This window comes from Zosterops lateralis (genome assembly GCF_965231275.1).
Source record: "Zosterops lateralis genome assembly, chromosome: 3".
NCBI lineage: Eukaryota > Metazoa > Chordata > Aves > Passeriformes > Zosteropidae > Zosterops > Zosterops lateralis.
The window spans coordinates 113,509,753-113,651,975 of record NC_139764.1 but is presented as its reverse complement, the minus strand read 5'-3'; the positions used below and the strand labels follow the sequence as shown (position 1 = coordinate 113,651,975).

Here is a 142,223-nt window from a genome sequence, read left to right as displayed (position 1 = left end):
TAAAGGTGTTAACCAGTTTAAATTAGGGAATCAAGATGGAAGTGTCTCCCATAAGTGAGCCTGCCCAAGATGTGTCATCCCTTGTCACTTCATGGAGGATTTTGCATGTTGCCAGAGTGGATGTAAATTTGTTGTTATTTGCCCTGATGGATCTCTGTAAGTACATCAGGCCTTGTCCGGCCTGATGCCATGGAGTCAGGAGTCCAGATGGTTTCAGTTTGCAGTGTGCACGTTCCTGCTGGTTGGGGGCGAGGCAGGAGTGTGCTCCTGCTGTCCCAGGCTGGCAGGGGCAGAGAGGGAAGGGTCCTCTGGCTGCTCTGGAAGGGACCCTGAGGAGCTCCTGAGCCCGAGGAAGCCGTACAGCACCAGGTGCAGCACTGGCAGAGAGGGTGTCATGGTTTAATGGTGCTGGGGAAGATTTTCCTGAGGGTGCTGTGCCAGCAGCTGGACAGGAGCCCAGGGGTGCCCAGGGGTGGCCAGGGGGGCAAGAAGCCACTGGCCCCTGGGCTGTGGCAGCTCTGGGGTGGCAGCAGGGCCAGGGCAGTGCCTGTCCCCTGTGCTGGCACTGCTGGGGCACCTCCAGTGCTGGGGGCAGCTCTGGGCCCCTCCTGACAAGAGAGACCTGCAGGGGCTGGAGCGTGTCCAGGGCAGGGAATGGAGCTGGGGAAAGGAATGGAGCTCCAGCAAGGGCTGAGGGAGCTGGGAAAGGGCTGAGCCTGGAGAAAAGGAGGCTCGAGGGGGGACCTTGTGGCTCTGCACAAGTCCCTGAAAGGAGGGGACAGCCAGGGGGTGTTGGGCTCTGCTCGCAGGGAACAGAGACAGGACAAGGGGAAATGGCCTCAGGCGAGGTCAGGGAGGCTCAGGTGGGGCATCAGGAGGAATTTCTTCCTGGAAAGGGTGGTCAGGCCTTGGCAGGGGCTGCCCAAGGAGGTGGTGGATTCTCATCCCTAGAGGTGTCCAAGGAAGGCCTGGATGTGACACTGAGTGCTCCAGGCTGATGACAAGGTGGGGATCAGTCACAGGTTGGACTCAGTGGTCTGGGAGGGCTTTCCCAGCCTCAGTGAACCTTTAAGAGTCTTGCAGTAGGGAATTCTTTGGGTGTAGGAAATGTCCCTCTGGGACAGGCTAAGCTCAGCTGGAAAGGCAGAGAACAAATCCATGCTGTGTAGGTGATGTGTGCCAGCCCTGCCTGGCAGCTGCTGAGGCTTCCCCTGAGGCCGGACAAATGCCAGGGGTGTCTGCTCCAGCACTTGTGACTTGTCAGCCTGGGGCAGGTGATGGCTGGTCCTGGCAGGCTGGAGATCTTGATTTCCAGACTCCAGTGCTTGTTTTGAGGCTGTGGAGCAGGAATTGTGTGTCTAATGACAAGGGAAAAGCAGTCCAGGCACCCTGCTCTGGATGGGCATTGGATGTCCTCTGCCAAAGCCCAGGACTCTGTTACTGTCAGGTGTGGGATGTCCCTTGCCAAAAAGCTGCAGCCAGGCACTGTTCCTGCTTTGTTTCCTCTGCTGGAGCCATGTCCAAGGAAGGCCAGGTTGGACAGTGCTTGGGGCAGCCTGGGATAGTGAGTGGAAGGTGTCCCTGTCTTGGAATGGGGCAGCCACTGCTTCTCTGGGAATTCCATCCCAGCCCCTCACAACTCTCCCAGGGAACAATTCCATCCCAGCACTTCATCTATCCCTGCCCTCTAGCAGTGGGAAGCCATTCCCCCTTGTCCTTGTTCCCCCAGGCCCTTATCCAAAATCCCCTTCAAGCTTTTTTTACAGGTATATGCAACTCTCACAGTTTACAATATCTTTACCCATAATCAGCACGGGAGTTAAGGGTCAGAGGTCTGCAACAGACGAGAGTTGTCTGTGAGCCTACTGAACCAGAGCTGGTGTGGAATTTGGACCATAATTCAATTATCTGACTTCAAAAGAGTGGTTCCACTTTCACACTGTGCTGCAGTAAAATGCCTGATTTACTGGAATTACCCCCCTGTCCCAATTAACGGTGAAGCCACAGCCAGATAAGAGTCAGGGCTACATAAAGAGGGGCTGTGCTGGGCTCCTCCCATCCCAGGAGCTGCGGGGCACGGAGGGAGAAGGTAGGGCCCTGGGGGTGAGCCGTGGGGCCAGGAGCAGCAGGCAGAGGGATCTTGTCGGTCTCCTGCCTCCTGTTGCCGGTGTTTGGGCAGGGCTGGGGAGATGGCAGGGCAGGAGAAGAGGGGTGTTGAGGGCAGGGGGCAGGCAGTGTGTGCTCCTCCGTGGGCTGCAGGAAGCCGCCTTTGCTGGCAGCCGCTTTGGGGCAGCTCGGGGGAGCCGTGTGCGCTGCGGGGCTGAGCTGGGAGGGGGGCCGGGCTCAGAGGTGGGGCCGGATGGCTGCGCTCCCCTGAAGGCAGGAGCCCTGGGACTGATGCTGGGGGTTCCTGGCCCTCGAGCCGCTCCTTGGGGAGCAGGGCAGCTCCGTGGTGATGAGGGGCAGGCACGGCACATCCTGCTCTGTCCCCAAGCCCAGGGCCTCAGTTCTTCTTCTTCCTCCCCATGCAGGGAGCCTGGGATTCTGCTCTGTTACAGTCTAAGAGTCATCACCCAGAGCGCTCTGGTCCCTGGGGCAGCCCCACAAAGGCAGCAGTGTTCCCAGAGCCCCTTTCCCTGGGGCAGGGCTGGGGAAAACACTCTTGGGGGGCTGTTCCCATGAAATGGGTTGCAGGCCTTCCCATGGCAGGTTCTGCTGCCAGCCTTGCTGCTTCCCTCGTTTGCGTCCAAGGAGGAGCTCGATCCCGAGTTATGCCCTGAATGTGCTTAGTGTCTCTCTGCAGGCACTGACACAGTCAAATGGTGCTTTTCCCCTATTCCTGCAGGGAATGGGAAGCCGTACAGGGACTACCAAGGGTGCCTGGGCTGCAGTTTCAGGGTGTGTCTGGGCTGGAGTTAATGTTGTGCAGGGCAGCCTCGGGGTCCTGACACTAAACCAGCAGTGGGTGTGCCCTTGTGGCAGAGAATTTTGGAGGGGACAGGGCTGGGGATGAGTGGCTTAAGTCGACAAGTTCCAGCAGTGACCCTGAGCCAGCAGTTCCCTTCCTGATCAGCTGCACTGCACTGAGGCTCTGCTGGCCAGAGAGCAGTTGGACATGTGCCCAAAGAAAACAGTTGGTGTCTGAAGTCCCTCCTGTGCTCTGCCACCATGCCCAGCTTTCCTCTGCTGCTGAACTGCCCTTATCTTGAGCCAGTGGCTTTTCCTGCTTCTGATTTCCCCAGTGGAGAAGAAGGGTTGGCCTCCAGTGCTCCCTGGAATGAATCCTCACTGCTCATGTGTTGCCTTCTCCTGACTGTCAGCTCTTCTCCTTTAGGATTTTGGGCCTTTCCTTCCTGCTGCTCTTCCTCCTGAGTTCTTGAGGTGGTTCCCATCTTCTCCTCCACACCCTGCTGAGTGTCCCAGGCCTGCCAGTGCTGCTGTGCTGTGTCCCCTGAGCTGGGGCCCTTGGCTGCCGGTGTCTGCTGGGAAGCCAAGGCTGGGAGCAACAGGAGCATCTGCTGTGAGGTGAGTGAGGGGAATCAGAGCCCACAGCCCTTGCTCAGATTGTCCAAACCTGCAGGGATCCCAGAGGGAAAGCTGCCCCTGAAGGCTCTGGAGGAGTGCAGGATCCCTCAGAGCTATCCCTGAGTTGAAGCCCCTGCGATTGATACCTGTGCTGGTAAGAGTGTTATGGCCTTGGTGGGATAGAAGCTGAATGCTTGGAAGGATTTTTTTCACAGAACAAACCTCTGCAGTATCCAAGTGAATTGAGGCTGGGACAGTTTTCAGGGTTGTGTGATAGTGTCAAAAGTCTCAACTTTCTAAAGGCAGATGTCCAGTGAAAGCACCAGATCTGTTAAGGTCAGCATCGTGGAATGATGGAATGGCCTGAGTTGGAAGGGACACAGCAGGGTCCTGGGAGAGGCAGGATCAAAAGCTTTCCTAAAATCTAAAAAGCTCAGATTAACTGGTTGTCCTTGATGAACTCCATGGGTTAATCAGCTGTGGAAGGAAATTTAGGGTGATGAGCAGGACTTTCCCTCTTGAGTTCATAGTTGCTGTGATCTATGACTGCCTTGTCCTTCAGGGTTTTTTTAATAAAAAGTGACCAGCACTGATGGACTAGTCCTGGTTTAAAAGACAGGTGCCTGCCAAGGAAGCTGGGAACCTTCCTGGAATGGAGAATATGACTCCCTTCACCCTATAATTTTATAGCTTTGAAATTATGAGGCTTTCAGGCAAAGAGACAGGAAAAGAAATAACAGGTATTTATTAGAGAATATATTTTTATATATACATACCAGAAGAAACCAGCAATAGGAGCAACAGCAGCAAAGAAAGGTAGAAACCCAACGGCAGCCTTGTGTCACCTGTCAGGCAGAGCCCCTTCGGTGCAGTTCTGGGCACAGCCAGCAGGGGCGCTGGTGGCTCCCGGCCGGACAGGGCGGGTGCGATGATTCCCCCGTGGCTGCAGGGGGCGCTGTGGCGCGAGCTCGGCCGCCTCTGGGCCAGCAATGGTGGCTCGGGGACAGGGAGAGGAGAGTTGGCTTCCCCTGCAGAGCCCACGGGGAGCAGCCGCTCTCAGCGCCACTGCAGAGCCAGGGTGGGGAATCCAAGTGTAGCAAAAAAACCCCCCGACGTGGTGGCAGAAGCAGAGGGGCTTGGGTCGGGAGTTACTCCTTTGCACATTGTGAGAAAAAAGACTCACTCTTTACATAAAAGTTTAATAAGGGATATAGGGACAGAGTTCAGTGCTGGGGTGTCTGGGAAACTGCCAGAAAGCACACAGTTAACTATAACAACTCTTCCTGTATCCTTTCTCATTGCATTGGTCAAATGCATATTCATTAAAATTATACGTAGTCAATAATATTTGTGAGTTTACATTTTCCAGGAATTCTTAATCTTGGTTTGAGTGTTGACCTTTTATTCTTACAGTACCGGCCGCAATGCAGATGTCCTTTTGAGAGTTTTGTCTTTTATTTCCTCAGGAGGCCCCCTTGTCTGTGGTTTGACAGTTATTGATAGCTGAAGGGTCAGAGGTAGATTCTCCCTTGCTCTTTCGGTGTTATTTGCCTGGGGTCTTTTCAGTGTTATCATACAGATGTCCTAAGCATTTTTACAAGCAGTTTCAATCAACATTATCTATTTCACTATTGTCAGTTAGTTACAGGAATAAAGGCATCAGTTATTATTTCACAACTACAATTAATTTTGCAAAAGTTAATGTCATCATACGCGGTACATATCCCTCTATTTTAATAATTTATAAAAGCTCAAACTATAACATATATTTTTTACACTAAGATATACAATCTACACAGGGATTGGAGTGTTAACCATAATGGCTGGAAAATTATACTATATCAAAAGCAGTTAAAAAGAGATTACAAACTGTAGTATATCAAAATAATTTATAAAACTCAATAATAACAAAAGACAATGACTACATATATATTTATAGCAACAGCTCATTGGCAATTGCTGGGCCTGAGGTGGGGCCTGGTGGGGCCGGGGCTGCTCCCAGGTCTCAGCACAGCACGCACTGGCTCTGGGCTCCCAAGCAGCAGAGGAGCAGAGAAGCAAGCTGGCAAGCCCTGGTCACAGTGCTGAGGCAAGAAAATACCAGGAGGGAAAAAAAAGGAAACAACCACAGGGCAGCAGGATCTCAGGTCAGACCCACTGTGCCACATGGCCCCTGTGTTGATCACCCCTGCTGGAAGGAAGAGCAGCCCCTGGCCCCAACCCCACACAGAATCCTGGGCCACCCTTCACCCATTGTGATATTCCTGAGTCGGGAGGGGGGAACAGTGACAATTCCAGACATAAACAAAAAACAAATCTAACCTGGCTCTGGGATAGGAACCATCCCCAAGACAGGACCTGAGCACTGTCCAGAACTGTTTCCTAGAGGCCCTCTCTACGTCACCCCTGAGCAGCCTGAACTCTGCTCCCCTCAAGGCCAGGCTTGAAGGTTTGCTGGCACTTTTCCTCCTGTCACCAGAGATTTTAAGCTCAGTGGCTCCATGGTGGCTGTGGCCCAGATGGCCACCAATGGGCACTTGGCTGACGAGACCCTCTGTGCTAACGAGCAGCAGATCAGGGAGGGCCCCTCTCCGAGTGGGCTCCCAAAGTCTCCAGTGTCTCCTGATGGGCCAGCAGGATGGGCCAGGCACAGGTGTGGGCAGGGAGAAGGTGGATTTTGGCCCTGCACTGGGCTGGGCCCCCTGAGTGTGGCAGGAAGCAGGTCCTGGCAAGAGGCGTGAGTGGGGTGAGGGAGGGGCTGCTCTGGCAGCTGGAGCAGGAGCACAGCTCAGAGCCCGTGTGGCCGTGCCGGGCGTGGGGGGAGTGTGTCTGGGGAGTGTGGGGTGCCCATGGGGGAGCGTGTGAGCGCTGCCTGCGGGTGCTGGGAGCAGCAGGCTGGGCCAGGCAGCGAGCAGGGCAGGCGTGGGGCTGGGCAGAGGGCGCAGGATGCAGGCAGGGCTGTTGGATGGGCACAGGGGCTGTGCGAGTGCTCGAGAGAGCCAGGAATGGCCCTGGCTGTCTGCACTTATGGATTGAGGAGTTCTGCTGGGAGGATGTGGGTGATGGTGAAGGCAGCACCTTGTTGAAGGCATGTTGTGTGGCTGAGTGAGAATATGTCTCTCTGTGTCTGTCTGTCTTTGTGTGGTTCTGTGTGTCTCTGTGTGTATCTGTGTGTGTCTGTGTGTCTGTGTGTGATACGTGGAAAGACTCCGCAACTTGTGAAAGTTGGAAAGCAGGTATGTTTTTATTCAGTGCTAATATGCTTGGAGGATAGCTTCTCCAAAGGCATGCACACTTCTAGTGATACTCACCCTTCTATTTATTCTCTTAAGTATTATATATGCATTATGTTTTACAATACGTGTACACATATTCATTACCTAGCTCTGCCTAGGCTCTCTTTCTATTATAATCAGTGTCATGGTTTAGGGCAAATTTGAGAAGAAACATATGAATGCGGTCCCTCTGGAGGAGGAAACCCAAATGGCCCCTCCTGCAACTGGTCTGGGAAAAAGTCTCCATAGAAAAATGTGGAAAAAGCTATTTATTTAACGAAGTGTCCAGAAGCTTAAAAAATGAATAATACAAAACAATAAAACCTCTCATTGTTCTCAAGTGAAATGGCAAATTCAGAAAGTCTTTGCTGTGGGTAGCTCAGCTCGCTCAGTCTCTTATCAGCCCCTCTGACTGTGGAAAAATGCTGAGGTTCAGGCCCCAGTGGGCCACAGGTGTGAGATCCCAGTGTCTTTCTGAGTTTTTCACTCCAGGACAGGTTTAAACAGTCCCAAGGAAAAGAGAAAAAAACAGTCCAGGGACCCTCTCTACCTCATCTAGCTAAACTAACTAAAAGCACAGGAGATCTCTATCCCATTGTCTGTCTCTGCTGCAGACAACACAGTCCAGGAGCCAGAATGTGGAGGAGTCAGTGCAGTTTCTGAAAACAAACTCCATGCTTCTTTTTCCCCTCTTTGCTCTCAGAATCAGTCTTAAAGGTACAGAACACAACATCCAACATAAACAGAACAGATGACTGGGGATACAAGTATCATAAAGTCACCCCAGGACAATGAGCCTGAAGTCCTTCTGCGCTTGCATGGGGCTCTCTGGTGGTTCTCTGGTGGTTGTCTGGTGGTCGTGTGGTGAATGAAGTGTTAAGCAAGATACATTGTCTAGACTGCTAATCAATAACCCTCTAACGCCTAACCCTCTTGCCTCAGTTACCCCTTTTCTACAAAATTAGTAAATTCTTTCACATAATACAAAAATGCTTCTTTCCAATTCTTATGTATTTCTCAATGCCTTACTATGTACTTTTGACAAAGAAGGTAATATTGCCACTTGTTGCAACATTCTCTAATTCTAAACAAGTATTATAGTAGACAATACTACAAATGCATTAACTAATATCAATAAAACACTAATGGGATGACGTAATGTATTTAAAATTCTAGTTGCAGTTGACGACTATCCAAAGAGCACATCTCACCAGTGATGGCTTGCATCTAGTTTTATTCTTTGTAAAACTCTGCTTATTTTTTTTGTGTCATGGTGAACAGTAATTAGAGCTTTCTCTCCATTTTCTTGAATTTCTCTCAAAATTTTAATCAGTCTTGACGTTTTATTAATTGCTTTATTAACTGCTTTATTAACATAAGGTTCATCCCAATAGGTGTAGGTGATAACCTGTGATACATTATGTTACTGGACTTAGTGAACTGGTGGGATATAATTGGTGCTGAATATACAAAGTTACACTCAACAATCTTCACAAAATTACAAATATAAAAATTAGAATGATTCTTAACATGCAAAGTTACATTGTTGTTATCTATTTTTACAAAAACACAAGCAGTTCTTAAACATACACAGCCTTGACCAATATATACAAGCACAGTCTTTTGACTAGTATCTGGATGAATTTCCATGTGGCAAACACCTTGTGTTCTGGGTTGACGGTGCCTCCTATCCCATATTGTGGACTACAACTGTTATGTCTAAGAGCTGCCCCCGCCCCCCCCCCCCCCCCCCCTTCGGTGGGGGCTGCCACTTTGCTGCTTTCTCTTGGCTGCTTCGCTCGCTGCTGGCTGACGCCGCTTTGCCGCTGCTTTTCTCTCTTTCTGCTGCTGCTGTTGCTGCCTGTTTTCGCTGTTTCCGTTTTTTTCTTTTTCCCCTTTTCTTTTCCCCTTTCTTCCCGCCGTGCCCCCCCGAAGATTTGGACCAGCTCCGGACCTGACCCGACCTGAGAAGTCTGAGAACCTCCAGGGCCCGCAAAAGAAGCTCAGCACCCTCCCCTTCACAGTAACTTGAGCTTTTCCTTTTCCTTGTGTTGGGGAGTATTTTTTCATTTGTCAATAAACCGTTTTTTTCCACTTTCCTCCAAGGAATTTCCTTCCCAAACCCAGGGCTGGGGGGGAGGGGTGGTGGAGGTTTGTTTTTTAGGGACTCCTTTTAGAGGTTCTCCCCTAATTTATCCTAAACTAGGACACTTCTTGGTGTGTTGGCCGGGAAAAGGGCCAGAGAAAGTGGAAAAAAACTTAATAATATTATTGGTGGTTCTAATTGTGTTGTGGGTGCATTGGGATGTTTTTTTCTGGACTCATAATGTCATTCGGGGTGAAAGCCTGCCAATATTTCTGGTCCCTAGGGTTTTTTGAAGTCTTAATACCTTTGTAGTGCCTAGGGTTATTTCCTTACCCAGAAATAGCTCTGCTATTGCTCCTAATACGTAGTTTGTGTAGCCGTGGGGCACTAACCAGAATATTCATTGGGCTGGGCTTGTTTGTGATGATTTACAGGAGGGCTGTAAATATGCTTGATGGTTCGTTGTTATGGCTGGGCACTCAGTTTGTTAGGGGAGAAGCAGGGGAAGAGTTTTTTCAGCCTCTGTTTTCCCTCTTCTCCTTCGAATTGTTTATATCTCTATTAGAAAATGTTCAGTTTCCCCTGAGTGTTAAAGAGACCATCTTTCTGGCATTTAATTTAGTAAGTTTCCTCTTTACTGTCTGCAGTTTATATAAAATGAAAGCTGAGATTTCCAAAGGGGCTAATGAGACTTCTGATTTAGGGGCAAAGCCAAGTAGGAGAAATCTTGAGTGGAGTGGGAAATGGGAAGAAGTGGGGCAAATTTTAAAGGAATTCTCTGATTCTATAGTCTGGGACTTCCCATCTAAACAAATTCAGAACCCAGCCGAGGTGGCAAAGTACTTGAAAGAGAAGTGCCATGGTAATACCAAGGAGAAAAGGATTATTGCAGTGAGCTGGGCCCTGGCATATGTTTATCGTACTCTGCTAGCTACTGAAGGGCAGCAGATAAACTAGTTACCATCCCAGTCACTCAGACTGCAGCTAATATCCCAGGCTCCACGCCAGTAGCTGAATCAGACAGTAGGCCTCAACCAAGGGCTGTTGCTGCTAATACAAGAGGCAGAAAGTGTACAAGTAAGACCGATCTCAAGGTGGAGGATGATGATGATGGTGATCCAGGAGAAGGACCTTCACCAAAATCAGAAACCACTTCGAGGGGTGTAGGTTCTGGAGCCAATATTGATTCCTTTTCCCTAAAGGGGAAAGGAATTCCTTTTCCCTAAAGGACCTTCGAGGCCTAAGAAAGGATTACAGGTGACAACCAGATGAATCTATAATTGGTTGGTTAGTCCACCTTTGGGATGCTGCAGGGGAGGCTACAGTTCTGGATGGCACTGAAGCGAGGCATTTGGGATCTCTGTCACTTGATCCTGTCATCAACCAGGACATGATGAGGGAGGCTAGCCCTCACAGCCTCTGGGAACGGATTCTGGACGGTGTAGCACAAAGATACCTGTGTGCAGATGACCTCTATTTGCAGCAGATACAGTGGAGGACTATAGAACAGGGGATCCAATGTCTGAGAGAGATGGCAGTAGCAGAGCTTATTTTATCAGATGATGTAACAACTAGGAATCCAGACCTAGTACCATGTACACCTGTAATGTGGAGGAAACTTGTGTGACTTGGGCCACCTGAATACGCTTCTGCTCTAGCGATAATGAAGTGGGAGGAGACATATGAGACTGTGCTCGATATGGTGAAAAAGCTTCGAGCATGTGCTGACGCTGTACATGGCCCAACTCATGCCAGAATTGCAGCTGTGGAAACACGACTGCAGAAATTAGAAGGCAAAATAGAGGAGAATCATAAGAAACTCAGGGAAGAGATTAAGGAGGACTTACTCCAAATCTTGGCTGTGCAAATTAGAGGCCCTGGTATCCAACACAGGCGCTCCTTTGATGGGGAGAGAAGGTACACCCCAAGAGCTGAGTTGTGGTTCTTCCTGCGTGAATCTGGAGAAAACATGAGGAGATGGGATGGAAAACCCACTGCTGCTCTGGCACAATGGGTATGCAATTTGAAGGAAGGTAGGATTCAAAGAGGAAGTCTCACTAAACAGAGAGCAGCTCCAGTTGTTTGCAGCCAGGATGTCAAGTATGATGATGGTGATGACATGTCCGATCCCCTTGAAGGAACCTCTAAGACATATACCCAAGGAAAGAAGGATAATCATGCTTAGAGGGGCCCTGCCTCTAGCCAGGTAGAGGTTAGGGAAAATCGTGTGTTTTGGACTGTGTGGGTTCGTTGGCCTGCCACATTGAAGCCACAAGACTATAAGGCTTTGGTTAACACTGGCTTGCAGTGTACATTGATCCCATGGAGATATGTAGGGGCAAAATCTGTTTCTATTGCTGGTGTGACCAGGGGATCACAGGACTATACGTTGGTGGAGGCAGATGTGAGCCTGACTAGGAATGAGTGGAAGAAACACTCTATTGCGACTGGCCCAGAGGCCCCATGCATCTTGGGCATAGATTACCTCCGGAGTGGGTATTTTAAAGACCGGAAAGGTTCAGGTGGGCCTTCGGAGTAGCAACTGTGATGGCAGAAAGCATTCGACAATTGAACACCTTGCCTGGACTGTCTGAGAACCTGATCACAGTAGGATTTTTGAAAGGAGAAGAAAAAATGGTACCAATTGCCACTTCATTAGTGCGTCGTCGACAATATAGAACCACTCGAGATGCCGTGATCCACATCCACAAGATGATTCGAGAGCTGGAGAGCCAAGGGGTGGTCAGCAAAACCCACTCACCCTTTAACAGCCCCATCTGGCCAGTGCGAAAATCTGACGGAGAATGGAGGTTAACTGTGTATTATCGTGCCTTGAATGAAGTGTCTCCACCTCTGAGCGCGGCTGTACCAGACATGCTGGAACTGCAGTATGAGCTGGAGTCCAAGGCAGCAAAGTGGTACGCCACTACCGACATCGCAAACACATTTTTCTCTATTCCTCTGGCTGCAGAATGCCAGCCTCAGTTTGCCTTTACATGGAGGGGAGTGCAGTACACCTGGAACAGACTGCCCTAGAGGTGGAAACACAGTCCTACCATATGTCATGGACTGATTCAAGCCACACTAGAAAAGGGTAAGGCTCCAGAACATTTACAATATATTGATGATATCATTGTGTGGGGAAACACAGCAACAGAAGTGTTCGAGAAAATCATCCAAATTCTCCTGGAAGCTGGCTTTGCTGTTAAGAAAAGTAAAGTTAAGGGACCTGCTAGGGAGATCCAGTTCCTGAGAGTGAAGTGGCAAGATGAACAGCGTCAGATTCCTAATGATGTCATTAACAAAATCACAGCTATGTCCCCCCCAACTGATAAAAAGGAAACACAAGCTTTCTTAGGTGCCATAGGTTCCTGGAGGATGCACATTCCGGAATACAGTCAGATTGTGAGCCCCCTTTATCTGGTTACTTGCAAGAAGAACGATTTCTATTGGGGCCCTGAGCAGCAGCAAGCTTTCACCCAGATCAAGCAGGAGATTGCTCACGCAGTAGCCCTCGGCCCAGTCAGGACGGGACCAGATGTGAAGAATGTGCTCTACTCTGCAGCTGGGAACCATGGTCTGTCCTGGAGCCTTTGGCAAAAGATACCTGGTGAGACCTGAGGCTGACCATTGGGATTCTGGAGTCAGAGCTACAGGGGGTCTGAAGATAACTACACCCCAACGGAAAAGGAAGTCTTGGCTGCCTATGAGGGAATCCAAGCTGCTTCGGAGGTGATTGGTACAGAAGCACCACTCCTCCTGGCACCCCGACTACCAGTGCTAGGGTGGATGTTTAGAGGAAAGGTTCCCTCCACCCACCATGCCACCAGTGCTACCCGGAGCAAGTGGATTGCCCTCATTACACAACGCACCCGAGCTGGGAAACTGAATTGCCCTGGAATTTTGGAAGTAATTACAAACTGGCCCGAAGGTGAAAGTTTCAGTGTCGCAGATGAAGAACAAGAGCCAGGGACCCGGGTTGAGGAAGCTCCACCATACAACCAGCTGCCGAAAGAGGAAGCACGTTATGCTTTATTCACCAACGGTTCCTGCCGCGTCATAGGGATGAGTCGAAGGTGGAAAGCAGCTGTATGGAGCCCCACACGACAGATCACAGAGGCCACTGAAGGAGAGGGTGGATCCAGTCAATTTGCTGAACTTAAAGCCATCCAACTGGCCCTAGATATTGCAAAGAGAGAGAAATGGCCAAAGCTCTATCTGTATACTGATTCTTGGACGGTAGCCAATGCTGTGTGGGGATGGCTGAAGAAATGGAAAGAGGTGAACTGGCAGGGTAGAGGAAAACCAATTTGGGCCGCTGAAGAGTGGAAAGATATTGCTGCCTGGTTAGAGAAACTACCTGTGAAGATTCGCCATGTCCTCAGAAGTAGAGCCATGTTCGCCCATGTCCCCAGAAGTAGAGCTAATGAGGAGCAGCAAAACAATCAGCAGGTAGATCAAGCTGCAAAGATAGGGGAGTTGAAGATAGACCTTGACTGGGAGCACAAGGGAGAGTTGTTCCTAGCACGATGGGCCCATGATGCCTCATGTCACCAAGGCAGAGATGCCACCTATAAGTGGGCACGAGACCGAGGGGTGGATCTAACCATGGACACCTTGCTCAGTGTCAAAACATATGCCTTGAGCACTAATTGTGTTACTTTCACAGATAAACTCTTGTTGTTTCTGGGTAATACAAGATTCTAAATTTACAGTTTGCCATTTCCTATTCACAATCCACGCTCATACTCTATGTTCAGAAGGATAAAGCACTGTCTCTTCATGGTTTAATCTCAATGCAATGATGGGGTGAATGATGGGTGAATTGTTGTGTTACATATAGTGAGCACAAAGGCAGTAGCCACAGAAGCAATAGGATCATTGGTAAATTTACTAGGGTCTACCAAGATGGAAATTTCTTTTTAAAATCAGTACCTCTGTCCTAAACACCTTTTTGAATTTCAATTGAAAAAGTGCCTTCACTTCTTTATCTTATAATCAAGGCAGCTGTTGACTGCATCCATAACTGTGCTTGTATACAAGTAAAAGCTAAAGACACATTATCTTGGGCCATACTAAGTGCATCTAATATTAACCTATAGTCTTGGTCTTCATCTTTTTCCCACCTCGGTAACACTTTTGAGACCTGCCACTGACTAGCTCCTAATGCCAATAAAGATGACTGTGGGGGCCGTTTTAGTTTTGTCTAATTATTAGTTGCAGCGGCCAGCTTCTCCATTAGTATTTTTGAACCAATTTTATTTAAAACTCCTTTTGCAACCATGTTGCCCAGCTCCCAAAGAGTGTCTTTAGGAAAGAAGGGCCGGATGGCTGAGGTTTAGAATGTTATTTTGCGTTAGTAATTTAACACACTTGAGAGACCACTCTGGGTTAAACAACAGTTGTTGTTGGCCTGTATTCCTTATTACATATGGGCCAATTTCATAATTTTTGACTTCAAGCTTAAGTGGTGTGATTTGGGTTTGGACTTGAGTGCTGCTGTAGTTTGTAACGGGCCCAGTTATGGCATTTATTTTAAATTCGAATGAGAGCCCAATAATATCATGGGTCCAAAGACAAACCACCTCAGCAGTCTGTACTAATGTAAAGTTATACCAACAGTCTAAATCACTTGAAGGATTACAAATCTCCTGGTGCTTGTCTATAGGAGTAGTTGAAACACTAATTTGGATTGCTTTCTTATGGGTGGTACTGTTAATCATCTGACATCTTATTTTGATTACCTCTCTTATAATCCCTTGAAGTGACCACAACCTTTGTTTTTGCCATTTTTTGCCTTTTATATACCTGGCTTTTGTGCATGACCACAGTTGATAGGTTTAAATCTTCTATATCAGAATACTTTCTCATGGATTCAGTATAGAGAGCAATTTCCACAGGAAAAAAGAGAACCCTGGAAAAATGCCTTGGGTGTCCTGGGTTGCAGTGTAGGATGTACACAAAGTATTTATTCTATCACCATCTTCATGAACTGTTGAAACCAGGTGGGCTACTTGTTTTCCCAAGCCCGCTGCCTCTTCTGCTAATGGCCTTTGGGGTGTCTTCTGCTAATGACTTTTGGGGTTTCTTCTGCTAATGGCCCATGAGTCACAGGTAACTCCCTCTAGGGGTTATCTCTGTTAATGGGCCATCAAGGACCCATTTCACACTTCTCATGCTATTGTGAGATGCTCTGCCCAAGGGGAGGAGCCAAGCATTCTCACCTGGATATAAGCTGGTATGTGGGACAGTGCAGTGGGCACTTATCCACTGGATTCCCAGAGGAGCAGAGCTACCAGACCTTTCTACAGGATCACTGCTTCAGGAAGAGCACCTCACCTGGTTTGCTTCCACCACCCTGCTCAGGTTGTATTCTGACTCTGTCAGTGATCCTTTGTGTTATTGCATTTATTTTATTTTACTTTTACCTTTTTACCTTTATTCTTATTAAATTATATCTCTGACTTGGAGCCTCTCATTCATTTTGCTTTCAAACCACAACATTGGAAAACCCTATTCTTAGTGCCATAAGCAGAAGGGTTATTGGCATCCTCTCAATGCTTATTGTTACCAGAAAGTTCTCAGTTCTCTGTGTTATCATTGGTTGATTTTTGGTGCAAGAATTTTAATATTCTTAATCACTGTTCCCCATTGGACCCTTTCCTCCGACTCCACCTTAAACTCCCCATCCACACCGGGGTGTATAACTACCACTCTCTGACCCTGGATTCCACCTTTCGCCTTGTGCCTTTTGCCCCTTGTACTGCTTTGTCTGGTTCGTTCCAACACAGTAGACACCTTATTGTTTGTTGTTTTTGTATTATTAAAAGTACTTTTTGGACAACTGGATTGAAGTTGTCTCTCTCCATTCAAGTCGCTGTCAGGCTGAATCCCAAGGAAACTCAAAAGGGTCTGATAATCTGGGCCAGACCCCGGGAAGTTTCAATTCAGGGTACCAAATAAAAGCTTGGGACCTAGGCCACACAGCATTGTTCTGACTAGAGATATTTTCTAATTCTTGAATGATAATTATGATTGTGAACAAAACTATTTTCTTGATTAAACTACTGCAAGATTAATTACTAAATATTCCTGATCACAACGCATTCATTGTGCTTGGGTAAGTTTTAGTTTTAGTTCACTATCACTCGGTGCTACTTTCCAAAGGGCCTCCAGAGCCTTCTTTACTTGAGTGTGGTGGACCTAAGTGCTCTGTGTTCTCTGATCTTAATTGTGGTGGAAGTGGTGAGAAGCTCCTGGAATGGTCCTTCTCACTGTGGTTCCAAAGTTTTTTCTGCGAGAGACTTAACATATACATAATCTCCAGGCTGCATGTCATGCACTGGCCCGTCTAATCCTCTGCTCTGAGTTCTAGCTGCATGCTTTTTAATTTTTCTGAGTTGTTTACTCAGAGCCACCTTGTAGATGTTCAGTGTTTCTTCCCCAGCTTAGGTAGACATTCCCTTTTGCACCCCATATGCAAAATATCCAATAAAGCATTTCAGAATGACTTTTCTTTAGTTCTAGGTTTACTCTGGATCTGTAGTAATGCCAGTGGGAGAGATTGGGGCCAGGGTGAATTATCTTCTTGTCCTAGCCTCACAATTTGCTGTTTAATTAAATGGTTCATTTTCTCCACTTGGCCCCTCGACTGAGGGTGGTATGGAGTGGGGAGTTCCCAATCTATGCCCAAGTGGCAACTAATATGCTGCACTCTTTTTGAAATAAAATGTATTCCTCTATTTGAGGATACTGTGGCTGGAACTCCAAAGCATGGTATTATCTCTTGCAACAATACTCCAGTTACCTCCCGGGCTTTGGCAGTCTTGGTGGGGAAGGCTTCTGGCCACCTTGAAAAGGTATCTGTTAACACCAGCAAATATCGATACCCCCTTTTTCTTGGAAGTTCTGAAAAGTCAATTTGCCCCTGTTGCCAGGGCCCCTGGCCCTTTCCAATTTGACCAAGTTTTGGGTTGGGGAAATTCTTGGGGTTAGTCTGGAGGCAAAGGTCACTCTGCCGGGTCACTTGAGTATAAATTCCTGGCAGTAATCTTTTCAATTAGATAGTTATACAAGGCATCTATTTTCCAGTGCATTTTCAGATGTTCCTCCTTTACTAGTGACCACAATAAATGGGAGGGGATGACCAGCTTCCCCTCTGCAATAATAGCCCAACCCTCTTGGTTATATGTTTCCTCTTGGTCTTTAATTAGTTTTCTATCTTGTTTATTATGTACTGGTTTACCTTCAAGGGATATCTGACCATCTGGAATCAAGGCTCCTTCAACTGCTGTCTCACCTTTTGCTGCATCTTTTGCCTCTCTGTCTGCCACCTCATTTCCTTCCTCCAATTCTGAGCTCACCTTCTGGTGTGCCTTAATGTGCATAATTTCTACTTTCTCGGGCAGCTGGACTGCTTCTAATAGTCACATTATCGCTTGTGCATATTTGATGTTCTTCCGTTTGGAGTTCAACAATCTCCTTTTTTTCAAATGGCTCCATGTGCAACTCCAAATGTGTATCTCGAGTCTGTGTAAATGTTTATTTTCTTTCCTTTTGCTAATTCTAAGGCACAGGTTAAAGCAGCCTTTTGTGCAGAGGTATCTGTCGGCAAAGGCCCAGATTCTATTATCTCTCTGCAGGTGGTAACTGCATACCTAACATGTCATTTTCCACTGATGATGTAGCTGCTTCCATCAGTGAACTAGGTTTTGGCATCATTAAAAGGGGTATCTTTCAGATCTGGATGGCTGGAGTAGGTAGCTTCAATGGTCTCTAGGCAGTCATCATACACTGGCTTTCCTTGATTTCTGCTGAGAAAAGAAGCTGGGTTGACGATGTTAGTTACCACTACTTCTACATCATCTTGTTCTCCCATGATGGCTTGGTATTTCGGGAACCTTTGTGGGGAAAGCCAGTGCCCACCTTTCACTTCCAGCTCTGCAGACGCAGCGTGAGCCACTAGTACAGTCATTTTCTGGCCCAGGCTGAATTTGTGTGCTTCTTGGATATTTAGCACATCTGCTGCAATGGCTCTGAGACACCCTGGCCATCCCTTGGCTGTTGCATCCAGTTACTTAGAAAAGGAAGCAACTGCCCTTTGATATGGGCTTTGGTCCTGTCCTAGTACCCTGTCTTAGTTTGAAAGACAGATGTCTGCCAGGGAAAAGCCAGAGCATCCCTTGGAATGGAGAATGTAAACTCCCACTCTCCGAATTATTATAATTTTGAAATTAAGGGGCTCTCAGGCAAATGTATAGAGATAGGAATACCAGTTCTTTACTAGTATGTATAACAAGGCAAACAACATCTACAGCATTAACAACAAAACAGAACCAGGAATCTCGAGGGGCTTTGCCTCACAAAGCCCAGGGCAGTCTGATCCCAGTGCCCCTGCAGGACTCTGAGGAGCACTAGGCTGGAACAGCAAGAATGAGCAGGAATCCCGGGCTGGTATATGAGATATACCAGAAGCTCCGTGGTGGTATTTGGAATGGCAGGAACAAGAAGAAATCTTGGGCTGGTTGGTGAGATGCATTGGAAGCTCCATGGGGGTAGCTTGAGCGGCAGGATGTCCCAGCAGGGCAGGGCAGTGCAAGGCTACAGCGTAGCGAAAAAAACCCTCAGAGCAGTGCTGAAGAAGCGGCAGTGGCGGGACAGGGCCAGCCCAGCTCCAGCAGGGCAGAAGATGGTGAGCTCAGAATTCCAGGGCACACAAGCAGATGGCAGTAGATTTTCTAGGACCAGACTTGGTGGTGACAGTAAGCAACAGCTTGGCCATCCCTCTTGAAATGCTGAGAGTGAGAGAGAGTGTAGCTGCTTCCAGCACTGTCCTTTTTCTCTCTCCAAAACTCGTGGTATCTTCCCCCACCAAGAGAAACTCCCAGAGACAAAAGAAGTGTAGCCAAGTGCTATAACTCCTCTCCTTTGGCCCCTTTGCTCTGCTTAAGTACCTATAAGTACCATGTAGTTAGTTTCCTAGCAACTTATGGGGAAAAAACTTTACAAGTAAGAAAAGAAACAAATCTAACTCCCAGCGTATCCCTAGGGTAATTCCCTGTTTCTCATGGGAAAACAAGAAGGAATGGTTTACTCACGCCTGGAAGTCCTAGAGCTGGAGCTGACATGGGAGCATCCTTTAGCTGGTGAAAGGCTTGTGTGGCCCCTTTGTCCACTGCAGGTCTCTGTTTCCATTTGTAATGAGCGCATACAGAGATTTTACAAGCAATGTATAGTTGTATATCCATAACCTACACTATCCAGTCATCCCCAGAAAGGTTTGCAGTTCCTTTATTGTCTGAGGTTTCGGGGTTTGACATATCGCTTCTTTACAATCTCGCCTCAAAGTCCGTTGTCTCGCATTAACCTCGTAACTTAGGTAGATCAATTTTTGCTTTACTACTTGAGCCTCTTTCTTCAATAGCCTGTACCCCTGGAGCCCTAGAAAGCTTAAAAGGCTTGCTGTCTATGTCACACACATCACTTTTGTCCAGGTGGCTATGAAGAGCTCCCCTACATACTGCAACAGCTTTTCTTCTTCAGCTGGAGCTTCCCAGGACTCTTAAGCTTTTTGCAAGTTGTTCTCCAAACAAAGTGGGCGAGTTCTTGAATCCTTGAGGTAAAATCATGCATGTGAGCTGAGTTTTGCACCCACTTTTACGGCTTTCCCATTCAAATGCAGAAATCTTCTAGCTGGCTTTGTAAAGAGGGAGGCAAAAGAAGGTGTCTTTCAGACCTAAAACAATAAACCAAGTTTGCTTTGGTGTTAAGCACGTTAACAAAGTATCTGGGTTTGCCACTATGGGGTAGAGGTCCTCAGTTACCGTATTGACAGCCCGTAAGTCCTGCACCACTCGATATGAGCCATTGGGTTTTTGAACAGGTAAAATGAGAGTGTTGAAGTCAGATTGACTCTCTTTTAACAACTCTAATTGCAGAAAGTTCTCAATTATTGGGCTAATTCCTTCCCTAGCTTCTTTTTTTCAAGGGGTACTGTTTAATTCTAACTGGTTGTTTCCCCTCTTTAATTATTATAGGAGGTTCATTTTTCACCCTCCCTGCTACACTGGAAGCCCACAGCCTGGGAAACACCTGGCTAATTATTTCTTCACTAATTTCCTCTTCAGTTTCAACAGCTGTTAATATTAAACTGAATACTTCCACATATTGTTGATCATTTACCTCCAGAGTAATTTTCCCATTTTTAAAAGTAATGATTGCTTGTAATTTTTCTAATAAATCTCTACCCAAAAGTGTTTTCAGAGAATTGGGCACATAGAAGAACTTAGGAATGCCCCATTGTTTCCCAAGCTTGTACTTCAATGGTTTGCAAAAACAAGGCTTTTCAGATTGACTAGTTGCCCCTTGCACCACAACATAATCCTTCCCCACAGGCACTAAAGCTTTATTCAAAATTGAATACGTCACTCCTGTATCAATCAAAAATTTTATCTTTTTTTTTCTTTCTTCTCCCAACTTGATTGCTATAACCAGTGGATCCGCTACAGTAGAATCCTCTGGTCTTCTTCAATCTTCTTTCACGCGTGCGACCACGCCCTCTCTTCCTCAGTTCTTTTTTTTCCTGTCAGTTATTTCACCTACATTCTGGGCACTGATTTTTTCAGTGAACAGATTCCTTGCAAATTGCACACTGATCTTTACCCAGCCAGGGTGGGTCTTGTCTGGGTGGTCTCTGTCTGTGTCTACCTCTCCCTTCTTCGCTTACAACTGCCACCAGTTTTCTCATTCCTTGCTGGTATCCCTCTTCTCCATTGCTGAAAACTCTCCATGCCTCATCTAATAAGGCTTCTAGGTTCCTTCCATCCACCCCTCAAAGCTTCTAAAGTCTACATCTAATGTCTCCTGTGGACTGCCCCAAAAATAAATAGACTAGCTGTTGTATTCTTACCTCAGACCCAGGGTGCAGTGATGTGTGACCGCGCATTGTGTCTCTGAAGCAGTCTAAGAATTTGGATGGTGACTTGGGGAGACCCTGTTTACCTGCATACAAGGCTGAGCAGTTTATTGTTTTGGGAATGGCTCTCTCCATCCCTTTTGCTATCCATTCTTGATAGCTTTCTAACTTTTTCATTTCAGCTGTTCTATTTGGGTCCCACTGTGGATTTTGAAGTGGGAAATAATCTTTTACATCCAGTTGTTGGGTTTTATAATAGTCTCCTTCCAAATCCCCTGATGTTTTTGAAATCAATTGCTTTTCTGTTTCAGTCAGCGCATCTAATAGTAACTGCATATCACTCCAATCTGGGTGGTGTTGCTTTGTTATATATCTTAAATGTTTAGCGATGCTTATTGGGGCGCTTCGGTAATTTTTAGCAATCTTTTCCCATGCTTCTAGGTCAATTGTGGAAACTAGTACTTTAACTAATACTTTTTCTCCCTCTGGCCCCACTACCTCCTGTAGGGGTGCTTGCAATCCATGCTTTCTAGTCTGGGATGAAATTGGACTACTAGGAGAGGAGTGGGATGGAATTGATGTTCTTTCTGAGTCTGCATCCTCCTCCTGTCTGCCAGAGGGAGGCTTAAATAAGTCTGTTAAATCTTGTTCTTGGGTTACAGCACAATGAACTTTATCTAGTGCATCTTTTTCCTATACTGTGTACTGAGCACCTCTTAAGCTTTCTTTTATTTCCCTTATTCTCCTTTTCAAGAGCTAGTATCAAAGGATCAGAGGAGGCTCTAATTCCACGGTCTCTTTGCCATTTGGGGTGATTTTGAAGGAAGAAAAACATATCTGCATAAGAAACTTTGTCTCCTATTTCCCTTCCTGTCTCAAAAACAACGTTAACGGTAACGAGGTGTTGTATTATAAAGTTCTAGCAAGTGGCCATCTCGCTCCATCTTCCAATTGATACAGAGGCCACCAATGACTACAGTATTTTATAAGAGTTTGTTTGTTCTCTGTACCCTCAGTCCCCACAATCTCCCTCTAATGTGCCAAAATACAGCCCCACGGGCATTAGAAATTTTCTTTGCTTTGTCCAGTCCCCATTATCTCCTTCTTCTTGTCCTATCTCATTTCCACCCAAATCTTTCTTCACAAACTTTCAGTCTTTTCCCAGTCTTCATTGTGCATATCCCAGGTTTCAGGTACTAAATGTGGCTTTTCACACACAAGCTTTACAATCTTGGGTTCAAAGTCTATTTGGCTAAGACGTTGTCCCTGCTTGCACTGGGTGCACACACTCTGTTGCCTAGCAGAAAAACAGTAGCAATGCCCCGCACAAATCTTACACTGTAACAATACTCACATGAGATGCAACCTTCTAGACAAACTGAAAACTCTAAAATTCTCACAAAAACAACTATCCCATTTATTTTAGTAACATTCAAATCTTTTCGTGCAGGTTGCTCCTAATCTAATGCTACCTGCTTCCCTGCAGAAGTCCTATATCCTTTCTAAATAAACCCATTCATCTCCTCTTTCTAGCCAATAATTCACCGAATTCACAAATTCCTAAGGATCAAGTCCAAATCACTGGGGGAAAGGGGAACCCTTTCTAACCCCATCTAGCCACGGTTAAAACATATGCCAATCACCATGTTCAAACACAACACTCTTCCTTTCACACTTGTTCTCCGTCTGATGGCTTTGCTTTTCTCCAGCTGCCTCAGTTGCCCGAGGTCGGAAACGCGGATAGAGCCCCTCACTCACCTCGTACTGAGGGTACGTCTCACTCATTCACACAACCAAAACGTCTGAACTCAGCAATCACACAATCACAATTCTAATAGCAACAACAAAAGTCTAAATCAAACAAAACCAAAAATTCACTTGATCCACCCCCCAGGATCGCTAGCAGCCACCCTATTGGTAAGTGAATCCTTCCTCTGGCCCGAATCCCTCTGCCGACATCAGTCACTTGAAAGCCCAAACCTTACCTAAACAGGCACTATGCTGTGTGTAGGAGATCTCTCATGGCCTATCAGCAGCCCTGGAAAAGTGTACAACTTATGGGCGACTTAGATTCAAAATATGCCATTGATTTGCAGTTCAACCAGGCTGTTGTCTGCCCCCGCAGTGAGCGAGCCAAGGAGCAGAGGTCCTCCAGAGAAAATCCTGGGATGCGCTTTAGGGCATCCACCTGCCTGCTGTTCCTGCAACCAGGCAGAGAGCCTCTTGGCTGGTTTGCCAAATGATACATGGAAAAACTCCACAACTCATGAAAGTTGTAAAGTAGGTATGTTTTTATTCAGCGCTGAGACATATGAAGGAGAGCTTCTCTAAAGGCGCTTCTAGTGATACTCATCCTTCTATTTATTCTCTAAAGAATTACATATGCATTAGGTTTTACAATACACCTATATATATTCGTTATCTGGCTCTGCCTAGCCTTCCTTTTATTATAATAAATTGTATTATAATGTGCTCAAAGTCATTCTGCGCTTGTGCAGGGCTCTCTGGTGGTTATGTGGTGGTCGTGGCGTGGATGTAGTGGATGAAGTAAGAGGTCTTCTTCCAGGTTGAACTCTTCACCTTGCCTCTTTACTCATGCTCCCTGGTCTCATAGCCTCAATCCAAGCCTCAAGGCCAGTCTTGGCTGGTTTAGGGGTCCAAGCAGCCTTCCTTATCATAGCCTTGCATTCTCTCATTCTGCTTTTGCAAGCCCAATAAATGTTAAACAAGATGCATTGTCTAGATTGCTACTCCTAATCAAACACCTCCTAACCCTCTTGCCTCATGTGCATGTCTCTGTGTGTATTGATGTTTGTGTGTGTCTGTGTTTGTCCCCGTCTGTCTCACTGTATGTCTGCATGTCTGTATCTCTGTGTGTCTTCAATGTCTCTAGGATACACACTCAGCTCCAGGGTTGATCCTACAAACAGGAAAGCAACAGGCACATCCTGTGTGCTGGGAAGGAGAGCCTGGCTCTTGTGCCATCCCAGGCTGAGCTCCAGAAGCTGGCTGGGAGCAAACCCCAGGGCTGTAGCTGCTGCAGAGCCTCTGCCAGGAGGCTGGGGCCTCTGAGAGCACCTTAGGGAAAGTCTCTTTTCTTCCTCCACAGACATGGCTTCACAGGAGGACACACAACAGGGGGAGGCAAAGGCACAGCTCCTGGCAGAGGCATTTCAGAAGGAAGGATTGGATGCTGGATACTGGCTGCCCAAGGTGTCAGAGATGCTTGGAATCAAGTGCAGAGAAGCCCTGCAACATCTGGAATATGAAGATTATCTCCTGCTGGAGTGTGAGGTACAGCACCCCTGGGAGAAAAAGGCACTCCAGAAACTCCTGAAAATAACAGATGACAAAAAAACTGCTCAAGAGGTGCAAAAAGAGGGCTTGGAGGAGATGAAGCAAAGACAAGAAGTGGCCAAACAAGCCCTGAAGGATCTGACAGAAATGCTCAACAGCCACAGCCACAGCCACAGCCAGGATGCTGTGAGGGAGAAGGCAGAGACTCTGTGGAAAGCCATGGAGATTCCCAAAGAGTTCTGGCCACCACCAAAGAAACCCTTGGCAGATATGCTGGAAGGCATCCAGAAGCAGCTGGAGCAGCAGGAGTTGTCAGCAGGCAGGAGGGAGAACATCCCTGACACGGAGGTGCTGAGGCGGGCGTCGGGGGGACTGGCCCTGCAGGGCATCTACAGAAGCAGCAGACCTGAAGATGTGCTGGCAAAGCGAGAGCAGCTCCTCAGGGTTCCTGAGGGATTCCAACTCGCCGGGCCAGAGCAAGGATCGCCTCTTGAGAGGAAGGAGTTCTCGTCCTCGGCAGCAGAATCCACTTTCATCAAGTCCATGGAGCAGTTGGGGTTCAGCATGAGCGTTTCTGCCAAAGCCTCATTCTGGGGGATTAGTCTGGGATCGGGTGTAGATCACAGCAGCTCCTCACAGTCCCAGGACACCCACCAGTCTGAGCAGAGCTACTTTTGCAGCACCAAGTACCAGTACATCCCTCTGGCCTCCTGCTACTTCCAAAGGCATCAGCTTCTCCTCTCAGATGCGGCTCTGAAGGAGCTGCAAGACATGGAGCAGCTTTTGAGCTTCACTCAAGAAGACAAAGCCCCCCTGCTGGATAGGTGTGAGAGGTTCTTCATCAGGTTTGGGTCCCACGTGAACCAGGGTCCCCTGCACTTTGGGGGGATATTCTGGTGGAAGGCATCGACAGAAGGATTCCGAGCCGAGCAGAGGGAAGAGATGAAGCAACAAACATCTGAAGCACTGAACAGCTTTGTTGGGGCCAGCTGGGGAGGGTTTGGAGCCAGTGCTGGGGGGGCCGTTGATGTTTCTATATCCAGCTCAAAGGATTCTGCCCTAGGGACAGCCAGAGAGAGGTCCCATGCAGCAATTCAGCTCTATGTGGTCAACACAGGGGGCCCACCAGACGCAGCTTCTCTTCCTCAGTGGAAAACGGGGCTGGTGTCTGATAACACAACGTGGTGTGTTATCGACCGTGGCTTTGAGCTGATCCCAGTGTGGGATGTCATCATGTACAATCACAGTGGGGATTTCAAGTCTGTGGGTCAGATGAGCAGAGCCCTCAGGGATGCGTACAAAGAGCTGACCAATCAGAGTGTTGGCACCATTTTTGGAGAGGAAATAGAAATTGCAGTGCAAGAGGCCAGAGCTTTCATGGAGACTGTGAAGAATTGGGAGGTGACGGTGGATGAAAGGAAGCTGCGAAGGTTGATGGAGCTAAAAAATGATCTGAATGCAAAAACCAGGAACCCCAGTGTGTGGATCAACGTGTGCCTGTCAGACAAAGCCCTGCGGGACTTCCTGGTGAACACCGTGCGCAGCTGCCAGGAGTCACCTCCAGAAAACACTAGCTCTATCAAGGCAATGTTGAGAAGCCTCCTGGACCCTCATATCTACTCTGTCAAGGACTTCCCTGAGGGTTCCTTCATTATGCAATGGATCTTCCAGACTGAGCACCAGCTTCCCAGACCTCCCAAAGTCTCTGAGCTTGGAGAGCTCATCAAAACACTGCAGCAAATGAAGGAGCACATCCGTGCTGTCACCTACGCACCAGGAAGCTCTGCTCCTGCCATTCATGAAGCAAAGAAAAAAGCCACCCTGACCTGCAGCCTCGCCATTTATTCCTTCCTCCAGTCTCTCCAGGAACGGGCTCAGAAGGACATGGAACTGTTGGTGCTCTTGATTGCCACCAGCACAGGGTACCAGGTGGAAAGCAGCACTTTCCAGCACCTCCTTGGACACCCAGAAATTCAGTACATGGCCAAGGAAATGGAAGCGGCACACAAGAAGTACGTGAACCTGAAGGAGCAAGATGCCGACACAGCTGAGGCCTCCCTTCTGCTGACAGGTCTGACTGTGACACCTGAAAGTCAAGAGCTGTCCCTTGAGCAGAAGAGGGAGTGTTTAGTTTTCATGGAAGATCATATGAAAGGCTTGTGGTCCCCACGGGTAAAGAATCTCCTCCAAAAGCACAGTGAAGGGGAAGACTGGGAGAGGCTGGAATGGGACTTGCGTTCCTTGATCAGTGGGTGCTTGGATGACAAATGGGATGAACAGAGGATGCAGAACATAGTCAGTGACCTGGAAGACACTTTTGCAACACCTGAGCCCCTCAGTCAACCCAAGTCCAAGTCAGATGCCAATGAATCCAAAGTGAATGAACCCATTGCAAACCAGGATTTCCTCCAGTTGCTCAAGCGCCTTGGACTCGAAAGTCACTATCCAAGAAAAATGGGGATGGGAAATTTCTGCACCATCTGCAAGACATCTCTGCAGGACAGCCAGCCCAGCAAGGACACAGAACTGCCATGTTACTTCTTGCAAAAGCTGTTAACCGTGGATTACCAGGTGCGGTACCTGACTTGCTGGGATGAGAACAACTCAGGCCTTCCAGTCATTCCAGAAGACAGAGAACAAGAGGACCAACACTCAGACTCCTTTGAACAGTTTTTTGATAATCTAAAGGAAGCAGTCCCTGAATATGGAAGCAGGGATGGCCACGTGCACCCGATGGACCTGCAGATGGCCATTTTCCATTGTGCTGATGACTTCCTCAGACAGACCCTTGCAACCAAGCTGGCCTTCTGCCAACTGGCGCTGCCTCTGCTGCTGCCCAACCCGTGCACTTCAGACATCGAGTTCCCGCTCTACGCCCTCAGCCAAATCCAAAGGAGCTGGAAAGAGGCAGACAAGTCAGGAAAGCAGGCTGGAACAAAGTGTTACAGCAACAAACTCATCTTTCAGGCCCAGACACCCGTTGTGTCCTTCATCCGCATTGGCAGTTTGACCTCCTCTTCCAAGTCTCAGCTCCTGAACGCTCTGCTGAGCAGACGCAAACACGACACTTTCTTCCACCGCCACTGCAGGGGCAGCACCAGAGAGCGTTTGCTGATGGAAGGGGTGGTGGAGATCGCCTGGTACTGCCCCCGCGGGAGCCCCGATGACACCTTTGAGTGCTGCGTGGCTTTCTGTAACCTGCATGGAGACGCCAGGGATCACGGAGCACAGCTGCAGTTCCTGCAGGACATCTCTGCTGTCAACGTGGCTCTTGTGTCTGATTGGGAGCACATGGACAGCAGGGGGAAAAAGCTTCTGCAGTGCCTGTGGAAGTCACAAAGGCCTTTGGTTTGTCTTCTCACAGAAAAAGAGAACTTGGCAGCTGGACAAGCTAGCACAAACATAACAATTGGGATCAAGAACAGAAATGAAGCAGAGCTGATGGACCAGCTGACCAAGACAATTGGGAATCTCCTCAATGGGTCTAATCCACTTTTCAGCCTGGATGCCTGCGTGGACAAAGCTCGCCAGTATGGATTCATAGTGGATGCAGATCAACCCCTGTGTGTGACAGCCAAAGCAAAGGCCAAGGAGCTGGTGGACCTTTTGAAGAAAGAGAAGCTGTCTGAGATCAAATCCCAGCTGCTCCCACTGCAAGGAAAACTGTGGTACCAGTGGTGCAAAAAGGACAAAGAACTCACTCGCTTGCAGGAGAAGGGGAAGAAGAGCATTGAGCATCATCACTGCCAAATTGAATATGAGAAGAAAACAATAAGAAGGAAGCAACTTGAACAAGCTTTCCCTCTCAACCAACTGATGAAATCATTCCTTGTCTTTCTCCAGACCCAGCCAGCAGATACCAAGAAATACTTCCTGCAGTGGATGAAGGTCTTTATGGATGAGCTGTCCTGTGATCGCCTTGAAGAACTGAGGAGAGACTATCACAAGTTATGGACTGAAATCCTGGCAAGAAAGAAAAGCAAGAAAAGAAGTTGTGTGAATGCTGAGTTGCTGAGTCACTTGGATGCCCTTTCTGACGAAATCAACGATTCATCCATTGGCCTGGAGCACTTTCTAAGAGAGGTAGGGCAGATCTATGAAGCTTTTGAATTAATGAAGACAAAGAATTACAACTTTGTAAAACTCCCAGAAATTGCTGCCGAGCTGATGGTTTCAGGATATCCTGTGGAGCTGATGGATGGGGACGCATCTTATGTGCCCTTGCGCTGGGTGGGAGCAATCTTTGACAGCTTAATTGAGAGGCTGGGGGACAAACAAGTGTTTGTGCTCTCCGTGCTGGGCATCCAGAGCACGGGCAAGTCCACCCTGCTGAATGCCATGTTTGGTCTGCAGTTCAGCGTCAGCGCGGGGAGATGCACCCGCGGAGCCTTTATGCAGCTGATCCCAGTGGGCCCGGAGCTGCAGCAAGACTTGGGCTTTGATTTTGTGCTGGTGATAGACACAGAGGGACTTTGTGCCATCGAGGTGGCCAATAAACAGTCCCTGAACCATGACAATGAACTGGCCACCTTTGTCATTGGTGTTGGCAACTTGACTGTGATCAATATCTTTGGAGAAAATCCATCAGAAATGCAAGATGTTCTCCAGATCGTTGTGCAGGCTTTCCTGAGGATGAAGAAAGTCAATCTTTCCCCAAGCTGCATCTTTGTCCACCAAAACGTGGGAGAAGCAACTGCCAAGGAGAAGAACATGGAAGGACAAAGGCGTTTTCAGGAAAAGCTGGATGAAATGACCGTGGTAGCTGCTCAGCAGGAATTCTGTGACATCTCCTCCTTCAGTGACGTCATTGGCTTTGATGTGAACACTCATATTCACTACTTTGCTCACCTGTGGGAAGGAAACCCTCCAATGGCACCACCCAACCCTATGTACAGCCAGAACGTCCAGCAACTCAAGAGCAAAATCCTCCAGGCTGCCCAGAAGAAGTCGCAGAGCAGCATTTTGAGGCTCTCGAGCCTGAAAGATCGTATTGGTGACCTTTGGAATGCTTTGCTGAATGAAAACTTTGTTTTCAGCTTCAAGAATTCTCTGGAGATTGCTGCATACAGGAAACTGGAAAGTGCCTTTAGTCAGTGGACCTGGAGGCTGAGGAGTCACATCTTAGATGTACAGATGAGACTGGACAACAAAATTCGAAATGGGGACTTGCAGAATGTCACCAGAGAACACCTTGAAGGGCTGGTGCAAGAGACAAGTGATGCCATTGAGAAAGAAGTGGAGAAGTATTTCAGTGAAGACAAAGACCATGAGATACTGGTGCAGTGGAAATCAAGCACAGAGTGGAAGCTGAAAGAACTAAAAGAGACTCTTCTTCTTGAAATGCAAAAGAAATGTGAGAATCTTATTGAGCTACAGAAGGAGCAGAGGAAACTGGATGCAAGGAAGTTGAATTATGAAGGTGAACTCCTGAGCAGGAGTAGGGAGTTTGTTGTGAATCTGAAAGGGAAGAGCCTCAGTGAGAGAGAACTGAGAGACAAGTTTACTGTTGTCTGGAACACTTGGATTGCTCAAGTCTCCCGTGCTACTCCTCCTTCAGAACAGGTGGATATTGATGCAGAAATCGAAGATGTCCTTCTAGAGCACTTTAAGGAGCCAGGTTTCTCTGAACGGATCAAGTCATTTCATAAAGGCAGAGGATTTTCTTTTGACAAGGAGAAACATATAATGAAGAAAAAGTATTTAGGCTTTATTTCACATCCCAGGAGCATTTCCAATGCTGATGTGATCAACTTTAGGCGCATCACAGACAATATCATAGAGAGTGTGAGGGCAAACATTGATAAGAAGGAACGGGACAAACGCGATTACAGTCGAAATTTTATCCATGAAATACTCAATGAAGTACAGGAAGCAGTGAACTCTGTCCCCAGTGATGCAAAATATACTTTTAACAGAGAATACAGCATAGATTTGTCTCTGTATCTGTGTAAAATGGCAGCAGAAAGGTTTAAAGTCATGCATGAAGCATTCCAAAAGGCAAATGACCCAGTTGTGTACCTGAGCAGCAAGAGAGAAGATTTCTTACAATGTTTCCAGATTTCCTGCCAAGGAGCCACTTCGATCACCACTTTTGCTCGTTTCCTTTGTGACAAGATTGAACCAGCTCTTTGCCGGGCGGTCTATGAGAGGACGGCTAAAGCCATTGCTGAGGACATGCAGGGCAAATTCCCAGATTTCCAGGGCAACAGAGCCAATCTGGAAGTTTGCATTCTGAGATACCTGGCAGAAGAAGAAAATTTTGAGTATTTCAAGCAGTACCTTAAGTTTCCTAAAGAGTTTTTTCAGAGTTACATTGAGAGACGAGTGAAGAGTCACTGTTTAGATAAAAGCAGGAGGCTTGAGAGGTTTTTAGATTCCTCCCTTAATCTTCTCCATGGAAACATCTGGTCAGCTGTTTCTTTATCAACCCAAATTGTGAAAGACAGAAATGACAGAGAAGATAAAATCTCTCTTTGGCTTGATGAATTTTGCAGGGAACTGGCTGAGGTGATCAGCTTGCCCAGAAGTGACCTGAAGGGCATTGAGCACCAGGAGGTCACAGACATTGAGTTCCTGAGCAGTGCCATGGCAGACAACCTGGGTGCCCTGAGGGACAAGCTCAAGAAAGGATTTGCTGGTGCTGACCTGAGCTCATTTCCAAGACAGCCTCACACCATCCTGGCAGAGCATTTTTCAGGGTGCTGGGAACAGTGTCCCTTTTGTGGGGCTGTGTGCACAAACACCATGCAGGGACATGATGGAGACCATCAGGTGGTCTTCCATCGCCCACAAGCTGTCAAGGGAAGCAGGTGGCATGGGACAGACCAGCTGGTCATTGATATTTGTTCCAGCCTTGTTGCAAGTAATTGCAATTTCATAATTGATGACAAACAGTCCATCCCCTACAGGAGATACCGTGATGCTGGACCTCCCTATTCCACTTGGAACATTCTTCCTAATTCATCCATGCAGGCATACTGGAAATGGTCTGTGTCTCATTTCAGGACACAGGTGGAGGATTTGTACAATGGGAAATTTCAGGGAAGAGGAGAAATCCCTGAGGCGTGGCGGAGAATTACCAAGGAGGAAGCACTGTCCGAGCTGGAGAAGCGTAAGGCCACATCTGTGGGAAGGAAGAACCACAAGAGCTTTGCAGTTTACTAGAAATTTTTACCATGTTCCCCAAAAAGGAAGTTAATCATGATGATGCTCTCAAGGCCACTGAAGACAGTGATATTGAAATGCTATCAAATTTGTAGAAAGAAGGTGCATTACTGTGGCCGTCTCTCAGCAACTCCTTTGTTTCATGATAAAACCAGAATCCTCTTGTCTTCTTGCAATAAATATTTCCCTGTGCTTTGTCCTAGAGCCAAACCAAACCCCCTCCTTGGAGTGATTTGCCTCATGGCCAAGTCTGAGCCCAAGGGCCAGGGCCAGGGCAAAGGCAGCACTCCAAGCACCCCTTGGATCAGCTGCTGTGAGACAAGAAGGGACAGTGCCCCAAAGGCAGTTTTCCTGCAGCAAGGAGGTGTCCTGCTTAGGGAAAGGGCTGCGGGACCTGAGGCCAGCTCCATGCTGGCTGCAAGCTGGGCTGCTTGGCTTTTGGGCATCATCCTTCCTTCCCTCCCTGATTGCAGCCTCCTGGATCACCTGAGGCCATTCTCCCAGCAGCTGTTGTGCCTCTGGGCTCAGGAAAGCAGTGACACAACTGTGCCCCAGGGCTCAGGCAGTGCTTTCACTCCCTGTCTCTGAGGCGCTGTGTCTCTGTCCAGGGCAGCCACTCCTGCTCAGGTGCCTGGGGCTGCTGCCCTTCCCTTCAGCCCTCAGCCCCAGCAGGAGCTGCTCCTGTCCTTGGCCTCTGTGCTGAGCAAAAGCCTTTGGAATGCCCCATGTGGAGAATCCTGTCTGCCAGCACCTTCTGCAGCAGCCCTGGGGGCAGTGCTGGTGCTGTCCAGGCAGGCTGGTGGCACCGGAGCCGTGCTCTGGAGAAGGTGGCAGCAGCTGGCTCTGCCCCAGGGAGCTGTGGAGGCTTTTGCTGTGCAGGTGCTGCAGCCCTGCTGGCAATGTGAGGGCCAAGCCCTGGTGGAGAGCTGGCTGAAGGGCTGCTCCAGCCTCATGCCCTGCAGGCTCTGCTAATACAGGAGTGGATCTGGACTGTGCTGCTGTGTCTCCTTTGTGTTCAGGGGAGCCACAGCTGGGGGTGACTGGAGCTCTGTGTGCTGCAGACAGGCAGGAGACAGGGGGCTGGCACTGGGTGAATTACGAAGGTGTGAACAGCAGGCCCTGCCTGAGGCCTGAACATTAGGCCCTGAGGCAATTTTCACCTAATGTTATATGTTTCAACCTAATGTTATATGTATCTGCTTCTTAGGGAAGTATTTGTCATAACATAAATGCATCAGCTCATTAACAAAGCATCATTAGCAATATAATCTATGAATGTGCTCATTATTGAAACATGCATTTACCTCTCCATATTTAGAAATCAGATAAGAGCGTAAAATTTGACTTCCGGCCATGTTTGGGGGTGTAGGATCAAAGAGAACTCCCTTGGTTCCCCCTTGAGCCCTGGCCAGGCTTTGAGAGGAACCCAAGAGGAGAATGAAACCAAATATTCCTGCACTAGAAGTGATGTCACCTTGTTTATTGAACAATATAAGAAGAGGACGCTCTCACCATGAAGTCGGAAGCCTCGTTGCCTGCAGGTGGACACACCACAGGAATTCCCAGTTACCCAGAGGGGCTCTCCAGTCCTTTGCTGTGACAGGGGCTCCCCAGCTGATCTGGAGGATGGTCAAGTCTTGGGGTAACTGGTGATGTATCTTTCTTAATCACTGTACGCAATCTTTTGTTGTAATGATTCTGTGCATTGCTGAGCTCATCCTTTTGTGATTCTTGGCAGTTTGGCATTATAGTAAATGACACGTATTCCTTAAATTGGTGCCTGTTTCTTTTGTGCTGACCCTGCTGAGTGGCAAAACACTGGGCAAGGGTCTGGGAGATGGGGTGTGGCAGCAGAGGCTCTGCTCCATTCAGGGTCTCTGCTCCAGGAGGGGCTTCACTGTCTGCAGGGACAGCAGAGAGGGCAGGGAGCCCCAAAACACAACATCCAGGGAAACCAATGGCAGTGGCAGGTGCCAAGGGAGGCAGCACTGGGAACCAAGGCTGGCCTGTCACACACACAGAGGGCTGGGAAGGTTGATCCCAGCCAGGTTCTGTGCTCTGGAGCTGCTCAGCTGGGAACCTGTGGTACAAAAGGGGAATGGGCCCAAACTGTGCCCAGCCCAGCCCTGGCCAAGCAGAGCCAGAGGCAGCGACAGGAGCCAGAGCTGGGCCGTGTGAGCGTGTGCTGCAAGGGCTGAGTGCCAGGGACTGGGGACAGCTGGGCTGGGAGGGGATTTGGGCTGGATCCCCCAGCCAGAGTGGGAGTGGAGATGCCACAGTGTCAACTCTCAGGCTCAGTCAGATCACTGTTCTGCTACTGAAATGGAGAGGTCCAAGTAACATGTTTAGGCTTACCTCAAGTAGTGCACTTCAATAAATCCCAGAGAGCAACCAACATTTTCAGGGTCCTGAGCACATTTGCTGGAATGGCTGATGAAAGAGGTGAAGGACAAGTCTTTGTATGGAAATCCAAGAGTGTTTCATTGAAGAAACAGAGTCCAAAGACCAAGAGAACTTGGGGCTGAGGGCAAAGGATTAAATAGTGGGAAGAAGGGGCGGATCTGAGAGTCAAGGGCCAATGGGAACAGGCAAAAGTGGTGCAGAGGCGGGGCAGCCACCCTGGGGAACCAATAGGGAAACAGGGCTGGAGCACTGCAGCAAACCAGGGCCAATAGGGATCAGGAGAGGGAGAACATTCTAGAGAATATACAAATGAGGTAAATGGGGACTGAACTGGGGGGAACAGGGGTGACAGCTAATGAACATGCAATCAGTGTGTATGAGAACAACTCTGTTCACTCCATGCTCAGTGCCCTCGATTAGAGGGAGGATCCCCTGAGTGACCAGTGCTGCAATAAAGAATGATTGCTTTCTAATACTAAAAACTGTGTTAGAAATTTTCTCTCAAGCTGATTTTGGTAACAATGGCTGCTAATTAAAACTGAATATGTCTATGATGGCTCAAAGGATGACTCACCTCAAATAACAACTCAAGAAGTCCCATACATGGCTACTGAATTAGCTATATTATAAATGAATATGGTCAAACCTCTAAGGAGTCTAAGAACAAATGTCTTGGAGAGCATCCCTCACTGGAGGTGATCACATTTTATTGTCAAATAAAAAGGCTGAAGAATACTGGGGATTCAGAGTCTTCCTGGCTGCAGGAGACAACTGAGCTCCCTGGTCTCTTACACAGGGAGCAGCTTACAGGGCTGGTGGACTAAATCCCCAGGAATGGGGAAATGCCCTGGTGACAGTGGGAACTACTGATCCAAGAGAGGAGAATGTGCAAAAAGCTTCCTGTTGGGAAATGATGAATGACCAAGGATTAAAACTTCAACATGAATCTCCCAAGGTGATACCAGTAAATTCTGAAAGGAAGACACTCCCCGCCCCCCCTCTCCATGTCAGAGGACTTCCAGAGTCCCTAAACCTGTAGGTGTTCAGCTCCATGGTTAGAGAGTAATCCTCACAAATGAGGAAAGAGCTGCTGCCACCCTGGAAGGAGCGATAACCCCTGACCACAGTCACAGAGCGTGTAAAATCTGGGGCCTGGGGAGCAGTGGCAGAAGAACTGGTTATGAATTATGAATAGGAATTATGGCAGAAAAGATAGTCCATTGCTTCCACTGATTCCAAATCAGTTTTGTGATGGATGTGAATGGAAAACAACCATGCCCCTGACAACACCCAAAAAGGTGGTGTTTTCTCCTGGACAGGGAGGGTGAGCGATGAACAGAGAAAAAGAAGAAATAGCCTTTGGATGTCTGGTTTGCAAAAGGGGATCCTGAAAACACTTACAGATTGTCAGCCTAGTGATAACCTGGAGTTAGGAGTTAAAGGGGTGGCTGACAAAGGAGGGATCAGCTGATGTTTCTGCCCCACTACGGCTCCTCTCTTAGAAGATCCACAAAAGGAAAAGATGTCAGGAAAGGCTGTTCATCATCTCCAGCAGGTCAGGCAGGGGAGAAAAGGATGGCTTTTTTATCAGAAGGCTCACTAAAAACTCAAAAGGCCATTTACTAATCATTTGTGCTGCTGGTCCCCATGAAGTCCCCACGACTTTTTTCACAGATATTGGAGCACAAGTGTCCACCCTCAAAGTCCAAGATGCTTTCTCCTGGGGTGTTGTACCCTTGTGTGTAAGGGTATATTTGCAGGGGATGGGGTGCTTTGGGGATACCCACAACCCCAAATGACAGCGAAAGTGAGATGTTGGTTACTGGGGAAGGAATAGCAATGGAAACACCAAAGGCTTTTCTGTCCTGAGTCCAAACATTTACATGGGACATATGTAATTGTTGGGGAGACTCCTCAAAAGGCTGGAAAAATCCAGATGAGCCCTACAGCTCACATCTAATTCACCAAAGCGGAATTCCTGTCACCTGTTTCCCAATCCAAGATGCCTTATTAAATACAGAGTCAAACATCACCCTTCTTGATTTTAAAGATAAAACCTGTTGTAAAGAAACCAAGTACTCAGCTCCCCTAGGAATGGTCTGGGGGTGCTTCAATGGACAGTTTTATACCTATCTATCTCTGGAATCAGGAAATGCTGGAGTGAGGTGTGGAGTCAGAATAACCCTCCCTCTGTCCCAAGGGCATCTTCAATTTTGCTGGAGCATCCAACAGACACAGTTACTGTAGTGTGCCTTCCTCAGAAGCAACATAAAGACCAAAAAGGCAAATTCTGAATTATTATACCACTTGATAAACAATGGCACTAACACTTGAAAACATTTTCACCCCTTTCAGTTACTCTAAAAGTTGTATTAGAAAACATTACTTGACAATTTCATTTGCCAAGCAGCTGGACACAACGTATGTTTGGAGAGCTAAACATCCACATCCATCAGGCTTCCAAATTGACATTACAAAATAAATTAGCTCTAGATAGGTTGTTGTTGAAAGAACAGGGTGTATGGGGAATGTTACAACTGTCTGAAGCCGAATATTGTACAATTATTGACAATGCCTCATCCTCCACTGAGAAGGCAAAAGCTAAAATGAGAGAAGTGAACAGAGGGGAGAATTCTTTCAGTCTATGCAACCACGAGACTGGTTTGATGGATTAGATCCTGAATCATGGATTGCTACCATGCTGAAGTCTTTAGGATTTACCCAATGGAGAAAAGGGTTGGTACAAATTGGAATAGTAATGGTAACCAGATTTGTATTCATAATGATGAATACTATTACTCAAGTGCTCCTGTATCCAGGACAGCCCATTTCTCCTTCCCAGAGCTGGCTCAAAGCCGCTCTCCAGGGCAGGAGATGCTGGTCCAGGAGGTTGCCAAGGAGGTGGCCAAGGAGGTGGCCTTTTGGCATTCCAATTTCTGTTCTCCCCTTTGTCCTGCCAGGGGCCATCGAGCTGGATCTGAACCGCTTCCCCCGGGGAGCCAAGACGTCCAAGCAGTGCAGCCTGGAGATGGTGACCAACGAGGCTGAGCTGCCCATGATCGCAATGTTCAAGCAGAAGAGGGTCAAGGGTTGGTGGCTGTTTGGGGCCAGAGATGAGAACGATGAGCTGGAGATCACTGTAAGGATAGGGAAAAGGGAGGGTTATCCTCCCAGGGACTGCACTCTTTGTGGACACCCTGCATCCCCCTATACAGCTTTGTTTCCTCGAGACCCTTGTGGCCTGGGAGGCTGTCTTGGTTTAAGAGGCGGGTCTGCGAAGGAAAGCGGGAACCTTCCTGGAATGGAAAAGATGACCCCGTCTCCTTTCCCAAAATATTATAACTCTGAAATTACAGGGCTTTCAGGCATATATGTGGGGAAAGGAATAACAATTCTTCACTATAATATATATACACATATATGAATACAAACAAACAACAGCAGCTGCAACAACAATGAAACCAGAAAAGCCATTAACAGCCTCTTCCCGCCTGTCCAGCTTTCCCCTTTGGTGCAGTTATGACCACAACCAGCAGGGGCGCTGGTGGGCCCGGCGAGGCCATGGCTGCAGTGACTCCTTGCAGCCGGCAGAGGGCGGTGGCTGGGGCAGGGCAGGGGCGATGATTCCCCCGGGGCTGCAGGGGGCGCTGTGGTGGGAGCTCAGCAGCCTCTCTGCTGGTAATGGCGGCTTGGGCGAGGGTGTAGAGGGGAGATGGCTCCTCCTGCTGTAAAAAATAAGATTTCAGGGGGTTTAATGACATGTTTCAATGTTAAGTTTCATAGTTGTTTGTTAGAATGTTCTGTAGATGCTTCATAAGTTATGGAAGTTATTATGTAAACCCCTCTTACCGAGTATCACCCCGCTGCTCCCTTCGTACCCATGATGTCAGAAGATTACATCACCTCCGACGTAAACATGGGACTCCCATAAGGCCTGGCATCAGGGCAGAAGTTAAATTGGCAGACAGTCTAACAGAGGAATAACACTTAACATTTAACCTAACTTAGAACTTTGATGTCAAATTTAGCAACTTAATAAAAGCACATTTAGAAATGCTTAGGTTATGTTTAAAAACTTAGCAAAAGACCCACACTTAGCAGCAAGTAAGCTTCTACATATAACTTAACCTTACTTATGGCCCTAACTTACTTAGATAAGTGAGGTACTTCAACATCTGAGAAAGGCACAGTTCTCCCAGATTTGCTAGAGCATATGTGCATCTTTATACACCCAGGTAGAGAGTCAGTGCAAGCAAGGTATCTGTGAAAAAATTCCCCCCTGAGGTTAGTGAAATCCTGACTTGGGACCCTTTGCATCTCCTGAAGGGTGAAGGATCAGGCCTGGAGAGGTGAGGGTATTGGCCCAGGACACGTTGTGTTTTGGTGATCATCCAAGAATAGAAATCCTGAGGGTTTGCTGGCTCTGAGGGGTGTCCCGCCCCCAGAGGGAGATTGCTGCTCACAGCCCACTGTGGTCCCAGGAGAGCTCAAAAGGGTCTCATTTTGCTGTTTATAGGATGACAAGAGATCGGGCTTCACTCATAACAGTGTTTCACCCTGGCCAGAGTTTCGGACAGCACTTTATTTGAAAGTGTGAGAACAGGGATGCTTTGGCATTCAGGCCAGAGGAATATTTTTCCAAGTCTGGTCATAAGAAAAGCAGGAGTGTGTTAGCAGTTCCTGAGAGCAGACAGTGTTTGTGATAAGCTCATGAAGAGCTGAGGCCAGGTGCTGTTCTTAAGGCCAAGGCCTAACAAGCATTTTCTCAGATGACACTACAGCCTGGAAATGAGGGAGGTGGGGTAATGCACCACCACAATCACTCCAATTTTATCACTGCTGAAGCAAACTTGTGCATGATGTACCAGTAAAGAAACATATGGAAGATGAATTTATGCATAAACATATCTATACCAATGCTGCTGTGCTCCCCTTGCTCCTTTATCTGATAAAGCAGCAGCCCCAGGAAGGGCTGAGAGCCTCAGCTGCCCTGCAGGAAGCAGCACAGCAGTTCAAGGTCAAAGGTCTGTGCAATGAGCTGAGAGTTGGCTGTGAGCCAACTCAAACCATGACTGGTGAGGAAATTGGACTCTAGTTCAGATAAGCTAACTCCAAAATAGTGATGCCATTCCAGACTGTGCTGCAGTAAAAAGCTTGATTTACGGGAATTACCCCACTGCCCCAATTAATGGTGAAGCCACACCCAGTTTAGAGCCAGGGCTACATAAAGAGAGGCTGTGCTGGGCTTCTCCCACCCCAGGAGCTCCGGGTCACAGAGGGAGAAGGTAAGGGCCCTGGGCATGAGCCGTGGGTCCGGGAGCATCAGGCAGACAGATCTTGTTGGTCTCCTGCCTCCTGTTGCTGGTGTTTGGGCAGGGCTGGGGAGATGGCAGGGCAGGAGAAGGGGGGTGTGAGGGCAGCGGGCGGGTGGTGTGTGCTCCTCCGTGGGCTGCAGGAAGCCGCCTTTGCTGGCAGCCGCTTTGGGGCAGCTCGGGGGAGCCGTGTGTGCTGCGGGGCTGAGCTGGGAGGGGGGCCGGGCTCAGAGGTGGGGGCGGATGGCTGCGCTCCCCTGAAGGAGGAGCCCTGGGACTGATGCTGGGGGTTCCTGGCCCCCGAGCCGCTCCTTTGGGAGCAGGGCAGCTCCGTGGTGATGAGGGGCAGGCACGGCACATCCTGCTCTGTCCCTAAGCCCAAGGGCTCAGTTCTTCCTCTTCCTCCCCGTGCAGGGAGGGTGGGATCCTCCTCTCTTACAGTCTCAGCGTCAACACCCAGAGCGCTCTGGTGCCTGGGACAGCCCAACAAAGGCAGCAGTATTCCCAGAGCCCCTTTCCCTGGGGCAGGGCTGGGGAAAACACTCTCGGGGGGCTGTTCCCATGAAATGGGGTGCAGGCATTGCCATGGCAGGTTCTGCTGCCAGCCTTGCTGCTTCCCTCATTTGCTTCCAAGGAGGAGCTCAATTCTGAGTTATGCCCTGAATGTGCTTAGTGCCTCTCTGTGGGCACTGACACAGTCACATGGGGCTTTTTCCCTATTCCTGTAGCAATGGGAAGCCGTGAAGCGACTGCCAAGGGTGCCTGGGGTCAGGTTCAGGTTGTGGCTGGGCTGGAGTTACTGCGATGCAGGGTAGCCCATGGCTCCTGAGACTGAACCAGCCCTGGCAGTGCTCCAGAGGGAAAGAATTTGGGAGGGGACAGGGCTGGGAAAAGTGGACAAGCTCCAGCCATGACCCTGAGCCAGCAGTTCCCTTGCTAAGCAGCTTGTCCTGCATTGACGCTCTGCTGGCCAGGGAGCAGCTGGACATGTGCCCAAAGAAAACAGTTGGTGTCTGAAGTCACTCCTGTGCTCTGCCAGCACACCCAGGTTTCCTCTGCTGCTGAACTGCCCTTATCTTGGGCCAGTGTCTTTTCCTGCTTCTGATTTCCCCAGTGGAGAAGAAGGGTTGGCCTCCAGTGCTCTCTGGAATGAATTCTCACTGCTCATGGGTTGCCTTCTCCTGACTGTCTTCTCTTCTCCTTTAGGATTTTGGGCCATTCCTTCCTGCTGCTCTTCCTCCTGAGTGTTTGAGGTGGTTCCCATCTTCTCTTCCACACCCTGCCGTGTGTCCCAGGCCTTCCACTGCTGCTGTGCCGCATCCCCTGAGCTGGGGCCCTCGGCTGCCGGTGTCTGCTGGGAAGCCAAGGCTGGGAGCAACAGGAGCATCTGCTGTGAGGTGAGTGAGGGGAATCAGAGCCCACAGCCCTTGCACAGATTGCTCAAATCTTCAGGGATTGCTGAGGGAATGCTGCCACTGAAGGCTCTCGAAGAATGCAGGAATCCTCAGATCTCTACCTGAATCCAAGCCCTTTGGGTCAATACCTGTGCTGGTAAGAGTGTTGTGGCCTTGGTGGGACCGAAGCTGAGTGCTCAGAAGGATTTTTTGCAAGGAATAAATCTTTGCAGTATCCAAGTGAACTGAGATTGGGACAATTTTCAGGGTTATGTGACAGTGTCAAAACCCCAAAGGCTTAAAAGCATGTGTCCAGTGAAAGCACCAGATCTGTTAGGGTGAGAACCATATGCTATGGAATGGCCTAAGTTGGAAGGAACATGCTTGTGTCCAGGGACAGGCAGGATCAAAAGCTTTCCTGGAATACAAATACCTCAGATTAACTGGCTGTCCTTGATCAACTCCATGGGTTAATGTGTTGTGAAGGGAAATTTTGCGTGACGAGCTGGACTTTCCTTGTTGAGTCTGTAGTGGCTGTGATCCATGACTGCCTTGTCCTTCAGGGATTTTTCAATAATAAGTGACCAGCACTGATCGAGCAGTAGTGTTTTAAAAGACAGTTTTCTGCCGAGGAAGGTGGGAATCTTCCTGGAATGGAGAATATGACCACCTTCTTTCCATATTATTATAACTTTGAAGTTATGGGGCTTTCAGGCAAAGATAAGGGAAATGGAATAACAGGTATTTACTAGACTGTATATATATATATACCAGGAGACACAAACACCAGCAGCAGCAGCAGCAAAGAAAGGCAGAAACCCAAGGGCAGCCTTGTCTCACCTGTCAGGCACCGCCTCTTCAGTGCAGTTCCGGGCACAGCCAGCAGGGGCGCTGGTGGCTCCCGGCCAGGCAGGGCGGGTGCGATGATTCCCCCGCGGCTGCAGGGGGCGCTGTGGCGCGAGCTCGGCCGCCTCTGGGCCGGCAATGGCGGCTCGGGGACAGGGAGAGGAGAGTTGGCTTCTCCTGCAGAGCCCACGGGGAGCAGCCGCTCTCAGCGCCACTGCAGAGCCGGGGTGGGGAATCCAAGTGTAGCAAAAAACCCTGAAGCAGTGGCAGAAGCAGCGAGGACTAGGCCGGGAGTTGCTCCTTTGCACAGCATGAGAAACAAGGCTCACTCTTTAAAATTTTTGTAAGTTTAATAAGGGATAAAAGGGGCAGTATCCAGCGCTGGGGTGTCTGACAAACTGCCAGAAAATACACAATTAACTATAACAAGCCTTCTGACGTACTTTCTCTTTGCATTGCTCAAATGCATAACAATGAAGATTATACATATTGAAACATTCCTTTGAATTTACATTTTCTGGGAATTCTTTATCTTAGTTCAACTCTTGACCTCATCTTTTCACAATATGTGCCACAATGCAGATGTGATTTTGAGAGTCTTGTATTTTATTTCCTCTCAAGTCCCCGGTCTGTGGTTTGAGAGTTGTTGATAGCTGAAGGGTGAGGGGGAGAGTTCTCCTTGCTCTTATGGTGTTACTTGCCTGGGTTTTTTTCAATGTTATCTTATCATACAGACATTTTAGCCAGTTTTAGAAGCACTTTCCGTGAACATTAGGTATTTCACCATTGTGAGTTAGTTACAGAAATAAAGGCAATCATTGTAATTTTACAAGTACTACTACTTCTGCAAAAGTTAATGTTATAATACACAGTATATATCCTCTATTTTAATTTTTTGTAAAAGCTTATGATATATATTTATCACACTAAGATACACAATCTACACAGGAATTAGGCTATTAACTATAAAAGGCTGACAAATTTTATTGTATCAAAAGCAGTTAAAGAGAGATTACCAACTGTACTATGTCAAAATAATTTACAAATGTCAATAATAGGGAAAGACAATGACTACACAGTTATTTATAACAACAGCTCACTAGTGATAGCTGTTCCTTAGGTCAGGCCTGGTAGAGTCAGGGGTGCTCCCAGGTCTCAGCACAGCACGCACTGGCTCTGGGCTCCCAAGCAGCGGAGGAGCAGAGAAGCAAGCTGGCAAGCCCTGGTCACAGTGCTGAGGCAAGAATAAACCAGGAGGGGAAAAAAGGAAACAACCACAGGGCAGCAGGATCTCAGGTCAGACCCACTGTGCCGCATGGCCTCTGTGTTGATCACCCCAGCTGGAAGGAAGATCGCCCCTGGCTCCAACCCCACACAGAATCCTGGGACACTCTTCACCCATCGAGATATTCCTGAGTTGGGCCAGGGAGCAGTGACGACTTCAGACACAAAACGAAACCCAAACCCAACCCAGCGCTGGGATAAGAACCATCCCCAGGACAGGACCCCAGCACCATCCAGAGCTGTTTCCTAGGGGCTCTCTGTAAGTCACCCGCGAGCAGCCTGAAGTCTGCTGCCCTCTGAAACATGGGGTTGGAAACTAGAAGGTATTGATTAGAAACAGACATTTAGATTATGTATATTGCTTAATAGTTGCTATATTTTTTTACAGTGTTAGTTGCTTGTGAGGGAAAAGACAGGGCGTACGTGCAAAAACAGCATGAAGGAATGCAAGGATAGGTGATAAGGAGAAGGATGTTCACCAGAACAGGACACAAGTATGCCAAACTGCCAAGGATACTGAGATAACAAGGCTCCTTGGACCTCTGGAACCAGATGAAATCAGCCTTATGATTTGGATTCTGACCAAATGACCACCGAGCATGCGCGAGGAAATGGGTTGAGAAGTTCAACTCTGAGGAAGACCACATTTACTTCATCACCTGCAACCCCCAGGATGACCACCAGAGACAAGCGCAAAGGACTGATAGGACAATTAGCATACAAAGTGGAGGAGGGTGGAGCCAGGGAGTGAATATGCATGGGTGTATTGCAAAACTTGATGCATGTGTAAAATCATAGACGATGAAAGAGAATGCGAGAGAGTGAGAGATTGCACACGCCTTTGGCGGAAATCCCCTGTGCCTCTGACAGATGAATAAATACATACATACATACATACATACATAAAGTTTTAGTCTTTCTGTGTATCAGTTTGGCACCCCAGATGGGACATTCTCTTTCTGGCTGCAGGATCGACTGAGCAGCAGACCTCCCAAAGGCGTGCCCTAGGATTTTCCCTGGAAAGGGATTCCTCTTCTTGATCATTCACTGCGGAGACAGACAACAACCTCCAGGAGGGCTGGAAAACAGTATGTATCTCTTTTAAAAAGGGGCCCTGTAGGGACTACTGGTAAGCCGCTCAGAGACATCTGGCACACAAATATGATTCTGGTGGGTTTTTGGGCTTGCGAGCAGCCATTGACTGCACGCACGGCCAGCGGTAGGGCCCGCTGACCAAAAAGCAGCGGGGAGGGGGTTTGCTGAACAGTTTGGTGGCCGCTAGCAATTCTAGGGGTGAATTGAGCTAATCCCTGTTTTATTGCTGCTATTTTCTTGTTTTATTGCTGCTATTTTTTATTGCTGCTATTTTGGTTGTGTGTGAGTGCTAAATGTCTGGATGTGTGTTGTGTTGTGTTGTGTTGTGTTTGATTGTGTGTGCCTGAGACGCGCCTTTGGCGCGAAGCGATAGTGGAGCTCTACCTATGGTTCCGTATCCAGGTGACTGGGACGGCTAGGGAAAAGCAAAGCACAAGTTATAAGTGATGTGTGCTGCAAAGCACAGTGCAAGTGTGTAAGCAAAATTCTGTTTTCTTGTTGCTATCAGGAGATGGCTGGTTTGTTGGGTTTTTTTGCTCTTTAAAAGCTCTTTTTGCTATGGGGTCGGCAAGCAGCAGTCTTTTCAGACAGGTTTCGTTATTTAGTCACTCAGGAACTCCTGAAGCCCTGGTGTTAAATCACAGCTCTGTACAGAACTTGTGAGTTCCAGAGTTTGCAGAGACTGGACACCATTCCCTGTAACTCAGCTCAGCGCATGGGCTTGAGTAGCCCTTTGAGCAATCCATGGGCACCAGGCTGTCAGTGTAGGACACAAAAGACTCCAAATAATTCAGAAGGCAAAAGTATAGAAAAAGAAGACTCTTTATTGTCTAATTCTTACTATCTTTTATAAGGTGTTCTGATATGGACTTAACCTGATGGGTGAATAGGAACGACACCTCTCTAATATCATTGGTTAAACTAGAGAAACAGAAAACACTAGCTGGACAAAGATTGTTTTGAGAAAAGATAGTTGTTTACCAAGATTGTTTTGAGAAAAAAACTTTCCTGAGAAAGTTTTCCTTGGGAAAACCTTAGCATCTGCTAAGCAGGCTAAAATTCTCTCAGGCCCACACCAGGCTCCAGCCCAGTGGGGCTATGGAGTGAGCCCCTTGTGAGCCCCTTAAACCTTAATTTGGTGCTTTTGCTATGAGTGCTGCTCTAGGGTTGTTTGGTAAGTGCTGTTTTAAGTTAGTGCTGTTTGTCTAATACTGTTTTAGGCTAGTTTGCCCTGAAGTGCTGCTTTTAGAGTTGTTTAGTGCATTGGTGATGGTCATTGGAACCGTGGCAAGACGGGTGGAAGGAATCACTCTACCCCAGTGGTTTGGGCTTGACCCTTGGAAGTTCATAACCCCCGAGAGTAATTGGGTGATAAGGGAAAATGAATGGGTTTGCTTAGAGAGGTTATATAGGACTTTTGCGGGAACGTTAGTGGCTCAAGATTTGGGACCACCTGCACTGAAAGGTCTGAATATCCAGACAAACAGAAGGAGTGGGACCATTTGTTTTTGCAGGCAAGGGTGGCATCTAGCGTGGTTAAGTGTGGGTCCTGCGGAGAGTGGTGGTATTCCTCCTCGGGTAGAGGACATAGTGCTTGTGCTCAGTGTGGGGTACAGGGCGAAGGGGACCCTGAACCGGAGATTTTAAGAGTATTTTTGTGGAAGATCACACTTAATCCCAGAGATTTGGAGTGTAAGGGAAGAAGATTGGGAAGTGACCGTACAAAAGTATGAGAAAAGATTTGGGTGGAAACGAAACAGGAGGAGAAAATAATGGGATCAGGAGAGAGTAAAGAAATCCCTAGGGCAAGACTTCTGGGCTGTGTTTTAGCCCACTGGAAGGAGGTTGCAGGTCCAGGAGGTACAGAATCCAAATGCACCCTTGTGAAGTACTGTACCCAATGGTGGTCCTTATACCAGCTGGAAAGCAGAGCCAAATGGCCTCTGACTGGAACCTTAGAATAGAACACCTTATTGCAGCTTATGCTTTTTCTTAGACATGAGGGAAAATGGACTGAAGTATCATATATAAGCATGTTTTTCTCCCTCTGAAATCACCCTAAGTGGCGGAGAGATTGTGGAATCAGAGCCCACTCCAACCCCCTGGTATTAGCCCTTGAAAAGGAAAACAAAGCTAATAGAGGAAAACCTAAGCAGTGCTGCAGTACGTGTTCAATTACCTGGCGCTGCACACATCATGACAAGGTCTATCAAGCAGAGACACAAAAACAAGAGTTACTGGACCTATTTGAGCCATCCCCTGAGGAGCAAGGGGGACAAAGGAGAGGACAAGCTGGACCAGCTGCCCCTCCACCTCCCGATTTACAAACAATGTTGTATCCCCTATTGCTTGATAATGATTGTGATGATGAGAGATCTTCCACAAGCACCAGAGGCCCCATAGCATCCTGAAGTAGAAAACAAATGAAAGAGGTGATACAAGCCCCTCTAAAGGAGGCAGTAGGACCCGGGAAGCAAACAATGTTAGTCAAAATTCCTTTCTCTACAACTGACTTAGAGGGCTGGGAAAGAATTGCTAAAATCTATAGAAGTGATTTGATAGGAACAGCCAAAAGGCTAAGATACATGATTAAACAGCATAGACATGATTGGTCTGATTTACAACTATTGTTGCAAACATTAACAGAGACAGGAAAACAGTTGGTGTTGAAAACAGCAGGGGACTTAGCAAAAAGTCTTTGTAGAACAACATGAGAGGATGTTAAGGATGTTTTCCCTCTCCAGTATCCAAACTGGAACCCAAATGAACCAGAGCAATTGGTGAAATTACAAAATGTCTTGGTTTAGGGCAAATTTGGGAAAAAACCTCCAAATAGGGTCCCTCTGGGAAGAAAACCCAAATGGCCCCTTCCCCAATCGGTCCGGGAAAAAAATCTCCTTAGAGACAAGTGGAAAAAAGGCTTTATTTAACAAACAAAGTGTCCACAAGCACAAAAAATTGGATAATATGAAACAATAAAACCTCTTGCTGTGAAGTGAGGTGGAAAACTCAGAAAGTCCTTGCAGGTGTAGCTCAGCTCGCCCAGTCTCTTATCAGCCCCTCTGGCACTGGAAGAATGCCGAGGTCTCTAGCCAGGGAAACCTTGATAGAAAAAGGGAGGACTGGACAGATGCAACGCAGGTCCGATCAGTGTGATTAAAACTGCGCAACCCCTTTATTTCAGCAGAAATGGCGTCTTTTATACATTCTACTTAGTTTACAATTTCAGACAGCTCAGTCATTGGCATACAGCGAGAGAAAGAATGCAAACACACATTATTTTAGTTACAATTAAGGTGGCCCAACACGTGCTTATTAACTACTTCACCCAGTGACCTTCAAACCTTAATACTTTTCCCAAACACCTTAAGAACTCTTTCTAACTGCGCCACAACCCTAAAAGAATTTTATCTGTGTCATGGCTCCAAGGCCCTGACAAGGCCTCAAACCAGGCCTTGACCAGGCCTCAGGTCAGGGTAATTCAACATTCTGGCATAAATCGTGACCTCCTACCCTGAGGAGATTAGCAACAGAGGTCCAGGCCCCGGTGGGCTCCAGGCATGAGATACCAGAGTGTCTCTGGATTTTTCAGTCCAGGACAGGTTTAAACAGTCCCAAGAAAAAGGAAAAAAAAACCCTAAACATTCCAGGGAGCTTCTCTGCCTCAGCTAGTTAAACTAACTAAAAGCACAGGAAATCTCTGTCCCGCTGTGTGTCTCTGCTGCAGACAACACAGTCCAGGAGCAGAATGTGGAGGAGTGAGTGCAGGTTCTGAAAACAAACTGCAGGCTTCTTCTTCTCCTTGCTTCACTCTCAGAACCAGTCTTAAAGGTGCAGGACATAATATCCAACATAAACAGAACAGACAATTTGGGAAACAAGCATCATAAAGTCACCCTAGGACAGAAAACTCTCAGGAATGGGTAGTAAAGGGAATGAAATAGGCTATCCTCAAAACTATAAATTGGTCAGCTTTGTACACAATTAAGCAGACTCCCTCTGAAACCCCATCTGAGTTTTTAGATTGTCTAAGGGACGTGATACGCTATCATACACCATTAGATCCTGGATGCGAGATAGGGATCCAGCAGTCAGTAAATTTATTTTTTGGGGCAGTCTACAGGAGATATTAAAAGGGAACTTCAGAAGATCCAGGGACCAGAAGGAAGGAACCTAGAGGCCTTATTAGATGAGGCATGGAGACTTTTCAGCAATCGAGAAGAAGGATACAAGCAGGGATGAGGAAGTTAGTGGCAGTAATGAAAGAGGAAGGGAAAATGGGGTCAAGAATCACCTAGGCAGGGACCACCCCGGTTGGGCAAAGATCAGTGTGCAATTTGCAGAAAATTTGGACACTGGAAAAATGAGTGCCCTGAACAAACAAGAAATGGGAAAAGGAACTGGGGAAGGGAGGTGCTATTTGTTCATGCAAAAAAGCAACTGTAGGGGATCGGAGGATCTTACCCCAGGAGATGCATTGGTTATAGAAATGAAATTGGGGAAGGAGGGGAAGGAGGTGGAACTTATGGTGGATATGGAGGCAACATTTTCAGTTTTAAATAAAGCTTTGGTGCCAGTGGGAAATGACTATGTTAGAGTAAGGGGGGCAACTGGCCAATCTGAAATAGCATACTTTTGCAAGCCACTAAAATACAACAACGGAAAACAATGGGGCATCCATTAATTCCTATATATACCCAACTCTCCTAGGGAGAGACCTACTGGAGAAATTACAAGCAACTGTTTTGTTCAGAAACAGGGAAATTACTCTGGAAGTGAATGATCAAAAATATGTAGAAGTGTTCAGTTTAATACTGACCGCTATTGAGACCAAAGAGGAAATTAGCCAGGAAATACTGAACCAAGTGTTTCCAGGACCATGGGTCTCCAATCCACCAGGAGGGGCAAGAGATGCTCTTCCAATACAAATTAAGCTCAAGGAAGGAAAACAACCAGCCAGAATCAAGCAATACCCCTTAAGAAAGGAAGACAGAGAAGCAATTAGCCCGATAATTGAGAATTTCTTACAGCTAGGGTTGCTGAAGGAGTGTCAGTTTGATTTTAACACTCCTATCTTGCCTGTCTGCAAACCCGATGGGTCCTACCGAGGTGTACAGGATTTACAAACTGTTAATAAGATAACTGAAGATCTCTACCCCATGGTGGCCAACCCATACACCTTTTTTACGTGTTTAACACCACAGTTCACTTGGTTTACCATTTTAGATCTGAAGGATGCCTTCTTTTGCCCCCCTCTCCACAAAGCCAGCCAGAAAATTTTTGCATTTGAGTGGGAGAATCCCAAAAGTGGATGCAAAACTCAGCTCACATGGACAGTTCTTCCTCAAGGTTTTAAAAACTGCCCTACCCTGTTTGGAGAGCAACTCGCAAAGGATTTGGAATCCTGGGAAGTTCCACCATGAGAACAGAAACTGTTGCAGTATGTAGATGACATCCTAATAGCTACCCCGACAGAAGAAGGGTGCATGGCCTGGACAGTAAGCCTTCTAAATTTTTTGGGGCTTCAGGGGTACAGAGTATCAAAGAAAAAGGCTCAGGTGGTAAAACAAACGGTGATCTACCTGGGCTAGACACTGACAGTTGCTATGGGAAAGAAGCACACGCAAAACCGATCGACCAGTGGACGATGATCCAGATGAAGGACCCTCAACACAAGCTCCTGACACAAAATCAGAAGTCAAAACTCCTGACACAGAATCAGAAGCCAAACCAACTGGCACAAGATCAGAAGCCACTACTGAGTCCTTTTTCCTGAAGGAGCTTGGTGGTCTAAGGAAGGATTGCACTTGATAACCTGATGAATCTATAATTAGTTGGTTATTCTATCTTTGAGATGCTGCAGACCTTGAGTGGACAAAGGAAACCACACGAGCTTTTGGTCAACTGAAAAAGGCCCATATGTCAGCTCTAGCTGTAGGACTTGCAGATGTGATTAAACCATTTTTCCTCTTTTCCCATGAGAAACAGGGAATTGCTTTGGAGATACTGGCACAGGACACTGCCTGTAGAGAAAGACAGTTGCTTATCTTTCCAAGCAGCTGGATGCAGCAGCTGAAGGGTGACCAGGTTGTCTCAGAGCAGTTGCAGCAGTGGTACTGATCATCCAAGAAGCCCATAAGTTCACCCTGGGCCAGAAAATGACTGTGCTAGTGTCTCATACAGTATCCGCAGTAGTGGAAACAAGGACAGCCACTGGCTTTCCCCACAAAGGTTCCTGAAATACCAAGCTATCATGGTAGATCAAGACGATGTAGAGATAGTGGTAACTAGCATTGTCAACCCAGCTGATTTTCTTAGTGGGAACCAAGGACAGCCAATTCATCATGACTGCCTGGAGGCTATTGAAGCTTATTCCAATTGCTCAGACCTGAAGGACACTCCTCTGGAGGATGCAGAAACCTGGTTCACCAATGGAAGCAGTGATGTCATCAATGGAAAACGACATGCTGGGTATGCAGTTACCACATCGAGGGACTTAATCAAATCAGGACCACTACCCGCAGGTACCTCTGCACAGAGGGCAGAAATAATTGCCCTAACCTGTGCATTAGAGTTATCAAAAGGAAAGAGAGTAAACATTTACACACATTCAGGATAGGCACTGGGGGTAGTGCACGCTCATGGGGCCATCTGGAAAGAGAGGAGACTGCTAAACTCACAAGGGAAAAATATCGAACACGTGCAAGAAATAATACAACTGCTGGAAGCAATCCAACTGCCTGAGAAGGTGGCAATCGTGTACATTAAGGCACATGAGAAGGTGAGCTCAGGACTGGAGGAAAGAAATGAACTGGCAGGCAGAGAGGCAAAAGAAGCAGCAAAAGGTGAGGTGACAATAGAGGGAGCCTTAATTCCTGATGGCCAGATATCCCCAGAAAGTAAGCCAGTGTATGATAAAAAAGGATAGAAAAGTAATTAAGGACCGAAAGGGAACATATAACCAGGAGGGATGGACTTTTACTGCAGAAGAAAAAAAAACTGGTTGTCCCCTCACACCTGTTATGGCCATTAGTAAGAGAAGAGCATCAGAAAACACACTGGGGAATTGACTCCGTGTATAATTATTTAATTGAATGGATTGCTGCCAGGAACTTACATGCCACTGTGACTCAAGTTGCCCCGTGGTCTTTGCCTCCAGACTAATCCCAAGAATAGTCCTAAACCAAAACTTGGCCAAGTTGGAAAGGTTCATGGGCCTGGCCAGCAGTGGCAAATTGACTTTTCAGAATTATCAAGAAAAGGGGGGTATCAATATTTATTGGTACTAACAGATACCTTTTCAGGATGGCCAGAAGCTTTCCCCACCACAACTTCCAAAGGCCAGGAAATAACTAAAGTGTTGTTGCAAAAAATAATACCACACTTTGGAGTTCCAACCACAATATCCTCAGATAGGGGACCACATTTTATTTCAAAAATAGTATAGCAGATCAGCCAGCATCTGGGCATAAATTGGGAACTCCACATGCCATACTGCCCTCAGTCAAGTGGTCAAGTTGAGAAAATTAATCATTTGATCAAGCAACAAATTGTGAGACTGGGGCAAGAAGTCAATTTACCTTGGTCCCAGTCGCTCCCATTAGCATTGCTACGAATTCAGACTAAGTCCAGAACTAAAGAAAAGCTGAGCCCTTTCGAAATGCTTTATGGGAGACCATATGGTGTGCAAAAAGGGATATCCACTCAAATGAGGAGGAGAGATTGACTGATTATATAGTGGCCCTAGGTTAACAACTCAAAGAAATTGAAAAGTATGTGGCTGGAACTCAGAGCAGAGGGCTGGATGAGCCAGTGCATGACATACAACCCAGGGATTATGTGTATGTCAAGTCTTTTGCAGAAAAGACCCTGGAGACACAGTGGGAAGGGCCGTTCCAAGTGCTCCTTACTACCTTCACTGCAATTAAGATTAAGGAACAGAACGCCTGGATTCACCACTCTTGAGTAAAGAAGGCTCCAGAGGCCCCTTGGAGAGCAACACTGGGTGTTAAGGAACTGAAACTAAAACTGACTTGGACAAAATGAATAAATTGTGGATGGGCGTGTTAACCTTGTTTATAACTCTAGTAATAATCGAAGGAGGCATTTCTAGGCAGAACAATGTTGAATGGCCTTGGTCTAAAGCTTTTAAAAAGTTTACTGGATATATGGGAAATTATATGGATATAAAAGATCTGAACCTATCAACTGTAGTCATGCATGGGGATCGGGTATATGAAAAACATGAGTGGCAGCATGAAGAGTTAAGGTGGTGGCTAGGATGGACACTTCAAGGGACTATAGGGGAGGTTATCAAAGTGGGGTGTCGAATGATCAATGGAACCGTTTATAGGAAGGCAAGGGAAATTTATGTCTCATCTGCTCCAGCAGCAGATGGGATATGTAATAAGGAATTGGAATGTTGGCATAATTTCACACTGACACAAAATGTTACAGTAGTGTGTATTTGGGGCCAGGAAACTAAGGGACTTTCATTTAAATTTAGGATAAATGCCATACCTGCCATAACTACGACTACAGAAACAACAATTGAATCAGCCCCAAGCACCCAAACCCCAACCGTGGCATCCAAGTCTGAATCTAAAATTTATGAGATAGGTCCATATGTAGTGAGGAACACAGGCCAACAGCAAATGTTGTTTAACCCACAATGGTCCCTCAAGCATGTTGAACTGCTAATGCAAACTAACATTTCCGAAGTTCAACCGGCCTGCTCCTCTTTCCTAAAGACATCCTTTGAGGGTTGGACAACATGGTTGCAGAAACAAACACAATCAAGGGACAGAATACGAAGGAATTTAACTGGAATATTAGGAACAGAGTTGGGAGTTTTGAATGCAATAGATTCAGAGATACTAATGAATAAGCTAGCCACTGCAACAAGTGACTTAACAAAATTGAAACAATCCTTACAATCATCTTTATTACCATTGGGTACCAGTCAGTGGCAGGTCTCAAAAGTACTGCCAAGGTGGGAAAAAGAAGAAGACCAAGACCATAGGTTAATCATAGATGCACTTGGTATGGCCCAGAATAATGTGTCTCTTGCTTTTAGCTGCATACAGGCACAATTGTGGCTGCAATCAACAGCTGCCCTAATCATAAGAGAAGGAAGTGAAGGAGCCTTTCCCATAGAAATTCGAAAGGCTGTCTGGGACAATGCTACTGCTTTTGAAAAGAAATTTCAGTCTTGGTGGACCCTGGTAAATTTCACCTATGATCCAAGTGCTAACATAGCTACTGCCTTTGTGCTCACTGTACGCAATGCCACAGTTTATGTTATTCACCCCATCATATCACTAGGATTAAATCATGAGAGATCAGTGCTCTACCCATTGGAACACAGGACATGGGCACGGAGAGTGGATGAGAAGTGGCAAACTGTGAATCTGGAATCTTGTGTTACCTGGGAACAACAGGGATTTATTTGTGAAAGCAATACAATTGACACCCAAGATATATGTCTCGATACTGAACAGGCGATGTGCCACTTTGAAATTCATCCAAATACTAGTCAAAGAACTATACTTGTATATATTGGTCAAGGTTGTGTGTGTTTGAGGACTGCTTGTGCTTTTATAGAAATAGACAAAAATAACGTAACTTTGCTTAGCAAGAATCATTCTAACTTCTGTATTTGTAATTTTGTTAAGATAGTAGGGTGTGACTTTTTGTATTCAGCACCAGTTGTATCCGACCATCTAATTAGGTCCAATAATACAATGTATCACAGGTTGTCACCCACACCTATTGGAATGAACCTCACCTTAGTGAGGCAATTAATTAAGCATGAGGACCTTGCCAAAATTCTAAAAGACATTCAAGAAAGTGGAGAAAAAACTCTAATTACTGTGTATCATGACACAAGAGAAATAAACAAGGTCCTGCAAAGAGTTAAACAAGATGCAAGCCACAATTGGTGGGATTCACTTTTTGGATGGTCACCCACTGCCACTGGAATCCTGAATACATTATGTCATCCCATTATTGTTTTACTAATACTAGTTGGTCTAAGTTTAGCACTGTCTTTTGCAATATTTATTTGGAATTGGAAAATGTTGAGACAAATGGAAATATTAGCCTCCTCATCTCAAGTACATGGCAAGGCATTGACAGATACATATCATAGAGATTGGGAAGAAGAATTTTCATACTAAGTAAAAGAATTTACTACTTTATTGAAAAGGGGAGACTGAAACACAAGGTTCGAAACTAGAAGGTATTGATTAGAAATAGACAGAATCACAGAATTGCAGGTAAGAAGTGACCTTCAAGATCATAAAGTCCAACCCAGCCCTTAAACCTCAACTAGATCATGTCATCAAGTGCCAAATCTAGTCTTTTTTAAAAACACATCCAGAGATAATGACTCCACTACCTCCCTGGGCAGATTATTCCACTATTTAATAATTTTGATGATGTGTATTGCTTAATAGTTGCTGCATTTTTTACAGTGTTAGTTGCTTGTGAGGGAAAAGACAGGGCGTACGTGCAAAAACAGCATGAAGGAATGCAAGGATAGGTGATAAGGAGAAGGATGTTCACCAGAACAGGACACAAGTTTGCTAAACTGCCAAGGATACTGAGATAAAAAAGCTCCATGGACCTCTGGAACCAGGTGAAATCAGCCTTATGGTTTGGATTCTGAACAAACGACCACCGAGCATGCGCGAGGAAATAGGGTGAGAAGTTCAACTCCGAGGAAGACCACATTTACTTCATCACCTGCAACCCCCAGGATGACCACCAGAGACAAGCACAAAGGACTGATAGGACAATTAGCATACAAAGCAGAGGAGGGTGGAGCAAGGGAGTGAATATGCATGGGTGTATTGCAAAACTTGATGCATATGTAAAATTGTAGAGGATGAAAGAGAATGCAAGAGAGGGAGAGATTGTGCATGCCTTTGGAGGGAAATCCCCTCTTTGCCCAGCAGCCAAATAAACTACATACCTACTTAATAACTCGCTTTGTCTTTGAGTTTTAGTCTTTCTGTGTATCACCTCAAGGCCAGGGCTAAAGGTTTGCTGGCACTTTTCCTCCTGTCACCAGAGATTTTAAGCTCAGTGGCTCAGTGGTGGCTGTGGCCCAGATGGCCACCAATGGGCGCTTGGCTGACAAGACCCTCTGTGCTAACGAGCAGCAGATCAGGGAGGGCCCCTCTCCGAGTGGGCTCCCAAAGTCTCCAGTGTCTCCTGATGGGCCAGCAGGATGGGCCAGGCACAGGTGTGGGCAGGGACAAGGTGGATTTTGGCCCTGCACTGGGCTGGGCCCCCTGAGTGTGGCAGGAAGCAGGTCCTGGCAAGAGGCGTGAGTGGGGCGAGGGAGGGGCTGCTCTGGCAGCTGGAGCAGGAGCACAGCTCAGAGCCCGTGTGGCCGTGCCGGGCGTGGGGGGAGTGTGTCTGGGGAGTGTGGGGTGCCCATGGGGGGAGCGTGTGAGCGCTGCCTGCGGGTGCTGGGAGCAGCAGGCTGGGCCAGGCAGCGAGCAGGGCAGGCGTGGGGCTGGGCAGAGGGTGCAGGATGCAGGCAGGGCTGTTGGATGGGCACAGGGGCTGTGCCAGTGCTTCAGGGAGCCAGGAATGGCCCTGGCTGTCTGCACTTGTGGATTGAGGAGTTCTGCTGGGAGGATGTGGGCAATGGTGAAGGCAGCACCTTGTCCAGGGCAGGATGTGTGGCTGAGTCTGTTTCTGTCTGTGTCTGTGTGTCTGTCTCTATGTCTGTGTGTGTGTCTCTGTGTGTCTCTGCTGTCTCTGGGATACACATTCAGCTTCAGGGTTGATCCTGCAAACAGGAAAGCAACAGGCACATCCAGTGTGCTGGGAAGGAGAGCCTGGCTCTTGTGCCATCCCAGGCTGGGCTCCAGCAGCTGGCTGGGAGCAATCCCCAGGGCTGCAGCTGCTGCAGAGCCTCTGCCAGGAGGCTGGGGCCTCTGCCAGCACCTTAGGGAAAGTTTTTTTTTTTCCTCCACAGACATGGCTTTGCAGGACAACACACAAAAGGCAAAGGCACAGTTCCTGGCAGAGGAATTAGAGAAGGAAGGACTGGATTCTGGTTACTGGCTGCCCAAGTTAACACAGATTCTGGAAATCAAGTGCAGAGAAGCCTTGCAACATCTGGAGTATGAAGATTACCTTCTGCTGGAGTGTGAGGTACAGCACCCCTGGGAGAAAAAAATCACTCCAGAAACTCCTTAAAAACACAGACAAAATGTCCTCCATCAGTGTGGAATGGATCTTCCAGATGGAGCACCCACTTCCCAGATCTCCCAAAGTCTCTGAGCTTGGAGAGCTCATCAAAACACTGCAGCAAATGAAGGAGCACATCCATGCTGTCACCTACGCAACAGGAAGCTCTGCTTCTGCTATTCAAAGAAAAAAGCCACCATGACCTCCAGCCTTGCCATTTATTCCTTACTCCAGTCTCTCCAGGAACGGGCTCAGAAGGACATGGAACTGTTGGTGCTCTTGATTGCCACCAGCACAGGGTACCAGGTGGAAGGCAGCACTTTCCAGCACCTCCTTGGACACCTAGAAATTCAGTACATGGCCAAGGAAATGGAAGTGGCACATGAGGAGTACGTGAACCTGAAGGAGCAAGATGCCGACAGAGCTGAGGCCTCCCTTCTGCTGATGGGTCTGACTGTGACACCCGAAAGTCAAGAGCTGTCCCCTGAGCAGAAGAAGGAGCTTTTAATTATCATGGAAGATCACATGAAAGGCTTTTGGTCCCGACAGATAAAGAATCTCCTCCAAAAGCACAGTGGAGGAAGAGAGTGGGAGAGGCTGGAATGGGATTTGCATTCCTTCATCAGGGGATCAAACCGGGAGTGTCGCCCTGATTCTTTAGCCTTCTGATCTTGTTTACATACTTTTTACTGGAGTCTCTCATGCATGTAAAATAAACAAAAGTAGATTGTTTTCATTCTTCTCTGTGATGGACTGCTGGTTTGACCACTGGGGTCAGAGGAGTGTTCCCCTCATCTGCAAATCCTTTGATCAAATCCCAAATCCTATTGAATATCAAATCATAATAAATTTCTGTCTTTCTTTGCTCGCTCTCAACCTGATGGTGAGTGTGGTTCTTTCGTGTCGTGCAGTGCGACATCTGGTGACCAGTCGTGAGATTGCAGTGTGTGGAGTCAGCTTTTAAGGGAACAGGGCTTGTTGGTGAATAGCCTTTTGCAAAAATGGTATTCCCCGCATCCGGGGTTGACGCTTTGGCCTTGGACCTGTGGCAAGGCATGCTGGAGTGAAAAAAGGTTTCTGTTTCTGAGGATGCTTTTAGGCGTTTGTTTTATTGTGGGAAAAATCACGGGCTTTTTCCAGATGCTGTGAGAGCCATTTCATGGGATGCCTGAAGCCAATTTGGCATGCTCCTCATCCAGGCTGTGTCTGCAAATTACACTGCGGATGCAGCGGAATTGTTGAGGCTTTGGAAGCAATATTACAATGTTTTAAGAAGTTATAGGAGCTTGGGGGCTCCTTTGGGTGGATGTGTCTCTCCTGGAGAATTTTCCAGCTCGGATGCTGAGGCTGGGGGAGAAGGAGAGCCCCTCTCAGAGGGTGGAAAAGGTTCTGAGTCAGATTGGGGGGCGGAGCCTTACTTTTCTTCCCAGGACGCTGCGATGGACATCTCTATCCAGGGCAGAATGGAAGGTTTCCCCAGGGGGGGTCCAGGGGCACCTGGGGGTCTCACAGAGTCAGGTGTGCCGACGGTGCTGGCTGGGCCGGCCCTGCCCCCAAGAGATGGAAGAGCAGGGGGGCAGCCAAGCCTGGCTTGGTGCCTGCCACCGTGCCTGTGGAGGTGATGGAGGCTCTGAGGTGTGAGCAGTCCGTCCTGCCCCACACAGGGCAGGCGGTGTCCCCGGTGGGTCTCTGTGTTGCAGGTGGGGCCATGCTGGCCACAGTGCCGGGTCTCTCCTCCTTTGTGCCGGTGCCACCCGGCACAGAAGGTGACACGACTTTTGGTGGGGGGGTGTCCTGGGTCAGGCTTGGGTGGCCCCATGTCATTTCCTGCCCCGCCCACAGTTTGTCCCTACCCAGGGCCACCAGTCCCACAGATGCCGCCCCCTGGTGGTGGTGAGGGGTGGTGCTGCGGCTCCACAAGCCGCCCCCCCTCCTGGCACCACTTCCCGCTTCCCCCGCGGCTTCTCCCCCTTCAGCACCACCCACACCGTGGGCGCTGCCCACTCCCCCAGTGTCAGATGAGTCTTGAGCACTGGGGCAGGGCGGTGATGGGGCTCCACAAACCGCGCCCCTCTCTGCGGCACAGCCTCTCTCCTCACTGGATAGGAGGGGCTGTGTGACTGCCCCACTCCATTCTGCATTGGGCCCGCGTGCCTTGCCAGGGCCTGTGGCTGGTCCAGCCCTGCCGCTGTTGCCTCCCACGGAACCCGGGGCTGCAGTGGTTACCGGCCCCGTGGGATGCACTTTTGGCACAGTGGGGGAACGTGCCACAAGGAGGCCAGTGCCTCCCTGGGGAAAGGGGTCCCGCGGTGGATCTTTTTATCTGGGTTGTGGATGGTGTCCCCCATTTCAGGTGACTGTGTGTCCAAGAGACCACATGAGGTTTTGGGGGTCTCATTGATGTGGATTTCATGGGAGGGATTTATGACATGGTTTCCATACCCACCCTCCCCTGTCACTGTCCCTGAAGGGACCAGGATTGCTCAACTTGCGTTTTTTGTCTTCTGTTCACAGGACAAAGAGCCGGTGACGAGGAGACAGCTGTTCTGAAGCTACCGGGCTGCCTCAAGTTTTTTGGAGTGCTGTTCTGACCAGAAACTGTCCTGAAACGATTTTTACCCTGTCTGTCCCTGGAGCAAACATCATGATTCTCTCCCTTGCCTCTGGAATGGATCCTCTCTCAAGACAAATTAGTCGCCCTTCATGACTTGTTTCAGGAGCTGTTGGACCAGGGTCAGCTGGAGCCTTCTACCAGTCCTTGGACCATTCCTGTTTTCTGCCTCGATAAGAAGTCTGGGAAATGGAGGTTGTGACTTTCCAGACCTCTGGAAAGTTAATGCCGTGGTGGACAGCATGGGGATGTTGCAGGCTGATGTGCCATTGCCCACCATGCTTCCCGCAGATTGGCCGATTCTCATTGTGAATCTGAAAGATTGTTTTTCTGTGATTCAGTTGCATCCTACAGGTATCATGAGCCAATGGAATGATGAATGGTCTGATCCCTTGCACATTTTGGACTGGGTCTTCCTGCCCCATCAGCCGCGAGAGACGGCAAATACATTGTTTGAGCTGATTGCTCAATTTCAGCCCCAAAAGGCAGCGATCACTTTGTTTGAGCTCATTGCTTGACTGATAATTAAATGCAGGGAACAGTGCTTGCAATTGATGGTTGCAGACCCCACAAAGTTCATACTCTCGGTACCATGGGAGAAATTTGACTGGAGCTTTGCAAGCAGTGTTTCTCTGCAAATGCTCTGGAAAGTTTTTCAGGGCAGAACACTTGTCATCTGCCCAGCCACGAGCTATTGCAAGTGGAAAAATTCTTTAAAATTTTGTTGTGGCCCAAAAATAGTCAGGAGCCAGTGCAATGACCCATCATCTTTACTGACGGTTCGGGAAGGAGAAGAAAGGCCATTGTTACTTGGAAGGATGGACCTGAGTGGCAAGTCTTGGAAGGTCATGAAGATGAGTCAGCCCAATTGGTGGAATTGAGGGCTGCTGTCATGGCAATTCCAAAGTTTTCCCAGGAAACTTTCAATTTAGTCACAGACTCCGCTTGTGTGGCCGACATAGCAGGATTGGGTCATTCAGATTTGAAGGGAGTCAGCAATTCTGCTTTGTTTCTTTGCTGAAGACCCTGTGTGTGTGCCACTGAGGCCTGAGTTCTTAAAAAACCCCCAAAAAACAAGCAAACCAAAAAACCCCACAAAAACAAAACAAAACAAAACAAACCCCAACGGGTTTTTCACAAACGAAAACGGGGAATGTAGGGCGAAACCCCACACAGTTGATTGGGAAAAGCTTTGTATGCCATCAAGCACCTTACTGGTGCTGCAGAATTCTATTAACCCTGTCATGTTGAAAGCTGGAGACTGTGACCAAGTTAAAGGCAGCAGATGGATGAACCATGGTGTGATGATTCAGATGCAGGTGAAGCGAGTGTTCACTTCAATGGTCCCTCCACAAGACTGAACACTGCTCATTTTTCCTTTTTCCTGACAAAAAAGAGTGAGATATTGTCCTGATTCTTTAGCCTTCTGATTGTTTACATTCTTGAACTGGAGTTTCTCACACATGTAACATAAATTAGTAGATTGTTTTTGCATACTTCTCTGTGATGGACTTCTGAATTGACCACTGGGGTCAGAGAGGTGTTCCTTTCATCTACCAATCCATGACCAAATTCCAAATCCCATTTAAGCCGCAAATCATAATAAACTTCCTTCTTCTTTCCTCTCTTCAACCTGACGGTGAGTGTGTGGTTCTTTCGTGTCCCTAACAGTGACACCTGTCCTCACTGCCAGCACTGTCCCTGCTCCACTCAGAGCTCTGGAGGTCACATTCCCTGGCACAGGGATCTGTCCCACCTCAGGAATGCTGGACATGGTGCCCCAGCAGACCCTGCTGAGAGCCCTGGGGTGGGCTCTGCCCTTTCCCTGCCCTTTCCTCCCACAGCTCCAGCAGGGACAGGGACGTGTCCCAGAGCTCAAAGGTCTTCCCAAGATCACCCACCCAGAGGTGGCTGTGGCTGGACATCCCCAGGGCTCACAGATCCTCTGGCACACTGTGAGCTCCCGGAGCCCTTCTGGATTCTCGGTGTATTTTGTTTGGCTTGGTAATTCTTGTGGCTGGAGTCCTTCTGGCCATGTGTCCTCAGGAAGGGCTCTTTCCTCGGCTCTCTGTGATATCCAGCTGCTGCAGAGCCACCTTTCTCAGCTCCTGGTGGGCAAGACCCCCACTGAAGAACTGAGGACATCTCAGAGGTGTTTTAATCAGGATATGAATATTCCAATCAGTCAATAAAAAACAGCTTTCACATCCAGGTTCTCATAGTCATGGGTGTTATGGTTTTACACTGGCCAAACACCAGGCACCAACAAAAGCTGTTCCTCCTGAAAAAAAATTAGCAAAGATTTCAGTTAAGATCAGTATTGGGAGAAAAGCACTCTATTGGCAAAACAGGTTCAAGTTTAAAGGTATGAAGTAAATTTATTATTTACAGAGTCAGAGGAGATTAATGAGCAATAAAAGAAGCTTTTAAAACACTCTTTCTTCCTCTCAGCCCCTTCCTCTTTCCTGTGAATGATTAATGCATGGACTCAGATTAGTGGGAATACTGAGACGTTTATTGCAACAAACAAACTGGTTTTATACACTTCTTCAAGAGACAGAATTTCATTATAAGGTATTTCTTCACTTGCCATATCAGCAACACACTTTAATGTCCTTATACATGGGTGCTCATGTGCTGGCAGGCTCCAGCAGGCTCCTCTCTGTGAGTCCAGGAGAGGCTGCCTAGAACAGAGGCTAGACAGTGTTAAAGGAATAACATAAATACGTAGGTATTTATAAATACATACAAATACATAGGTATTTATAAATACATACAAATACATAGGTATTTATAAAAGGTCTTCAAAGGATACACCTTGGGCAGTACAAGAGCCTGGCCATGGCTACACCCAAGATGGATGTCAGATCACGTTTTCACCCTTTTATAAGTTTTGGTGCATTTCCATACTGGGGCTAATTGTCCAATGACAGCTTCAGGTGATGAAGTCCCATCCTCCCAGTTTGCTCTCCTCAGTTTGCTCTTGTTTATACTTTTTTACACTCAAGGCATCACCCATAGAGTGTCTGCCATGTTGCATTTCTTCTCCCCAAGGTCAGGCAGAGACAAGCTTCTCTGTGCTGCCGTGGTGTTCTGCAGGCGTGTCCCACAGCCTGTAGCCCAATTCCATCTTATCTTTCTCTACACTTCCCCACTGACCACACAGGGAGACAGGGCAAGGGTGGTTTTTGGCCATTATGCAGTTCACTGAGGGAGAGGAGGGTTTTCTATTGCATGGGATCCTTCCCACGGGCAAAGCAGTTTCCCCAGAACTGCTATGTCATGGGTCACTGGTCCACACTGGGGTGTAGTGTTTTAAGGATTGGCTGCTATAATTTCAGAAGAAAGGACCCTCTCTTTCTCTTTGGGTCTCCCACTGGGTCACAGCTTCCTTTGGCACCCACTCGCTCCAATGTGAGCACTTTTCTTAAAGGCTTCGGGTGCATCTCTGCATCCCCCGAGGACTTAATGGGTTACAGGGGGCAGTTTATCTCACCATGGTCCTCCCCACAGCTTGCAGAAGAATATCTTCTCTGTCTTTTGTGTCACCTCCTCCTCCTCCTTCTCCCCTGACCTTGGTGTTGCCATGTTGTTTTCTCTTCCATGTCCTCACTTCCTCCTCTTCTCTATCTAAAATAAAAACTGCTGCCCGCAGGTACCATTGCCAACAAGTTTCACTAATTCAAAGATTCCTGTAGGATCCCACAGTGCTGAGAGGTTTGATTTTGTTTAGGTTTGGCGTTGGGGAATTGTTCGCCTTATTTCTGCTGCTTGCCCTGTGGCCTCTGCTATTTAACACCTGTCTTCCTGCAGGGCACCAGCAAGGAGAAGTTGCTACTGCCCCTTCCCTTGTGCCCGCGTGCATTAGTTCCTTCGGTGGTGGCTGTCAGTCTTCTGGTGGTCTCTTGATGAAGGCTCCTGTAGTCTTCCTCATGTTTGATCATTTTACCTCTATCTTCAGCGCATGCCTTGTCCTTCCTGTTTATCAGAGTAACTTGTTTTTATCTCATTTTACAGTTTGCAAGTTCTGTTGAAAGGTGCTATCTTACAATTTATGGCAGATGTTATCTCACTTGCCCTGCTATCTTGTTTGCTCAGCTATCTTGATTGCTTTATTTGCATGTCTCATGACAGTATTACTTCTGGTTCACCTTTTGTTACATAGCACTTAGGTTTCAATCCCCGCTTTCTTTTTCCTGGTGTGAATTCTTTCACAAATGATTGTGTATTTTTTCTCCAGATATACATTCCTCTTCCTACTCTACATTTAAATTTTTATCTCTTCCAATCATGATAAGACACTGTGGTTTGCTGACACACCACAAAAAGCCCTGGCTGAATATGCACGTACACAACATGATTATTCTTAAGAACAAGATTCTCAAGAATAAAGGTTTTAACCAATTCAGATTAGGTAATCAGGATGGAATTGTCTCCTATAAGTGAATTTGACCCCGATGTATCAGCCTTTTATTACTTCTTGGAATATCTTTGCATGTTTCCAGAGTGAATGTATATTCCACAGAATCACAGAATGTGTAGGTTGGAAGAGACCTTCAAGATCATTGAGTCCAACCGAGCCCTGACACCTCAACTAGGTCATGGTATCAAGTGCCACATCCAGTTTCCTTTTAAACACATCCCGGGATGGTGACTCCACCACCTCCCTGGCAGACTATTCCAGTATTGAATCACTCTTTCAGTGAAAACCTTCTTCCTAATATCCAACCTGTATTTCCCTTGATGCAGCTTAAGGCTGTCTCCTCTCATTCTGTCAGTTGCTGCCTGGAGAAAGAGACCAACCCCCAACTGTTCACAACCACCCTTCAGGGAGTTGTAGAGAGTGATAAGGTCACCTCGGAATCTCCTTTTCTCCAGGCTAAACAACCCCAGCTTCCTCAGTCGTTCTTCTTATGGCTTGTTTTCCAATCCCTTCACCAGCTTTGTTGCCCTTCTCTGGACACGTTCAAGCATCTCAATGTCCTTCCTAAACTGAGGGGCCCAGAACTGGACACAGCACTCAAGGTGTGGCCTCACCAGTGCCGTGTCCAGGGGAAGAATGGCCTCCCTGTTCCTGCTGGCCACACCATTCCTGATACAGGCCAGGTGCCATTGGCCCTCTTGGCCACCTGGGCACACTGTTGGCTCATGTTCAGCTGGCTGCTGACCAGAACCCCCATGTCCCTTTCCTCCTGGTCACTGTCCAGCCACACCGTCCCAGCCTATAACGCTGCAGGGAGTTATTGTGGCCAAAGTGTAGGACTCAACACTTGGACTCATTAAACTTCATTTTGTTAGACTCTGCCCATTGACCCAACCATTCCAGATCTCCCTGCAGAGCCCTCCTATCTTCCAAGCGGTCGACACATGCTCCCAGCTTAGTGTCATCCGCAAATTTATTAATGAAAGGTTCAATACCCTCATCCATGTCATCAATACAAATATTGAACAGAGCTGGCCCCAGCACAGACCCCTGAGGAACCCCACTGGTGACTGGCCACCAGCTGGATACAGCACCATTCACCACCACTCTCTGGGCCTGGCCATGCAGCCAGTTCCTAACCCAGCAAAGAGTGCTCCTGTCCAAGCCCGGGGCCGCCAGCTTATCGAGGAGTATTCTGTGGGAGACAGTGTCAAGAGTCTTGCTAAACTCCAAATAGACATTATCCACAGCTCTTCCTGCATCCACCAGGCGGGTCACCTGGTCATAAACGGAGATCAGGTTGGTAAAACATGACCTACCTGTCCTAAACCCATGCTGGCCTCTGCTATTTAACACCTCTCTTCCTGCTGGGCACCAGGAAGGAGAAGCTGCTGCTGCCCCTTCCCTTGTGCCCGTGGTGGGGCTGGCTCAGGGCGGCCAGGCAGACAGAGCTCCCCATGGGCCGTGCTGAAATAGCGGCTGGGGCGCTTCGCTGAGCGCTGCCCTGGGATGGCCCAGGGGGGACAGCTCGCCAGCCCTGGAAAAAACTGTGAGAGCTGTTTTGATTTTCTTCTTAAATATGTCATCACAGAGGTGTTACCAACCTCTCTAATTGGGCCAGCAGCATGTCCATCTTCAGAGCCATCAGAGACTGGCTCTGCTGGACATGGTGGAAGCTTCTGGCAGCTTCTCACACAAACTACCTCTTTGGCCCCCTCACTACCAAAAACCAGGCCATGTAAAACCCAATACAGAGGGGAACCCCCTTGGCACTGGCCACTTTTCCAGCCCTCTTGTCCTTCTCTGCTCTGTCCCGCTGCTTCCTGGGCACGTCCTCTCAGAATTCCTGCTGCCTCTCCCTTTGCCCTGGGCCAGGGGGGCAGCTGGGCAGGGACTCCTGAGTTGGGGCTCTCTGGTGTCTGTCACAGAGAGGGAGGAGATGAGGGGGTTTCCCAGTGCTCCATTGCTCCCAGAGCTCTTCCAGGGTGTGGAGGAGCATGTCCACTCACAGCACAGCTGGAAAAGCAGCAGCTGCTCCCTGTCTGTGGCACCTTGGTTCCCTGCTCTCTCCACAGCCCTCCCAGTCTGGCCCCCATGCTCCTCCACACCAATGTCTTCAGTCTGGACTGAGTGCTGGAATCATGCATGTGGAGCCATGATTAGCTCAGAAAGAATTACAACATTTAATGGGCACTTTAGGATCCTGCAGAAATTAGCTACCTGGATTTTCTATCATTGCTTGTGGCACCCAAAACTGGTCAGGAAAATAAAACTCCATATTCAGACCAGAGCAGGTGTTGGTTTATTTAGTGCTGGGAGTGAGGAGGATCTCTTTGCCAAAATCTTACCCAGTCGTCTTTAGCCTACAGTGACATCTGAAAAGTCCTTCCACTCGGTGTCACAATTACAACATATTGTTGGCATACTTATAATTGCATAAAGCTTTGTCATGGTTTCATAGCAGTTGTGTCCACGTGTGCATCAGTTCCTTCTGTGGTGGTCGTCAGTCTTCTGGTGGTCTCTTGATGAAGGTTCCTGTAGTCTTCCTCCTGTTTGATCATTTTACCTCTATCTTTAGGGCATGGCTGGTTGTCGTCTACTGTTTATCAGTGTAACTTGTTTTTATCTCATTTTACAGTTTGCAAGTTCTGTTGAAATGTGCTATCTTGCAATTTATGGCAGATGTTATCTCCCTTGTTTGCTCTGCTGTCTTGATTGCTTTATTTGCATGTCTTGTCACAGTATTACTTCTGATTCACCTTTTTTGTTACACAGCTCGTAGGTTTCAATCCCCCTGTACTTTTTCCTGGTATGAATTTTTCACAAATGACTGTGGGTTTATTCTCCAGAAATAGGTTCCTCTTCCTACTCTATATTGTAATTGATATCTCTTCCAATCATCGTAAGGTGGGGCAGCTCTGGGCCCCTCCTGACAAGAGAGACCTGGAAAGGGTGGAGTGTGTCCAGGGAAGGGAATGGGGCTGGGCAAAGGAATGGAGCTCCAGGAAGGGCTGAGGAAGCTGGGAAAGTGGCTGAGCCTGGAGAAAAGGAGGCTTGGGGGGGATCTTGTGGCTCTGCACAAGTCCCTGACAGGAGGGGACAGCTGGGGGGGTCGGGCTCTGCTCACAGGGAACAGGAACAGGACAAGGGGAAATGGCCTCAGGCTGGGCCAGGACAGGCTCAGGTTGGACATCAGGAGGAATTTTCCCCCTGGAAAGAGTGATCAGGCCTTGGCAGGTGCTGCCCAAGGAGGTGCTGGAGTTTGCATCCCTGGAGGAGTCCAAAGCAGGCCTGGACATGACACTCAGTGCTCTGGGCTGGGGACAAGGTGGGGATCAGTCATAAAATGGACTCGATGGGTTGGGAGGGCTTTTCCAGCCTCTGTGATCCTGGGATTCTGTGCCTGTAACACTCCTGCAGCAGGAGAGGAATTCTTTGAGTGTAGTAAATGTCCCTCTGGGACAGGCTAAGCTCAGCTGGAAAGGCAGAGAACAAATCCATGCTGTGTAGGTGATGTGTGCCAGCCCTGCCTGGCAGCTGCTGGGGCTTCCCCTGTGGCCGGACAAATGCCAGGGGTGTCTGCTCCAGCACTTGTGACTTGTCAGCCTGGGGCAGGTGATGGCTGGTCCTGGCAGGCTGGAGATCTACATTTCCAGACTCCAGTGCTTGTTTTGAGGCTGTGGAGCAGGATTTGTGTGTCCACATGCCAAGGGAAAAGCAGTCCAGGCACCCTGCTCTGGTCAGGTGTTGAATGTCCTGTGCCAAAGCCCAGGACTCTGTGACTGTCAGGTGTGGGATGTCCCCTGCCAAGAAAGCTGCAGCCAGGCACTGTTCCTGCTTTGCTTCCTCAGCTGGAGACGTGTCCAAGGAAGGCCAGGTTGGATGGTGCTTGGAGCAGCCTGGGATAGTGGAAGGTGTCCCTGTCTTGGAATGGGGCAGCCACTGCTTCTCAGGGAATTCCATCCCAACCCCGCTCAACTCTCCCAGGAAACAATTCCATCCCAGTATTTCATCTATCCCTGCCCTCTATCAGCAGGAAGCATTTCCCCCTTGTCCTGTCCCTTCAGGCCCTTATCCAAAGGCCTTCTCCTGATTTTTTTACATATATGCATATCCAGCTTTCACAATTTACAATATTATTCCAAAGAATCAGGACAGTAGTAAAGGGTCAGATGTTTGCAACAGATAGGAGTTGTCAGTGAGCCAATTGAACCACATCTAGGATGGAATTTGGACCATAATTCAATTATCTGATTTCCAAAGAATAGTTCCATTTTCACACTGCTGCAGTAAAAATCGTGATTTACTGAAATGACCTTGTACCCCAATTCAGGTGAAACCGCACCCAGTTAAGAGTCAGGGCTACATAAAGAGAGGCTGTGCTGGGCTTCTCCCATCCCAGGAGCTGCGGGGCACGGAGGGAGAAGGTAGGGCCCTGGGGGTGAGCCGTGGGGCCGGGAGCAGCAGGCAGAGGGACCTTGTCGGTCTCCTGCCTCCTGTTGCCGGTGTTTGGGCAGGGCTGGGGAAATGGCAGGGCAGGAGAAGAGGGGTGTTGAGGGCAGGGGGCGGGCAGTGTGTGCTCCTCCGTGGGCTGCAGGAAGCCGCCTTTGCTGGCAGCCGCTTTGGGGCAGCTCGGGGGAGCCGTGTGCGCTGCGGGGCTGAGCTGGGAGGGGGGCCGGGCTCAGAGGTGGGGCCGGATGGCTGCGCTCCCCTGAAGGCAGGAGCCCTGGAACTGATGCTGGGGGTTCCTGGCCCCCGAGCCGCTCCTTGGGGAGCAGGGCAGCTCCGTGGTGATGAGGGGTAGGCACGGCACATCCTGCTCTGTCCCCAAGCCCAGGAGCTCAGTTCTTCCTCTTCCTCCCCATGCAGGGAGGGTGGGATTCTCCTCTCTTGCAGTCTCATTGTTAGTACCCAGAGTGCTCTGGTGCCGGGGACAGTCCCACAAATGCAGCAGTGTTCCCAGAGCCCCTTTCCCTGGGGCAGGGATGGGGAAAACACTCTTGGGGGGCTGTTCCCATGAAATGGGGTGCAGGCATTGCCATGGCAGGTTCTGCTGCCAGCCTTGCTGCTTCCCTCATTTGCTTCCAAGGAGGAGCTCAATTCTGAGTTATGCCCTGAATGTGCTTAGTGCCTCTCTGTGGGCACTGACACAGTCACATGGGGCTTTTTCCCTATTCCTGCAGCAATGGGAAGCTGTGCAGGGACTGCCAAGGGTGCCTGGGGGCAGGTTCAGGTTGTGGCTGGGCTGGAGTTAATGTTGTGCAGGGAACCCTCTGGCTCCTGACACTGAACCAGCCCTGGCAGTGCTCTGGTGGGAGAGAATTCGGGAGTTGACTCGTCATGGACCAGTGGCTGAAGTGGACAAACTCCAGCAGTGACCCTGAGCCAGCAGTTCCCTTGCTGTGCAGCTTGTCCTGCACTGAGGCTCTGCTGCCCTGGTAGCTTCTGGACATGTGCCCAAAGTTGGTGTCTGAAGTCCCTCCTGTGCTCTGGCAGCATGCCCAGCTTTCCTCTGCTGCTGAACTGCCCCTATCTCGAGCCAGTGTCTTTTCCTGCTTCTGATTTCCCCAGTGGAGAAGAAGGGTTGGCCTCCAGTGCTCCCTGGAATGAATCCTCCATGCTCATGGGTTGCCTTCTCCTGACTGTCTGCTCTTCTCCTTTAGGATTTTGGGCCTTTCCTTCCTGGTGCTCTTCCTCCTGAGTTCTTCAGGTGGTTCCCATCTTCTCCTCCACACCCTGCCGTGTGTCCCAGGCCTGCCACTGCTGCTGTGCTGTGTCCCCTGAGCTGGGCCCTCGGCTGCCGGTGTCTGCTGAGAAGCCAAGGCTGGGAGCAAGGGGAGCATCTGCTGTGAGGTGAGTGAGGGGAATCAGAGCCCACAGCCCTTGCACAGATTGCCCAAATCTTCAGGGATTCCTGAGGGAAAGCTGCTCCTGAAGGTTCTGGAAGGGTGCAGGAGCCCTTGGATCTCTACCTGTCTCCAAGCCCCTTGGGTTGGTATCTGTGCTGGTAAGTGTTGTGGCCTTGGTGGGATGGAAGCTGAATGCTCAGAAGGATTTTTTGCAAGGAATAAATCTCTGCAGTGTACAAGTGCACTGAGATTGGACAATTTTCAGGGTTGTGTGACAGTGTCAAAAACCCCAAAGGCTTAACGGCATGTGTCCAGTGAAAGTGCCATGTCCATTGAGTGAGAACCATGGAATGATGGAATGGCCTGAATTAAGGGGGATACAGAAAGGTCCTGAGAGAGGCAGGATCAAATGCTTTCCTGAATACCAAAAAGCTCAGCTTAACTGGCTGTCCTTGATCAATGCCATGGCTTAATGGGTTTGTGGAAGGAAATTTAGGATGACGAGCAGGACGAGCCTCTTGAGTCTGCAGTGGCTGTGACCCCTGACTGCCTTGTCCTTCAGGGGTTTTTCAATTTAAAGTGGCCAACACAGATGGACCAGTCCTTTTTTAAAAGACAGGTGTCTGCCAAGGAAGTGGGAACCTTCCTGGAATGGAGAATATGACCCCCTTCCTCTCCATATTATTATTGCTTTGAAATTATGGGACTTTCAGGCAAAGATACAGGAAAAGAAATAACAAGTATTTACTAGAGGGTATATGTATATATACCAGGAGAAACAAACACCAGCAGTAGCAGCAGCAAAGAAAGGCAGAAACCCAATGGCAGCCTTGTCTCACCTGTCAGGCACCGCCCCTTCGGTGCAGTTCCGAGTACAGCCAGCAGGGGCGCTGGTGGCTTCTGGCCGGGCAGGGCGGGTGCAATGATTCCCCCGCGGCTGCAGGGGGCGCTGTGGTGCGAGGTCGGCCGCCTCTGGGCCCGCAATGGCGGCTCGGGGACAGGGAGAGGAGAGTTGGCTTCCCCTGCAGAGCCCACGGGGAGCAGCCGCTCTCAGTGCCACTGCAGAGCCGGGTGGGGAATCCAAGTGTAGCAAAAACCCCAAAGCAGTGGCAGAAGCAGTGGGGACTGGGCCGGGAGTTGCTCCGTTGCACAGCATGAGAAACAAAGCTCAGTCTTTAAATCAAAGTTTAATAAGGGATAAAAGGGACAGTATCCAGTGCTGGGGTGTCTGGCAAATTGCCACAGTTAACTATAAAAATTTGATATTGAGATGTTGGTATGTCTTCATTGAAGATCAAAAGCTGGGTGATTTTAATATTAGAAGTCCTTTATTGCATGGCTAAATCAGTCTCATGAAGGCAAAGCTGTTACAGTCCATGCCAGCATGCCTGGAAGACTTCTAAGGGAGTCACTAAGTCCCAAGCAGAAACAGCAGCATCTTATCAGTAGTAGCAGCAGCAGTAGAAGGAGCAACAGCACCCGTAATCTGTGTCCCGTGAGCGTACTGGCATTCTCAAAGCAGTGCGTTTTATTCTGTTTTCAGCCAACCAGGTTCAAACACAAAATTTCTACAGTCTTGCTGGACCTATCCTGACCTAAGATTGATGTGCGAAAGCAATTGTAATTTTTACATAATTCTACGTCTATGACTCTACCTGTTCCATCTAGGAATGCTTAGCAAGGCTACATTGTTTTTCTTATGTCTAGAATTTAGTTAAGTTTGGAAAAGGTAAAATTACTTGACTTTAAACTAGGTTTTAGGTCCATTTCTTACTAACTAATTCAGTCTCTTATTTGCTTAAGGCAATTAAAATATTCTCTACCTATTTAAAACTAAACTTCCATTTCTTCCTCATGTCTATGTGGATTTATGTGTATAATTTCTCTGAAGGTTTTAATTCAGTCGTCATATTTCTGGACACTCCTGGGCCTGTGTGGATGGGGCACAGGGGGATTTGTGTCCCAGAAAAACTCTTCTTATATACTTTCTCATTGTATTGGTCAAATGCATGTTCATGACGATTGTACATATTCAGACATTCACTTAAGTTGACATTTTCTGGGAATTCTTTAGTTTAGTTTGACCCTTGACCTCATCTTCTAACAGTACGTGCCACAATGCAGATGTGGTTTTGAAAATCTTGTGTATTATTTCCTTTACTAGGCCCCCTGGTCTGTGGTTTGACAGTTATTGATAGCCGAAGGGTTTAGGTAGTTTCCTCCTTGCTTTTTCACTGTTATTTGCCTTTTTTTTTTTTTTTTTTTTAAATTATCTTATCATACAGCATTTATAGCCATTTTTACGAGCACTTTCAATCAACGCTAGCTATTTCACTACTGTCAGTTAGTTACAAAAATAAAGGCATCAGTTAATATTTCACAACTACAATTAGTTCTGCAAAAGTTAATGTCATAATACATAGTACATCTCTTCTATTTTAATATTTTACAAAAGCTTGAACTATAATATATATTTATCACACTGAGATATACAACCTACACAGGCATTAGGGTATTAACCATAAAAGGCTGATAAATTATACTATATCAAAAGCAGTTAAAAAGAGATTACAAGATGTACTATATCAAAATAATTTACAAAAGTCATTAATTGTGAATGACAATCACTACATAGTTATTTATAACAACAACTCACTGGCAATGGCTGGGTCTGAGGTGGGGCCTGGTGGGGCCGGGGCTGCTCCCAGGTCTCAGCACAGCACGCACTGGCTCTGGGCTCCCAAGCAGCAGAGGAGCAGAGAAGCAAGCTGGCAAGCCCTGGTCACAGTGCTGAGGCAAGAAAATACCAGGAGGGGACAAAAAGGAAACAACCACAGGGCAGCAGGATCTCAGGTCAGACCCACTGGGCCACATGGCCCCTGTGTTGATCACCCCTGCTGGAAGGAAGAGCAGCCCCTGGCCCCCAACCCCACACAGAATCTTGGCACACTCTTCACGCATCTGTCAGGGTCCGCAAACATATGTGGGGAACCTGATGGTTCGTTTTGGAGATCTCAAAGCGCAAAAGACACAACAGGGGACAAACCAGTTTGCTTAAACAAAAAATGCACTTTTATTTAGTGCCCACAATGCGATAGTAGGGAAAGAAAATAGAGAATAGTGAGAAAAATAGAGAAAGAGGGGAAGGGGGATTATAGCTACCACGTGGAGAGTCGGAGGTCCTCAAGACGTAGAGATGCCCATAGACGCGATCTTCTCCAGTGGGGTGATCACAAAGGGTGCACGGGATCTGCAGAGTCTTTATAGGGTGGTCAGGAAAAGGACCAAGGCGAGTGGAATGGAGCCAAAGAGGGCACAGGGCCAAGGCAGGCACCTGCGTCAAAGTTGGGTGCTCAGGAACAAGCGGCAAGCTGTACCCTTCTAGCACGGTCAGTATAGTCAGCTCAGTCCACTGTAACGAGCTACTATTGTTCTTGCATTCCGTTCTCGTGGAGATGCGTATCAGTCCTCGGCAGGCGCCCCACCTCAGCCAGGCCAGGGGCTCTCCCCAGTCTCTTCGGGGGTCTTGGTCTTCAACCATCGGAGACAGTTGTGAGGCATAACACATCCACAGACAGATTCTGACACCACCCCGTGACTCACGACTGACGACAAAGGTGTTCTTCCATCAGCAGGTTCCGTAGTCTCGTGAAGTCTTCAGGACTCATCCACATTGGCAGCATATCCCAGAAAAACAGAGACAATAGAGAGGGTGTAGGAGAGAGAGAGAGAGAGAGAGAGAGAAAGAAGGTAAAGTACAGAAAGGGAATAGAAGCAAAAAATGAAACAAAAATTTAAAAAAAATTGATTTAACAACTTTTTTCAAAATAATCAACATAAATCACCAAATAATAATATAACAATTTTTCAAAATATTAACTCAAATTACTAAATAATTAATATAATACCATCAATTAAAATCAACAGTTACAATTTTCAATCAAATACTTAATTGAAAACAATTTCTTTCACAAAATTCTTTAAATTTTTAAAATGATAATTTCTAAACAAACAAAAACAAAAAACAAAACAAAACAAAACAAAAAACACCCCTTAAATTTTAATTAACATGACTAAGACAAAGCAACATTAATCAAAACAACAAACCATTTCAAATCAAACTGCTGTTACAGGCTTAACTTTCGCTGTCTGGGTAGTGCATTTTATGTCAATAACTTTAGGAGTGTCCTTTGCAAAAGGGATGTTAACTAAAACAAGGCCAATCAAAACCAAAATCAAAAGGAGGATGTAGCTGGGACTTTATAAGAAAAGTCACATCCTGTAATTGTGGTAAAATCACAAACACAAAAATTTGAGTGATTTTTAGTATCTACTATTGCATTTTCTACAACTACAACATCTCAGACAGTCCTAAAGCATGCACACCCATTGCCTATATACACGAGCACTGTTCCAGGAGCTTCGTTAGGATGTACTTCAAAATGACAAATATTTTGCTTAGTGTCCAAACAAATGTCCTGAGCTATGATTGCATTACTTTCACAAATGAAACCTTGCTGCTCCCTAACAACACAAGATTCTAAATTGACAGTTTGCCATTTCTCACCAGTTTGATGGGCCCATTCTCTATGCTCGGAAGGATAGAGAATAGCTCCATCATGATTTATACCTAATGCAATGATAGGGAAAATCAAATGCACTGAAGCATTACCTATTGTTAACACAAAGGCTGTAACTGTGTTAGTATTGGGGTTATAGGTAAAGTTCACTAATTTCTACCAGGATTGGAATTCTCTTTGAAAATAATTTGAATTGTTCCAAATTATTTTCCAAATTTCAGTAGGAAGAATTCTTTCTTCTTTTTGCCTTATAATTAAGGCAACAACCATTTGCATCCAAAGCTGTGCCTGGATGCAGCTTAAGGGCCAAAGAAACATTGTTTTGTGTAGCACCAGGTGTATCAATTACCAATTTGCTATCATTCACATTTATCTTTTCCCAGTTTGGTAATATGTTTAATAGCAATCACTGAAGTGTCCCCAAAGCCAATAAGGACAATTATAATAATTGTTGTAATTTGGTCAAATCTCTAATTGTGGCAACCAATTTATTCATTAATATTTCTGAATCAATGCTATTTAAAATTTCTGTTTAAAATATTTATCATGGTTTATATGGCCTTCATGTCCCTCGGAGTTCTCCTGTGGAAAGTAAGCACAACAGAATCTGCCACGAGGAGGCAGGAGGTTAGAATGATGAAAATTGCCCATCCTGTATTTATTTGATGCTCTTTCCCTAGAGCATCAAAGGCTGCCCATGTATATTTATTCAGAGGGGTTTTCAGCACTAGTGGTACTTCCCCTACAGTAGGGAGGTCCACCAAAACAGACTGTCCAGGGCAATGTGCTGGATTGCTGGAATCGCTTGGTCCCCATAGTGAGGGAATTATGCTTGAAGCTGTCAGGCAAAAGGCAGAAGGATCAGTAAACCAAGGATTTGCTGGCTGTTCGGAGGAAAAGGGAGGGGTAATGGCTGAGGTAGGTTTGTCTTGGATGATATCCAAGTTTTCTGCTTCTTGTAGTGCTAGATTTTTCACAGCTCCTTTAGTTATTGAGAAGATGTTACAATAATGTTCAATCTGAGTAGACCACTGTCTTACTGAGGTCCTCTCGGCCACCCCGACAGGTGGGAGGGTCCCAGTAGTGACTGACTTAACCTTGAAGGGGCCTCTCAAAACAATTGGTTGTTGTTGTGCAATTTTCTCCACTTCTACGAGAGCTAAGCTAACCACAAACAAGCCTTTTTCCCAGGTAGTGTACCTCTTTTCAGCATCTTTAAAGCCACAGGAGTAAGAGCTGACAGATCTGATCGGGCCTTCAGGACCCCTTCGCCATATATACAATGACAATCCTGAGGTGGCAAATCTCCATTCTACCTGAAAAGGATCTGTAGGATGAATAGGGCCAAGGGCTTGGTGAGCAGTTGCTTCAAAAAGCAGCAATTTTATTTTAACCAATTTATCATAAGGCAATTTGTCCATTACTTCTCGAGGTAGTCCCCTTTTCAGCCCTAGCAACCACAACTGCTGCTAGTTAGAGATTTGTTCTCCCTTTTCTGGTTTTTCATTAGGAGAAGCAATGTGCCTGACTTCTCTGGGTTTTTCGGGTTTGTCCTCTGAGTGCTTCACTGGTCCGTATTTTCCACTGTTATGACTGCTGTTAGATTGTGTGCTAGGAGTAGCAAAAGGCGAGAAGTCAGTGGAGTCAGTGGAACCGGTTTGATCACTTGTGTGTCCAAGAAATCTTTCAAGCCTGTCTACCGGAGTGATAGGTGCTATTGTTTTTTGAAAAAGAATTACTGTTGGTTTAAGAGACTCCGGCAAACCTCGAATTAGGGGGGTCACAATCTCAGGTTTGACAGGCTGTTGCATGGGTGACTCATAGTCAGAAATCAATTTTCTTTCATGTATCATTTGCAAGCATGCAGCTTTGTGTATGTTTTCTAGGAGTTGGTCCGGGGTGCTGACTATTGCCAGAGGGTCACCCCTTTCAAGGGGGCTTAGTCCCCCTGCCCAGTAAGCTGCACGCTGTGTCAGGGACCATGGAGCACATGTATTCCCTGTTGTTAAGAAAACTCCATGTCCCCAATAGCCACTTGCTTCTTGTTCACTTAATTTAATTTGGTCACCCCCAGTAAGTGAAACTCTAAAGACATACTCCGTCTCTGATTCGCTAGAAAGTCTGGAGTATTCTTTCTTTAATTTAGCTAATTCAGTGGCTGTGTATGGTATTTCTTTGGTGGTTATGTGGGGGTCATGATCCTCTGCATTTATATACCTAAATTCTGTTTTGACAAGAGGTCTCAAGTTGGAGCAACAGAGTTCCCCAGAATTTTGCATGTGTGCTAATTCTTTCTGAGGGTATATCTGTTTAATGCTGTATGTCTCCTTTCCTCCTGTTTCCTTTGGTGAATCTACAAGTTTTGAATTTTTGCTCCGCTCTTCTGCAAGGGAAATCTCCAGCAAATAAATCCGACTTCTTTCCTGCTCTAATTGTTTTTGCAAAGCTTCTACCAAATCTTGCAGGGATTCTATTACTTCTCCCTCTCGATTTCTTTCATGTTCCAATTGTTTTTGCAGGGATTCTATTTCTGCTCTCTCTTCACTTACCCGTTTAAAATGGGTTTTTATGGCTGCCGAAAGGCAGGCCCCCAAAACTGAGCAAAGAATGGTTTTATTTCTGCCCAGTTTATACTTAGCGTCATGTTGCAAAGAATATATTCTATCTACAATGTTTTCATACTTAAACCAATTATCTTGTGCCCACTCTTCTCCGGCTGGAGAAGGTCTAGCACCATGCTTTGTTAACAAAGCAAAAAGAATATCCTTATCTTTTGTACTAGAATTTTCACTCATTTTTTTGTGAAGGGACAAAAACCACTCTCAGGGAGGTATTCTTAAAGTTACGAACAATGGCACAGATAATACTGTGTTTCCCTTCGCTTCCCTGGAATGGGAGAGGAGACCCAGCTGCTTGGGAGGCACTTCTTCACAAAAAAAACCTGTTGTCTCCTCAACTACACCAAGCAGCTCAAAACACAGAGTCCCATCTTTTGCACAGTGAGATCGTTTCTGAAATATCCTGATGACAGGGAGTGCTTATTCGCCTGGGTGTATACAGTTTGCGGGAATTTTCCCTCACCCCCCTTGCTTTCTAACAGCGCTCACCGAAGTGGCGTGCTAGGTGCGGCTGAGACGAGGGTCCTTCCCCTTCTACAAACTATATAAAACCCGCAACTCCACAGTCATCAAGATCCTGTCCGTGACGCCAATTTAAATGTCAGGGTCCGCAAACATATGCGGGGAACCTGATGGTTCGTTTTGGAGATCTCAAAGCGCAAAAGACACAACAGGGGACAAACCAGTTTGCTTAAACAAAAATTGCACTTTTATTTAGTGCCCACAATGCGATAGTAGGGAGAGAAAATAGAGAATAGTGAGAAAGATAGAGAAAGAGGGGAAGGGGGGTTATAGCTACCACGTGGAGAGTCGGAGGTCCTCAAGACGTAGAGATGCCCATAGACGCGATCTTCTCCAGTGGGGTGATCACAAAGGGTGCACGGGATCCGCAGAGTCTTTATAGGGTGGTCAGGAAGAGGACCAAGGCGAGTGGAATGGAGCCAAAGAGGGCACTGGGCCAGTGCAGGCATCTGCGTCAAAGTTGGGTGCTCAGGAACAAGCGGCAAGCTGTACCCTTCTAGCACGGTCAGTATAGTCAGCTCAGTCCACTGTAACGAGCTACTATTGTTCTTGCATTCCGTTCTCGTGGAGATGCGTATCAGTCCTCGGCAGGTGCCCCACCTCAGCCAGGCCAGGGGCTCTCCCCAGTCTCTTCGGGGGTCTTGGTCTTCAACCATCGGAGACAGTTGTGAGGCATAACACATCCTTGGACAGACTCTGACAGCCCCTCTCTGAGTGGGCTCCCAAAGTCTCCAGTGTCTCCTGATGGGCCAGCAGGATGGGCCAGGCACAGGTGTGAGCAGGGACAAGGTGGATTTTGGCCCTGCACTGGGCTGGGCCCCCTGAGTGTGGCAGGAAGCAGGTCCTGGCAAGAGGTGTGAGTGGGGCGAGGGAGGGGCTGCTCTGGCAGCTGGAGCAGGAGCACAGCTCAGAGCCCGTGTGGCCGTGCCGGGCATGGGGGGAGCGGGTCTGGGGAGTGTGGGGTGCCCATGGGGGGAGCGTGTGAGTGCTGCCTGCGGGTGCTGGGAGCAGCAGGCTGGGCCAGGCAGTGAGCAGGGCAGGCGTGGGGCTGGGCAGAGGGTGCAGGATGCAGGCAGGGCTGTTGGATGGGCACAGGGGCTATGCCAGTGCTCCAGGGAGTCTGGAATGGCCCTGGCTGTCTGCACTTGTGGATTGAGGAGTTCTGTTGGGAGGATGTGGGTGATGGTGAAGGCAGCACCTTGTCCATGGCAGGACGTTTGGCAGAGAGAGGCTCTGTGTGTCTGTCTCTGTGTCTGTGTGCGTGTCTCTGTATGTCTCTGCTATCTCTGGGATACACACTCAATTTCAGGGTTGATGCTGCAAACAGGAAGGCAACAGGAACATGCAGTATGCTGGGAAGGAGAGCCTGGCTCTTGTGCCATCCCAGGCTGGGCTCCAGCAGCTGGCTGGGAGCAATCCCCAGGGCTGCAGCTGCTGCAGAGCCTCTGCCAGGAGGCTGGGGCCTCTGCCAGCACCTTAGGGAAAGTTTCTTTTCTTCCTCCACAGTCATGGCTTTGCAGAAGGACACACAAGAGGGGGATGCAAAGGCACAGCTCCTGGCAGAGGAATTTCAGAAGGAAGGATTGGATGCTGGATACTGGCTCCCCAAGGTGACACAGATCCTGGGCATCAAGTGCAGAGAAGCTCTGCAACATCTGCAATATGAAGATTATCTCAAATTGGAGTGTGAGGTACGGCACCCCTGGGAGAAAAAGGCACTGCAGAAAGTCCTGAAAATACCAGATGAGAAAACTACCGCTGAAGACGTGCAGAAGAAACGCTTGGAGAAGACAAAGGAAAGACAAGAAGTGGCCAAACAAGCCCTGAAGGATCTGACAGAAATGCTCAACAGCCACAGCCACAGCCAGGATGCAGTGAGGGAGAAAGCAGAGACTCTGTGGCAAGCCATGGAGATTCCCAAAGAGTTCTGGCCATCACGAAAGAAACCCTTGGCAGAAATGCTGGAGGGCATCCATAAGCAGCTGGAGCAGCAGGAGTTGTCAGCAGTCAGGAGGGAGAACATCCCTGACACGGAGGTGCTGAGGCGGGCGTCGGGGGGACTGGCCCTGCAGGGCATCTACAGAAGCAGCAGACCTGAAGATGTGCTGGCAAAGCGAGAGCAGCTCCTCAGGGTTCCTGAGGGATTCCAGCTCTCCGGGCCAGAGCAAGGATCGCTGCTTGAGAGGAAGGAGTTCTCATCCTCTGCAGCAGAATCCACTTTCAAAAAGTCCATGGAGCAGCTGGGGTTCAGTATAAGCGTTTCTGCCAAAGCCTCATTCTGTGGGATTACTGTTGGAGCAGGTGTAGGTCACAGCAGCTCCTCACAGTCCCAGGACACCCACCAGTCCCACTCTGAGCAGAGCTACTTTTGCAGCACCATGTACCAGTACATCCCTCTGGCCTCCTGCTACTTCCAAAGGCATCAGCTTCTCCTCTCAGATGCGGCTCTGAAGGAGCTGCAAGACATGGAGCAGCTTTTGAGCTTCACTCAAGACAAGGCCCCCCTGCTGGATAGGTGTGAGAGGTTCTTCATCAGGTTTGGGTCCCACGTGAACCAGGGTCCCCTCCACTTTGGGGGGATATTCTGGTGGAAGGCGTGGACAGAAGGATTCCGAGCTGAGCAGAGGGAAGAGATGAAGGAACAAACATCTAAAGCACTGAACAGCTTTGTTGAGGCCAGCTGGGGTGGCGTTGGGGCCAGTGCTGGGGGCTCCCTGAATATTTCTAAATCCAGCTCAAAAGCTTCTGTCCTTGGAAGAGCCAGTGAGAGTTCCCATACAGAAATTCAGCGCTATGTGGTCAACACAGGGGGCCCACCAGACACAGCTTCTCCTCCTCAGTGGAAAACGGGGCTGGTGTCTGATAACACAACGTGGTGCGTTATCGACCGTGGCTTTGAGCTGATCCCAGTGTGGGATGTCATCATGTACAATCACAGTGGGGATTTTAAGTCTGTGGGTCAGATGAGCAGAGCCCTCAGGGATGCATACAAAGAGCTGACCAAGCAGAGCATTGGTAACACTTTTGGAGAGGAAATAGAAATTGCAGTGCAAGAGGCCAGAGATTTCATGGGAACTGTGAAGAACTGGGAGGTGAAAGTGGATGAAAAGAAGCTGCAAAGGCTGATGGAGCTAAGAGATCATCTGAATGCAAAAACCAGGAACCCCAGTGTGTGGATCAACGTGTGCCTGTCAGACAAAACCCTGCAGGACTTCCTGGTGAACACCGTGCGCCGCTGCCAGGAGTCACCTCCAGAAAACACCAGCTCTATCAAGGCAATGCTGAGAAGCCTCCTGGATCCTCATATCTACTCTGTCAAGGACTTCCCTGAGGCTTCCTTCATTATGCAGTGGATCTTCAAGACTGAGCACCCACTTCCCAGATCTCCCAAAGTCTCTGAGCTTGGCGAGCTCATCAAAACACTGCAGCAAATGAAGGAGCACATCCATGCTGTCACCTACGCACCACAAAGCTCTGCTTCTGCCGTTCATGAAGCAAAGATAGAAGCCACCCTGACCTGCAGCCTCGCCATTTATTCCTTCCTCCAGTCTCTCCAGGAACGGGCTCAGAAGGACATGGAACTGTTGGTGCTCTTGATTGCCACCAGCACAGGGTACCAGGTGGAAAGCAGCACTTTCCAGCACCTCCTTGGACACCCAGAAATTCAGTACATGGCCAAGGAAATGGGAGCGGCACGTGAGGAGTACATGAAGCTGAAGGAGCAAGATGCTGGCAGAGCTGAGGCCTTCCTTCTGCTGACGGGTCTGACTGTGACACCAGAAAGTCAAGAGCTGTCTCCTGAGCAGAAGAGGGAGCGTTTAGTTTTCATGGAAGATCACATGAAAGGCTTGTGGTCCACACGGGTAAAGAATCTCCTCCAAAAGCACAGTGAAGGTGAAGACTGGGAGAGGCTGGAAGGGGGCTTGCGTTCCTTGATGAGTGGGTGCTTGGATGACAAATGTGATGAAGAAAGGATGCAGAACATAGTCAGTGACCTGGAAGACACTTTTGCAACACCTGAGATCCCCAGTCAGTCCAAGTCCAAGCCAGACAGCAGCCAATCCAAAGCCAATGAACCCATTGCAAACCAGGAGTTCCTCCAGTTGCTCAAGCGCCTTGGACTTGAAAGTCACTATCCAAGAAAAATGGTGATGGGAGCTTTCCACACCATCTGCAAGACATCTCTGCAAGACTGCCTGCCCAGCCAGGACACAGAACTGCCATTAAACTTCTTGCAAAAACTGTTAACCATGGATTACCAGGTGAGGTACCTGACTTGCTGGGACGAGAAAAACCCACGCCTTTCAAACATGCCACAAACCAGAGAGAATGAGGATGAACCGTCAGACTCCTTCGAACATTTTCTTGATAATCTGATGGAAGCAGCCCCTGAACATGCAATCAAGGGTAGCCATGTGCACCCCATGGACCTGCAGATGGCCATTTTCCATTGTGCTGATGACTTCCTCAGACAGACCCTTGCAACCAAGCTGGCCTTCTGCCAACTGGCGCTGCCTCTGCTGGTGCCCAACCCGTGCACTTCAGACATTGAGTTCCCGCTCTACGCCCTCAGCCAAATCCAAAGGAGCTGGAAAGAGGCGGACAAGTCAGGAAAGCAGGCCGGAACAAAGAGTTACAAAAAACTCATCTTTCAGGCCCAGACACCCATCGTGTCCTTCATCCGCATTGGCAGCTCGGCCTCCTCTTCCAAGTCTCAGCTCCTGAACGCTCTGCTGAGCAGACGCAAACACGACACTTTCTTCCACCGCCACTGCAGGGGCAGCACCAGAGAGCGTTTGCTGATGGAAGGGGTGGTGGAGATCGCCTGGTACTGCCCCAGTGGGAGCCCCGATGACACCTTTGAGTGCTGCGTGGCTTTCTGTAACCTGCATGGAGACGCCAGGGATCACGGAGCACAGCTGCAGTTCCTGCAGGAGATCTCTGCTGTCAACGTGGCTCTTGTGTCCGATTCAGAGCACATGGACAGCAGGGGGAAAAAGCTTCTGCAGGGCCTGTGGAAGTCACAAAGGCCTTTGGTTTGTCTTCTCGCAGAAAAGGAGAACATTGCAGCTGGCCAGGCCAGCAAAACCGTAAGAATAGGGCTCAAGAACAGAAATGAAGCAGAACTGATGGACCAGCTGACCAAGACAATTGGGAATCTCCTTGAAGTGTCTAATCCACATTTCAGCCTGGACACCTGTGTGGACAAAGCTCGCCAGCACGGATTCATAGTGGATGCAGATCAACCTGTGTGTTTCACAGCCAAAGCAAAGGCCAAGGAGCTGGTGGACCTTTTGAAGAAAGAGAAACTGTCTGAGATCAAATCCCAGCTGCTGCCGCTTCAAGGAAAACTGTGGAACCAGTGGTGCAAAAAGGACAAAGAACTCACTCGCTTGCAGGAGAAGGGGAAGAAGAGCATTGAGCATCATCGCAGCGAAATTGAAAATGAGAAGAAATCAATAAGAAGCAAGCAACTTGAGCAAGCTTTTCCTCTCAACTCACTGATGAAATCATTCCTTGTTTTTCTCCAGACCCAGCCAGCAGATACCAAGAAATACTTCCTGCAGTGGATGAAGGTCTTTATGGATGAGCTGTCCTGCGTTCGCCTTGAAGAACTGAAGAGAGACTATCACGAGTTATGGACTGAAATCCTGGCACAAAAGAAAAGCAAGGAAAAAACCAGTGTGAATGCTCAGTTGCTGAGTCGCTTAGATGCCCTCTCTGATGAAATCAATGACTCATCCATCAGCGTGGAGAACCTCCTGAGAGAGGTAGGGCAGATTTATGAAGCTCTGCAAGTAATGCAGACAGATAATTCAAGTTTTGTCAAACTGCCAGAAATTGCAGCAGAGCTGATGGTTTTGGGATATCCCATGGAGCTGATGGATGGGGACGCTTCTTACTTGCCCTTGTGCTGGGTGGGAGCAATCTTTGACAGCTTAATTGAGAGGCTGGGGGACAAACGAGTGTTTGTGCTCTCCGTGCTGGGCATCCAGAGCAGCGGCAAGTCCACCCTGCTGAATGCCATGTTTGGTCTGCAGTTCAGCGTCAGCGCGGGGAGATGCACCCGTGGAGCCTTTATGCAGCTGATCCCAGTGGGCCAGGAGCTGCAGCAAGACTTGGGCTTTGATTTTGTGCTGGTGGTTGACACAGAGGGACTTCGTGCCATTGAGATGGCCAATAAACAGTCTATGAACCATGACAATGAGCTGGCCACCTTTGTCATTGGTGTTGGCAACTTGACTGTGATCAATATCTTTGGAGAAAATCCCTCGGAAATGCAAGATATTCTCCAGATTGCTGTGCAGGCTTTCCTGAGGATGAAGAAAGTCAATCTTTCCCCAAGCTGCATCTTTGTCCACCAAAACGTGGGAGAAATAACTGCCAAGGAGCAGAACATGGAAGGGCGAAGGCGTTTTCAGGAAAAGCTGGATGAAATGACCGTGGTAGCTGCTCAGCAGGAATTCTGTGACATCTCCTCCTTCAGCGATGTCATTGGCTTTGATGTGAACACTCATATTCACTACTTTTCTCACCTGTGGGAAGGAAACCCCCCAATGGCACCCCCCAACCCCACCTACAGCAGGAATGTGCAGCAATTAAAGACCAAAGTCTTCCAGGCTGTCCAGAAGCAGTCGCAGAGCAGCATTTTGAGGCTCTCGAGCCTGAAAGATCGGATTGGTGACCTCTGGAATGCTCTGCTGAATGAAAACTTTGTTTTCAGCTTCAAGAATTCTCTGGAGATTGCTTTATACAGGAAACTGGAAAGTGCCTTTAGTCAGTGGACCTGGAGGCTGAGGAGTCACATCTTAAACGTACAGATGAGACTGGACAACAAAATTCGGAATGGGGACTTGCAGAATGTGACCAGAGAACACCTTGAAGGGCTGGTGCAAGAGACAAGTGATGCCATTGAGAAAGAAGTGGAGAAGTATTTTGAGGAAGACAAAGACCATGAGATACTGGTGCAGTGGAAATCAAGCACAGAGCGGAATCTGAAAGAACTAAAAGAGACTCTTCTTCATGAAACAAAAAAGAAATGTGAGAATCTCATTGAGCTACAGAAGGAGCAGAGGAAACTGGATGCAAGGAAGTTGCAATATGAAGATGAGCTCCTGAAAAGGAGCAGGGAGCTGGCTGTGACTCTGAAAGGGAAGAGCCTCAGTGAGAGAGAACTGAAGGACAAGTTTACTGTTGTCTGGAACACTTGGATTGCCGAAGTCTCCCATACTGCTCCTCCTCCAGAACAGGTGAATATTGATGCAGAAATTGAAGATGTTCTTCTAGGGCACTTTAAGGAGCCAGGTTTCCATGAACGGATCAGGTCATTTCCCAAAGGCCGAGGATTTTCTTTTGACATGAAGAAACACATCACAAAGGCAAAGAGTTCAGGCTCTAACTCAAATCGTGGGCACATTTCCCAAGCTGATGTGATCAAATTTCAGCACATCACAGACAACATCATAGCACGTGTGAAGGCAAACATTGATAAGAAAGAACAGGAGAAACGCGATTACAGTCGAATTTTTATTCATGAAATACTCAATGAAGTACGAAACGGTGTGAACTCTGTACCCAGTGATGCAAAATGTACTTTTAACAGAGAATACAGCATGGATTTGTCTCTGTATTTGTGCAAAATGGCAGCAGAGAGGTTTAAATCCATGCACGAAGCATTCCAAAAGGCAAATGACCCAGTTGTGTACCTGAACAGCAAGAGAGAAGATTTCTTCCAATGTTTCCAGATTTCCTGCCAAGGAGCCACTACAATCACCACTTTTGCTGTTTTCCTTTGTGACAAGATTGAACCAGCTCTTCGCCGGGCGGTCTATGAGAAAACAGCTAAAGACATTGCTGAGGACATGCAGGGCAAATTCCCAGATTTCCAGGGCAACAGAGCCAACCTGGAAGTTTTCATCCTGAGATACCTGGCAGAAGAAGAAAATTTTGAGTCTTTCAAGCAGTACCTTAAGTTTCCAAAAAAGTTTTTTCAGGGTTACATTGAGAGACGAGTGAAGAGTCACTGTTTAGATGGAAACAGGAGGCTGGAGAAGTTTTTAGTTTCCTCCCTTGATCTTCTCTATCGAAACATCCTGTCAGCTGTTACTTTATCAACCCGAACTGTCAAAGACAGAAAAGACAGAGAAGACAAAGTCTCTATCTGGCTGGATGAGTTTTGCAGGGAACTGAGCGAGGTGATCAGCTTGCCCAGAAGTGACCTGAAGGGCATTGAGCACCAGGAGGTCACAGACATTGAGTTCCTGAGCAGTGCCATGGCAGACAATCTGGGTGCCCTGAGGGACAGGCTCAAGAAAGAATTTGCTGATGCTGACCTGAGCTCATTTTCAAGGCAGCCTCACACCATTCTGGAAAAGCATTTTTCAGGGTGCTGGGAACAGTGTCCCTTTTGTGGGGCTGTCTGCACAAACACCATGCAGGGACATGATGGAGACCATCAGGTGGTCTTCCATCGCCCACGAGCTTTGACGGGAGACACATGGTGGGTACATGGGCGTGACACACGCGACCTGGTCATTAATATTTGTTCCAGCCTTGTTTCAAGTGATCTTGCATTCAGAGGAGGTGATGGATCCCAAGGCCCATGGATCCAGTACAAGACATACCGTGATGCTGGACCTCCTTATTCCACTTGGAACATTCTTCCTGATTCATCCACTCAGGTGTACTGGAAATGGTTTGTGTCTCATTTCAGGACAAAGCTAGAAGCTTTGTACAATGGGAAATTTCAGGGCAAAGGACAAATCCCTGAGGCGTGGCAGAGAATTACCAAGAAGGAAGTACTGTCTGAGCTGGACAAGCATTAGGCCACATCCATGGGAAGGAAGAACCACAAGAGTTTTGCAGATTAGGAGAATTTTGTACCAGGCTCTCCACACAATGCAGTGACAATGATGATGTTTTCAAACCCAATGAAGACAATGGTATCCAATTGTTCGCAAATTTGATGAAATAAGGCACGTTACTGCAGCCATTGCTCAGCAACTCCTCCGCTTCATGAAAATCCAGAATCTTTTTGTCTTCTTGACATAAACACTTCCCTCTGCTTTTTCCAAGAGCCAGTCGAAACCCCCTCCTTGAGGTGATGGGCCTCGTGGCCAAGCCTGAGCCCAAGGACCAGGGCCAGGGCAAAGGCAGCACTCCAAGCATCCCTTGGATCAGCTGCTGTGAGACAAGAAGGGACAGTGCCCCAAAGGCAGTTCTTCTGAGCAAGGAGGTGTCCACGCAGGCTGCTGTTCAGGCAGGCTGGTGGCACCGGAGCCATGCTCTGGAGAAGGTGGCAGCAGCTGGCTCTGCCCCAGGGAGCTGTGGGGGCTTTTGCTGTGCAGGTGCTGCAACCCTGCTGGCAATGTGAGGGCCAAGCCCTGGTGGAGAGCTGGCTGAAGGGCTGCTCCAGCCTCATCCCCTGCAGGCTCTGCTAATACAGGAGTTGATTTGGACTGTGCTGCTCTGTGTCTCCTTTGTGTTCAGGGGAGCCACAGGTGGGGGTGTCTGGAGCTCTGTGTGCTGCAGACAGGCAGGGGACAGGGGGGTGGCACTGGGTGAATTACTAAGGTGTGAACAACAGGCCCTGCCTGAGGCCTGAACATTAGGGCCTGAGCCAAAGGTGACCTAATGATATATGTTTTAACCTAATGTTATATGTATCCTCTTATTAGGGAAAGATTATTAGCATATTTTAAATGTATCTGCTTATTAACGAAGCATCATTTGAAACATGATCTATGAATGTGCTCATTAGTGAAACATGCATTTACCTCTCCATATTTAGAAATCAGACAAGACTGTGAAATCAAAATCTGGCCTTGTTTGGGGATGTAGGGTCAAAGAAAACTCCCTTGGTTCCCCCTTGAGCCCTGGTCAGAGTTTGGGAGGAACCCAAGAGGAGAATGAAACCAGATATTCCTGCACTAGAAATTATGTCACCTTGTTTATTGAACAATATAAGAACAGGACGGTCTCACCATGAAGTCGGAAGCCTCGTTGCCTGCAGGTGGACACACCACAGTAATTCCCAGTTACCCAGAGTGGCTCTCTGTGACAGGGGCTCCACAGCTCATCTGGAGGATGGTCAAGTCTTGGGGTAAATGGTGATGTATCTTTCTTAATCACTGTATGCAATCTTTTGTTGTAATGATTCTGTGCATTGCTGAGCTCATCCTTTTGTGATTCTTGGCAGTTTGGCATTATAGTAAATGACACCTATTCCTTAAGCTGGTGCCTGTTTCTTTTGTGCTGACCCTGCTGAGTGGCAAAACCCTGGGCAAGGGTCTGGGAGATGGGGTGTGGCAGCAGAGGCTCTGCTCCATTCAGGGTCTCTGCTCCAGGAGGGGCTTCACTGTCTGCAGGGACAGCAGAGAGGGCAGGGAGCCCCAAACCACAACATCCAGGGAAACCAATGTCAGTGGCAGGTGCCAAGGGAGGCAGCACTGGGAACCAAGGCTGGCCTGTCACACACACGGATGGCTGAGAAGGTTGATCCCAGGGAGGTTCTGTGCTCTGGAGCTGCTCAGCTGGGAACCTGTGGGACAAAAGGGGAATGGGCCCAAACTCTGCCCAGGCCAGCCCTGGCCAAGCAGAGCCAGAGGCAGTGACAGGAGCCAGAGCTGGGCCGTGTGAGGGTGTGCTGCAAGGGCTGAGTGCCAGGGACTGGGGACAGCTGGGCTGGGAGGGGATTTGGGCTGGATCCCCCAGCCAGAGTGGGAGTGGAGGTGCCCCTGGCCATGGTGTCACCTCCTGGGCTGTGTGGGGAATGTCCCAGTGCAGCTACTGGACTGAGTAGGAGGGACCCAGTGCCACAAGTGGGTGCAGTGGAGAGGACCCAGTGCAGCAAGGAGGGATGGCCTCAGTCCTGGGCTGGGGTATCAGGAGGCTGCAGGGTCCCTCACCTGTGCCAGCTGTCCCAGCTCCCTCTGCACTACAGCCAGACTGTTCTCTGCACCTTTCACTGTCTCTGCCAGGACCCCTTGGCCAAAGTCTCCCTCACTGGGATTGTCTGGCACCTCCTTCCTTGAAGGCCCTGCTGTGGGGAGGAGCACAAACAGCTTAAAGGTCTTTTCCAACCTCAGTTATTCTTGGATGTGGTGCCTTCCAGTGACACTGGGATGCAGCAGCTCTCCCAGGCTGCACCAGCTGGGACTAAGGTGACCCTGTGTAACACCCCATAACCCTGGTGATCCTGTGTAACACCCCAGAACATTTACATGTAAGGGGCTAGACTGAGGTTCCTTTACTCTGCCTTGGCACACAGGAGAAATACTGAGCAGTCATTCCCAAGAGGTCAAAATTGCACAGAACTTTGGTGGCATAAGATAGAAAATCAAGGAATTTGATCAATTTTTCCAGTCTCTGACACCCTGCAGGGTCCTGAGGAGAGCTGCTGGTGCTGGGGTGTGACTGTAAAGCGGAGCAGGAACTGTCCAGTGGGGTCTGTCTGCTGCACTCACTGAGAATGATGGGGCTGGGAATGGAGGGGGACAGGGCTGGGGTGCTTGGCTGGGAGGAGCTGGGATGGGGATGGAAGGGCAGGTGGGGAGCTCTGAGAGCACCGATATTGCTCTTAGTTTCCCTTCCTCCTTTTGCTCTCTTCTGCCTGCCCTTCTTCTCCCCGCTCTGTCCCCAGAGAAGCTGTTGCTGCCCCTGGATCCATGGAAGTGTCCAAGGTGTGTTTGGACAGGACTTGGAGCACCCTGGCATAATGGAAGGTGTCCCTGCCCATGACAGGGGGTGGAACTGGATGAGCTTTAGGGTCTTCTGGGTGTTATTGGTGGGTAATATGATTATTGGCTCTCCCAAATAAGGAGTGAATGTTGTGTGTATGTTCAGAGAAGTCTTGTTGATGTGGGGTTATGTTATCACTCTTTGTTGTTTGGACAGCCTCTGTTCTCTCCCCATGGTCCCCTTTCCCCCCCTGTATTGTTGTCACTGCACAGCCTTGGCTGTCAGGGTGGTCAGGGCCATGTGGAGGGAGGGCGTGTACATGTGCCCCTTGCATGGAGCAGTTGGGAATGGGGGAACACCTCAGCTCCAATCAAGTTGCGAGAAAAGTCTGCAGCAATAGATGGCAAAGAGGAGTTGACTGGCAGACTTTGGGAGGGGCCAGAGTTGGCTGATGCAACACCAGGGGTATAAAACACGGAGCAGCCATTTTGTGGGTGAGCCTCTGGCAGGCAGCCACGCTCCCACTGCTGTCCCATTTTCTTTATTTAGTTCTTTGTTGTATTTGTTGAGGTTTAATGCACATTTAAAATTTGAATGTGAGCAGTTGTTTCTTACAACTGGGGACTCCTCTGGGATGAAAGCCTCATTTCCATGGCCCTAGGAGATTTTGGATGAGATGTGCACCCTACTGATTTTGGTGGCTCAGGTGGCTTCTCCTGGGGTCATTGGTGATTTTCAGGTGGACACCCTGAAGAAAACAAGGGACCAAATAAGGAAAGAAAAGAGTGGGAAGAAAGGAAAAGGCCCTCTGAAAACTGCAGACAGAAAGACCTGGAGGATTGTGAGTATTTTGCGTGGGGGAGATGGAGTCTGGGAGTGTGCCCTTGTATGAGTGGGATGCAGTCTGGGTGTGTGGTTAACGTGTGAGCGAGACTTGGGAGAATTATTTTGAAAAGGCACCATCCTCATGATTGGTTTGCCAGATTGTCCGTAATCCAAATGCAGGAACCTCAGCTCCAGTCAGTACTGCACAGGATCTGTACTGGAGTCCATCAGAGTTTAAGTACATTGTGTGGCTAGGTGGGAACCATGAGAGGCGGGGACCATGATCAGTGCGAACCACAGGTGGCAGGACCCAAAGTGAAAGACAGTCAAGGACTAGGATCTGTGGGAAACGCGGGCAGCAGGATGCAAAGTGAAAGAGAGGCTGGGGGAGGCTGCTGGCAGAATCTCAGGAGCAACAGGCAGGGTGGCGGCCAGCAGTGCCAGCTCAGCTGTACCAGGCTACTGGCAGAAGCTTTGAAGCTCTAGACACGGTAACACCCAGTGGGGTCAGCCTGGCCGTGCAGGGGATCACTGGCAGGGGCATGTGGGGCTCAGTGGCTGCCTGTGCTCATACTGGGTGGCTCCACAGCCCTGGGCTACAGAGCCCTCCTCCGTGGCACCCGCTGCCCCAAGGGAAGGCATGGGCCGCTTCTGTCCCTGCCACCGCAGGCACATTCCAGCCCCCTCTGTCAGCCCACTAATGTCCCCTGTGCGCGTGTGCAGCGTGCAGGGCAGCTCCCAGCCTGCTGCACTCCGTAGCATAGAGTGGTGGCTGTGGAAAGTGAGAGACGGTGTCAAAAATGCCAAAGAGGGCCAAGAGACAGGGGGAGAGAGGGAGGTGATGTGTAGGCCTCGCTCCCAGGCTTGCCCTGCGTGGGCAGCTGTTTGTGAACTCCCCGCTCCTGGAGCGAGCCACTGGGGCCGGGCTCATCCTTGCCAAGGCCACGCTGCAGTGCAGTGACAGCGGCCAGGGAAAGCGAGAGACGGCATCGAAAATGCCACCGTGGGTCGAGACAGAGGGGAAGGGGGAGCCGGCACTGAATGTGGGTGATAATGCCAGGGCAGAGATAGCTCTGCTGAGGCTCGTCCGGCCTCACTCATCAGCCCCATTCTGGCTGGGACAGCAAGTTACATGATCACTTGCTAATTGTCCTGTCCTCGCTGGGCTGCAGCTGCTTGTTTTTGCTTGCCTGGAGGAAGGTGGCCAAGTTTGGGGGTTTTTTCCTTTCTTTTTCGTTGCTTGTAAAACAGTGGGCTTTTGTTGTGAGCACTTGTGATTGGCTGCTTGAATATCAACAGATATACCCTAGACAGCTCCCTGGAAAGAAAACTGGCCCAGTGGAAATGTGACCCCAACACCAAAGACAAAGATGAGGTTAAGATAGAATGGACTAAAGGGTAAATACGGTTCAATCATTTATACTGGCTGTGGTATGGGTCAAATGAGGACTAGATATGTCGAGTTTTAATTATCCATGTAAAGGCTGAGGAACCAAATATCTGGAGATAATTACAAAAGCTTGAAGACTGGCAGGAACAAGGGTTGAATAAACTACTTAGAAAGGCATATTTTTACGCAAACTGCGAAGTCCCTCCCATTTGGCAGCCTTCCTCATGGACATATCAGCTTATTAGGATACAGTTAATGATGACTGTTCTAGTATAAAACAAAGGTTCTCTTCATCTATCTCTAAAATCATCTTTATCTCAAGAAACAGAGGTTTTCTTTTTGCCTGGGGGCAGAGGGCTTCATATTTCTTTCTCTCTATCTTCCTCTGTTCAAAATTCTCCATTAGATCACAGCTACATCAGCACACGGCTATGACTAGAACTTTGCATCCCCCACAAAAAGCATTCCATAAGTTACATTCTCCATGGCCTCCCAAGAAAATGGCAGCCCAAACTAGGCAACTTCTCAATCTTCCTCCCACCCAGAACTTTTGCTCTCTCTCTCTCTCTTCACTGATTTCAGTCTCATGCTATGTCGTTCCACATCTCACTCTGTTCTTTTCTTCTCACCCCGGGACAAGGCTAATGTCCTCAGGTCTCCTTTGTGCAGTGAAAGTGTTAATGTCTTGCCTGAGTCTCTCCCTCTTGGGCTGCAGCTCATGGTGTTGGATTTCAAAGCCACAATGAAGGGGCCCTCAGCAGCATCACACCGAGGGCTCTGAACAGCCTGGATAATGGCAGCCAAGATCTCAGCAGCCAGGCAGGCTGATGGACGCTGCCCCTACCTCTCAATGGCATCAGGGTGGGCCCTGCCCAGAGCTGCTGCCAGGGGTCCAGCAGACACTTCCCTTGGCCAAGGCTAGATCTTGCCAGGGCTACCAAGATAAAAGGGAGGACTGGACAAAGACACGCAGATCCGATCAGTATGATTAAAACTGCACAACTCCTTTATTTCAACTGAAATGGCGTCTTTTATACATTTCTATATAGTTTACAATTTGGATAGCTCAGTCATTGGCACACAGGGAGGGAAAGAATGCAAACATACATTATTTGACTTACAGTTAAAGTGGCTTAACATGTGCTTATTAACTATTCTATTCAGTGACCTTTAAACCCCAATAGTTTTCCCAAACACTTTAATAGCTATTTCTAAGTGCGCCACAAACCTAAAAGAATTTTAACTGCGTCATGGCTTCAAGGCCTCACCAAGGCCTCAGGCCAGGCCTCAGTCAGGCCTCAGGTCAGGGTAGTTCAAAGTCCTGATATAAATCATGACCTCCTGCCCTGAGGAAATCTGTAACATATCCCCCTTTTTCTTTTTGAACTACCAGACTGAGTCAAACGCGCGACTAATTGCACTTCGCATATACTTCAACACACACAGCACTACTATTAATACAGCTATGATAATGATGATATGATAAAAATGCTCCCAAAACGAATCAAATCTTTGATCCAACCAGTAAAACCAAATGAACTGATCCACTTGTCAAAAGGAGAATCCACTACCACAATCTGTCCCATGTTACGTCTTAGCTGGTTGAGTTGTTCATAGATTGAACGTGAGTGATCTGACAAATTCATGCAGCACATGCCTTCGAACTCCTCGCATCCATGCCCTTGAGCAAGGAGCAAGAAGTCAATGGCAGCTCTGTTTTGAAGCACCGCATGGCGGACAGTTCCAACATCCGCAGCAAGTTCACTCAACAGGTCAGATGTTATGTTAATTTGTTTTGATGTCCAACATGCTAAGGTTTGTAACTGGGTAAGTGCTTGTGCTGGTGCAACTCCTGGGGCAAAAATTGATGCTATTATTACAGTTGGAGGTCCCCACAGTGATACTGTGGATGTACATCTGGAACTTAATTCAAGAGCATCGTGTTTAGATCATCAGGATGCTTTTGAGAACCTTGTGATTTGATGAAGAGAAGGAGCAAACAGGGTTAATTTCCCAAAATAACATGGGTCCCCTGCAGCTCTCTTGGTTACTGCAGACCAGGCTTGATCCCCACAGATGAGGAAAATTCCTGGTGGTAATTTTCTTGCAGCATCTTGTGGTGGTGCTACAAGTTGAGTCCAATTGTTGCAGTACTCTGCATAACTATAATACAATGGGGATTTAGGAAACAACCAAGTGTTGCCAGCCTTGGACTGTCTTGCATGTCCAAACATCAGACAATAATTGCCTGGTACAGAGCCAAGAAGATCAAATTCTTGCAGCTCAGTACTTATTACTTTTAGATTTTGCGCGATGGCAACAACTTGTGCCCCTAAATCATTTTGTTGAATTTCAGGGACTTCACACCAATTTTCAGAGTGAATGCAAGTGGACCCAACAGGCCGATCGCACCATGCGTTCCAAGCTTCTGACAAATTAGAATAGATTTTTGCTTGAGTCCACTTTTTGAACTCTGTCATCGAAAGCAATGGAACTCCAATTAAACAGGTGCGAAACGGACTGGATGGTGTCGCTAAAGACAAGCAGAATGAATCTTGCCCAGTTTGATTGGCCCATGTGACCCACATGTTCTCTCTTTGGTCAACATCGAGCACTCCATTCACACCTTGTGTCAAAACAATGTTGAGGACAAGCAGTTCAATCCACAACATTTCGCTGGTACCTTTGGTCCCCTTTTCCAGTTTCTCTGTAAAGAAAAATTCTTAACTTATAACTTAAAATAACAATAACTTAAAAAAACTTAATTTCTGCCAAATAGTTATGCAAACTACTCAATCCACACAGTTTAAAACTAATTTTGATCAGGTTCAGAAGGTTCAGAACTGTCCGATGGTGTTCCAGGTAGATCGTTGTCCTCTTGATTGTTTTCACTGTCCGACAGTATTCTTGCCGGAGTACACGCGCGGGTAAACTGACTCGGCACCTAGACAGGACCAGCTTCTGTGATACACACATATATCCACGACCATTAAACAACACTTGGCTCAGTCCTTGCCATTCACCTGTCCACATATTTTTATAGTAAATATAAAGTCCTGGAATTGCCTGTGACCTTCCCTCTTTTACTGCGTGATGATGCATCACAACTGCAGGTTCTTCTCGACCTTCTGCTAAACACAAGTAATTTAACGTAAACAAAACTTTCAACAATCTACTAACTACATCAGTGTCATCGGTCTGCTTTTGTTTTGCGAGATATTCTTTCAGGGTGTGACTTGCTCTTTCAACAATAGCTTGACCTGTGGTAAGAGACTCAGGCACAGAAATGGCTACCACTCCCCATCCTGTTTCCTGAACCACCTGAGATGGCTCGATCTCCAACCCAGCATGAGAAGAAATCAATCCAAATACCACACAAAACCAGCTTGGTTCCACTCCATACTCAAATTAGCAATTTGCTGACCGACATAGGCCGGACCATTGTTGGTCTTGATTTCCACAGGCACACTCATGACTACAAAACAAGCAGACAGATGTCTCTCTACATGCAAACTTTTTTCCCCTGGCTGTGCTGTCGCCCAAATAAATTTGGAACAAGTATCAACAATGACGTGGACGTATTTCAATCTCCCAAGTTCTGGGACATGAGTTACGTCCATTTGCCACAACTCTAAAGCTTTCAGTCGCTTTGGGTTTGTGCCCAGCCCCAGTCTGGGCCTGTGATGACTGCACTGAGGGCAGGCACGCACATTTCCTTGTGCATTACTCAAAGGAATCTGAAATTGTCGGTGCAAGGCTCGTGCATTTTGATGAAATGTCTCATGGCTGTTGTGAGCCTTTTCAAACTTGTTCTCGGGAGGAGCATGGACAACACCGCTGACTGCAGCATCAGCTCGTGCATTGCCTTCTCCCAAGCCTCTGTTGCACCGATGACTCTGAATGTGCATCACACAGAAGACATGATGATGTTCCCTCAGCACATTTCTCAGTTGCAGGAACAGTTCTCCAAGATATTGATTCTGGGATTGCCGGAGGAGTGTATCCTCGATTCTCTGTACAACTCCAACCACATACAAAGAATCGGACACAATGTTGAGTGGTTCCTTGTTCCAGGTCTGCAAAGTCCAACAGACAGCTTTCAATTCAAGGGTTTGCAGCGTACCTCCTGCTTCACCCTTAATTACATGTTGCAGCCATTCTTCTTTTTGCTGCCAGACACATGCGGCCTTTTTCGTTTTTCAGCCAGCATCTGTGAACACCGTCCTGCCTTTCACTGGTTTCAGTGAATGCAAAGGCCTCTCAGCCAATGATGTCGCATGATCAGATGCCACATTGGACCTTTTGGCTGTCTGTTGTGAATCACACCTGCAAATCCCAACAATGCTTCCTGCAACACAACTGAGTGCCTCAACAGCCATTCCAAGTCTTCATCTCTTGCGGGAATGCTGATGTCTGCTGGTTCTCTCCCATCTATTTCAACAATTCTGTTTCTGCCTTTCCTTATCAAGACAGCAAATGTGTCTGTCCTGCTCATGACACGACACTTTGGCTGCACAGGCAGAAACACCCACTCTATGACAATTGCTGTGGAATCAGAGTTTTTTGGTCAGAGTCAAGTTTTTGTTCAGAGCAGTTCTCCCCCTTTTTGTTTTGCCATTGAAAGCCATTGAAAGACAATGGCAAGAGGACAAGCTTCAGTGTTGAACAGAAAAAGCAACAACGGAAGAAGTTCCACACAACGTGCACTCCAGCCATGTTGAAGCTTTTCTGACACTGTCAGCAAAGCTTTCCATTGCTCAGGGGTACAAACTCGCAAACTGCCAGCATCACTGCCACGAAGCCATGGCAGGAACAGTTGTAAGTCATCATTAGTGATGCCAACAATGGTTCTAACCCGTTGTAGGTCACCAAAAAGTTTCTGAGCAGCATGCAAGGTAGAAATGTTGTCATGTAAAGTGATCTTCTGGGGACGAATCTGCGCATCTGTGATCAGCCATCCTAGATATTTCCAAGGAGCTGATCACTGTATCTTCTCAGGTACAACTTTCAGTCCCTGATGCTCTAATAGTGAAATCAACCAGTCAATTTTTGTCTTTGGCAATGGACTCTTTGTTGCAATTAAAATGTCGTCCATGTAATGGTAAATCAACGCATCAGAGTTGTTGACGAAGTGGTCGCAAAGCCCAGTCAACAAACAGCTGACACGTGCATAGAGAATTTCACATTCCTTGTGGTAGAACGACCCATTCATATCTTTTTGTTGGAGCCATTCGATTCGTTGATGGAACCATGAAGGCAAAACATTTAGTGTCCTGTAGGTGGAGCGGAATGGTAAAGAAGTAGTCCTTCAAATCAATGACAACAATGCTCCATCCCTGTGGAATCATGGTTCGTGCTGGCCGACCTGGTTGCAAGGCACCCATTACTTGCTTCTGCGCATTCACTTTCCGTAAGTCATGCAGCAGTCTCCTCTTGCCTGACTTCTTTGGGATGATGAAAATTGGAGTGTTCCATGGACTAACAGATTGTTGAATGTGTCCTGCATCAAGTTGTTCTTGGATCAGCTGTTCTGCAGTTTGCAGCCTTGTGTCAGTCATGGGCCACTGCTCGACCCATACAGGGCTGTCAGCCAACCAGGTGATTTTCAGGATGGGTGGCTGTTCTGCAGTGGCCACTAAGAAAAAATGCTGATCCGTGGTCAACACCGAGCCAAGCTGGGAAAGTACGTCTCTGCCCAACAGTCCTTGAATCTTGACATGCAAGGGCTTGATGTATGGTCATGCCACAATGACTTGACCATCCTCAGAAGTGATGCAAATGGGATCTGTGCTGATTGAAGGAATCCTTATTCTGCCCACTCCGATGATGTGGTTGGTCGGAGCCTGCAAAGGCCAGTCAGAAGGCCAATACAATCGGTTCAGAATAGAAACATCTGATCCTGTGTCAAGAAGAACCTCTCGCTGGATTTGCTGAGAACCATGCTGTAATATCACAGTTCTGATTGGACAATCATCCAAATCCACAGTAAAAAAGACGTCATGGCCAGCGGAGCCAAAACCTCCATCCAGTCTCTTTTTTTGGTGTGGCTCCCTTGATTGTCAGCGATGTGGCAAAAAGCTTTCAAGAGCCACAATCTGAGCTATTCTGCTGCCCTTTGGAATGGTCACAGGTGGTTGCAGGGCATAAGCTAGAATCTGAACCTGACCAGTAAAGTCCGCATCAATGAGTCCTGGAATGACAATTACTCCTCGTTTGCTTGTGGAGGACCTGCCAAGAAGCAAACCTCCCATGAGAGACTTGACACTATACAATGGGCCGCAGACATTGGTGGGAATCAGGGTAACTTCCTTGTCTTGTAGAGTAACTTCTTTAGCTGTTTGACGTCCACACCAAGACTCCCCCAAGTGGCAGGTTTGTTTATAACTAAAAGTCCATCACTGGCATCCTTTGGGACAAGGCATCAACTTGTGTCTTCATGTGCTTCTGTGACGCACTGTTCTTGGAGTTTCTCGACTTTTTGCAAGCTTCAGTGGCATGATTGTCAATGTTGCACCTTTGACACCACACAGGCTTTTGGCATAACTGCTTGACATGACCTGACTCACCACACCGGAAGCAAGTCACGTTGTGTGGCTTGTTGCAGCGTGAAGCCTTGTTCTTTGACTTGCCCTTTGTCAGAGCAGCAGCAAGGATATGGAGAAAGATAATGAAAACATTGAGCTGTGAGCCAGGCCTCCCAAAGGTAATGATTTGCAAAAGCAATTTTTTTACTCCAAGTGGGAGACAAATGCCGGTGCTTGTTTTGAGGCAATGGAGCAGGATTTGTGTCCACATCCAAAGGGGAAAGCAATGCAGGCACCCTGCTCTGGTCGGGTGTTGAATGTCCTCTGCCTGTCCTCTCTTATTGTCAGGTGTGGGATGTCCCTTGCCAAGAAAGCTGCAGCCAGGCCCTGCTATTTCTGGGTGCAAACTTGCAGTTGGATGCCAGAGGTCAGGTTCTTACCAACTGTCTGCAGATGGCCTTGTGGCCAGCTTCTGGGCAACCTCCTTCTGGAAATGTGTGGGGAAATGGGGCCCTGGGGAGTGTTCACAGGGGTGTCTGTTCTGCTTTGCTTCCTCTGCTGGAGAGGGGCTTTGGACATGGGTCTGGAGGGACAGGACACAGGGAATGGCTTCCCACTGCCAGAGGTATATTGAGAAGGAATTGTTCCCTGGAAGGGTGGGAAGGCCCTGGCACAGTGGAAGTGTCCAAGGAAGGCCAGTCTGGATGGTGCTTGGAGCAACCTGGGATGGTAGAAGTTGTCCCTGTCTTGGAATGGGGCAGCCACTGCTTGTCTGGCAATTGTGCCCCAGCCTCTCACAACTCTCCCAGGGAAGAATTCCTTCCCAGTATCCCATTTATCCCTGCCCTCTGGCAGTGGGAAACCCTTCCACCTTGTCCTGACCCTCCAGGCTTTTCTCCAAAGACTCTCTCCTACTTTTTTAACATGTATGCATATCCAGCTCTCACAGTGTACAATATTATTACCGGCAGTCAGCACGAGAGTTAAGGGTCAGATGTCTGCAACAGATGAATGTTGACTGCGAGCCAACTCAAGCCACAGCTGGTATGGAATTTGGAGCGTAATTCAATCTGTGACTCCAAACAAGGGGCTCCTCTTTCACATGCTGGGTAACGAAAGGCCTGACTTCCTGGAATTACCCCTTTGCCTCTGCAACAGGAGAAGCCGCACCCACTGGAGTGCCAGGGCTGCATAAAAAGGGGCTGTGCTGGGCTTCTCCCATCCCAGGAGCTGCGGGGCACGGAGGGAGAAGGTAGGGCCCTGGGGATGAGCCGTGGGGCCGGGAGCAGCAGGCAGAGGGATCTTGTTGGTCTCCTGCCTCCTGTTGCCGGTGTTTGGGCAGGGCTGGGGAGATGGCAGGGCAGGAGAAGAGGGGTGTGAGGGCAGCGGGCGGGCGGTGTGTGCTCCTCCGTGGGCTGCAGGAAGCCGCCTTTGCTGGCAGCCGCTTTGGGGCAGCTCGGGGGAGCCGTGTGCGCTGCGGGGCTGAGCTGGGAGGGGGGCCAGGCTCAGAGGTGGGGCCGGATGGCTGCGCTCCCCTGAAGGCAGGAGCCCTGGGACTGATGCTGGGGGTTCCTGGCCCCCAAGCCACTCCTCTGGGAGCAGGGCAGCTCCGTGGTGATGAGGGGCAGGCACGGCACATCCTGCTCTGTCCCCAAGCCCAGGGGCTCAGTTCTTCCTCTTCCTGCCCATGCAGGGAGGGTGGGATTCTTCTCTCTTACACCCAGGGTGCTCTGGTCCCTGGGACAGCCCCACAAAGGCAGCAGTGTTCCCAGAGCCCCTTTCCTTGGGGCAGGGCTGGGGAAAACACTCTCGCTGGGGACTGTTCCCATGAAATGGGGTGCAGGCATTGCCATGGCAGGTTCTGCTGCCAGCCCTGCTGCTTCCCTCTATAGCTTGTAGAGGTGTAACTCGATCCTGAGTTATGCCCTGAATGTGCTTTGTGCCTCTCTGCGGGCACTGACACAGTCACATGGGGCTTTTCCCCTATTCCTGCAGCAATGGGGAGCCGTGTAGGGACTGCCAAGGGTGCCTGGGGGCAGGTTCAGGGTGTGGCTGGGCTGGAGTTAGTGTTATGCAGGTCAAGCCAACTCCTGACACTGAACCAGCACTGGGAGTGCTCCATTGGGAGAGAATTTGGGACGGGACAGGGCTGGGACAAGTGGCTGAAGTGGACAAGCTCCAGCAGTTACCCTGAGCCAGCAGTTCCCTTGCGAAGGGTTGGTGCAGGAGCTCTTTGATCCATTTATCGAACTAAAATATACAAACTACACAGAGATTGAAGTATTAACCATAAAGGGCTGACAAATTATACTGTATCAAAAGCAGCTAAAAAGACATTACAAACTGTACTATATCAAAATAATTTACAAAATACAATAATAATGAAAGACAATAACTACACAGTGTTATGGTTTTGGTTTGCTACCTGGGAGATTGGATTTTGGGAGGAAAAGGAAAAAGCAGGCTTAACTTAGAAGTAAAAACTGATAGATTTTATTAACATACACTAAGAGAAGCAAAGGAAAAAAAATCCCAAAAAACCAACACAAATTAATTTTTAAAACCAACCCCTTCTCCCACTACAATCTCTTCATTTTCTAACAACGTAAAGAGGCAAAACTTGGAACACCACGTCAGTACTACTTATAAAACAGTTTTCCATTCTTTGAGAGAGAAGAGTCTCTCCTGTTGTTTGGTATCTTTCCACAAGAGAAACAGTCTGCTTGTGGCTTCCAGCTCAAAAGCAGCCCTCCCAGGAGATTCTGCAGTTGTGGAACTTTCTATATCATGTAGCCTTTTCCATGACTACATATGGGCCATAGACTCATAGAATTGGGGTGGTACTTTTTAAAAATGAGCTGTTTCAAAAACTAAAGGAGTTTTTTTAACTCAGGGAAGAGAGATGTCTTCTCACTCCTTCCCTGGCAGAGGGCTTCTTCTCATCTCTCTCTGTTCAACCTCTTATGGGGTCACAAAAATATTCACTCAGTTGGTCACAGAGACCTTTGCTCAAATCTGCAAATCATCTCCCCAATTTATATTGTCCACAATTAAAAAGATTATCTTTTAACCATAATTCATAGGAGATTTTCAGCCTAGAACCAAGGCAATTCGTCATCTCTCTCACTTAAGAAGTAACTCTTCCTTTACTGACCTTGAGATCTCCATATTGTCCCTTTACACATTTCTGAATTGGCCTTTTCTCTCATCTCTGAAAAGGGTTAGTTTAAGAAAGACTTGACCTGTGTCAGGAAAGAGCCAAAGCTTGCCCAGGCCTGCGGTGGTCATGAGATCTCTGCCACTGCAGCTGGAAATGTTCCAAAGCCATGCCGGAGGGGGCTGGTGGGTGCCTCCTCTTCCACCCCTCGATCTGAAGGCGTGAGCCACTCACAGCTGCTCTGTAAGGCCCAGTGTAGGGTGGGGGAGAGATCTCATCCTCCCCCAGCCCAGGGGTGCTGGCAGCCAGGGGCTCGGGGCACAGCCCTGCCACAGCCCAGCCCTGATCCCTTCCGTGGCTCCAGACACGTGGCCTGCCCTGCCAAACTGTAGCTCTGCCTCTTCTGCGGATGTTGTGGTTTGAAAGCAAAACGAGTGAGAGGCTCCAAGTCAAAAATACAATTTAATAAGAAGAAAGGTAAAATAAAATAAAATAAAATAAAATAAAATAAAATAAAATAAATGGAATAACACAAAAGACCACTGACAGAGTCAGAATACAAGCTGAGCAAGATGGTGGAAGCAGTCCAGGTGAGGTGCTCTTCCTGAAGCAGTGATCCTGTAGAAAAGTCTTGTAGCTGTGGTCCTCTGGGAATCCAGTGGGTAAGGGCTGCTTGGACTGTCCCAAATCCCAGATTATATCCAAGTGAAAATGCTTGGCTCCTCCCCCTGGGTGGAGCATCTCACAATGGGATGATGAGTCGTGAAGTGGGTCCTTGATGGCCCATTAAACAGAGAGAGCTCCTGGAGGGAGTTACCTGTGAGTCAAGGGCAAGACATTGATGGGACATGAGCAGAAGACAACCCAAAGGAAGGGGGCCTGGGAAGAACATTGCCCCACTTGGTTTAACAGTGCATGAAGATGGTGATAGAATAAATACTTTGTGTACACCCTACACTACAACCCAGGACAGCGGGCAGCTGCCCTTGGAGGTCCCACCGGGCTCCAGCCACCTTGGGGGCAGCCAGGGCCTGAGCCGGGCTCTCCTCGGCTGCCCATGATGTTACCTGATCACCAGACAGAGCAGAAAAAAAAGCCTCAAACCAAGCTTCAGCTTTTATATAAGTATTACCAAAAGTCACCTTCCATTTTCTGAGTGGTCAGAACTGCACGTCAATCCAAAACCTGCCTCCCATAAGTCCCTCTCCTTTCCAGAGAATTCTAAGGTCCTAGCAGAGCAATACTGTTTCAACCCATAACACACAGTGATTTATAACAACAGCTCACTGGCAATGGCTGGGCCTCAGTCGGGGCCTGGTGAGGATGGGGGTGTGAAAAAGTTTTGGCTTCTTTTCTTCTCTGCCTGGGTGAGGACGAAAGACATGGGAAATGCCAAGTCGAGTTCGGACGTGGAATTTTTATTATATCTTATCTATTTACAGTATTTACAGGCACACAATCCGTGAGCTTAATTAGCAAGCTATAGAAATGAGGCAAAATGGAGAGCTTCTAACTCTTACCAAGGCTATTTAAGAGACAATTACCCAATACCAAAGTGACACCTATACTATTTATACTTTTGACCCAATAATGACCATTCGAGGTCTGCAATGTGGACATCATTCAACCAATTAGAGAAAACCACCCAGACCTGTGAAGAAGAAGGAAGAAGAAGGTGAAGAAGAAGAACCCAGAGAGCACCCTGAATCCTCTGTCTTGGCTCACACACATTGCTATATTCCAAAACCCCAAATCCAAGTTTTTAACCCTGTGAGATCACACAACCTCACTTTTAACAGTGACAGCTCCAGAAACAAACAGAAACCAAACTGGCTCTGGAATAAAAACCATGCCCAAGACAGGACCCCAGCACCTTCCAGAGCTGTTTTCCATAGGAGCCTCTGTAAGTCGCTCCTGAGCAGCCTGAACTCTGCTCCCCTCAAGGCCAGGGTTGAAGGTTTGCTGGCACTTTTCCTCCTGTCACCAGAGATTTTAACCTCAGTGGCTCCATGGTGGCTGTGGCCCAGATGGCCACCAATGGGCACTTGGCTGACGAGACCCTCTATGCTAACGAGCAGCAGATCAGGGAGGGCCCCTCTCCGAGTGGGCTCCCAAAGTCTCCAGTGTCTCCTGATGGGCCAGCAGGATGGGCCAGGCACAGGTGTGGGCAGGGACAAGGTGGATTTTGGCCCTGCACTGGGCTGGGCCCCCTGAGTGTGGCAGGAAGCAGGTCCTGGCAAGAGGCGTGAGTGGGGCGAGGGAGGGGCTGCTCTGGCAGCTGGAGCAGGAGCACAGCTCAGAGCCCGTGTGGCCGTGCCGGGCGTGGGGGGAGTGTGTCTGGGGAGTGTGGGGTGCCCATGGGGGAGCGTGTGAGCGCTGCCTGCGGGTGCTGGGAGCAGCAGGCTGGGCCGGGCAGTGAGCAGGGCAGGCGTCAGGCTGGGCAGAGAGTGCAGGATGCAGGCAGGGCTGTTGGATGGGCTCAGGGGTTGTGCCAGTGCTCCAGGGAGCCAGGAATGGCCCTGGCTGTCTGCACTTGTGGATTGAGGAGTTCTGCTGGGAGGATGTGGGTGTTGGTGAAGGCAGCACCTTGTCCACGGCAGGTTGTGTGGCTGAGTCTGTTTCTGTCTGTGTGTGTGTCTCTCTCTGTGTCTGTGTTTGTGTCTCTGCGTATCTCTGTGCTGTCTCTGGGATACACACTCAGCTTCAGGGTTGATCCTGCAAACAGGAAAGAAACAGGCACATCCAGTGTGCTGGGAAGGAGAGCCTGGCTCTTGTGCCATCCCAGACTGGGCTCCAGCAGATGGCTGGGAGCAATCCCCAGGGCTGCAGCTGCTGCAGAGCCTCTGCCAGGAGGCTGGGGCCTGAGACAGCATCTTAGGGAAAGTCTCTTTTCTTCCTTCACAGACATGGCTTTGCAGAAGGACACACAAGAGGGAGATGTAAAGGCACAGCTCTTGGCAGAAGAATTAGAGAAGGAAGGATTGGATGCTGGATACTGGTTGCCCAAGGTGACGCAGAGCCTTGGAATCAAGTGCAGAGAAGCCCTGCAACATATGGAATACAAAGATTACCTCCTGCTGGAGTGTGACATACAGCACCCCTGGGAGAAAAAGGCACTCCAGAAACTCCTGAAAATACCAGATGAGAAAACAGCCACTGAAGACAGGCAGAAGAAGCACTTGGAGAAGACAAAGGAAAGACAAGAAGTGGCCAAACAAGCCCTGAAGGATCTGACAGAAATGCTCAACAGCCACAGCCACAGCCAGGATGCTGTGAGGAAGAAAGCAGAGACTCTGTGGCAAGCCATGGAGATTCCCAAAGAGTTCTGGCCACCACCAAAGAAACCCTTGGCAGATATGCTGGAAAGCATCCATAAGCAGCTGGAGCAGCAGGAGTTGTCAGCAGGCAGGAGGGAGAACATCCCTGACACGGAGGTGCTGAGGCGGGCGTCGGGGGGACTGGCCCTGCAGGGCATCTACAGAAGCAGCAGACCTGAAGATGTGCTGGCAAAGCGAGAGCAGCTCCTCAGGGTTCCTGAGGGATTCCAGCTCTCCGGGCCAGAGCAAGGATCGCAGCTTGAGAGGAGGGAGTTCTCGTCCTCTGCAGCAGAATCCACTTTCATCAAGTCGATAGAGCAGAAGGGGCTCAGCGTAAGTGTTTCTGCCAAAGCCTCATTCTGGAGAGTCCTTCTGAGTGGAACTGTAGATTACATGAGCTCCTCACAGTCCCAGGACACCCACCAGTCCCACTCTGAGCAGAGCTACTTTTGCAGCACCATGTACCAGTACATCCCTCTGGCCTCCTGCTACTTCCAAAGGCATCAGCTTCTCCTCTCAGATGCGGCTCTGCAGGAGCTGCAAGACATGGAGCAGCTTTTGAGCTTCACTCAAGAAGACAAGGCCCCCCTGCTGGATATGTGTGAGAGGTTCTTCATCAGGTTTGGGTCCCACATAAACCAGGGTCCCCTCCACTTTGGGGGTGTATTAGGGTGCAAGGCATCGACAGAAGGATTTCGAGCCGAGCAGAGGGAAGAGATGAAAGAACAAACCTGTGAAGCACTGAACAGCTTTGTTCGAGGCAGCTGTGGTGGCTCTGGACACAGTGCTTCGGGGGCCCTGGATGTTTCTAAATCCAGCTCAAAGGCTTCTGTCTTGGGGAGAGACGGAAAGAGTTCCCATACAGCAATTCAGCTCCATGTGGTCAACACAGGGGGCCCACCAGACACAGCTTCTCTTCCTCAGTGGAAAACAGGGCTGGTGTCTGATAACACAACGTGGTGCATTATCGACCGTGGCTTTGAGCTAGTCCCAGTGTGGGAAGTCATCCTGTACAATCACAGTGGGGATTTCAAGTCCGTGGGTCAGATGAGCAGAGCCCTCAGGACTGCGTACAAAGAGCTGACAAATCAGAGCGTTGGCACCGTTTTTGGGAAGGAAATAGAAATTGCAGTGCAAGAGGCCAGAGATTTCATGGAGACTGTGAAGGCCTGGGACGTGACGGTGGATAAAAGGAAGCTGTTCATGCTGATGGAGCTAAAAGATGACCTGAATGTAAAAACCAGGAACCCCAGTGTGTGGATCAACGTGTGCCTGTCAGACAAAGCCCTGCAGGACTTCCTGGTGAACACCGTGCGCAGCTGCCAGGAGTCACCTCCAGAAAACACCAGCTCTATCAAGGTAATGTTGAAAAGCCTCCTGGATCCTCACATCTACTCTGTCAAGGACTTCCCTGAGGCTTCCTTCATTATGCAATGGATCTTTCAGACTGAGCATGCACTTCCCAGGCCTCCCAAAGTCTCTGAGCTTGGAGAGCTCATCAAAACACTGCAGCAAATGAAGGAGCACATCCATGCTGTCACCTACGCACCAGGAAGCTCTGCTTCTGCTGTTCATGAAGCAAAGATAGAAGCCACCATGACCTGCAGCCGCGCCATTTATTCCTTCCTCCAGTCTCTCCAGGAACAGGCTCAGAAGGACATGGAGCTGTTGGTGCTCTTGATTGCCACCAGCACAGGGTACCAGGTGGAAAGCAGCACTTTCCAGCACCTCCTTGGACACCCAGAAATTCAGTACATGGCCAAGGAAATGGAAGCGGCACACGAGGAGTACGGGAACCTGAAGGAGCAAGATGCCGACAGAGCTGAGGCCTCCCTTCTGCTGATGGGTCTGACTGTGACACCTGAAAGTCAGGAGCTGTCCCCTGAGCAGAAGAGGGTCCGTTTAGATTTCATGGAAGATCACATGAAAGGCTTGTGGTCCACACGGATAAAAGATCTCCTCCAAAAGCACAGAGGAGGCAACGACTGGGAGAGGCTGGAAAGGGACTTGCATTCCTTGATCAGGGGATTAAACCAGGAGTTCCTCCAGTTGCTCAAGCGCCTCGGACTTAATAGTCACTATCCAAGAAAAATGGGGATGGGAGATTTCCACACCATCAACAAGACATCTCTGCAGGACAGCCAGCCCAGCAAGGACACAGAACTGCCGTTATACTTCTTGCAAAAGCTGTTAACCATGGATTACCAGGTGAGGTACCTGACTTGCAGGGATGAGAGGAACTCAAAACTTGCAACTCTGCTGCAATCCACAGAGAAAGAGCACCAACATTCAGACTCTTTTGAACAGTTTTTTAATGATTTGAAGGAAGCAGCCCCTGAACGTGCAAGCAGGGATGGCCATGTGCACCCCATGGACCTGCAGATGGCCATTTTCCATTGTGCTGATGACTTCCTCAAACAGACTCTTGCAACCAAGCTGGCCTTCTGCCAACTGGCGCTGCCTCTGCTGGTGCCCAACCCATGCACTTCACACATCGAGTTCCCGCTCTACGCCCTCAGCCAAATCCAAAGGAGCTGGAAAGAGGCGGACAAGTCAGGAAAGCAGGCCGGAACAAAGAGTTACAACAACAAACTCATCTTTCAGGCCCAGACACCCATTGTGTCCTTCATCCGCATTGGCAGCTCGGCCTCCTCTTCCAAGTCTCAGCTCCTGAACGCTCTGCTGAGCAGACGCAAACACGACACTTTCTTCCACCGCCACTGCAGGGGCAGCACCAGAGAGCGTTTGCTGATGGAAGGGGTGGTGGAGATCGCCTGGTACTGCCCCCGCGGGAGCCCCGATGACACCTTTGAGTGCTGCGTGGCTTTCTGTAACCTGCATGGAGACGCCAGGGATCACGGAGCACAGCTGCAGTTCCTGCAGGAGATATCTGCTGTCAACGTGGCTCTTGTGTCTGATTTGGAGCACATGGACAGCAGGGGAAAAGAGCTTCTGCAGGGCCTGTGGAAGTCACAAAGGCCTTTGGTTTGTCTTCTCACTGAAAAAGAGAATGTTGCAGCCTGCAGACCTAGCAACAAAATAAAAATAGGGATCAAGAACAGAAAGGAAGCAGAACTGACGGACCAGCTGACCAAAATTATCAGGGATCTCCTGGAAGGGTCTAATGTACATTTCAGCCTGGAAGCCTGTGTGGACAAAGCTCGCCAGCACAGATTCGTAGTGGATGCAGATCATCCCGCATGTGTGATAGCCAAAGCAAAGGCCAAGGAGCTGGTGGACCTTCTGAAGAAAGAGAAGCTGTCTGAGATCAAATCCCAGCTCCTGCCACTCCAAGGAAAACTGTGGAACGAGTGGTGCAAAAAGGACAAAGAACTCACTCGCTTGCAGGAGGAGGAGAATAAGAAAATTGAGCATCATCGCAAGCAAATTGAAAATGAAAAGAAATCAATACGAAGCAAGCAACTTGAGCTAGCTTTCCCCCTCAACCCACTGATGAAATCATTCCTTGACTTTCTCCAGACCCAGCAATCAGATACCAAGAAATACTTCCTGCAGTGGATGAAGGTCTTTATGGATGAGCTGTCCTGCGGTCGCCTTGAAGAACTGAGGAGAGACTATCACAAGTTATGGACTGAAATCGTGGCAAGAAAGAAAAACAAAGAAAAAACCAGGATGATTTCTGAGTTTCAGAATTGCTTGGAAGCCCTCTCAGTTGAAATCAGTGAATCATCCATCAGCCTGGAACACCTTTTAAGAGAGGTAGGGCAAATTTATCAAGCTCTGGAATTAATGAAGACAAGTAAGTACAATTTTGTCAAACTGCCAGAAATTGCAGCAGAGCTGATGGTTTTGGGATATCCCATGGAGCTGATGGATGGGGATGCTTCTTATGTGCCCTTGCGCTGGGTGGGAGCAATCTTTGACAGCTTAATTGAGAGGCTGGGGGACAAACGAGTGTTTGTGCTCTCTGTGCTGGGCATCCAGAGCACGGGCAAGTCCACCCTGCTGAATGCCATGTTTGGTCTGCAGTTCAGCGTCAGCGCGGGGAGATGCACCCGCGGAGCCTTTATGCAGCTGATCCCAGTGGGCCAGGAGCTGCAGCAAGACTTGGGCTTTGATTTTGTGCTGGTGGTTGACACAGAGGGACTTCGTGCCATTGAGGTGGCCAATAAAGAGTCCGTGAATCAAGACCATGAGCTGTCCACCTTTGTGATTGGTGTCAGCAATTTGACTTTGATCAATATCTTTGGACATAATCTGTCAGAAATGCAAGATGTTCTCGAGATCGCTGTGCGGGCTATCCTGAGTATGAAGAAAGTCAATCTTTCCCCAGGCTGCCTCTTTGTCCACCAAAACATGGGAGAAGCAGCTGCCAAAGAGAAGAACATGGCAGGAGAAAGGCTTTTGCAGGAACAACTGGATGAAATGACCGTGCTACCTGCTGCTCGGGAATCCCGTGATATCTCTTTTTGTGATGTCATTGGCTTTGATGTGAACACTCACATTCACTACTTTGCTCACCTGTGGGAAGGAAATCCTCCAATGGCACCACCCAACCCCACCTACAGCCAGAACGTCCAGCAACTCAAGAGCAAAATCCTCCATGCTGCGAAGGAGTCACAGCACAGCATTTTGAGGCTCTCAAGCCTGAAAGTTCGTATTGGTGACCTCTGGAATGCTTTGCTGAATGAAAACTATTTTTTCAGCTTCAAGAATACCCATGATTTTTTTTTGCGCACTGAAATGGAACATTACCTTCATCAATTGAAACATGGGGCCAAGAGGTAGTCAAGATTTTAAAGAGTTAAGATTTTAGCCAAGGGATAAAAGGAATTTATATTGATTAAGATGCATGTTAGAAAAACAAAGATGAGTTTATAATTACTAGATGCTTAAACTAGACACCAGGTGATGTATTATTTACTATTATGTGCTTGTCTTAGTTGTGTTTATAAAAGGATATGAGACAGATGGACCACCAGGATAACAAATGAGAACCAATGGAATCGTGACAGCGTCTGGACCCAGAAAATAATTGGGAGCAAAGCAGGGGAGATTAAATTGTGCCAAGTCATGAAAGCTTGCCAGAAGCAAAAGTTAGAAAGGTGATTACAAGGAAGATATCCCTAACTTCATCTTTCAAGACCACTGACTCATTTCAAGGACCAGCGACCAAATTCGAGTGAAGAATTGCACAGGCGCGAAGGACTCTAGCCTCATTATAATACAAAGTGGGCAGTGGGAGACTTTGAGATTATGCATATGTATAAGCATTTTGACTATGTAAGACTTCAATAAATAAAGAGAAAGCAAAGAGGCATGTAGTTTGCAGGCACGACTCTAAAAGGCGACTTCCATGCTGCCCAACGTTGCAATAAACATACCACTTTCTAACTTTAACTAGGTAGAGAATCTTTGTCCGTGATCTTATCGGTTTTTCACAATTCATGATGAGTCACTTCTTAGATGTACAAATGAGACTGGATCACAAAATTTGGAATGGGGACTAGTAGAATGTCACCAGAGAACACCTTGAAAAGCTGGTGCAAGAGACAAGTGGTGCCATTGAAGAAGAAGTGGAAAAGTTATTCAGGGAAGACAAAGACTCTGAGACATTGGTACAGTGGAAATCAAGCACAGACCTGAAGCTGAAAGAACTAAAGGAGATTCTTCTTTATGAAATGATAAAGAAATGTGAGAATTTTATTGAGCTACCGAAGGAGCAGAGTGTTATGGGGAATGTCTGTATAAAATAACTCGTGCTGGGAATGAAGAAATATAAAAATAAGGAATCACAAGCGGCTACCGGGAAAGTTGATTTACATCTGTAAGGGGACAGGCCAGGGAGGAACCATGGAATTTGCAACAGAAAAGGAGCTTCAGCCATGGAGATGGGCAATCAAAGGTGATCAATCTAGGTTATGCCTAGTTGATTGAGACCAGATATGCATCAAAGATAGGACGCCTCTCTCGTCAAGACTGATCATATCCATATCAGCTTCTCAGAAATCTCATCAATTCCTTGCTATGCAGGAGAACAGGAGTCCCAAAAGAAGATGCATGAATATGCGATCTGAGCAGAAGTGGACAAAGAAACCCTGCCACAGGGAGAATAAACTGTATATAAACTGCACCTTCGATGGTGGGATTTGTGAACGAGGAGGGATTGGTGTGATAGAGGCCTGTCCGATGTTCACCCAGCTTCGATCCCGGGATTGGGCCTGTCCTTTTATTGTGGCTTTCCAAGTTCACTGTTATGCGAAAATAAATTTTAGTTTTTAGTTTTCAAATCTTGACTGTTTCATTTATAACAAGAGGAAACTGGATGAAAGGAAGTTGCAATATGAAGTGCAGCTCCTGAGAAGGAGTAGGGGCTGTGACTCTGAAAGGGAAGAGCCTCAGTGAGAGAGAACTGAGAGACAACTTTACTTTTCTCTGGAACAAGTGGATTGCCGAAGTCTCCCATGCTGCTTCTCCTCTAGAAGGGGTGGATATCAATACAGAAATCAAAAATGTCTTTCTAGAGCATTTTAAGGAACCAGGTTTCTATGCACGGATCAGGTAATTTCCCAGAGGCAAAGGATTTATTTGGATGTCAGGAAACATGTAATGAAAAAAAAAAACCATTCTGGCAGCCTTCCTAAGATTTCTGATGCTGAAGTGATAGACTTGCTGCACATCACAAACAACATCATAGTGAGTCTGAGGGTCAACATTGATAAGAAGGAACAGGAGAAACGCGATTACAGTCAAAGTTTTATCCATGAAGTACTCAATGAAGTACAGGAAGGTGTGAACTCAGTCCCCAGCAATACAAAATGTACCTTTAACAAAGAGTAGAGCATAGATTTGTCTCTCTATCTGTGCAAAGTGGCAGTGGAAAGTTTTAAAGCCATGCACGAAACATTCCAAAAGGCAAATGACCCAGTCATATATCTGAAAAGCAAGAGAGAAGATTTCTTCCAATGTTTCCAGATTTCCTGCCAAGGTGCCACTTCCATCACAACTTTTGCTTGTTTCCTTTGTGACAAGATTGAACCAGCTCTTTGCCGGGCGGTCTATGAGAGGACGGCTAAAGACATTGCTGAGGACATGCAAGGCAAATTCCCAGATTTCCAGGGCAATAGAGCCAATCTGGAAGTTTGCATTCTGAGATACCTGGCAGAAGAAGAAAATTTTGAGTATTTCAAAAGTTAATTTATGCATCCAGTAGAATTTTTTCACAAATACATTGCTATACAAGTTCAGAGTTACTGTTCAGATGAAAGCAGGGGGCTGGAGACATTTTTAGATTCCTCCCTTAATCACCTTTATCGAAAGATCCTGTCAGCTGTTTCCTTAGCAACCCAAATTGTGAAAGTCAGAAAAGACAGAGAAGACAAAGTCTCTCTTTGGCTGGATGAATTTTGCAGGGAACTGAGCGAGGTGATCAGCTTGCCCAGAAGTGACCTGAAGGGCATTGAGCACCAGGAGGTCACAGACATTGAATTCCTGAGCAGTGTCATGGTAGAAGCTTTGGGTGACGTGAGGGAGAGGCTCAAGAAAGAATTTGCTGGTGCTGACCTGAGCTCGTTTTCAAGGCAGCCTCAAACTATCCTGGCAGAGCATTTTTCAGGGTGCTGGGCGCAGTGTCCCTTTTGTGGGGCTGTGTGCACAAACACAATGTGGAATCGCATTGGAGACCATCAGGTGGTTTTCCATCGCCCACGAGCTTTGATGGGAACCATGTGGGATGGGACAGACCACCTGGTCATTGATATTTGTTCCAGCCTTGTTACAACTAACCTCAGATTCAGGTTTGATAATGGTAAATGGATCCGCTACAAGAGATACCGTGATGCTGGACCTCCCTATTCCACTTGGAACATTCCTCCTGATCCATCCAGGCAGGCATACTGGAAATAGTTTGTGTGTCATTTCAGGACAGAGCTGGAAGCTTTGTATAATGGGAAATTTCAGGGCAAAGGAGAAATCCCTGAGGCATGGCGGAGAATTACCAAGCAGGAAGCACTGTCTGAGCTGGACAAGTGTTAGGCCACATCCATGGGAAGAAAGAACCACAAGAGTTTTGCAGTTTAGGAGAACTTTGTACCAGGCTCTCCATACAAGGCAGTTACAATGATGATGCTCTCAAGCACATTGAAGACAATCATACGCAATTGCTCCAGAATTTGGTGAAATAAAGAGCATTACTGTGGCCATCACTCAGCAATCTCCTCACTTTGATTTGACTCGTGGCCAAGCCTGATCCCAAGGGCCAGGGCCAGGGCAAAGGCAGCACTCCAAGCACCCCTTGGATCAGCTGCTGTGAGACAAGAAGGGACAGTGCCCCAAAGGCAGTTTTCCTGAAGCAAGGAGGTGTCCTGCTTGGGGAAAGGGCTGCGGGACCTGAAGCCAGCTGCACGCTGTCTGCAAGCTGGGCTGCTTGGCTTTTGGGCACCATCCTTCCTTCCCTCCCTGATTGAAGCCTCCTGGATCAACTGAGACCATTCTCCCAGCAGGAGCTGTTGTGGTTTTGGGCTCAGGAAAGCAGTGACACGATTGCTCCAGGGCTCAGGCAGTGCTTTCACTCCCTGTCTCTGAGGTGCTGTGTCTCTGTCCAGGGCAGCCACTCCTGCTCAGGTGCCTGGGGCTGCTGCCCTTCCCTCCAGCCCTCAGCCCCAGCAGGAGCTGCTCCTGTCCTTGGCCTCTGTGCTGAGCAACAGCCTTTGGAATGCCCCATGTGGAGAATCCTGTCTTCCAGCACCTTCTGCAGCAGCCCTGGGGGCAGTGCTGGTGCTGTCCAGGCAGGCTGGTGGCACTGTAGCCGTGCTCTGGAGAAGGTGGCAGCAGCTGGCTCTGCCCCAGGGAGCTGTGGGGGCTTTTGCTGTGCAGGTGCTGCAACCCTGCTGGCAATGTGAGGGCCAAGCCCTGGTGGAGAGCTGGCTGAAGGGCTGCTCCAGCCTCATCCCCTGCAGGCTCAGCTAATACAGGAGTTGATTTGGACTTTGCTGCTCTGTGTCTCCTTTGTGTTCAGGGGAGCCACAGGTGGGGGTGACTGATGCTCTGTGTGCTGCAGACAGGCAGGGGACAGGGGGGGGTGGCACTGGGTGAATTACTAAGGTGTGAACAACAGGCCCTGCCAGAGGTCTGAACATTAGGGCATGAGCCAAAGTCGTCCTGTAGATGAACCTTTTAACCAAATGTTATATGTTATATCCACTGGTTAGGGAAGTATTATTAGTTATTTAATAAATGTATCTGCTCATTAGTGAGCCTGATTAGCAATTTGATCTGTGAATGTGCACATTAGTGAAACATGCATTTACCTCTCCATATTTAAAAATCAGATTAGACCATGAAATCCGATGTCTGGCCTCATTTGGGGGTGTAGGATCAAACACCAACTCCCAACACCACAGTAATTCCCAGTTACCCAGAGGGGCTCTCCAGTCCTTTGCTGTGACAGGGGCTCCACAGCTGATCTGGAGGATGGTCAAGTCTTGGGGTAACTGGGGATGAATCTTTCTTAATCACTGTATGCAAACTTTTGTAAGAATGACTCTGTGTATTGCTGAGCTCATCCTTTTGTAATTCTTGGCAGTTTGGCATTATAGTAAATGACACCTATTCCTTAAATTGGTGCCTGTTTCTTTTGAGCTGACCCTGCTGAGTGGCAAAACACTGGGCAAGGGTCTGGGAGATGGGGTGTGGCAGCAGAGGCTCTGCTCCATTCAGGGTCTCTGCTCTAGGAGGGGCTTCACTGTCTGCAGGGACAGCAGAGAGGGCAGGGAGCCCCAAACCACAACATCCAGGGAAACCAGTGTCAGTGGCAGGTGCCAAGGGAGGCAGCACTGGGAACCAAGGCTGGCCTGTCACACACACAGAGGGCTGAGAAGGTTGATCCCAGCCAGGTTCTGTGCTCTGGAGCTGCTCAGCTGGGAACCTGTGGGACAAAAGGGGAAAGGGCCCAAACTGTGCCCAGCCCAGCCCTGGCCAAGCAGAGCCAGAGGCAGTGACAGGAGCCAGAGCTGGGCCATGTGAGTGTGTGCTGCAAGGGCTGAGTGCCAGGGACTGGGGACAGCTGGGCTGGGAGGGGATTTGGGCTGGATCCCCCAGCCAGAGTGGGAGTGGAGGTGCCCCTGGCCATGGTATCACCTCCTGAGCTGTGTGGGGAATGTCCCAGTGCAGCTACTGGACTGAGTAGGAGGGACCCAGTGCCACAAGTGGGTGCAGTGGAGAGGACCCAGTGCAGCAATGGGGGATGGCCTCAGGCCTGGGCTGGGCTATCAGGAGGCTGCAGGGTCCCTCACCTGCTCCCCTCACCTGTGCCAGCTGTCCCAGCTCCCTCTGCACTACAGCCAGACTGTTCTCTGCACCTTTCCCTGTCTCTGCCAGGACCCCTTGGCCAAAGTCTCCCGCACTGGGATCGTCTGGCACCTCCTTCCTTGCAGGCCCTGCTGGTGGGAGGAGCACAAACAGCTTAAAGGTCTTTTCCAACCTCAGTAATTCTTGGATGTGATGCCTTCCAGTGACACCGAGATGCAGCAGCTCTCCCAGGCTGCACCAGCTGGGACTAAGTTGACCCCGTGTAACACCCCATAACCCTGGTGATCCTGTGTAACACCCCAGGACATTTACATGTAAGGGGCTACACTGAGGTTCCTTTACTCTGCCTTGGCACATAGGAGAAATACCAACCAGACATTCTCATAAATGTTACCCAGAACTTTGGTAGCAAAAGATCAAAAATCAAGGAATTTGATCAAATTACTGTTCCACTCTCTGACACCCTGCAGGGTCCTAAGGAGAGCTGCTGGTGCTGGGGTGTGACTGTAAAGCGGAGCGGGAACTGTCCAGTGGGGTCTGTCTGCTGCACTCACTGGGAAAGATTCAACTGCCGAAGGAGGGGGACAGGGCTGGGGTGTAGAGAATAAAGTGTTAGAAAATTGATACAAACTTTCAAAGTTATAAGTTAATGAGGATAATGAGTTGTTGTTTGAATGAGTTGTTTTGTAAATTCCTTTACCATCGGGTCTGCCCCTGCTGCTCCTCTCTCCTCCAAGATAATGTACCACTTGAGATCATGAGGAGGAGGATGCAAATGTCAGATTCCCATGGGACTGAGCAGAGAGGCAATTCATCCAGTGGAGAGCCCTAAAAACAACCAGCCACGACCCTCTGTTGCAGGTAAAGAACTGAAGTAACACTTCTAACCAGAGGGGACATCAGACGACATCAAAGCTCTAGTCAGGAGCTCTCACCTTTGTCACTCTAACCACAGTGAACCAGGAGTGACATGGGGACCCTGAACCTGAAATCAGCAGGTATTTTCCTGGGGGACTCCTGTGAGGAAGAAAGACACAGATCTACTAGCAGTCAGAGCTGACATTCTCCAGCTCCACACCGTACTGGGAGTTGTGGTGGTGTATGTACATCTTATGGGCCCCCCTTCCCAGTAAAGCTAAAATTACTAAAGAGCTGGTCTCCCGGCATTCATAACAGGAGTGTCTGCCTGGGAGGAGCTGGGATGGGGAGGGAAGGGCAGGTGGGGAGCTCTGAGAGCACCAATATTGCTCTTAGTTTCTCTTCCTCCTTTTGCTCTCTTCTGCCTGCCCTTCTTCTCTCTCCCTCCCCAGAGGAGCCTCTTGCTGCCCCTGGATCCCTGGAAGTGTCCAAGGCCAGGTTGGACGGGATTTGGAACAACTTGGGATAGTGGAAGGTGTCCCTGCCCATGGCAGGGGGTGGAACTGGATGGGCTTTAGGGTCTCTTCCCACACGGAATCCATGAGGATTTAGGGAGATGAGAATGGTACAGGGATCCCTTTGAGTTCTTTTCTAGTATCTAAAGAACATGCAAGAGATACGGAGGGAGACTTCTTATCAGGCCTGGAGTGCCAGGACACGGAGAATCGCTCCGCTCTAACTCCGGGCAGGGCCAGATGTGAGTTTTGGGCTCTTTTTTTTTTTTTTTTTTTTCCGCTTTTCCGGCTCCCCTCACGCGTGGGGCCCTCCCGGCCGCCAGGCGGCGCCATCTCTGCGGGGCGGGGTGTTGGTGACGTCACGGCCACGCCGGGTGGGCCGATGCGGCGGCAGCGGGAGCGGCCCCGGGAACAGCGCCGGGAACAGGGGGAATAGCACTGGGAACAGCGGGAACGCCACCATGGAGTACGTGAGGCCAGAGCAGCTCGCCGGCTTCAGCAAATACAAGGTAGCGGCGCTGGCGGGGGCCGGGCTCGGGGCCTGGCGCCGTGAGGAGGGCGCTGAGGGGCGGCCGGGGCTGGCAGGGGCGGCTGGGGGAGGTTGGGGTGCCTGGAGGAGGGGAGGCTGCAGCGGGGCCTGGGGGCCGGGCTGGGATCTTGGGAGGGGCTGTAGGGAGACCCGGAGTGTGGAGGGAGCCCCGGTTTTGGAGTGGAGGGAGGAGCCGCAGTGAACCCCGAGGAGGAACTGTAGGGCGGCCCGAGTTTTGGGAGGATCTGCAGTGAGATCTGGGGTTTTGGGGTAGAGGGGTTTGCAGCGATGTGTGGGGTTTTGGGGGACTGCGGTGAGAGCCTAACCCCGGGTTTGGAAGGGGTGGGAGGTGCAGTGAGCCCCAGGGTTTGGTGGATTTGCACTGACACAGGTTTCGGGTCAGGGAGTTGGTGCTACAGTGAGACCTGGGATGGATGGTGGTGACAGGCTGCAGGGGAACCTGGAGTTTGGGGATGGGGCATTGCAGGGAAACCTGGGTTTTGGGATGAGTCTTCAGTGAGACATTGGGGTTTCAGGGTAGGGGTAGCTCTGCAGTAAGACTCCAGTTTGGGGGTGGTTGCAGGGAAACACAGGGTTTGAGGGGATGGCTACAGTGAGACCCGAAGTTTGTAGGTTGAGGGGCTGCAGAGAGACCCGGGTTTTGTGGCAGAGGAATTGCAGTGAGTGAGAACCAGGGTTTGAGGGGCTGTGGGTGCAGTGAGCACCAGTGTGGTGAAGGTGGGAGTTGTGTGCCTTGCTGGGGGACCCCCGCCCTTGCTGGAGTGATCAGGGTGTGACTGGGAGCTTCTCCCCCTCGTGGGCTGGGGTCCAGGGAGGCAGTGGTTACTTGTCCCTGCACACAGTGAGCTCTGGGGCTGTCCCCTCCATGAAGGGACTGCAGAGAGGGCTGTGCGTTTCCTGACAGCAAAGGCAGCCCAGGAACTGTCCCCATGGAGCTCAGGACTGCCGTGCTCCTGCCCTGTGAGTGCTCCATGCAGTCACAGCCACGGAACCCACATTGTTCCTGTCTCCTCGTGCCAAGCTGTGTCTTGTTCAAAGCACTGGGAATCTTGGAAGGAAGTGCTGGAAGTGCCAACAGGCTCTGCTCTGGCATTTAAATCCCCAGAGTCTGATTTTGGGTCAAAGCAGGTAATATCCTTAACACAGAGGAATGCTGGGTCCTGTATTTATGTGGACAGGAAGATGTTTTCCATATTTGTTTCTTCTCCCACACCAGCAGTGAAGTAAAAAGGCTTCACCTCACATACTTTGATTTGCTCTTGTTGTGGGATCCATCATATGGGCCCACGTTCCTGTCATCCTCCCAGGGTGGCTCATGGGGTGTCATTTCAGAGTGTGGGACAATCAGGACAAGTCTGAGCCCTTCAGGGAGCAAAGCTCCTCCTGGAGCTGTCTGTGGGGGCCAGGGTGGCCAGGGCTTGCTCACACTCCTCTGGCACCCTGGTGACGTGGAGAGAAATGGACCTTGGAGGGTGACTTGGAATGATGTGTCAGGGTGCACAGGATTCCCTGTGGAAGGCTGGCGGTGTGGGGATTCATCAGGAGAATCTCTGCCTGTTTAGAAAGGCAATGAACAGCCATGGGTTTGTGTGGGTGCTGCAGGAAGGTAATGAAAACACTGAGCTGTGAGCCAGGCCTCCCTAAGGGACGGATTTGGCTCCTACAAAGAGAATTTTTTTGCTCCAAGAGGGAGACTGTTGGATGTTCAGCCTGTTTCCTGTCGTGCTGGAGGGATTGGTGGGGTTGCTGCCATCCCTCTCAGCACCTGTGCAGGGACAAGGGGGGCTCCAACTTCAACACCCTTCTGGATTGTGTGGCAGGGACCAAAAGTGTTCCCAGGTTATTTCCTGAAGACACCTCTGACAAAAATGCTGCAGCTGTTAAATCTGGGAGCAGAGCCCTGAAAGATGAAGGGTGAGGAAGAAGGTCCCACACAGCACAAAAAGCATCAGCCACTCGCTGTCCCCAGTTAGGCACTGGTGGGGAGATCCCTGGCCTTGCTTTGGGGCCACAGGGCTGGAATGTGGGAGCAGGGCTCTGATGGAGCTGTGTCCTGAGTACAGGAGGAGCTTTGCCCCAGAGCCTGTGCTTTTACTGAGTCAGTAGAGGCTTTGACAGGAATGGGTGGGTTCACTTTGTGCTCCAGGAGCAGCATTTGTGCCCCACTCGTGTCTCTGCCCTGCTGCCTTCCTTGCTTCCTCTCTGTCTAGTTTCCTTGGGGAGCTTTGTTCCTGGCTATTTTAGCTTTGGGAAAGTGGCTGATCCAGCACAAATCTCTGTACTGGGTCATGTATTTCAGCCTTGATTTAGGCATTGAGGCTTGGCGTGCTCTGCCCTTTGCAGCTCCCAAAGCTGGGTTACCTTGTCAGACTCACAGATGGGGCTGGAAGGGACCTGAAATCTCATCCAGTGGCACCCCCCACCATGGGCAGGGACACCTTCCACTATCCCAGGTTGCACCAAGCCCAGTGGGACAGGAGGGGACAGATGAGGGGGTCAGGTTCTGCTCCCAGTGAACAGGGATAGGACAAGGGGAAGTGGCCTCAGGCTCAGGTTGGAGAGCAGCAGGAATTTCCCTATGGAAAGGATGGTCAGAGCTTGGCAGGTCTGGCACCACCTCTGCCCAAGGAGGTGGTGGAGTCTCATCTCTGGAGGTGTCCAGGGAATTCCTGGATGTGACACTCAGTGCTCTGGGCTGGGGAAAAGGTGGGGATCTGTCACAGGTTAGACTTGATGGGCTGGGAGGGCTTTTCCAGCCTCAGTGATCCTGGGATTCTGTGCCTGTAACACTCCTGCAGCAGGAGAGGAATTCTTTGAGTGTAGTAAATGTCCCTCTGGAACAGGCTAAGCTAAACTGGGAAGGGAGGGACCAAATCCATGCTCTGTAGGTGATGTGTGCCAGCCCTGCCTGGCAGCTGCTGAGGCTTCCCCTGAGGCCGGACAAATGCCAGGGGACTTGTCAGCCTGGGGCAGGTGATGGCTGGTCCTGGCAGGCTGGAGGTCTTGATATCCAAATTCAGTGCTTGTTTTGAGGCCATGGAGCAGGATTTTTGTGTCCATATCCCAAGGGAAAAGCAATGCAGGCACCCTGCTCTGGTCGGGTGTTGAATGTCCTCTGCCTGCCCTCTGTTACTGTCAGGTGTGGGATGTCCCTTGCCAAGAAAGCTGCAGCCAGGCCCTGCTATTTCTGGGTGCAAACTTGCAGTTGGATGCCAGAGGTCAGGTTCTTACCAACTGTCTGCAGATGGCCTAGTGGCCAGCTTCTGGGCAACCTCCTTCTGGAAATGTGTGGGGAAATGGGGCCCTTGGGAGTGTTCACAGGGGTGTCTGTTCTGCTTTGTGTCCTCTGCTGGAGAGGGGCTTTGGACATGGGTCTGGAGGGACAGGACACAGGGAATGGCTTCCCACTGCCTGAGGGCAGGGATAGATGGGATATTGAGAAGGAATTGTTCCCTGGGATGGTGGGGAGGCCCTGGCATACGATGCCCAGAGCAGCTGAGGCTGCCCCTGGATCCCTGGCAGTGTCCAAGGCCCAGTTGGACATTGGAGCTTGGAGCACTCTGGGGTAGTGGAAAATGTCCCTGCCCATGGCAGAGGGTGGCCATGGATGGGCTTTAAGGTTCCTTCCCACCCAATCCATTCTCGGATTTGATGATTCTAAGTGAGGGCACAGCTCTGCAGCTTTATGTGTCCTTGGCAGTTGCAGCCAGCTCTGATGGTTTGTCCCTGTCTTTCTGTATTCCAGTCACATGCCTTGTCTTCTCTGTAGCGTTTTTCTCACCCAGCCTTGTCTGAGCTGCTTGTGATTCCGTATTGTCCAGCTCTACCCTGAGGGATCCTGTTTTCTACTGGTGTCTCTGGTGTGATGGAGCCAATGATGACTATTCCCAGAGCTGTGATCCGTGTGTGGCTCTTTGATCCAGGTCCCGTAGGAGCAGGGAAGGTGCCTGAGTGACAAGTGTTGTGCAGGAGGCTCTGGCTGCCCGTGAGTGTCTGCTCTGCTGGTTTCCTCCCTTTGTGAGCTGGGTGCAAGTGCAAGTACAAGGCTTTGTCATGATGCCATATGGGTCTCAGGCATTCCTGGAATCTTATCTTCAGGGATCTTGGTCTGGGGCAAATGCCAGCAAAGGAGGAGGTGGGAATGCCACTCCTTACCTGAGCACAGGAGGAATGGAGAGGGAAGGTGATGACATGTGTCACGTTTGAGTCCAAAGGTGGACCAGGCTGGTGACTCACCCCAGAAGCTTCTGCGACCAGTGAGAGTTCAGCAAGAGGAAACTCAAATGAGACTTGAGAAGGGCCTTATATAGCAGAGCTGCTGCTCCAAAAACCCTCAAACCCTTCCATTCTGTGTCCTTGTGAATGAGCAGGAGCTGGTATGGCCTTAGTGGACCTATAGGTGCCCTTTGAAATGCTGTTTATTAGAGCTGACACTCTGAGGAGGAATATGTATGGATACTACATCCATTTGGATGGTGGGAATCCCAGGTGGGGGAACAGCAAATGGACCTCTGATCCATGTGATTGGCAGGCCCCATCTGTAGAAAATCCTTCCCACATTTGATTATTCAAGTTCTTAAAGGGTTTTATTACAGGAAAACAACTCTATTCCTCATTTCCAGTGTTAGATGGAAAGGACGTTCACAGGAGAACTTGGAGACCTTGGGGCACTGAATGCACCGAGGCTTCAGGGACTTCCATTTATTGTGGAAAGCATTTTCCTTCTGGATGCTCTCTTCCCTTTTCTGCGCCCTTCTTCCAGGTGAGAACCCAGCTGCTGGTCCCATCTGTGCCCTGAAGAAGAGGGTGCTCTGCCCCTCAACCAGAAATCCCATTGGCTCCAGACTTGGGAGCAGGGCTGCAGATGCTGCACCATAGGAAGCAGATGGCTGGAAGCTGTTCCTGGCAGGATTTTCTAGGCTGCTCTGCAAACAGGAGCCCTGAAGAGATCTCTGCAGGGTATTCAGAAACACCAATGGCAGCTCAGACCACTGGAACAAGAACACTGGGAGCAAGGGAAGCAGGAAGGGAAGCATTTTGCTGCTGGGCTGTGAGGTTCAAGGGCACAGTGATTAAAGGCCAGTGCCTCCCTCCAGCCTGCCAGCTCTGATTCTCTGTAGCAGGAAAAGTGAGAAGGAGGGGAAGCCTTTGAGCCCGGCTCTGGAATCACTTAACTCCTTCCCCAAGGGCTCTTTTAATTGCTCTGAGACAGCCGGGTGTGTGTCTTTAAACACATGCAGCTTCCCAAGGTGCTGCCTGGCACTTGCTGCGCACCTCCTAGACTCTGTGATTTCCAAGTTAGAGGCATTTTTCTTCTTTCTTCTCCTTTTCTGTGATTAAATTCAAGGGTTTGAAGCAGTGCCCAGCTTAGTGTGTCCCTTGCAGCTCTGGTGGTCTGAAAAGTGCTGTGGTTGGAGGAGACAGCAGCAGTGCTTATGGATTAACTGGGAGCGACTCAGCTCACGAGCCTTGGCTGAGCTTCTCCCCTCTGCTAAGCAATGAGATGAGGGGAAGGGATTTATGCTGCTTTCTAGAGACACTTCTGACGTGCTGGAAGGTTTTCATGAGTGATGAGCTGGTGCCACTCCTGGGACTTGCTCTGGCTGTGTTTACATCTCTTCATTTAGAACAACCCTGAAACTGCTGCTGAAGTGCTGCTGGTTTCTGAGCAGTGGCCTTTGCTCTGCAGGGTGTCAAAGGTATTGAACTATGTTTTGAACTAAACTCACTTGTTTTAACCACACTGTGATGGTGATGAAGCTCTTTGTGGTCAGGACCTACTGCAGCTTCAGTCCCCTGTGGGTCCTACAGGGTTTTTAGGAGGAACTTCAAACCTCTGTGGGTCTTTGTATGAGGCTGTGACTCACCCAGGGACAGGCAGCTTGTGGCTGTATTGGCTGCCACATCTCCCCTGGACATTTCCAGGGATGAAGCAGCCACAGCTTCTCTGGGCATCCTGTGCCAGGGCCTCCCCACCCTCCCAGGGAACAATTCCTTCCCAATATACCGTCTCTCCCTGCCCTCTGGCATGGAAAGCCATTCCACCTTTCCTGTCCCTCCACCCCTTGTCCCCCATCCCTCTCCAGCTCTCCTGGAGCCCCTTTAGGCCCTGCAAGGGGCTCTGAGCTCTCCCTGGATCCTTCTCCTGTCCAGGTGAGCACCCCCAGCTCTCCCAGCCTGGCTGCAGAGCAGAGGGGCTCCAGCCCTGGAGCAGCTCTGTGGCTCTTCTGGACTCTCTCCAGCAGCTCCAGGTCCTTGTGCTGTTGTCCCCAGGGCTGGAGCAGCTCTGCAGGTGGGGTCTCACCTGAGCACAGGGGCAGAATCCCCCCTCCTTGCTGACCACACTGGGGGATCAACCCAGGACTGAGGGTTTTCAGGTGTCAGCACACACAACCAGGTCCTGTCCATCTTCCTGGATTCCTTGTCATGTCCCACAGCAGGAGCCCTCTGGGCTCTTCCCTCGTGGTGCAGGTGAAGAACAACTCCTGCTGTGCCCATCTGCCTGCTGCACACATCCTGCATCCTTAGGGCCACCTGAAGCAGGAGGCTGCTCTTCCCAGCTGGTGGCTGGGAACATCTGCTAAAAACAGGTGCTTTTCTCATGGATGTGAGCACAGTGGAGAAGCAGGAAGCTATATTCCCAATCCCAGATGTCAGAGGTGCCACGATGAGCAGCCACAGACCTATGGAGGGGATGTAGTAGTTGAAGTGGTGACAGTGCTAAGCCTGCTGGTGCCTTTGGCTGTGTGGCTTTTTCATGTGCTGGAAAAGCCACTCTCCTTGGCATGCAAAGCAGAGTTGGGTCTCAGCTCCTGCCTTGAGTGTTGCAAGATGTGCAAAGCCATCACTTAAACAGAGTGTGGGCTGCTTGTCAGACCATCTTGGGGCTCTTTAATTGCACTGAAAGTTTGTTGCAATGTTTATCAGTGTCTGTTGAGTCTTGGCTACAGGGAATTCCGTCAGAAAAGTTACCCGTTGCTAATGAACAGCAAGTCTTTGGCTGTCCAGAGTGTTTGGAGGAGAACTGGGAGTGCATTGTGGAAATTCAAGTATCACTTCCCATGGCTGGCTCCAAAAGTGGCCACATTACAAGGGTTTGTGTCAGTGACCTGACTCACTCTGCTTCACATCTTGCACAAAGCTGGATGTCAAGTGTGAGTTTTTTCCTGTTAATTGTGAATTTCTTTGTGGAGAGGCGGGATGAGAGAGAGGCAGGAATGTGCTTTGGAAGAAAAGGTTTTATTTGTGCCCTTCACAAAGGCTCTGTTGAAACTTGGGGGTAGCATTGCCCCTCTTTCCCAGCAGTGCCTTGCCTTACCTGGAATCATCTCCTGATGTGTGTGGCCTTGTGGCTTCCTTGAATGGGAAAGTTCAACTTTATTTCTTGAATGAGAAAGTTCAACTTTATTTCTTTTTCTAGGGATTGTAAGAAATTCTCTCTTCTTCCACTGACTTGTGCATTATCACAGAATCCCAGACTGGTTTGGATGGGAAGTGACTTAAAGATCATTTATTTCCAACCTCCTGTCAGGGGCAGGGACATCTTCCATTATCCCTGGTTGCTCAAAGCCCCAATGTCCAGCCTGACCTGGAACACTTCCAGAGATCCACAGGCAGCCTGGGCACCCTGTGCCAGGGCCTCCCCACCCTCAAAGGGAATAATTCCTTCCTAAAGTCTAATCTAAACCCACCCTCCTTCAGCTCAAGACCATTCCCCATCCTGTTCTCATGGTTATGGGTTGGGATCAAATCCAGTTCTCCAGATGGGCTGAGGTTTTGCCAGTGTTTGATCTCCCCAGAGGCTCATGGCCTCCGTGAGGGACATCCCTACCTGGAGGTGCCAGAGCAGCTCACTGACCCTGCAGGAAGCAGGTTTTGGGATATTCCCTTGGGGAAAGCACAGGGGTATGGAAGTTTGCGAGTGATGAGAGACTACTGCCTTCTCTGCTGTCCCTGCTGTTCCCCTTGGGCACACAGAGCTGCTCTGATCCCCCCTATTTTTTTGTAGCCCAAACCAGCTCTGGCAACATAGGAATTTTTTCTGGCTGTCCCAGGGTTATTGTAACAGGTTTCCTGTTCCTGCATTTTTGATTCTGCCTTTTCTTCCCCTCTCCCCCAGTCTTCCTCCCCCACATCACCCCTCTGATCCCTGGATTGCCACTCCAGAGGTTCATTGCTGACTGATCCTCTCCTAACTGCATCCCTGAAGGTTCATCATTCCCAGCTCACCATCTGTGCACCCCTGTGCAGCTGACCACCTCACACTCCAGCAGAAGCAGTGGTGACCCATATTCATGGATATTTGATGCTCCCAAACAGGGAGAGCTCCTGGATGCAGCTGGAATTGGCAGGTTGCTTGCCAAAGCCTGCCATCAACATCAAGTGTTGCTCCACATTATGTATCTGAGGGGAAACGACTTCCCCTGCACCAACACAACAGTGGGATGCGGTCAGGACTTGGCTCCACTGCAGTGGGGCCAAATCCCATCTCTGCTCCACCCCAGGGTGATTCCAGTGCTGGGACAGAGCCACAGTTTGCTGTGTCCCACCTGGAGCTGCTGTGCTGGAGAGAGAGACTGCACTGGATTCTGCCCTGTGAGGGTGATGAGGCCCTGGCACTCATTGGCCAGAGAAGCTGTGGCTGCTCCATCCCTGGAAGTGTTCCAGCCCAGGTTGGACAGGGCTTGGAGGGACCTGGGATAGTGGGAGGTGTCCATGCCCATGGCAGGGAGTGGCACTGAATGGGCTTTTTAAGATCCATTCAATCCAAAGCAATCTAGGATTCCATGAATCTCCCAGTTGGTGTCTGAGAAACAAGGCTGTGAATATCAGAGTGTGTTGGCTGGGCAGGAATATGGTTTTCCCAATGAATCAGCACGTGCTGTGGGGATTGGGGAGCAGGAGGGAGGCTTCTGCTCACTGTGGCAGTTCCTTATTGAGGAATGGCTCTGGCCTTGCTGGGACCCTGCAAGTGTTCAGTCCTGGGCTCCTCCCAACAAGAGAGACCTGCAGGGCCTGGAGCATGTCCAGGGAAGGGAACAAAGCTGGGGAAGGGAATGGAGCCCCAGGAGAGGCTGAGGGAGCTGGGAAAGGGGCTCACCCTGGAGAAAGGGAGGCTCAGGGGGGGACCTTGTGGCTCTGCACAACTCCCTGACAGGAGGGGACAGCCAGGGGGTGTCAGGCTCTGCTCACAGGGAACAGGGACAGGAGGAGAGGGAATGTCCTCAAGCTGTGCCAGAGCAGGTTCAGGTTGGATATTGGGAACAATTCCTCCCTGGAAAGGACTGTCCATCCCTGGCACAGCTGCCCAGGGCAGTGGTGAAGTCTCCATCCCTGGAGCAGTTTGAAAGCCCTGTGGATGTGGCACTTGGGTACATGGGACAGTGGTGGCCTTAGTGGTGCCAGAGGATAGTTGGACTCGATGTTCAGAGAGGGCTTTTCCAACCTCAGTGATTCTGTGCCTTTATACTGTGTTTTTGGAGCATCTTTCATTGCTGGATGTCTAACCCAGTGAAACCCAGGTAGGAAGAGGGATACAGTGAAGCTGCATCTGGGACACACAGCCAGGACATCCACATCCTTCCTGCAGCTTCCTGCTGGGAGCCAAACCCATGGGCTCGTGTGGTGGGTGCAGCTCTCCACTGCCAACATGCTCCCTTCTGGTGCCAGCTGAGAAGCGACCTTGGAAAAGACAAACAGGGCTCGAGTTAATCAGTACCATTACAGGGCGAGGTGACTCCTCACACGCTGGCCAAGGGTGGGCATAGGGCAAACGTGCCTTGTTTTTCCTGGCACGGCTCTGTTCGCTTCCCTTTGCTGGGATTGGTTGAGGTTTCTGCCTCCTGGCTTATCTTGAGCCTGAGGGGAGAAGGTTCTTAGCTTTGTACCCTCTCTGTATTTAAGGAGATTTGTAGGGAACAGCCTCATGGATTTGCTGGAGCTGATCTGCTGAGTGCCCTGATCCTGCCTGGAGCACCTGTGAACAAGATGGGATGTGCAAATCCATCTTGTTTGCTGTCCTCAGCACAGGTGTCACCAGTGCTATGCTGAGCACAGCAGACCTGGGTGTCACACCCCAACACCGCTGGGCCCAGACAATGGTGGTGGTGTGAATCTCACCAGGCACATGGTGGGACTCTTGGCATGTCCTCTGCAGGGCCAGGAGCTGGATTTGATAACCCATGTGGGTCCCTCTCAGCTCAGGATACTCTAGGATTCTGTGGCAGTGCTTGGTCTGCTGCTGGCCCCAGGAAACCAGATTACTTCAAAGCGGAATTGTTTTTTCCGGGACAGGAAGACCATTAGTAGAATCTGGGCTATAAATCTGTATTTTTTTCCTCTTCAGACACATAATTGGATCTCCCACAGGCATCCTGGTTGCACGATTAATGTTGGGTTGAAGCCATACAAGCCATTTGTGTCTGTAAATCCCATAATGACGCCAGCCAGCTTGTCTGTGATGGTACCACAGCCACCAGGCCTGTCCCCAGCACTTGGGGTGCCTGTGGCTCCCTGGATCCATCCTGGCATGGACAGGAGGCTCCTGTGTGATGCCAGTGATAAGGTTCTTGCTGCTGGGTTTTGCTCTTTCCCCTAAGGAGTTCTCATCCCAGTCCCGAGGGAGCTGTCTGGGCTGGATTGGCTCCTCTCTGCAGCTGTGAGGAGAAGCTGTGTCTGTAAACATGGAGCTATTTTAGAGCAGGGCCCTTTACAAATGCCTGGCTGCTTTGGGAAGGAGACGCTGGGATGTATGAAATTCCTTCTGGGCACTTGTCTTTTCCCTTTAACCTTCTTTGCCTGAAAAAGGGGCAGAAATCCAGAGTCCAGGCTAGTGACAATCTTTGATCGTGATAGACGAACAACTTACAGAGGGATGTGAGTCACTAGACCAGTGTGTGGAGATCCAAAGTGCAGAAGGTGACACTGATTTCCAGAGGATGAGGTGATGGAATGATGGAGCCAGTGCCAGGCTCAAACACTGCTGGGTTTGTGGCTTCACAAGTGAAGAGGTGGAAGGGACAACTTTAGTAATGTTTGTAAGGAAGACTCCAACAAGAAAAAAGCAGCTGGAGCAGACTGGGCATGGCCAAGATGCTCTTGGGATCTGTCCCTGAAGATGTCTGACAACTCATTGGTATTCTGGGAGCAGCTGTCCTGGGCAGGCAGCCGTGTCCTGGCTGGCAGGAGCACTGTCCCCAAGGGTGGCAGCCAACCCAGCACCAGAGCCAGCCCTAGTTCTGTCCCTGTGCCCCAGAGTGTCCCCAGAGTGGGCACAGCATGGCTGGCCTTGCTCAGCACATAAAGAAGTGTCCTGTCTGCAGCCTGGCAGGAGCTGGGGGGCATAGGAAGGATCTCAAGCTGTGGGGGAGCATCCAGAGGGGCGCAGACATGGGGAAGGGTCTGGAAGGGCCACACAAGGAGCAGCTGAGGGCACTTGGCTTGTTCAGCTGGAGAAGAGACTGAGAGGAAAGGTCATGGATATCAACAACTTCCTCTCGAGGGGTAACTCTGATCTCTGCTCTCTGTGACAGGGATAGGACCCAAGGGAACCACTGGAGCTGTGTCAGGGAGGCTTAGGTTGGATCTCAGGGAAAGGCTCTTGCCCCAGAGGATGCTGGGCACTGTCCAGGCTTCCCTGGGAATGGGCATGGCTCCAAGGCTCCCAGAACTCCAGGAGAGTTTGGACAGTGCTGCCAGGGATGCCAGGGTGGGATTGCTGGGGATCTGTGCAGGGACAGCAGTTGGATTCCATGATCTGTGTGGGTCCCTTCCAACCCAGGATAGTCCATGATTCCATGGTTGCATCAGCAAACCTCTGCAGAGAAATGGCTTTTCCCACGTCTTTGAGTTCTGCAAGCAAGGTGGGAACATGTGTGGCCATAGGGAAAAGCTGTTTATTGACTATTATCCCCAGTCCTTGCAGAGAGAGAGGAAAACTTCCCAAGCCATGAGCCTGGTGAAACTTCCCTGAGGTATTTTCCAAGCACTGAGGCTCCAGAGCACTTACCCTGCCTTGCTCCAAGCCTTGCATCTGTTTTCTTGTTCCAGGCTGTTTTGGGGATAATGAGATTAAATCAGTTTCTCCTCCTCCTCCCCTAACTGGTGCTTCAAATCCTATTATCTTGTAAAGTATTTGGAATTCTGGCCCCCAAAATTGCATTAAGCTGAGATAGAAATTCCTTGTGGCTTAGAGTCACCTCCAGACGGCCTCGGGGTTTGTTGCTTCTTGTTCTGCAGCTCTTGTGGCTTTGCTGCTGTGGGGATGCAACCTCTGGGGCTGAACCCCAGAGAGATGGACTGACCCTGCACAGGGAGGGCAGGGAAGGGCTGGGAGAGGGTACAGAAATCCTTGCCAAGGATGAGATTCACCCAGGTGGGAACAAATGCTGTAAGATGGGACACCAGGAAGACCTGGTGCATCTTCTTGATCCTGGTGCCTGTCTTGGGAAGGGGGTGTGTTGCTTTGCTCCTTCTCAGCACTTCTCTGCTTCCAGGGAAAAGTGGAGTATGCAGACAAGGAGAGGAACAAGTTGGAGCAGTGACAGGGGCTGGTTCAAAGTCATGGCCTGGGGAGGGAACACCTGGAGCTGCTCCTGCTGAGGGGTTTCCTTTTACCAACCCAACCAAATTTGGTACCTGTTGAAATGAGTCCAGAGGAGGCCACAGAGATGCTCCCAGGGCTGGAGCCCCTCTGATCTGGAGCCAGGCTGGGAGAGCTGGGGGTGCTCACCTGGACAGGAGAAGGCTCCAGGCAGAGCTCAGAGTCCTTTGCAGGGCCTAAAGGGGCTCCAGGAGAGCTGGAGAGGGACTGGGGACAACGGGTGGAGGGACAGGACACAGGGAATGGCTTCAAAGTGGAGTAGGGGATTTGGGTGGGATATTGGGAAGGAATTGTTCCCTGAAATGGTAGGGGGGGCCTGGCACAGGGTGCCCAGAGCAGCTGTGGCTACCCCTGGATCCCTGGCAGTGCCCAAAGCCAGGTTGGACATTGGGCTTGGAGCAGCCTGGGACAGTGGGAAGTGTCCCTGCCATGGCAGGGGGTGGCACGGGAGTTTCTGGAAGGTCCCTTCCCATCCAAACCACTTTGGGATTCTGTGGTTGGGACTGGACTCGGGCAGATGCCTGTGCTGGAGCTGGGGGTGTTGTCCCAAGCAGGTGGGTGAGCAGCACCTTCTGCCCAGCCCAGGAGTTTGATAGCCTATGGAATTGTTCTTGGGATTCTTATCAAAGTGCTCCTGGGAGAAAAGGACTTTAGCCAGGGTAATCTATGTTTAGAAGGGTCTGTGAGAGCAGATAATAGCTCATGCTGCTCTTGAGAGCCAAATGATGTCAAATTTTAACTTTCTAGCTGGAAGTTGTTTCACGCCTTGTCTAGATCTTTGATTTTTATTTCTATTTTTATTTCCCCCGCCACAAACACACCCCAAGCACCTCAAATGTTGTAAAAGTGATGGGATGAGGGGTAAGAGCTCTTCCTCCCCACTCCCTAAGCTACCTCTGGTGAAATCTCAGCTCCTCAGTGGAGAGGGGCCCTCTGAGACTCATCCTGGTCAAGGGGCTCCTAGTCCCACTGGGAAGTGGGGATGGAGATTGGGACCATAAGAGAGCAAAGGGGTCACAGCAGAGCAGGTGACAGATGGCACTGTTGGGGGATAGGATCCACACCATTGCTCCTCATCCAGGTGGGGCAGAGCAGTTGGAAGCAGTTGAAAGGATCAGCATCTTGCTCCTTGCCTGTGTCCACTCAGAGAGCTGGAGCTGGCATTTCCAAAGGGTGGAGGATTGGTGGGGGCTACATCAGGAGTCCTGTGGGGGTTCCACACAGGATGGGGCTCAGAAGGTTCCAGATCTCTCCCTAACTGTTGAGTTTTGTTTCCCTTTCCCAGTACAGCGCCGTGGACAGCAACCCCCTGTCCCTGTACGTGATGCATCCCTTCTGGAACGCCGTCGTGAAGGTGAGTCCCTGTCCCACCCCGAGCAGGACAGCACAGCCCAGCTCACCTCTGTAACACCATTAGCTGCTTCGTTTGTGGTGCCACTAATGAGTGAGGGGCTGTCTGCAGCCTGCCCTGAATCCCTGGTTGCCTGCATCCCAGCCCAACGCTTCCTCCTGCCCCGGGATGCTCCGGGTGCTCCTGGCAGTGTTGTCTAACACCCGGACGGTGCAGCCGTGGCTGGAGCAGCTCCTGCTCCTCAGTCCACGTTTTAATGAGTTCATCTGTTCTTTTGCTGCTTTCCCATAGATCTTCCCTACCTGGCTGGCCCCAAATTTGATAACGTTTTCTGGCTTCCTGCTGCTTGTCTTCAACTTCTTCCTCATGGCATACTTCGACCCTGATTTTTATGCTTCTGGTAAGGCTGCATGTTCCTGGTCAGATGGGAAATCTGTCACCTCCTCTGCTGGGAATTCCAGTGATCGTTGGTGAAGCCCCTGGGTCTGGGCCTTCCCAAAGTGACTGGGACAGAGGAGGGGATTGAACTGGCTGGGCTTTGTGACAAGAACTTCTCTGGGTGTGACACCTTCCCTCCAGCTGCCAGGGAAAGATGCTCCTGGCTGGCAGCAGGTGGGAGAGGGAGGAAGAAACAGCCAGAATCTTGGGTTGGATTTGGCTCTGCCTGCAGAGCAAACAACCCAGTGCCCTTGTTTGAAAATCTAATAGGAAAATGTTAGGAAGTGCTGCTTCCCTGAAAACAGCAGGTAGAGCCTTGTTTTTCACATCCCAGCTCACTCCCTTCTTGGCAAAACCATCACCACATCAGACTAACAAGTACAAATCCTCTTTCTGAGCTTCACCATTCACAGCTTTACACTTTCTAACAGTCCCCATGTTCATCTGTCTGTGAATCCAGTGGTTCAGTTCTGTCCCTTTGCACATGGAGGAGTCCCAGGGAAAGGATTAATGCAGTGTGATAATTGTTAGGAGCTTCTTCCCAATGTTTTTCTCTCCCTTAGACTCTGCCAGGTCTGGTTTAGGTTGCTCAGGAGGGTTTGTGTAGTTCTTCTAAACTGGACCCATCACCAAAACACAGTTACGTGGCAAAAATCCTGGTTTCTTGGGGTTGCCTTTGTTGGTAGACAAGGCTGTTGAGGGCTGGGGTGGCATCCATGGCTGTTGGCCAGGATATGGTCCATGAGCCATGAGAACAAAAGCTGTCAGTAGCTCAAGGTGAAACCCTCCAGGACATCAGACATCCAGAATTACGGAATCCCAGAATGGTTTGGGTTGAGGGGACCTTAAAGCCCATCCAGTCCCACCCCCACCAGAGGCAGGGACACTTTCCACTATCCCAGGGTGCTCCAAGCCCAAATGTCCCACCTAACCCTGCCTCTGGCAGTGGGAAGCCATTCCCCTTTGTCTTGTCCCTCCAGGCCCTTGTCCCCAGTCCTTCTTCAGTTCTCCTGGAGCCTCTTTAGGCCCTGGAAAGAGCTCTAAGAGCTCCTTGGAGCCTTCTCTTCTCTGGGCTGGACATCTCCAACTCTCCTAGCCTCTCAAAAATTTGCTTTGGAAGGATGGAGAAACTCTTGGCTTGGTACCCTTTCACATACACGTTTTCCATGTCCTGCTTGGGAAGAAAACTGGTGAAGTCTCCAGAATTTTTGTGCCTTCCCTCCTCCTTGGGTGCCTTTGCAGACGTGATGGCCTCCCTCCCTTTGCTGCTGGAAAGGCACCTGAGGAAACAGGTGGCATTTCACAGGATCACTGTTCCCCCAGGAGACCTCCCTGTGCCCTCTTGCTGCCAAGGATCCGTGCCTCTTGCTGCCCTTCTCCAGTGTCCCCTTGGGCTCCCTGATTGCAGGCAGCTCCACTGGCTCACTGCCAAAGCCCTGCTGGAGGAGGTGGAGGTGCTATTAGGGAAGAGCTCGGTTTCCATTGGCAGGATGGGACTGGAGACTGGGCGGGGAATCCTGGCGTGTTCCTGCGGGGGCAGGGAGTTGCCACATCAAAGGGGCTCCACTTGATGCTCTGTGAGCCAGTGACTGAGGAGTGTCCCTCTGCACACAATTCCATGGCCTGCAGTGGCACTCCAGAACTGGCCCCAGGTCTCAGATCCCATGGTTTTGGAGAGCTGGGAACAAAGGACAAATATATGCTGGAAGGCAAAGTCCTCACTGACCTGGTTTTATGAGCTGTTGTGGGGCAGCTCTGCCATCAGGGAAAGCAAAGCTCACATCTCAGATTCTCTGTTTGAGTCCTCGTGGCTATGCCTCTTGGAGCAAAATAAACTCTCTGGAAGCACATCCTGAGCTGCCCTTGTGAAAAACGAGTTTCACTCTCTTAGAAAAATTTATAAGTTGGATAAAAAATAAAAATAGACAATTAGGAGACAAAAAAGCAAAAGTATCTCGGCTGAGGGTGCCTCACCAGAAAAGCACACTCACTCCTTCAAAAACCTTGTTTTTAAGGATTAACCTTTTACATATGCATTTTTCAAACATTCCTTTGAGTTCAGATGTTCCCTTGGTTTTTGCCCCCATCCCTTTCTTCGAAACTTGCTCTATTGTACCAAAATTGACATTTTATTAGATAAAGTCCTTGTTGGCACCTGGTAGTCTTTTTGATACCAGAAGATCAATAAATTCCCTCTTGTAGCTTTTGTTTCACTGCTGTCTCCATCTTATCAATTCAGGAATATGGAAAAATTCTCTCTCTCCGTATCTTCTGGTTTGGATAGTTTAGATATTACAAAGAGAAAAAAACCTAGTCTTTTTACTGTTAACACTTTGTTACAATCAGAAAACACATTCATCACCTTTCTAAACTCTATTAATAAGACACAGTACAATTATACCTATAGTATTCATTTTAATATTTGCGAAAAGCCAACTTTATATTATGCATTTATAACATCCTGACTCGGGTCTGTCTGATCCCTGCAGCTCCTGATCACCAGCACGTTCCAAATGGTGTGTGGATCGTGGTGGGGCTCCTCAACTTCATGGCCTACACATTAGGTAAGAGTTTTCAAGGTCACCCACCATGATCTGGGTGTGTTGTCCCCTCTCTGAGCCCAGGGGAAGTGTTAGATTCTATGTTCTTGTCAGGAGCAGTTTCTGGGAGCTGCTTTCAGTGTGGACACAACGAAGTTGTCCCAGAGCATCTGATGGGAAAGGAGGATACTGGAACTGACTTTGAGATGAACTGTGAAGCTCTGTCTTGAGTCTGCTTTAAATAATCAGAGAATCCTAGAATGGTTTGGTTGGAAAGGACCTGCAAAATGCTCCAGTTCTACCCCCTGCTATGGGCAGTGACACCTTCCACTATCCCAGGTTGCTCCAACCCCATCCAGCCTGGCCTTGGACACTTCCAGGGATCCAGGGACAGCCACAGCTTCTCTGGCCAACCTGTGCCAGAGCCTCCTCACCCTCACAGCCAAGAATTCCTTCCCAATATCCCACTCAAATTTCCCCTTTTCCAGTTTGAAGCCATTCCCCATTGTCCTGTCTCTCCAGGCCCTTGTCCCTAGTCCCTCTCCAGCTCTCTTGGACCTCCTTTAGGCACAGGAAGAGGCTGCTTTAAGGAATATAAAGGAAATACAAGGAACTAAATACAGTCTCATCAGACTGTTGCATTTTTCAGCCTCCCGTGGAGCAGGGGATGGGAAGCCTTGATGGAGGGCGGAGGTGGGGAAAGCTGCTGCTCCTTGGCTCGTTGCTTTGTGTGGAACCTCCAGGACAGCTCCATGTTCCTTTCCCTTTTCCCAGATGGCGTTGATGGGAAGCAGGCACGGCGGACCAACTCCAGCACCCCCCTGGGAGAGCTCTTTGACCACGGCCTGGACAGCTGGGCCTGTGTGTACTTTGTGGTCACCGTGTACTCCACCTTCGGCCGGGGTTCCACCGGCGTCAGCGTCTTCGTCCTCTACCTCCTGCTCTGGGTGGTCTTGTTCTCCTTCATCCTCTCCCACTGGGAGAAGTATAACACAGGGATTCTCTTCCTGCCCTGGGGATATGACGTCAGCCAGGTGGTAAGTACGTGCCCTGAGAACCTACTGGGTGCAGGGGTGTTCTGCTGTGGGTACAAAGCCTTGTAAATCATGGAATGAGCCCATGGTGATGGACTGTCCATGACAAACAAGGCCTGAAGGATGGACATTGCCTTGGCTCTCCTCTCCTTGGTTTCTGCATGTTTTTGCCCACTGGAATTGTTGCTTTACATAGTTCCCTACATGGTGGCAGTGTGGGTAAATTGAAGCCTGGAAGTTTGAGATGCCTTTTGGCACCACAAGGATCTGGGTCAAAAATTCAGCAGAGGTAATTGGCTTGTTAATTGCTGTCCCTGGAGAAAAGATTCCTGGGGAGGTGCCCCTCCAGACCACAGTCCCTTGGCAGTGGGTATTGAGACTGGTGGTGATGGACCCCTTGGAGTATTGGTGTGTCCATCCCTCCTTAAGGAATCCTCTGCAGGAAGCTCTTCCTGAAGAGAACTGGGACCTGGGAATGAGGCAGCTCACCTGGATTGCTGGCAGGCCTTCCTCCCAGCCCAGATTGCTCCAAGCTTTGTCCAGCCTGGCCTTTGACACTTCCAGGGATGGGGGAGCTACAGCTTCTCTGGGCAACCACCCTCATTGTAAAAAACCTTCTTCCTTATAACTCCTTATCTTATCTCCATTAATTTATCTTCTGGCTTGTCAGATGCTGGGTGGGAAATGCAACGAGTTGGAAGGAGAGTTCAATTAATGCAGCTGCATTAACTGGAATAATCCTCTCTCCTACTAAAAGGAGACCAGAGCTGGTCCCTGACTGTACTCTGATCCTTTCTCCCAAAATGTTGCTTAACCCAGGTCTTTGAGCTGCCTGCTGGAGAAAGGCAGGGGTGGAGGGCAGAGCAGCGTGTTCCACCCAGCTTCAGGGGACTATTAAAGCTGAAATAGCCCTGGTGAGCTTCTCCCTGTAATCCAGCAGCAGATGGATAAGGAAGAGTCCCTGAATGACCCCGCCAGGGTCACTGCAACTGGTGTAAAACTTGTGCTTTGGTCACCTCGAGAGTTCAAGGCTGGGTCAGGGCATATTTTCTGCAGCTCCTGGTCATCTTCTCATGGAATCACTGAGGTTGGAAAAACCCTCTGAGACCATCAAGTCTCAGAGGCACTTGGCACTGTCAAGGCCACCACTGGCATGTGTCCCCAAGTGCCATTTCTACGTGGGTTTTATATTCCTCCAAGGATGTGACTTCACCACCTTCTTGGGCAGCCCCTGCCAAGGCCTGACCACCCTTTCCAGGATGAAATTCCTGCTGCTGTCCAACCTGAGCCTGCCCTGGCCCAGCCTGAGGCCATTTCCCCTTGTCCTGTCCCTGTTCCCTGCGAGCAGAGCCCGACCCCCCAACTGTCCCCTCCTGTCAGGGAGTTGTGCAGAGCAACAGGGTCCTCCCTGAGCCTCCTTTTCTCCAGGCTGAGCCCCTTTCCCAGCTCCCTCAGCCTCTCCTGGGGCTCCATTCCCTTCCCCAGCTCCATTCCCTGCCCTGGACAAGCTCCAGCCCCTGCAGGTCTCTCTTGTCAGGAGGGGCCCAGAGCTGCCCCCAGCACTGGAGGTGCCCCAGCAGTGCCAGCACAGGGGACAGGCACTAACCAATCCAATCCCTGCTCAGCAGCTCACCTTTCCTACGCCTGGTAACATGGGATATTTGTGGATTTATTTTATTTTTCTCCTTCCTACTGCTAGGTAGGACTGAACATGTCATAGTTTAGAGCTGCCTTTCCCTGGAGCTGCCTGGCACAGGCATGGTGCTGCCAGCCCAGGTGCTGCCAGACTTGCCCCTCACATTTCTCACCTCTGCTTGTCCTGTGCTTTCTTTCAGACCATTTCAATTGTCTACATAGTGACAGCCTTTGTGGGAGTTGAGGCCTGGTATGCACCTTTCCTGTTTAATTTCTTATATAGAGACCTATTCACTGCAATGATTATTGGTAAGAAACTCCATGTTGAAGCCTGTCTTTTAAACTGCACCTTTTTCCCAAACCCCCTGCTAATGACCTGCTAACACTGCTCTGTTTGCTGCCCCGGGCTGTTGTTGAAGTGACTAATTGAGGGTGTTCTCACAGCCTGAGAACCTTTTCCAGGATTTCAAAACAGGGTTGTCTCCTGCAGAGTTATTTTGGAGGACTTAACTCTCCTCTGTCTGGGCTGACTTCACTCCAGAGAAGCTTAGTTTGTCTTCAGTGAGAGCCTGGGGATAAAACCATTGTGATAAACCCAGAGTTTCCAGGGGATAAAGCCCAATGTGCAGGGGGTGGTGGGATGTGGCTCTCAGTGGAGCCTCCCCAGCCTTGGGCTGGTTTGGGGGGATCAAGACACTTTTGTTTTGGTGCTCTGGGGCTCCCTCTCACCCTGAGCCCAAACACTGCGTGGGAGGGAGGTTGCAGCCGTGGAGGTGGGTGGGAGCTCTGCTGTTTGGGGATCCTGCCCTCCATCCACCCACCTGAACATTGCATCATCATCATCATCATCATAACAAAACTGAAATAAAGGGCCAGCCTCACTCTCCTGTGGTCAGTCAAAATAAGCCACTGCAAAAGGCAGAGCTGAGCTGATGTTGTTCAATGCCATTTTCCTAATTCACAAGTTCTGCTCAGTTTGTTTTCTGTGTCCCTTCAGGTGCTCTTTGTAATTGCTTAATTTTGAGTTAATTGGTGTGTTAAATCTACTTCCTGCACTTTTATCGAGTGGATGTTCCCAGCTTTCCTTTGACAGCTGGGTAACTTAACATGAATAATGAATGTGCTTTTCCCTATATGAAAAATTGAGCCCAATTCCCACACTGAGGGAGAGGAGCTGGGTTATTAAAGCAGGAATCTTTCCAGCTCTGTTCACACACCTTCTGCTGGATAAACAGGGGAGGAGTTGTGCTGGAATATCATGGATAGTATTGATGGTTCTGATTGAGGTCAGGATTTTTCAGTTATTTGGGTGCTCTGTATCATTTGTCCAGTTAAATGACAGCTTTTTGGCATGTGGGCCACTGGAAATGTTTGCACGCAGCCAGAGAAACAGCAAATTGTCTTTCTTGTGAAAGCTCTTGTGCCCAGCCATGTCATTTAAGGAGTGTGCACTCCTGTCTCATTAGAGTTGTATTATAATTAAGCTTTGTCACTGTTTAAAGCACAAAACCGAGCTCCTTAATGCAGTCCTTTCAAATGGAAATGTCTTCAACTTACAGCAGACTTTAACTTTTAATTACAGCTCTTGGGCCAGACTTGGGAGCAGCTGCTTCCAAATGTGCTGAGCTATTCCTGGGGCACTCTCAGAGCTATTTTTGGTGCAGGGAACTTAAAGCAGAGCCCAGCCAGAGCCTCCTATTTGGGGTGCATGGGGTGTCCCCTCTGCCCTGGGGCACTAATGTAGCACTTTTCTCTTCCAGCCTGTGCCCTCACTGTGACCTTGCCCATGAGCCTGTACAACTTCTACAAGTGAGTTTGTAGAATCCCAGGAGGGTTTGGGTGGGAAGGGACATGAAAACTCCTCCTGTGCCACCCCCTACCATGGGCTGGGACACTTTCTCTATCCCAAGTTGCTCCACTCCCCGTCCAGCCTGGCCTTGGACACTGCCAGGATCCAGGGGCAGCCACAGCTTTTCTGGGCACCCTGTGCCAGGGCATCTCCACCTTCACAGCCAGGAATTCCCTCCCAGTATCCCATCTATCCCTGCCCTCTGGCAGTGGGAAATCATCCCCCCTTGTCCTATCACTCCAGTCCCTCTTCACCTCTCTTGGAGCCCCTTCAGGTACTTATTGCAGGCAGCACCAGGGATTTCTCAATGATTCCGTGTTTTTTTCATTTCTTTGCTTGTGTTTCAGGGCCTATAAAAATAACACCTTGAAGCACCACTCTGCGTATGAAATCCTGCTGCCCCTCGTGTCCCCGGTGTTGCTATTCCTGCTCTGCACCACCTGGATCTTCCTGTCCCCCACTGACATCCTGGAGGTCCAACCCAGGCTCTTCTATTTCATGGTTGGAACAGCCTTTGCCAACATCTCTGTAAGAGCCTCTGTTTTATGATTGAGGAACTGGAGAATTGGTTAAACTGAGTTTTCACATGTGCTGTGAGCAGCAAAGTGTTGATGGGAAAGGAGCTCCTGCCTCCTTTTGGGGATAAGCTCTAAATGGGAGGACTAAATTTTTTGGTCAAAATTTAATTTTTAGCTGCATAGTGGTAGAACCATGGGATTGTTAAGGTTGGAAAAGGCCTCTGAGACCACTGAGTCCATTTGTCCCCCAGCACTGCCAAGGTCACCCCTGCTCCACGTTCCCAGCTGCCACATCCAGAGGGTTTTTACATCCCTCCAGGGATGGGACTCCACCACTGTCGTGGGCCTTTTCCAATGTTTAAAAACCCTTTCCAGGAAGAAATTCCTGCTGATGTCCAACCTGAGCCTGCCCTGGCCCAACCTGAAGCCATTTCCCTTTGTCCTGTCCCTGTTCTCTGCGAGCAGAGCCCAACCCCCCCTGGCTGTCCCCTCCTGTCAGGGAGTTGTGCAGAGCCACAAGGTCCCCCCTGAGCCTCCTTTTCTCCAGGCTGAGCCCCTTTCCCAGCTCCCGCAGCCTCTCCTGGGGCTCCATTCCCTTCCCCAGCTCCATTCCCTGCCCTGGACACGCTCCAGCCCCTGCAGGTCTCTTGTCAGAAGGGGCCCAGAGCTGCTCCCAGCACTGGAGGTGCCCCAGCAGTGCCAGCATAGGGGACAGTGTGACAGATCACACAAGTGACCATCCCCTCTGCTCTGGGGACAAACAGCTATGGCTCCCAGAGCCCACACCAGGCTCAGGCTCTTTCCCTGTCCCCTCAGTGCCAGCTGATCGTGTGCCAGATGAGTAGCACACGGTGCCAGCCCCTCAACTGGATGCTGCTCCCCATCGCGGCCGTGCTGCTCCTGGTGGTATCTGGGCTGGCTCCTGGAAGTGAAACGCTCCTGCTGTACCTGCTGACCGCCTTCCTCACCCTGGCACACATCCACTATGGAGTGGTCGTGGTAGGTGACAGCTCCTGGGCTGGGCTGGGACCAGGAGTGCTGCTGGTTGGGGCAGGGAGTGCTCTGTGTAAAACCGGGAATGTCGCTTGGAATGGTTCTGTGAGCCTGTGGAATTTGGGCTTGGATTCCTCGTGAGAGGCTTGGGGAGGTTGCATGGGATTGAAAGGAACTGCACAGGATGTGACAGGGGCTGTCCTTCCCCTGGGGTGTTTTGGCCAAGTTGGAAACCAAGCACAATATTTGGGTTGGGAGGGACCTGAAAGCTCATCCAGTGTCACCCCTGCCATGGCAGGGACACCTCCCACTGTCCCAGAGTGCTCCAAGCCCCAATGTCCAGCCTGGCCTTGGACACTGCCAGGGATCCAGGGGCTGCCACAGCTGCTCTGGGCATCCTGGGCCAGGGCCTGCCCACCCTGCCAGGGAACAATTCCTTCCCAATATCCCATCCAGCCCTGCCCTCTGGCAGTGGGAAGCCATTCCTGTCCCTTCAGGCCTTGTCCCAAGTCCCTCTCCAGCTCTCCTGGAGCCCCTTTAGGCCCTGGCAGGGGCTCTGAATCTTCCACTGAGGTCTCCAAGGTGCTGGGAGAGCCAGGCTGGAGTTGGGATTTTCCTGCTGGGGAAAGTGGGATCACAGCAGCTCCAGGGCCTCCCCTGCTGCAAAGGCTGTGCACAGATCCAGGGACTGGTTTCCTTCTCATGCTCTGCCTGGCTCCCTGAGTTTTGATTAACAGGGAGAACAAACGTGGAGAAGCCCAGAGTCCCACTGGGAATGCCCTGGGAAGCAGCTGAGGAAGGAGGACAAGGGGCCACATGTCCCAGCTGAAGTGGGGACACCCTCATTGGGAAGCCCCTTCCCCTGGGAGCCCCAGTTCCACCCCGGAGCCTTTGGAGTTGAGTCCCAGCTGTAATTACAGCCAAAGAGTAATAGCCAGGTTGCCTTGTCTTTCCAATTAGTGTAATGAGGCTTCTGTGCAAGAAGGATTTGAATTACTAAGAAGCTTAAATAAACTTGGTCTTGGAATCACAGCTGGAGATGGGGCTGAGCAGGTGGTGTAATCCTTCTGCCCATCCCCTCCTGGGAGATTCCCAGTGCTCTCCTCCTCTCTGCTCCCTCTTTCCCTTCCTCTGACTTCCCAAGGGCCCATCTGTGCCAGCTCCTCTTCCAGAAGGAAAGTCCCTTTGAGCTGAAGAGCTTTTAAGGGCTTTGGGATTGGGGCATAATCCCAAACTGCTTTGAATTTGGGAAGAATTATTAGGAATAAAGCCTCTGCCCTGACTATGTCAAGCTCAGCCTCCTTTTGCAGGAAGTAAATTATCCAGCTCCCACGTTGAATGGATTCAGGAATATTCTATATAGATATCTGAGATGATCAAATTAATTTAAACAAAATAATAACAGAACAGGGTAAAATCCTGCAGGCCTGGGCTCAGCATTCCAAACTTCTGCCCCTGTGGAAGGCAAGAATGGAGGGTGATCCTGCTCCCAGAGAGACCAGGGGAATGGAGCAGGGCTGCTCCATGTGGAGCCAGTGCTTAGGGATGGGGACAGGGACAGGGCTGGGCAGGGGTAGGGTGGGGAGAGTGTGTGGCAGGGGCTTGGTGGGAACAGGGAGCAGGTCTGGGGCTCTGCTGTTCATGCCTGGGAGTGGGGATAACCTCCCAGGAGCCAGGATAACTCCATGTCTGCCTCGTCCCCAGGTGAGCCAGCTGAGCAGGCACTTCAACATCCGGCCCTTCTCCCTACGGAAGCCCACTCCGGACTGACTGGGAGCAGAGGAGGAGAAAATCGGCCTGCGGGCTGCAGAAGGACTGTAAATACCTGCTGCAAATACCTGTAAATACTTCAGCCATCACCACAGATCCAAACTATCCTCTGGACAGGGCCAAGGACACGTGGGATCCGCTGCAGCCGGGGCAGGGCTGGGCCGGGGCGGCTCCTGCTGCTCTTCCATCCCTGCAAGCTTCGGGTTTTGGGTGGAGCTGGAGGAGGAGGAGCCTTTCAGGTCGCAGTTACTGTACCTTAGACCAGCTGAATGTTCCCAGAGAAGCCTCTGACTCCAGCCCTTGCTCAGGGAAAGCTGCTTGGGGAACGCAAATGCTTTACCTGAGCAAAGCACCTTGGCCTGACACCAAAACCAACACAGCTGATTCCTCCAAGGGCAGGGGGACATCCTGGTGGTCAGGGTAGTTCCTGGCTGTCCCCAGTCCTGCTGCCTGGACAGTCTCTGTGCTGGGCTGGTACTTTGGGAGCAGATGGTGACAGTTCTCCCACATTCTGTCCTGCCTTCCTGCTTTTGGGCAAACACTTGCTTGCACCTTTGTTGTCTTTTTTTTTTTTTTTTTTTTAGGGGGGAAAAAAAAGACAAGACGCTCAAAACTTTGCAGTTCAATCCTAATTGGGGGGCTTGGAAAATCAAAGCTCAATTTCCCACGGGAATGAGAATGTGGCTTCTGCACATTGTGTGGTACCTGGGACCACATCTTGACATGTTCCTGTGTGTCCATGTGTGTTCCCAGTCTGAGAACGGTGTCTGGGCTGTGGAAGGTGGCTGAGACTGCAGAGCCAATTCTTGCCATTCCTACCAGCATGGATTTGCTGTTGTGGGTTGGCTCCATGCATCCTTTCCTGCTGCCTGAACCCCTTTTTCACAGCCAGGAACAGCCTGGCCCTTCCCAACTGCAATTCCACTGCTAGGAGAAGCACCTGAAGCCCCATGTTGGTCATGTGTGCACCTTCAGGATGCTCCCAGGGGTGGGAACCTTTCCAGATCTCCTTCTCTTTGTCCCCAGCACCCGCGTGTCTCATCCAGGCATCTCTTTGTTTACTGTCCACTTGTCAAAGATGTGTTTGCGTTGATTTTTATTTTTTAATTTGTTTTTATAATTGAGTTTGAGTGGGGTGGTGAAGACTGAATGCTGATTTTCTTTCCTGCTGGCTTGATTCAATGAAGACCTGTGCTTGAATGAAGAGTGTAGCTTAAACCCAGGCTCTGGAAAGGCTGCATCCGGAAGTGAACAAGCACAGCTGATTGTGCAGGTGGAACTACCATGGGAACAAAGTCCTTCAGACACTGATTGTTTTGCAACGTGGGGCATCACAGCTTGGTCAGAGCAATTTCCTTCTGCAGGGGAAGCCTCTTCCTGCTCTGGGAAACCTTCAATGTGTAACTGCTATTTAATGCTTTTCCTTTTGGAAATTGGAATCACTGTCATGCCGACGAGGAGACTGGAAGCCCTGAAATTGAGTTTGTGAGTTTGTGGGTTGCTTGGTCAGCCCCTGGGCAGCCCTTGGTCATCCCCTGGGCATGGCAGCCCCTGGTCAGCCCCTGGTCACGATACAGCCTGTGAGGAGCAACCTGGGCCCTTCCCAGAGCTGCCATCTGTCGTGGGAGGCCTCAGATCTCCATGTGCTCATGTGTCCATACTGCAGCAGGGCTGGGAGAGGGGGCCAATGGTTCTTGGAGTTTATTTAATAAAGAAGTAGCTTCCTCCAATCCATTTTATTGATGTCGTACAGCAAAAACACCACCACCTCCATGGACAAATGACTTGGGCTGCACCTGAGTTTTTGACTCCTGCTATTTCATGAAATAGAATTATGGAGATAAATTTAAGTCCTGCTTGCACAGGAATTAGAGGGAATCTTCAACTGGGACACAGCTTCCTGTGGGACTTGCTCAGATAGCAGAGCTGGGCTGGCAACACTGGAAAATGTGGATGTCGGATGATTTTCTGTGTAGTTTTGTGTTTGCCCAACCAGGGAAGAATT

General features: G+C 49.2%; 3 protein-coding genes and 1 pseudogene across 4 annotated transcripts; all 4 read left to right on the top strand.

Annotated features, from left to right (window-relative positions):
* Positions 1-23,911: 23,911 nt before the first annotated feature.
* LOC310907775 (interferon-induced very large GTPase 1-like) lies at positions 23,912-31,762 on the top strand (the record flags this gene model as incomplete). Its single annotated transcript, XM_083858247.1, has 1 exon — positions 23,912-31,762. One exon carries the CDS (start codon positions 23,912-23,914, stop codon positions 31,259-31,261), a length of 7,350 nt encoding a protein of 2,449 aa, XP_083714373.1. The 3' UTR covers positions 31,262-31,762.
* Positions 31,763-67,173: 35,411 nt separating this feature from the next.
* LOC310907774 (interferon-induced very large GTPase 1-like) lies at positions 67,174-85,352 on the top strand. Its single transcript, XM_083858246.1, has 2 exons — positions 67,174-67,263; positions 77,912-85,352. Exon 2 carries the CDS (start codon positions 77,914-77,916, stop codon positions 85,228-85,230), a length of 7,317 nt encoding a protein of 2,438 aa, XP_083714372.1. The 5' UTR covers positions 67,174-67,263; positions 77,912-77,913; the 3' UTR covers positions 85,231-85,352.
* A 12,715-nt stretch (positions 85,353-98,067) lies between these two features.
* LOC310907013 (interferon-induced very large GTPase 1-like) lies at positions 98,068-112,273 on the top strand (annotated as a pseudogene). The gene is made up of 4 exons (XR_014592751.1): positions 98,068-98,075; positions 102,885-108,042; positions 108,714-108,984; positions 109,574-112,273. The product of XR_014592751.1 is annotated as an interferon-induced very large GTPase 1-like (transcript).
* Positions 112,274-115,002: 2,729 nt separating this feature from the next.
* On the top strand, positions 115,003-141,948 carry SELENOI (selenoprotein I). Its single transcript, XM_083858245.1, has 10 exons — positions 115,003-115,448; positions 129,376-129,444; positions 129,733-129,841; positions 132,369-132,443; positions 133,194-133,456; positions 135,289-135,397; positions 136,849-136,897; positions 137,285-137,465; positions 138,272-138,454; positions 140,153-141,948. The coding sequence occupies exons 1-10, from the start codon at positions 115,401-115,403 to the stop codon at positions 140,267-140,269; spliced, it is 1,203 nt and encodes a 400-aa protein (XP_083714371.1). The 5' UTR covers positions 115,003-115,400; the 3' UTR covers positions 140,270-141,948.
* Positions 141,949-142,223: the final 275 nt, after the last annotated feature.

Bases quoted from the DNA above. Each gene is read 5' to 3' on its own strand.
- LOC310907774 (XM_083858246.1), top strand. From the start codon at position 77,914: ATGGCTTTGCAGAAGGACACACAAGAGGGGGATGCAAAGGCACAGCTC.